The sequence below is a fragment of the Spermophilus citellus genome (assembly GCF_964194105.1).
Source record: "Spermophilus citellus genome assembly, chromosome: 5".
Classification (NCBI taxonomy): domain Eukaryota; kingdom Metazoa; phylum Chordata; class Mammalia; order Rodentia; family Sciuridae; genus Spermophilus; species Spermophilus citellus.
Window position 1 is genome coordinate 128,577,559 of NC_138186.1, and position 144,179 is coordinate 128,721,737.

The window sequence follows — 144,179 nt, forward strand, 5'->3', positions numbered from 1 at the left end:
GCTATCCTTGTTATTAATCCTTATCAGAGGTCTCTGCTCATATAAATTATTCTGAAAATTATTAAACATCAGAGACTCATATATATTCTTTTGAAAAGCTATCCTGTTTTTAAAAGGTAAAAGTTATTCAACATCTTAAATGTGCTTTAAAGATCTTCCCTCTATAGTATTTCCTTCAATCAAGTTTCCTTCTAATTTCTAAGTGGATATGTACTGTTGTTCAGTGATGTATTTCTAGGAACAAATTTTTTAAAATGACACTATTTTGCAGAATGCTTATACAATGCTTCTTGACCCTGAAACAAGTGTAGGTATAATTTTCCTCAAGCACAGCTTATCATAACCTTCTTTGTACACACTTTTCATGAACAGTTTTGTAAAAAATGGTAACTTCCTTTTTCCTCCTATCTACATTCATATAGACGTGGCTACAGATCTGGAGAATTTCTGAAAAATTATTACCTAACTGATGTGTTCAAAGGGCCTGAGCCAGAGTTGCTTGCATTTATTCTGAGTTCAAGGGTGTCTTGTACATTTTCATCCAAGGCATATGCTTGCCTGTGATTTCCCTTCCTTTGTATCTTCTGACAGGACAAGCGAGGGGAAGAAAAACCTTAATACATTCTTACTACTGATGATGTGTAAGATTTTCTGCATTTATTGTGTTTTTTGTTCATGCTCTTTTATTTATTCTTTATTTTGAGAGAATTAAATAGCTATGAAAAATTAGTCACAAGGGAATGAAGCAATATATTTCAGTAAGATAAGATTATTGTGGTAGATTACAAATGAGGATGTGGCTGGTAAGGAAGCCCAAGGGCCTCTAGGTCAAAAAACTAAGTAGGGGCTGGGGTTGTGGCTCAGTGGTAGAGTGCTTGCCCAGCATTTGTGAGGCACTGGATTTGATTCTCAGCACCACATATAATAAATGAATAAAATAAAGATGTTCATTAACATCTAAATATATATATATATATATATATATATATATATATATACATACATACATATATATACTGAGTAAGTTATATATACATGTCCACTAATAGTCCAGTTTTCCAGTTGGGCTTCTTTACACGTACAATAAAGCTATGGTCAGCTGAAAAAATGAAATATTGTATTACTTTATTTCCAAGTTAGTTATCAGAAATTTTTTTATTTCAAAAGATCATAGTTCTAACATATTTAATTGCATGTGTTTTGGAAAATAAAGTATATTGAAGGAATTTAATTTTTTATTGATGATATAGGATTATTATTCTATTCATAGGATAAAAATTTATTGTTCTTAGGTAGGAAAAACCCATAATATGGCTATAAGTGAGATTTAAATAATATAAATTAGGAAAGGGAAAACTCAGGTTATATTGCAAGGAAATGAAATGACAGTGTTAGACCTTTGCTGACTGGGAGTTCCATTGGCCCCAGAGATGCTTCCCAATTGCATTCCCACAGGATTCTCAAGTTACTGTGGGTAATGCCATTTTGCAGTTTTGTTTTATCAATTTTATTATTATTATTATTATTTAACGATACTGGGGATTGAACCTGGGGGTGCTATAAATGGAAATACCTCTCTAGGTCTTTTAATTTTGAGACAGGGTCTTCCTAAATTGCTGAGACTGATCCAAAACTTGGAATCTTCCTGTCTCAGCCTCCTGAGTAACTAGGATTTTGTTGTTGTTTCTGTGTTACTCCTTAATCTTTTTAAGAAGGGACAAGGAAGAGAAGTCTATGATCTTCAAACTGAAAAACAGAATTCTACATGTGACATTTCTTTTCAGTAATATCACATTCAATCCTCAGAATTACATTTAGAGCTGTAATTTATCATTGCACTTTAGAAGTTGGAAATGGGCCCAGAGAACTAATTATTTTACCCAAGGACATATAGTTAATATGAAACAATCTGAATTTTTTTTTTTGAGAGAGAGAGAGAGAGAGAGAGAGAGAGAGAGAGAGAGAGAGAGAATTTTTAATATTTATTTTTTAGTTCTCGGCAGACACAACATTTTTGTTTTGTATGTGGTTCTGAGGATCGAACCCGGGCCGCACGCATGCCAGACGAGCGCGCTACGGCTTGAGCCACATCCCCAGCCCCAACAATCTGAATTTAAATTCAGATCTACCTAACTATAAAAAGTCAACATTATTTCTACTATGTTACATTGCAAAGGCAAACCAATTTTCTCCCAGAAAAATTATATCAATTTTTCAATAAAAATCAAGATGGTAATATTGCTTAATATTACCATCTCAGTTGTTATAATTTTATTGTCTGTTATAACTGTATTATTATTTTCGTATCACTCTTTCCTCCTCCTCCTCTTCTCTCCTCCTCCTCCTCCTCTTCCTCCTCCTTCTTCTGTGCTGAAAACTGAACCCATGTTTTCAAAAGCGTCAGGCAAGAGCTCTACCACTGAGCTATATCCCCAGTCCCCATATCACCTTTACCTATGATTTCTCTCACATTTGTGTATGTGTATTTTGTTTTGCTTCTTTGGGAAAGAGAATGTTAATTTGCAGGGTCACACTTTCTCCTTTTCTAATTATACAGCTCCATATTGTTTGGGGTAGCTCTACTTTTAAATACATAGATGAGGCAAGGAGACTGTGAGTTCAAGGCTAACCTGGGCAACAGAGCAAGATCCTGGCTCAAAACAAAATAATCCATAAAATAATTTTAACAAAAAAGCTGGTAAAAATAACTGTATTTTGTTTATTTATTTGTTTTTTTGCCACTGGGGATTGAACCTGGGGCCACATTATCACTGAACTATATCTCCAATTCTTTTTTTTTTTTTTTTGAGACAAGGCCTCTCATAAGTTGCTGATGTTGGCCACAAACTTGTGATCCTCCAGACTCAGCCTCCCCAATTGCTGGGATTATGTGCAAGCACCACCATGCCCAGTTAAAATTACTGTATTTTGAAAAGGGAGTTCAGTGTTCAGAGGTAATGTGGGAGAAAAGATACACTTTTCTTTATATAACTTTTTGTTCCTTTTGAGGACTATACTATATGCATATTTATTGATTAAAATTTTTTAAATATCGGTATTGTGGACTTTTAGGCTATGGTTACTAAATACCATTAGAACCTGATTTTAACTTTACAAATTCAGAACAGAAATTAAAAATTTTAAATTGTGGCTGTTACTTATTTATGGATTCACTGTGATATTAGGTGCCAGATAAACTGAATTCCTTTGATACCTGGAATTTAAATAAGAAAAGAACACACAACAATAACTGCAGCTCAGAAATTTAGAGTGAAAAGATATCCTGTCAATCATTCATTCCAATGCTTTTATTTACTTAGGAAGAAACTTCTAGTTTTAAGTGTCAAAACCAGGAATAAAACCCCATGTCTTTAGATTCTGGCATAGAGTCTAACTCTGCCATATGCAAGGGTTTGTATGCAAGATTAATTAATAGGGGAAAAAAAAGGAGACCTAGAAAAATGACTCTCATACTCTGAATATCAGATGTCTTCTCTTCATCACATCTTTAGGAAAGGCATTTAAATGAGGAAGGATTTGTAGCTCGACAATAATTTGCTTAGTTTTCTGAAGGTTCTTACTCTGAGGATGCTTTATGTAAACATTAACACACTTTGGAAGGAAATATTTCTTAGCAATATTGTTATCACCGTCCAGTTAAATGTATGAACTTATCTGTGCATGTGTGCACTTGAGAAGGGTATCATTCTACATTATCATAGCCACAGTAAGCAGTGTCTATAACGTCATAAATTGACAATGGATAGTGATGTTCATGGTGGCTGAAGATACAAAACAACAATGCTAGTTGCATATTGATGATTTTTTAAGTGAGTTTGAGTCAAAGAATCAGCAAGTGGGAATGCACATTCAGATGAAAATTCAACCTATTCATTTTATTTATCTTAAGTATTTCCTGGTCATTTAAAAACATCCTAATTTCTTTTGCTTATATGAAATTTAGAGGCATCAAATTATGCAATAAAATTTACCAAATTTGTCCTCAGATGTTGGTAGCATTGAACGTTTTGGTAGGCTCTCTGGTTATTTTTTTCTGTGATCATCTTCAACAAACAAATCATGTTCACTATAACAAGAATAATATCTAAGAGCAAGAAAGTCATTCATAGATTCTGTTGAACGGACTGATTGACATGGAAAGAAAAAAACGGACATATGCTATGATTTTTTACATTTGTAGACTTACATACATGAGTGTGAGGCAGCACCCCCCCACACACACTCCATAGTTCCCACTTTTAGCATGATATATCTCTTCTCTACTGGAAAATTCATCTTTGCCAACAGCTTTCCACTCCTGTGTTATGCCACATCCTGAGTTTCCTCACACCTTGGCTGAACTTTCCATCTTGTTTCTTTCTTTGTCCCTGTTCTCACTAGTGTGTATCCTGCCAGCTTTAACAAGGATAGCATTGCAATGGTTCTCTACCTTTCTAAAACCATTTTCTATGCAATTCAAGTCAACTGACTTTAGTAACTTAAAGAAAAAAAGAGGTTCCAGGAAACATGGACATCTTTCTGTTTTGGCAACCAGTCTAGTTCATGTCTTATTCTTTGACTTTTATGTTAGACCAGAGATAGCATATTTTGCAAGGACGGTTATAGTGCTTTATCTACTAAAATAACCTTGTAAAAATTCTCTTTAAAAGAACAAGATAATAAGATCCTAAATCAAATTCTATGCAGAATCTAGGTACAGAAAGTTAAATCATTTTAGCTGGGGTTTTCTTTTTATATATAGGCACTTTCAACTGACTTTGTCAATTTAAAAAAGAAAGCTGGTTTTTAGAAAATAGTTATTTGGCACATCTGTGGTCTATTAAATAATGATTAATTAATATCCAAAAGGGGAAAAACAAAAGCAAAATTTATGGTTAAGTCATGACGGCTCTAGTTATTTTTATCAGTCCAAGTTTTCATACTTGTGACTATTCTCATTAGTAAAATATTCTCATTACGCTGGCATGTTATTACGTTATCCTCAGAGGTACCTTGGGGTGGGAGTCTACAGATGATGTAACTTCTCATTTGAAGAAATGCAGTACTCCTGGATATACAGAATAACCTCATTTTAGAAAGTTTTCTTTTTCCAAGAAACTTTTAAAAAGGGTAACTACAATTTCTTCACTCAGATCATAGCATGCCACTTTAATCCTTTTAAAACCAAAAATGTGTTTGAAGAAATCAACTAAGCCATGAATGTTTTGTGTTATGGATCAAAGTTATATTGGCAATATTTTTCTCTTTAATTTAAACTTGTTTTTTTTTTTTGGTACTTATGATAATTTTAGCAATTAAGAAATTTAAATTTGGGCTGGGGATGTGGCTCAAGCGGTAGCGCGCTTGCCTGGCATGCGTGCGGCCCTGGGTTCAATCCTCAGCACCACATACAAAGATGTTTTGTCTGCCAAAAACTGAAAAATAAATATTAAAAATTCTCTCTCTCTCTCTCCCTTTAAAAAAAAAGAAATTTAAGTTCATGTTTGAACATGCATTTATTTTTAATCATGCTAGAACTCAGGGAGGAACTAATTGTACTATCTGTTAGAGTCTGTAAACAAGTCAGGATGGTGCCTGGCAAAATGCCAGAGGGAGTGGTTTGTGAAGTAAGGCCAGCCAGCCATTAAGTGTGGAGATTCCTTATTGGTTGACTGCTGAATGGAGTTTATGCTAATTAAGATAAGGTGCGTGTAATGTATATATACCCCTCCTGTCCTACAATAAACGGCTCCCACTCCTGCTGTATCAATCTACACAAGTTGTTCGTCACCCCCCGGCTATTTTGCCCAGCCAGCCGGGCTGCGGCAACTATCCATTTCAGATGGAATTTGTATCACCAAATCTAAATTATCTGATAATTAGAAAATTAATGTTTAAATGTTGAACATTTAGAAAATTGGTTTAGTTCTCTTTTATTTTTACATGATGAAACTAGTACTGGAGAAGACTCTACTACACACACAAACCTACACATTTGTCTGTGTTCTTAGTCATGATTGAATAATACCATATTTCAGGCACTATACTAAATGTTGGTGGTATGAATAAAACAACAACAAAACAAACAAGACTAAATAAACAAAAAGCTCTATCTTCCCTCGGGAGATCTCCACAATACAGATAAGAGGGGGGAAACCTCTGTGAACTCCATGGCAAAGCCATTGTTAAGTTTGAGAGCAAAGATATATAGGGACATCTATATGAAGTGCAAAGGAAGTAAAACTGGTGTGAGACTTTAAAATCTGAACAAAAACAGCTAAAAGAGTATTTCATGAGACCTACATGGTAGCACATGACTATAACCCTATCAATTTGGGAGGCCGAGATAGGGTATTGCAAATTCAAGGCCAAATCAGGCAACTTAGTGAAGCCATATTTCAGAATACAAAATAAAAAGGGTAGGGATGTAGTTCAGTGGTACAGTGTCCCTGGGGTTAGTCCCTCGTACTGGAAAAATACCAGTAAAAGAATATTGGACAGGGAGGGACACCATAAACAAGGCAGAGGGATGTGAAACTATAAAGGAACTCCAAATGGTTCAACATGGTGAAGTTGTGCAATTTGGCAAAAGGTGCATGAAGGATGAACTGGGACATCTAATACAGAGTGTCAAGTTAAAATGTCTGGGCTTTTATCCAGACATAGTGTCTTGCGCCTGTAATCTCAGCAGCTCAGGAGGCTGAGGCAGGAAGATCTCAAGTTCAAAGTCGACCTCAGCAATTTAGCAAGAACCTGTCTTAAAGTAAAAAATGAAAAGAACTGGTGACATCGTTCAGTAGCAAGTTGTCTCAGGGTTCAATCTCTAGTATCAAAGAATGAAAAAAAGAAGGAAGGAAGAAAAGAAAGAAAAGAAAAGAAGGAATTAATTTTCTGATGTTCTTGTTTTATACTTTTATGAAGGCTAATTTAATTTCTATTTTTTCCCATTTAAATGAAATCAGCCCACTGCAGTTTATAACAATGTATTACATTTTTTAAAATTATAGAAAGAATAGATTTTATGTATTTTCATTATAAAAAAGGTAAGCATGTAAAGTATTGCATATGTTAATTATTTTGATTTAGCCTTTCCACAGTGTGTATCTATAAATATTCATATTTTAAAAATAACACTTTTTATACAAAGAAATATATCCTTTTTTTTTCCATTTTTGCTTTTGTTTTTTGAGACAGGGTCTTGCTAAGTTGCCCAGGCTGGCTTTAAACTTGCAATCTGAATATAAACCTTTTTTATTTGACATAAAAATAAATGAACTGGCTAGTATCTAGTGATGCATGCCTATAAACCCAGTGGTTTGGGAGACTGTTGCAGGAGGATTTCAAATTTGAGGCCAGCCTCAGCAGTTTAATGAGACAGTTTCAAAATAAAAATAAAAAGGGATTGGTGGTAGAGCACACCTGGGTTTATTTTGCAGTATCACAAAGGAAAATAAGTAAATAAACTGTCTGAAAAAATAAGAATAAATAAATTAAACCAGTAAATTCAACTTTTGTGAATCTTAGAGAAGCTACCATAAGACCATCAGGAGAGATTCTTTAAATGGTACATACTGATTTTCTTCACTAATGTGCAGTTTGAAAGAATTATGCAATCCTTTTTTAAAAAAATCCTGGCAAAGTATGACCATGTTTGCTATATTTAATGCTGTGAATAACACCAGTGAATGAAATCCATTTGCTGTCAGTGGCTGGCGATTCGACAGTTTGTGAAAGCTGGAATTACTTGGGAGTGGCCAGTCAAATGTGTCACAGAGGAGATAATAACCTCACTGTTTCCCTTAAAGTCTGGCCCACATAAAATGCCAAAATGCTTAAGATATGTTCAAATAAAGTCTGCTTTTGTAACAGTTTCTAAAATCAGAAAAGGGATTGCAAAATTTACTGAAATGATCTCCTGAATTAGATGAAGCATTTGTAGTTAAATACTAAGAACTCCATCACTCATGTCATACTTTTACTTACAGAAATTAATATGAATCCTAGCATTATATATTATAGGGACTCGTAAAGATCTCTTTTCCTTTAAATCAGAGAAATATTTCCCCTTATTTCTCAATACTTTGAATTTTCAGGTGACTGCAATATCAAGTCCAAATTCTTTTCCAAAGCACAGAAAATATTTTTATATGGAATAGCACTAACACTAAAAATAGAAATGCTTTTTTGGCCTATCACTGCTGAAAATTATAACATTTGAGGAGAGAAGAGTGAGTTAAATTGCTATGTTAGCTAAAATCTTACTTTGCCTTACAAAAATGTTATATTTACCCTATAAGGATCTATTTTTATAGATTTTAAATGAATTAAAAGGATAGTGCTATTTTTTCTTAGTCTTTGCATGACTTGGCACTAAATTTTTCTTTTTATTTCTTTCTCTTTTTTTTCACAAATGCAGGAAAAATATTTCCTATAACTTCAAGATGCATCATCTGTTTCAGTTCTTGGTCTTCATAAGTAGGAGTCTTTACATTATTTTTATTTTTTTATAAATAGTTCACTTTTTACCAAGTTTCTTTTAATATGCTTTTTCATTTCTTATATTTTGATCATATAAGGTTGTGATGAGAAATTTGCTTATCAGTTCTAGCCTGTGATAGTTACCTCCTCTTTTTATTCAATGACCAATTAGGGTAGGTTCTTCTTTGTAGAATAAATACTTGTACATTGTCAAGGAGGATTTCCAATAGTCTTATATACACCCACAAATTCTATCTTTAATGAATAAAACTTTTCACACTCCATAAAGACCCTTCAGAGGTTATCCTCAGACGGTGAACTGACATTCTTGCACATAACTTTTCAAACCCTTAGCACAAAAAACAGCCAGGTGAGGAGTAAATTCCTTACAGGGGCACCTCCCCTCACATGGTGTATAGAGATCCTCTAAAATGGGATGAGAATTGGGGAAGTACATGCTTTTCTTTTGAGGTCATTTAAAATAGCTAAGACAAACTTTAAATTGGGATGTCAAGAAATGTGGAGCTGTTCGAAGTGAAAACAACTCACATACTTGGCTCCGAATTTCGATCAAATGCTCTGGACAAAAGCTCTACCTCTTGCGTATTGAATGTCTATGTGGGAGGGGAAATTTGGACTCCACAAAAAACAAGCTCGACCAGATTTAAAGAGCCAAAGATTTAAATATTGTGTGATTCATTTTCTTTGAGTAACTTTAGCCCATTTGTGAATGTGCCTGGATGCATGCACTGCCTAAAGCCCAGCTGGTGAGCTTGCCTCCACACTGCTGACTCAGAAGCTTGTGCAGCAGGGTTGGGTGGATTCTAACTCATTTGTTTTTGCGTACACTAGGGACTATTATAATGTATTAGTAACAGAATTAACAGGCATCATAAAACAAAGAAATAAATGGCCAGTATGCCAACAACTTAAGCAGCTCCTCGTTTGTCAATATTGCAAACAGAATCAAAATGCTGTTTTATGAAAAAGTTCTTCAGAAATTTTATTGGATTCTATTTTGACATAAAACAATCTTTGATGCTTATTAAAACTTAATTTAAACTATGCTAGAAGCCAGTATTTTAATGAAAAACATTCTTTTCAATAACCTCATGCAAAAATCAATGATCCCATGATTTTTTAATGCAGACCTCTTTTTATGTTAGCTTGTCCAGGAACCAGATCTGATACCTTTTTGGAAATTTCATGTATCAAGGAATAGTGGCATGTCATATGTCTAATAATCTCTAATTCTGTTTATTTCCATGAACACTTAAACATCTTCCTATATTTTTGGCATCCTATATAGATAGCAGTCAGGGAAAATCCAAACCAAAGATTTGTTAGATACCCTATTACCTCAATGATTATTTAAAACATTATTTTTTTTTTTTTTGCATTTTCTTCCTAATTTTCCTATTTCCATCATGTTTTTTGTTTGTTTCTTTTTTTCTTTCAGGTTTTAAATACATTTTTATGCATTATTTTTGATGACTATCAATAAATGCTTCCACTATGGAAAAGAAAGTTAGTACAGTATATTTTTAAAACTGGGAAATGGATTTTCTCATCTTCAATAGGGTAAAAACTTAAGAAAAAAAATCTGAATGTTGAAATTCGGTTCCTTATATAAAGTCCCTTATGAAAACATAACAAAATAAAAATAAACCCCAAAGGAGGGGCAGGGCAAAATTAAAAGAGAAAAATAAGAAAAAGAAAAAATTTAAAAAATATAGTAAATATCCCAGGTATGCTGGCACACACCTGGAATCCCAGCTCTGGTGGCTGAGGCAGGAAGATTGCAAGTTTGAGACCAACCTTGGTGATTTTTGAGATTTTCTGTCTCAATATATAAAAAAAGGGGGGGGTATGACTGGGGCTGTAGCTCAGCAGTAGAGTGCCTCTAGGTTCAATCTCCAGTACCATTAAATAATCAAACAAATAATAAATAAAAAAAGTATAGTGTTTGTTAGTTGTCAGTTGTATTACATTGTCAGTTCATATAAGCAGTGACTAACTGTATTCTGTTCTTTTTATCCCCTATTTAGTCTTAGACCATTGATACCATCTAATCATTTGGTTTCCTGTATCTCATTCTTTAACAGATTCATCAAGAAATGCCAGTGAGAACACTATTATCTGAGTTCTTGCACATTGATAATAGCTTGTTTGACTTTTTTATACTAGGAAGTCAGTTTTGTAGGATGTAAAATCCTTGACTTGACTCATTTGCTTCTCATGAATATTTCAAATATTCTATTTCCTTCCATCATTAGAGTTTCCTGAACAGTCTATTGAAAACCTAATTTTCTTTCTCTTATGTACTACTTGTTCCTTTTGCCATTTACCAAAGTTTTTTCAAGTCTAGTAATTTTACCATAATATGTCTCAGTGTTGATTACTTTAGATATATGCTTTAAGTTATGAAATATGCTCTTAAACTCAATTTCATTCTTTCCTGTGAAACATTTTTTAACTTAAAAGGCTTTATTTATTTATTTTCCCTCTTGCTTTGGTTTTCTTAGCTAGAGGCTCCTATCAATCCACATGTCAGATATTCTCAGTATTTATCACTTGCCCTTCTATCTATTTTCCTTCCTTTATTTTAATTTTGAATATTTTGCTCCTTTTAAGATTTGTATTTTGTTTAAGATATTATGTATTGTTTTTGTTACTTGTTTTATGCTGTGTTTGTTCAAAAAAAGTATTCTTTCCTAAATTCTGACACATTATTTCTGATTTTTCTAATATAAGTCAGAATTTTTTTAATGCCTTTAGGTTGTTTTAAAATAGAAAGTTATGGTTTTGCTATATTTTGTGGAATGTCTTCCTTGGGTCCTTGGATTTTTCTATACACACTATTCTGTATCTTCTTCTCTCTCTCTCTCTTTTTTTGGAACTTTACTTTGATCACTTTGTGGATTAAATGGTCCCCCTCCCCATCCACATCTCACCTAGAAACTTAGAATGAGATCTTATTTAAAAATGGTGTCTTTGCAGATGTAAATTAGGTTGTAATTATAGAATATCCCTGACTTATGATTTCTTGACTTTTGAGTGCTGAGAAAATAGTAAGGGTTCACTAGAAAGCTTACTTTGAATGAATTTTGAGTTTTGATCTTTTCTTGAGCCAGTGAAATGTACAATATTTTGTTGCAATGTTAGTGGCTCCTAGTCATGTGGCCATGTAATTATAAGGTTAAACGTATACAAACAAGCACATATATAACAACCGAAACAAGCTCAGTGAGGTTAGAAAAATGACCTAATTCTAAATTTCAAGGAAAGTGAATTTTACACAAAAAAGAACAATAGTCAATCAATAGGCAATAGGTTCCTACAGCTACCATGAGAAATTATCTCTAATTTGATAACTTGTAAAATCGATATTTAATATCTCACAGTTTAGGAGACCAGAAATCTAAAATCAAAATGTTAAAAAATATGGTGACCTGATTTCTGTGATTTTATGACTCTGTGGGCCTACTTCAATTTTAATCTTCTCTTTCCATCATATTCTGTTCAGTTTTGTTGGTCCCTGTCCTAGAATGGAGACCTGGTGGCTGGATTTTGAGGGTTCCTGGAGTTGGCCTCCTTTGGCCTCTTTAGGCCACACTGTGGACTCCTGTGCACTCCAGCTATTGCTGGTGCTTACTGTTGGCTATTTTCTTTTTCCCTCACCGTTGCCAATGGCAGGCAGGTCTTGTGGCCATTGGATTTTTTCCCCCACACTCTTATTCTGGACTTTGTGGGGATACCTTGTCATATGGTTTTCTATCAAATGTTGTTTGTGGGTTTTTGGTTTTGCTATATAATTGTCCCATCTATTTCTGTAAGAGGAGATCCAGGAACATTTAAACTATGTCATCACCCATCACCATCAACTTCCAAGAATTTTTTATGTCTAAATTTAACTGTGAGCAGTGTTGGTTTGTACTTTGGCATTTTCCTTATAATGAATGTATATTTTCAAATATTGTTTAATTTTTAAATAGTAACATTCCCTGCACTGAATACTTTCCTAAATTGAAGTCAGTGTGTTTTTAATTTTTTTTCCATAACGTTCATCTAATTAAGAATAGTTTAAAGTGGGCACAGTTGCACACGTCTGTAATCCCAACAACTAAGTAGGTTGAGGCAAGATGATCACAAGCCCAAGGCCAGCCTTGGCAATTTAGTGGTCAGTGGTAGAGCATCCCTGGGTTCAATTCCCAGTGCTGCAAAAACAAACAAACAAACAAACAAAAAATAACCTTTAAATATGAAAATTGCAATACACCTAAAAGTTGGGTTTGGTGTTTTTAAATGGCTCACATAATCCCTATTGTTGAGTTTAACAGGGATGTTTTTACTTTCCTTTTTACTTATTTTTTAAAAATATGTTTTTCACCTAAATACACATTTCTCCAAATGAGACATAAAGATGGTCAACAAGTATATGAAATATATGTATATTTTGGGGGGTAACAGGGATTGAACCCATGCGTGCTTAACCACTAAGCCAAATTCCCAGCATCCCTTTTAATATTTTTAAATTTTGAGACAGGGTCTCACTAAGTTGCTGAGGTTGGCCTTGAACTTGTGATCCTCCTGCCTCAGTCTCCTGAGCTGCTGGGATTACAGGTTTGCATCCCTGAGCCGGGCTGGCAACAGGTATATTAAAAGGTGCTCAACATCACTAATTATCTAAAAGATGCAAATCAAAACCACTATGAAATACCAATTCATACTAGTCAAACAACAATAAGAATTAGAAAAGGTGTGTATAAAAGGAACAATTGTGTATCGTCAGTAAGAATATAGATTGTTGTAGCCATTATGGAAAACAGTTTGGAGGTTTCTGAAGAAATTAAAAATATAGAAGTACTGTGTGACTCAGCAATGCCTCTGCTGGGCATATACCCAAAGGAAATGAAATCAACACTGCATGAAGTTATCTGCTCTCCTGTGTTCATCGCAACATCATCTATAACACCAAAGAAATGGAAACATTTTAAGTGTCTGTCACTGGTAAATAGATAAAGAAAACATAGCATATAAATAGAATATTAATTCAGCCTTAAAAAAAGAAGGGATGGAGTTAGAGAAAATAATGCTATGTGAAGTTAGCCAATCCCAAAAAAACAAATGCTGAATGTTTTCTTTGATATAAGGAGGCTGATTCATAGTGGGATAAGGAGTGGGAGCATGGGAGGAATAGATGAACTCTAAATAGGGCAGAGGGATGGGAGGGGAAGGGAGGGGGCATGGGGTTATTAATGAGGGTGGAATGTGATGATCATCATTATCCAAAGTACAGGTATGAAGACACGAATTGGTGTGAATAAACTATGTGTACAACCAGAGATAGGAAAAATTGTGCTCTATATGAGAGCACAGCATTCTGCTGTCATATATAAATAAAAAAAAACAGAAAATAAAATTTAAAAAAGGGGATCTAACATTCACCACCACATGTATGAATCCATAACACATTATGCTAAGTGAAATAAGCCACACAGAAAGAAAAATATTGCATGTTCCTACTCACATGGAGAATCTGAAAGAAAAAAAAAAGAAGAATCAAGTATAGAGATTGATAATAAAACAGTGGTTACCAGTGCTGGGAGTGTGGTGAATAAGAAATAGAAGCTGCAGTTCAGGGGGTACAAAATGCCAGATTTGTAGGGTAAGGTGTAATGCACAACATGAAGACTGTGGGAACTAAACATGTGCTGCATTTTCGATTCTTGTTTTAAATGAGTAGATTTTAGGGCCCTTGCAACAAAAACAAACTACCAAAGGGTAACTGTGAGATGAAGGACGTGTCAATTTGCTTCACTATAGTAGCTATTTTACTCTGTGCATGTATCCAATAATATCGTGCTCTTTTCTTAAATATACACAAAAATATATTTTCGAAATACATTTTCTTATTCGACACGTAAAGTTTTTGAAAAATCTTAGTTTTATAAAACTGTTTAAACATCATACTCTCCTCATTCTCATTTTCGTCATTCCAGAAAAAAATGATTTTTAATCTTTTTAGCAGCTATTTTATCTATCGGCTTCCACGTCTCTAAATTCTAATATTGCTCTTCCCTAACCCTACCAGTTTGCACATTTTCTCCTGACCTTCAGACAAAGTTTTAGCTGATTTTTATCACTCTGTGGACTTCTTCATCCCCACTCTCTTACTTGTGTTCATCCTGTTTCCTCACCCTCCCTATTTAATTATATGATACTTTTGTTGGAATGAATATGTTTGGTAGATCATTGTCTACATTATTATGGCAATTTAAATACCGTTCATAGCTTCCTTTCCAGGATTAATAATTGCCTTATTATTTGTTTTTTTTTCCTGTCTTTATTAATAATTTAAACCAAGAGCATATTATCTATGTGTTCAGATTCATTAGGGGTTCATTATTCTCAGTGACCTTTAACCTGGAACCCTATATACTTGGTACACAGACATAGATCTGGGATATTCCATTACTATTACTCCAGAAACCCTATTCTTTCTTCTAAATCAGATCTCTTAGTTCCGGCATGCAGGCAGTCTTTCTTATTTACTTTCAGATTAAGTGGCTCTGATCTTCTGCTGACTTTTTCAGTCATGATGCACAGAAGAGTAAATATTTGATTGGATTTCCTGCCTTTTGATAATCTTCCTTTATTATACCCCATTAATAGGTTGCCTGGGTATATATCTGTAAATTGGAAGTAATTTCTTTCTACAATATTGAGGACATTGCTACACTCTCTTATACCTTCTGGTATTAACTGCTAAGAAATTCAGTGTAAAGCTTACTCTTCAAATTTTATGTATAAACCGGATGTGGTGGTGAATAATTGTAAATTGCAGCTCTCAGTAGGCTGAGACAGGAAGATCACAAGTTCAAGGCCATCTAGGGTAATTTAGTTATACTAGGTCTTTAAAAAAAATGAAAAATAGTACTGAGGATGTAGCTCAATGGTAGAACACTCCTGATTCAATCCCCAGTACCATATATAAAATAACTGTTTCTCTTAAAATTTAGAATCTTCTGTTTGACGCTAGTATTCAGAAAATTCACAAAATATGTCATGTTATCAGTATACTTATTCATCAAACAAGCACTTAAATGTTTCTTTGAATATGGGAATTCATGAATTTAAATTCTGGGAATTTTTTTTGAATTATTCATTGATTCTTTTCCTCTTATACTTTATTTTCTCTAGAGAATTTCTGTCATTCATTCACTAGAATTTATAGACTGCCTTGCAGTTTTCCTGTCCTTCTTCTAATAACTCTTTTTACTCCACTGTACAGATTTCATGAACTTTTAACCTTTTTATTTTACTTTACTTTCTACTTTGCTCATTGTTGACTTCTGAAATCTTCTTTTTCATAATATTCTGTTCCCAATGTGCTGGCACATTCCTGTAATCCCAGCAAATTGTGAGACTGAGGCAGGCGTATTGCAAGTTTGAGACCAGCCTCAACAACTTAGAGAGCCTCTGTCTCAAAATAAAAAAAAAAAAAAATAAAGGACTGGGGATGAAACTCAGTAATAAAGTGCCTCTGGGTTCAAACCCTCTCTGCTCCCTCGCCACAAAAAAATTATGGGAGGCCATTGCTTGAATTAAGCTCTTGCACTAGGCCCCAGTAGACCAGACTAAAAAAACAAATGGAGTCATTCATACTAAATTTCCCAGTCGCCAAACTAAAAGTAAGTTTGACCTGACCTTCCTATAAATCAGCCAAATTGTCCAATAGACCAATGTCAATCAGAATTATGAGGAAGTTCTTTCTGCTTTAATTCTTATGAAAGAAAGGTAACTTGAAGTCAGCTGATGTTAACTAATCAATTATTTTTCTATTCTCTCTCCCTGTCTCTGTCCTATAAGAAAAGTAACTTTGAAATGACCAATCTGCTTTTTGTTCTGTGACTGCTTTCTTCAGCAACCCCTCCCCATTTTCCCCTCTAAGACTGACCTCTTCTGTTCAGCTCTTCGGTTTCCCCTCTAAGACTGACCTCTTCTGTTCAGCTCTTCGGACGCTTACTCTAGTCTATGGAAGGAATGTGGGCTGTTCTAGAATAGCAAGTAGAGCCAATTAGGTTTTAAAAACTAAATCTGTCATATTTTTGTCTTTTGACAATTCTTGAAACAACCTTTCTCCTAATTTGTCTCCTTCCCAGCTGTTCCCTTGCTTGGTCTCTGTGCCTCTCAGGAAGTCCTGGTGGACCCCTGTGGATGGAGAAAGGGGTCCCAGGAGCTCTGAGTACAGAGGCAGGTCAACTTAGATCTTGACAAACAGGATCACTTATTTGGGTAATTTGTCTGAATCTTTTTTCTTTTAAAATCTTCTGGAACATTGTACACATTCCTCCCTTAGAGTGTTCAAACACTTTTGTTTGAATGTACCTGTGGGTTCTCTGTTCTGTCGCCTTTTCAGAATAAACCTTCAGTCTTTTTTTAGAGAAAGGGAGGCCAGTCACCCCAGGGACAGGGACTAAAGAAAGTGTTCTAGAGATTTAACTGCTTTCACACACTTTGCCTTGTAGCTCTGCTCTTGTCCTCCATCTCCTGAGAAAGATTCATTCTTCTAATTCCTGAGTACTGGAAGATTCCGATGCAATTGGTGCTATGTCTCAGTTATTTTCTCTTACTGGCTTGGATTTTACCTTCCTGGGTCTGTTATATCAGTTACTACTCTTCCATCTGCTTTCTAACTTCCAAAAATTTTATTTACCTCTACTATTTTGTGGTTATAAGTTAATAAAATACTGTTATCGTGGTTTTATTATTTATTTTTTGTAGTACTGGGGATCAAACCCAAGAGTACTCAACCACTGACAACATCTCGAGTTCTACTCTTTTTAAAAAAAAAAAAAAAAATTTACATAAATTGTGGAAGCTGGCTTCAAAGTTGCGATCCTCAGGCACCCTCTCCGCCTCTGGGATTACAGGAATGTGCCACCACACCTGGTTTATCATAGATTTAATGGATGCTCAGAAGTAAGACAAATTAAAATTCCTGGGTACTAAACCCTCACTGAAATAGTGGCCCTGGATATTTAAGGTGTGTGTTAAACTAATAAAACTTTCCATTTCTGTTATAATATTTCATTTTCTTTCTTGTGGTAAAGCGATTTCTGTCCCTTCTATTCTTTATAAAGAAGGTATTGGGTCTTGATAAAAAATTATCCTTCCATACTTAGCCAATTATATTGTGATTCTCTCTTAAAAAATTAGATGAAATAATTTTTTTTACTTTTATGTAAATATTCAAAGTTTTCTGTATTTACCTTTGGGCATTTAAATGTGTCCCCTTCTGGCTAAACAAGTAGTTCTAACCAGGATGGCTTTATCCCCTAAGTGACATTTTTTGCTGTCATTGTTTTTGTAATGCTGGGAACTGAACTCAGGGCTTTGTTCATGTGAGACAAACACTCTACCAAGTGAGCTACATCCCCAGTCTCACCCAACATGCTGTGTTGAGAGGTGTGATGAGCTGTCATTCAAGTCTTTGACTTGCAGGTACACACCCTCGCTTCAGTCCATCCTTAGAAGCCACGGGGGTACTTGGGTCTCTGTTTTCCTTATCAATAAAGATCTGAATAGCCAGTCTAGATTTCCAAAACTATACCAATAGCTATTATTTCTTAAAGATAAATTTTAAAATCATTCTGTCAAATAGTAAGTATATCTCCTTAATCTTTCAATAAATATATTCTTTCATAAGCCAGAGACATTTCATAGTGTGTAGCCCAGGTTCCTCCTGAGTAGCACAGCCAAGTGGACTTGGAATAAATCTGCCTCCACCACTTATTAGCTATGTGGCCTTGGAGATTGTGCTTGCTATCACTGAGTTTAAATTTATTTATTTGAGCAGGGTGATAAGAATCCTATTTTCCTGAATCGTTAAAAGGATTTGCTGGGCAAAATGGTATGTGCCTATCATCCCAGCTACTCAGGAAGCTGAGGAAGCACAATCACAAGCTTGAGGATAGCCTTAGCAATTTAGTGAGACTCTGTCTCAAAATAAAAAATAAAAAGAACTGGGGATGTAGCTCAGTGGAGATGATATATATGAGATGCCTTACTTAAAAAATATGAGAGCCATAATAATATTATTTTATGGGCTGAACCCCTCACTCCTGTAATCCCAGAGTTTCTGGCTTCAATTCCTAGTACCTCCCCCAAATGTTATTTTATGTAAATTTTTTCATTGTTATATCACTTTGAATACTTATTATAAATAATAATATTATCACATATAAGGCTTCCTTTGAGTCTCTATTGTTTCAGTTTTCTAACTCTACCCATATTTATTAATTTAGTATTTACCAATAATCACATTTTTATAGACTCTCAAAATTCTACTTCAGCAGTTCTCAATATAGAACAAAGCCTGTGTCTTTTATTTCTGTGTAACTTTCTTTATAGCATCAAATTCCAGGATTATGGTAGATGTACAGGGGTGCATAGGAGATTTTATATTTGACACATTAGTTTTAATTAGTATAGGACTGAAGTTAAAATAATTCCCTAAAGGAGATTAAATTCTTTTTTCAAGAATAACCAAAATCTGCTGGGTTTGGTGGTACATACTTATAATCCCACCACCTGGGAGGCTGATGCAGGAGAATCACAAGTTCAAAGCCAGCCTCAGCAATTCAGCAAGATCCCAAGCATTTTATTGAAATTTTGTCTCAAAACAAAACAAAACAAAACAAACAAACAAACAAACAAAACAACCCACAGCTGGGGATGACTCAGTGGTCAAGTGTCGTTGGTTCAATCCCCAGTACAAAGATAGATAAATAAAGAAATAAAAAATCAAAATTTTTTAGGAAGTAAAACATTGGTGAAAACACAGATTCAATTGTTATCAATATGATTTAATGTAACATAGGCATCTCATCTGGACCCCATATAAGGCACTACAACCAATCTTGGTCAACTTGCTTTGTTCAATATGCACATATGAGTTATTTTATAATGTCATTACTTTTGAAAGTTGTATGCACCTGAAACCTTGTGCATAGCAGGAAGGTAATAAAGGAGAGTGTCTATATCAATCTGTGATTGCAATAAGGAAGTGATTATGTTTGTTAATTCAGTTGATCAATATACAAATGATAATATGGCACTTGTATGGCTCTGTTTGGCCAGTCTCCAAGGATTAGTGCACTGATTCTGTTTCATTTCCACAAAAGAATTTACTTATGCCAATTATGGTGGCACATGACTATAATCTCAGCAACTGGCTAGGCCAAGGCAGGAAGATAGCAAGTTCATGGCCAACCTGAGCAACTCAGCAAGACCATGACTCAAAATAAAATTTTAAAAAGGCTCAGTGGTAGAGTCTTGCCTAGCATGTGCAAGGCCCTGCTTCAGGGAGAAAATAAAAATTTGTTACTTATTTTGGTCCCACACTTAAGAAGCTCAATGCATTTATGTTGTGAAGGACACTTGTGTTAGTTTCAGTTCCACCAGAAGGACAGAGATAACTAAAATCCAAAATCATACTGTATGCTGCACAACTGTTTCCAAAGGCTAATCTCAAGTCCTTGGAGCTGTGATGTAGCAAGACATGACCTTGATAACTCGAGGTCTTATTTGATCATAGCAAAGCCCAAGGATATTTCAGTCCATGTCCCTTGAGAAGTTGTTGTTACAAAACATTCATCTACATTCCAAATATCTGTGTCAAAAGCCTAGCAGATTTGTCAGGTGATTAGTAAGACCTCATGCATTGGGAATAGTGAAAATCATGCACAACGGGAGCTCTCTATCAGATCTCTTTATTAAATTATTTACTGAGTTCCTGAGATGAGTCACAACATCTCAGAATTGTGTGGAAGAATTCTTGTTTAGTGAATTGTTGCATCTCACCATGTATTCAATCTTATTAGTTTCATTCCAGAGTACAAGATAATGCCTGTCACATATGGTACAAATTCATTTATACTGTGCTCCTATTGTGCTAGGAAATCATCGGGATTTTTGTGGCTATAACACAAAGCAATGCCGTGTATTTTCATGACCCACTGTAGCTGCAACACCATACACTTGCCACTATGAAATTACCTACAAACAGAAGGTGTTTAATTTGTTTGAGGGAGCACACTAAATGTCATCACAGATCGGGCTTTAAACCCTTGCCTCTTTCCTGCTTTTAGTAAATAGTGATACTGAGCATATTGTTCATCCATTCCTTTAAGATAAATCAAGCACCCATGTATTCATTCAATAAGTATGTAAGGAGTGTCTTCAACATGCTAGGGACTGTTCTGGGCACTAAGAATGCAATAGCAAAACAGAAAACTTGGCTTTCTTGGGAACTACATTCTAGCAGAGGACACTAACGATAGACAAAATAAAATAAATATGATAATGGCTATGTTACCTGCTGAGGAAAAAAAATGGCAGTAAAAGAATATGTAGTATTTCTAGTAGTTCTAGAAAAGTCTGTAATTTTGGATAAAGTATCAAGACAAGCTTTTGCTGAGGAAATAACTTTTGAGTAAAGATGTGAAGAAATGAAAGTACTAGCATGTGTCTGTGGGAAAGGAATCCTAAGCAGAGGTCACAGCAAGTACAGAGGTCCTGAGGGGAGCATAAACTTTGCAATTTTGAGAAAAATGAAGAAGGCAGAGGTGTTGTACAAGGTAGAGTAATAGGAGATGAGGTCAGATAGATAACAAAAACAGATCTGGAGAGCCCTTCAGGTCATGGAAAGGATCTGGTTTTGATTACTATATTCAAATTGTTTTTTTTCTTTTTACCATTTCTTTGATAGCAGAATCACCCTTGTATCCTCAAGAAGAATTTGTGGTAATTTTTTAAATTCAAATTTTATTTTATTTTTTAAAGAATGTGCATTGTAAAAAAAAGAGAAAGGAGTGTGTATTGCTATAGTAAGAATGAAAGAAGGAAACAGTTTTGTTTTATTCAGAGGCAGAGAAAGTACTAAAGCAGGAATGCAAAGAAAAAGAAAATTAATATTCAAGGTTTTTGTTTTGCTTTACTTTTAAGCAAATTCCTGAGTAACCAGAAAAGACCCTGGGCTTGGGGTGTAGCTCAGTGGTCAAGCTCTTGCCTAATATGCTAGAGGCCCTGGGGTGGAGGGCGGGGGAGAAACAAAGACCTGGGAGGGGAGTAAAGCACCAAGCACCATATATGTTATTACCAAGATTATAAAGAAAATAGAGTAAGAAATTGAAGCTCCCTCTCTGTGCCCCACCTCAGGATTCAGAAAGGAACAGAGTGGTTGGGTTTGCCCTTGTAGGGGTATGTGTTGGGGGAGGCATGGAGGAGGACTGCGCTTGTGCAGAGCTGGCGTGTGCAGTAGACTCAGCACATTTAGTACCCTTGGTGGACATGGACAGGGGCACATAAAAGCCAGTGTTTGTGCAACTATTGGGTGTGGGTCCTTTATCCAATCTACCTACTCCCTGGGTAATCATGTAGAGGACAGACATTTATGTGTCTTCTGAAACTTTGATGAAGAACACTTTCCCCTTTGACTGTAAAGGCCTGAAAAATGGCTGTGTTCACAGCCTGCTCTGTGTCATAATCCTGTAAACAAGGAGATGGAGTTGAGTTGGGCATCAGCTTGGAGCTCCAAGATGGAGGCCAGTGGGACCAACAGTGTGGCTATTCCTCATTAGATGGAGAGTCAGCTTACTGGTGGCCAGAGGTTTACTCTATCTTAAAGATACTTATGCATGTGAATATATTAAAATTTCCCTTTTGATTTTGAACTGCTCTTTAATAAGCAGAACCATCTATGTGGCTTCAAAAGAAATAAGTATTCTTATAACAGGAATATAAAGAGAAGGAAGCAGTATTATTTTTATTTAATTAGTTATTTTGGTGACAGGGACACAACCCAGGGCTTCGTGCATACTAGTAAGTGCTCTACCACTGAACTACCCTCCCTTAAACTGTATTCTTTGGGGGTGGGCACATTTCAAACAAGTAATAAAGAAGAAATGCAAAGAGAAAGAAATGTCAATTTTGTTGGACAATAAAATTAGTAATTCAATGATTGAATCTTTTGCCTATGCTATATGGCAGATATGTTTGGACAGGATGTTTATTTAGATATGTATGTAGAAAAACATAACAACTTTAAGAGATTTTATTAGGAAAATTAGGAGTTTAGAATTTTATTAAGTGAAGAAATAGCTGATTTACAAAATTTTATTTACTCCTATATTTATTAACTACATATGCATAGTACCTACTATGTGCTAGAGACTTTTCTAGATTTGAGAAACACAATGGTGAACAATGCAAAGTCATTGCCCTCATGAGGTTTGCTTTTCACTCAACTACTACATAAATACCTCAATGATATAGTAGCAGACTGAACTGTGTTCTACAAGTTTTGGGTTTACTAATGAACCTGGATTATATAAACTATAGTATTTATATAAAAAAATCTAATTAATTCATAAATTCACACTCTAATCAAGGGGTAAGCCTAAGAGACAGCAAATGAGTCTTTGGATTGGGTCAGTCCTGAGCATTGTGGCACATTCTTATAGCTGCTAGGAGGCTGAGGCAGGTAGATTGCAAGTTTGGGGTCTGCCTGGGCAACTTCGGAAGCCCTATTTCAAAATAAAAAGTAAAAAGTTCTGCAAATGTAGTTTACTTGTAAAGCACCCAGAAGTTAAATCTCCAGTAATACAAATAAAAACCAAACTCAAGTTTCTAGATTGCCCAAGCAGTACCTTTTCCAAAGCTAAGACAGTGTAGGGGTGAAATCATATTCCTGTTTTCATTCAAAGTTCAAAAGTCACATAAATGTATGTGACGCAAGTATCTTCAAGGTTTCAGATTTCTTAAACTCTAAATAAACGAGATAGAAAAATAGTTAGTGTACCAGTAATGCATTTAAAAGCACATGATACTCCTTGTTGCACTTATTGTTGCTCACCTGTACTTCTAGTATAGAGGTATAGTTTCTCAGGTGCTGGTTTCCCAAGTGCTGCAGTTGCTCCACCTCAGGGCATCTTTTCTAGGTACTATGTCTGCTCCCTGTGGAATTTTATGTTGACCACATTGTTCCCTTCTTTTCATCCTATTCACCAGATGTACCTTTCCCCCACAGTCCTATAGTACTACACTGTACACACCATTAAATTAAAAAAAAAAAGACATATGACACTTGTCAAAGATGGTAAGCAGACTTTATTCAAAGGGGACCATGGCAATGAGGTGTAGGGGCCCCTGCCACAAGGTAGCAGAAAGAGACTGAACCCAACTGTAACTCCAACAAGGACATGTAGGGATTTATACTCAATGATCAGGGTGGGAATCAGTGGTGGGGAAATAATTAAAGGAAAACCTTGAGGATAAGTGGTTTCTGTCTACACTGACTTGACAGGGTTATTGATGATGAGGGCAGGTCAGGTGATGCGTTATTGAGGATAGTCAGATACTGAGGGTTGGGAGTTTTCACTAAACTGATTTTTACTAATCAGCCTCTGAGTAGCCACAGCTACAGGCCTGTGCCACCACCCCCAGGGACTTCCCAGGACTCTTATTCTAATAGGCATCTACAAGGATGGAAAAGGAAGCCCAAGACCAGTCATGTCAGGAAGAACTCAGAAGCCAGACGAAAGATTTGGTGAGAGGAAAGTCTTTTGAAGTACCAATTTATATTATATTAATAATTTCATATGATATGTCAGATTTAAGAGAAAGGAAGAACTCTTAGAGTTTCTATATCCTTGTGCACTTTTACTCTGTTTTTATGCACACACAAAACTTTCCTCTGAAAATTTCTTGAACTTGTGACCTTTCTTTTGCTTTGGTTTTATTGTCATTCTTCCTTTCATTTCATTATGATATGCTCCCTCATGATCACAGCAGTTCCTTTTAATTCCCATATATTAGTTATAGCACCCATCATTTTGGTGATACCACACAAAGACTCCAAGTATGTGATTAGGGAATAGCGGGTGGGAAGGAGTTCTAAGATTACAAAGCCTTTTTTTTTTTTTTTAATTTGCCTGACTCTGCAAACTTTCAGTCCACTCTGGAAGCCATTTAATTCCTATCTATCTGTAAATTCAACTCTACCTCTCAGACCAGTCTATGCCTTAAGTAATAGGAATTTAGAAAAACTTGGCCACTAATGTTATATCAGGTTAGCCTAGCTTTTTGTTCTCTGACTTTGTCCAACAGAGAAAATGTTCTTCTTGTGACTGAACTAGTGCTAAGAACTGTTCCCTTTATTCTCCAGCAAGTGGTGTGGAATTCGGTTTGTGCACTATTGTCTCTTGGTTCCCCTATACTCAGGGGGCACATGGTATGTCTTGGTTGTTCGGGGCTTGTCCCTTCACCTGCTTGGTAACTGAGATCATTTGACCCTGTCTTCAAGAAGAAGCAAGTTAACTGATTTTTATGCATGTAACAGTTTGTCAGGATGAACCCAACTATTACATATAACTATAAAACTCTAATAAAAAAAGAAGCAACTTGATTAAATTGGAAATAATCTTTAAACTTATCAAAAAATTTTTTTTTTCCTGATGGAATAGGTTGAATCAAGTCTTCCCACATGGTCAGCAAATGTTCCACCCTCAGCCCTAATTTATTTTGAGTCGGGGTCTTGCTAAGTTGCTCAGGCTGGCCTTGAATTTGTGATCCTGCCTCAGCTTCCCCAGTATTTGGGATTACAGGTGTGTGCCACTATATTCTGCTAGTAATCTTTGTCCTCTCTCAGAGATTCTATCATTATTCACATTCTGTAAAACCTCAAATAAGTATCTGACCTCTAGGCCTATGAACCTAATAGAATGACTAATACTTCCTTCCATTTTGCTGGCTTTTCAAATTCAATCTGTTCAAACCTGAATTTATCATTTCTCATCCCAGTCACACAAAAATTCTATTCCTTGCCTTTTGTTTTCTATTTCATTATACACTGACTTGTTCAAGTCACTGAAATTGGGATTTTTCTAGACTGTAGTTAGTCCTTCAGATCCATGGGTTTTTAATCCAGGAATTTAACCAACTGGAGATTAAATATATTTGGAAAAAAATTCCTTGTCATTATTACCTAAATAATATAGTATAAAGCATTTACAAAACATTTGTATTGTATTGGGTATTACAAGTAATCTAGAGATGAGTTAAAGTATACAGGAAGTTATGCATAGGTTTATGAAAACATTATGTCATTTTTTTTTATCACCCTTGAGCATCCTAGAGTTTGGTATCTAGGGAGTCCTGGAACCAATTCCCCCGGCATTTAGGGACATCTGTACTTGTATATCTCCACATTCCATCTTGTCAATTTGAGACTGTGTGGAGAATCTACCTTGATCGCTCATGTCTTGTCCTTTCATTCAATGTGGTTACAGTGACCACACTCTTTAGAGAAAGACCTATGTGACCTGACACTAGCTTCAAGGAGAAACAACTTGGTTAAAATGGAATGAGTATTTAAAAGCAACAACACTGTTATTCCCCTGTTAGGATAAATCATTTATTCAAGAGAATGTCTTTAGAATGAATCTTTAGCCAGAAGTTACCTCCTCACATCTAAGTGTGAGATTGGAGAAAGTCATGAAATTGCATTTCTTTCTGAGCCTTAAGAAATGTAAATCAAGCTTTAAATTTCCTCGTACAATAGAAGAGGCAAAATTGACAGGATTTCTTTCTTTGCCACTGCTGCTGCCTGAGTTACTGGTTCTTCTCAATTCCAGACCTCTTAGTATGTTTCACTTTCTCTTTTTATTTTTCATTTTGATTTATAATTTCCAATTTAACTGTCTATTTTCTTCTATCAGTTTGTGAGCTTCTTTGGTTAGAGACTGGTTTTATTCATTTTTGTATTTCCAGATAGTTACTTACTTTACTGCATGGATTTGGAAGTGAGTGGACAAGTAAATGACTCTTCTAAAATTCACTAGTCTACCTGCTCTGAACTCTACCTACTGCCTTCCTCTTGGAAGACCTGAGACTGCTTGACCATCTCATCTCCAGGCCCCAGATATATTTAGTCTAAATTATACAGATGTCTGGTAAAACTGGGAATGACTATTCGGCAGATTCTTAGTTCCACTTTGCTATCATGTATATTCTGTTCTTTCAGACTCTCACACTAGATGCCCGTGACCTGTGTTTTTGCTTAAGTGAAGCCATGAGACATATCTTCTGGGAATACTAGTTTGGGTCAATTTTTAGTTCTTTGAGACATAATATTTATATTAAAGCAGGGATATATTATGTAGTCAAAGGCAAAATTTGAAGTAATTTTCAAAATATGGCATTTCAAGTCATGGAACTTCAAAGCGATTTCACGGTGGGATAAAACAGTCTGCTAAATACTCATATCCTTTCATTCTTCTGCTTTGGGATACTGACCTTCAGATATAAAGTCTGAGGCAGGATAAACATGTGATGTATGTGGGTATATGTGTGTTGGAGAAAAACTTTTCTGTAATAATTCTATAGAAGGGATTTTTGAGTTGTAATGCTAAACACCACCATCAACAACAACAAAAACATTAAGAAAATCATGAATCCTCTTCAGATTTTAGTACTGTAGAACTAGTACTAAACATCTCAGTTTATTTCTGAACTCTGGGCTTTCCTAATTTCAAGACATAAGTTTTAATAAAGATAGATAAAATTGCTTAAAGTGTCCTTCCCAGAAGCCACGAGGAAGCCAAATTCTCACTGCCTTCCGTGCCTCTAATGGAATGTGGGAGTCATCTGTGGAGCACAGAGCTAGAATCTATCCTGGTGTGTATAGACTCAAGACAATAGGATTTAAATGTTAATGTATTAGCAAACAAGTAAAACCAATAGAATATCACAAAATTAGTGATAATAATCCAGTTTAAGGAATTTCCATGAGGATTTAAAAATCCCTTTAGAGAAATTAATTATAAGGCATGCTTCTGTGCTTTCTATCATGGTTAGCCACAACAAAGGTTGCATGTGTCTCATAATTTTTATCAAAGGGAACAGATGGAGACTTGAATTTAGGGCCTTGCTTTTTTAAAGAGACCTCAGTATGAAAATGATTTAGGTATCTATGTATGAAAAATAATAATTTTCTTCCATGAGAAACTAATCATGAATTTAACTGCCCTTTCAATTCTAGGACAGAAGTATTTTAAATTTAGGTGGGGTATTTTCTTTTTCTTTTTCTTTTAAGGAAGAACTCTGTGAGAGGCCATTAGAGTCCAGAGAACACCAAATACCTAGAAATTCTTCCTTCTACTTAGGTCCTTGATTTCTGCATTTATTAAATAAGGAACCATGCACTATCTCTAAGTCCTTCTACCTTAAATAGGTTATGCTACTGTTATCATAAAACTGGACTGAGGCTTTCCAAATGTAGATTAGGAAAACAGGGGACATCTTTTGCTTCTAGATATGTTCAGTAAAGTTTGTATTGTGTATTATACACAAATTTATCCAATAAGAACACATTTGACATAAGAAAAATTCAGGCCAATTTCTGCAATTTTTAGTAGTTTCTCTTTTAAAAGAATTTTATTCATGGAATAGAAAAGATAGAAGAGAAAATATAAGATTATTAATATGGCTCTTAAATCCTTCAATAAAACAGAGCAAAAGTATTAGAAAAAAATTTTCAGTTCATTGCCGGCTAACACAAGTTAGTGATTTACTTGAAGTAGGCCCTGTGTTCTTATTTTGTTGTGTCTAGACAGCCAAATTCTTTATGGCAATTCAAAAGAATGTGCAGCCAGTGTTGACAACATAGTAAAGGGGGAAAAAGAAATGTAATAAATTTCCAAATTTCCCTTTTTAAGCTCATTGAAAAAATGAGGCTAGAATAATTTTTATAAAAGGTAACACATACTTCTTTGACAATATGACCAGAGTGTTTTGAAGTGCAAAAAAGGAACCAAAATTCTGATTTATCTGTACATAATTTTAAAATAAATGTGTGCACAGAAGATATTTTTATGATTGAAGAATGACTATTAAAGCATTAACTCTTCAACATTCAGAGGTTAATTTGAGTTTTGTGGATTAAACCCAAAATAATTTGTTAAAAAAACCAGTGAATTAAAAATAGTAAGATGAAAATAGAAAACTATTAGTTCATTAGGAGCTATATATTTAGGAGAGATGATATGAAATTACATGCACACAACAGATGACATTAAAAATCTACTTAAGAAAACTGTTTGTGAAAAAGTGTTATTTTGAAGTATAACCGCAAGAAGTGGATTTTTCTACAGTGATCCAGTGGGTTTATTATTCATCACTTACATTAGATAGAATAATGCAATAGGAATGATCTGCACCAATAAAACCTTTGTTTAAGTTCTGAGAAAGCATCTTGTTAAAGCATCTCCTATGTAGACAAGTCTTTCTTAGAACATTTTTTCGTATTTGTCTCTGCAAGGTTACACGTGACTTTTTCTTTTGATATGGGAGATTGAATTCAGGAATGATTAATCACCAAACGACATCCCCAGCAATTTTTATTTACTTATTTTTATTTTGAGACAGGGTTTTGCTAAGTTGCTGAGGCTGGCTTTGAACTTAAAACCTTCCTGCCTCAGCATCTTGAGCTGCTGTGATTACAGATATGTGCCACCAAGTCCAGCATTAGATCTTTTCATTACAAAAATATTAAACCCATATGAGTAAAAGGACAGGAACCAGGTACAATGATGCATGTCTGTCATCACAGTGACTCTGGAGGCTGAGGTGGGAGGATGGTAAGTTCCAGACCAACCTCAGCAATTTAAGTCAGATCTTCATCAATTTAGTGAGACTGTCTCAAAATTACAAAATTAAAAGGACTGAGAATGTTGCTTAGTGATAAAACACTCCTAAATTCAATCCCCAGTACCATTAAAAAAAAAAAGAGTAAAGGATCAGGTACAATATTCTTGTGTACTCATCACCCAATTTCCACATTATCCTGGACATTTTTCTATTTTCTCAGTAAACATTTCAATATGCATCTCCAAAATATGAAGACTCTCCAAAAAAATAGCCATTATCACACTGAAAAATTTGAAAATAGTTCAAGTGGAAATATTTAAAGTGTCTGCGCTTCAGATATTTCATTTGGCATGGAGGAAGTATGCCTATAACTTAGAGAAAAACATGAGCCTGAAATAAGCCAGTCCTCTTGGCTCTCTCCAGAAGCTCAGTTCAGTTACACAGAGACACAAACCAGGTCACTCCAGTAAAACTGTTGTTTCCTTTTTGGTCCTTTATAAGCCTTCAGGTGTATGAATGCAGATGTGCAAGAGTTAAGGAGATAGAATTTGTGTATAAATTGCCTTTCCTGAGATTGGCATATGGATCAGTCACACTTTTTTGAAGAGGTGCATGTTGGTACACACCTCTGGAAAGTGACACTCAGAAGATGGTGGTGAATGAAAAAGGAAGTCATCTTTGTCAGCAAGCTCTAGTACAGCTTTTACACATTCAAAAATACATTACAAATTCAAAATTATTATCTTAGGAATATGGAATAAATTTGTATAGTTAGAGACCTTGACCAAAGAGTGTGTTGCAATTCCTAGAGAGGAAATCTTTGAGTTGAGGTTGTACCATTCAGGTGAAAATGTTATATAATACCAATGGGCAGATAGCATCATGTGGTACCAGTGTTACTCACTTAAGGGTACTATGACAATATTAATGGTTAATTTTATGTGTCAACTTGGTAGGGCTATGGTACTGAGATGTTTGATCAGACATCAGTCTATATGTTGCTGTTAAGATATTCTTTAGATGTAATTAATATTAAACTCTTTTTTTTCTTTCGTTTTTTGGTAGTGGGGATTGAACCCTGGGTCTCTACCACTGAGTTATATCTCCAGCCCTTTTATTTTTTTATTTGAGAAAAGGTCTTGCTAAATTGTTTAGGGCCTCTCTAAATTCCTGAGGTTGCCTTGGAACTCATGATCCTCCTGCCTAAGCCTCCTGAGTTGCTGGGATTATAGGTAAGTGTCACTATACCAGGTTCTAAGTCAGTATACTTTGAGAAAAGCAGATCAACTCCCATAATGTGAAGGGCCTCATCTAATCGGTTGAAGCCTATCAAAAGAAAGAGTAAGAACTAAGAAAGAGAGATTCTGACTCCAAAGCCAGTTTGGATTTGAGGCTTCATCCACTCCCTTCTGGATTTGCAGCCTGTTGGCTTTCCCTGGAGATTTCAGATTTGTTAGCCTCCATAACTGCATAAAACAATTCTTTAAAATTTTCTTTCCATACCTGCCACTCCACATATGGGTCTGTTTCTCTGGAAAACCCTGACTATTGCAGGGATGAAAGAACTCTTTTGTGATGTAGAAAAACATTTACCTTTAAGCAATGCTATATTTTAACTAAGCTGTCCAGAAATCAGGGATCATAGGATCTTGGAATTATAGAGGAACTTAGAACTAATTTTAATAAAATTTCCACTTACATATTGCTAAGAATTCTTATAAGGGCCAAATGATTCGCATGTGTTATGTATAATCTTCATAACTACCTATGATAATATCCAATTTTATATTCAAGGAGATGAAGCTCAAAGATGTCAAAAACTTGGGCATGGTGGTGTATACCTATAATTTCTGCTACTTAGGAGGCAGAGGCAGGAGGACCACAAGTTCAAGGCCAGCTTGGGGAAATTGGCAAGACCCATTCTTAAAATAAAATAAAAAAATAAAAAAGGCTGTAGGGGATGTAGAGTGCTCTGGGTTAATTCCCAGTACTAAAAAAAAAAAAAAAAGTAAATAACTTCCTGGAAGGTAACCTAAGCCAGTATTGTAAATCAATTCTATTGAATCTGAGGTCCATTGTCTTTCTATTAGGTTACACAGGTTTTCTTTAAGGCATCTCCTAAATGCTTGGATATTTTTGAAAATACACAGGCCATTATATATTATCTCTCTTTATATCGATCTGCCTATCTATCTTCTACCATGCCCTTCTGTCATGATGATCTACCTCACCTCATATTTTTTTTCCATATTTGTTAGAAAAGTCTTTGTTTATGGTTCTGGGATTGAACCCAGGGTAACACACATACTAGGCGTGTGCTCTACCACTGAGCCCTGCCCCTTCCCCATGCTCTGAGTTTGTTCTTACCATGTGTTTTACACTTCATGGCTGTATTTTCACATGTCAGCTCATCAAACACTTGAAGCTAGCCATTTGACCCAAAGTAGTTCCTCTTTTATACAAAAAAAGTTTTGTCATAGAAAACAATTTCCAGACTCCTTCCCTTGTGATTGTTTTTCCTGATATTTCCTGGCTAGCTGTCTAGTGGTAAACTTCAGCAACTATTTCAAAAGTTTGATTTTAGTATCATCTACCCAGAGAACAATGATATACCTTCTCTTTTGTTCGAGAGACTGTGCTGTCTTCATGTGCTCTAAGACTTACTAGCTTTAAATGTAGACTTATATCCCTTTTTATAGATTCCTTTTTAAGAACTGGTCTCTCATATTTGCCTCTGTGCCATAGTTGGTGATAGGACTTAGCACTTACCCACATTAAATATCACATTATTAGTTTCTACCTAATGATCAAGACTGTCAAGTTATTTAAAATTGTATGCTTTGTTTTTATGATTGCACAATTGGGTAAGTATGCTCTGTTAGTTTATAGAAAGTTTAGTTTAAGACTCTTTGTTATTGTTTTGTTTGCTTGAGGTACTCAGGATCAAAGCCAGGGCCTCATGCATGCTGTGCAAGTGCTTTACCACTGTAGCTACATTTCCAGTCTCAGTTTTAAACATGTTGAATATGAAATATTAGAGTGACATGCAGGCAGAAAACATTTAGTAATACTGATAAAAGAGTGTTATGTTTTGGATATGAGCTGTCCCCCAAAAGCTTCCTTGTTAATGCAGAATGTACCGAGGTAAATGATTAGATTATGAGAGCTACAAACTAATTGGTGGATTAATCTATTTGGTAGGTCAATAATAAAAAAGACTACTGTACTGGGTGGTAACTGTAGGCAGGTGGAGTGTGACTGATGAAGGTGGGTCACTAGGGCGGAACCCCTGGCTCCTCCCTCTATTTCTCTCCTTCCTGGCTACCATGAGCTAAGATGTTTTCTTCTACCATGCTCTTCTGTCATGATGTTCTACCTCACCTCCAGCCCAGAGCAACAGAAGCAGTTGGATTGAACCTGTGAAACCAAAAGCCAAAATAAATTTCTCTTTTAGGTTGTTCTGGTCAGGTATTTTGGTCATAGCAATGAAATGATGACTAACACAGAAAGAAATAAAGTTTAGGGTTTTACTTGAATTGAAATTCTACTTGTAAGCACTCAGTTGTAGTTGTAAATCTAGTGCTTTAAGAAAGACCAAAACCAACAGCAACGACAATAAATAAATAAATAAGAGAGGGAGAGAAAAAGAGAAGAGAGGAGAAGGCAGGGGAGGGGAGAGAATGGGAGGGGAGAAGAGAAGAGAAGAGAGGAGAGGAGAGGAGAGGAGAGGAGAGGAGAGGAGAGGAGAGGAGAGAGGACAGAGAAGAATATAAAAGACTGGTCTGGAAAACAATTCACTTAAACACAGTCTACTTCTTTAGTTAGGGAAGAGATAGAGCAAATTCATAACAAATAGGAACCAGCTTTTTTTCTGAAGTATGGTAGAGGATCAATTCATATTTTCAGATGTAAAATCATTGCAAGAGGCAAAGAAGGAGGAATTTGAGAGGAAGGGAACAAAACAGCACAGTATGAAGGAGAGTGTTGTCTACACAACAAAAATTGCAGACATCAAAGAGAATGAGAAGCAGGAGAAAACTGCTAGATTGGCAATCATTCAAAAAGGTCACCAGTGACATCACAGGTGGCCAAATTTGGGATAGAAGTCAGATCAGGAAGTATGAGGGGTAAATTGGTGATGAGGATACAGATTACTTTTTCCAGAAGTTTAGTGTTTGCCTGCCTTCCTTCCTTCCTTCCTTCCTTCCTTCCTTCCTTCCTTCCTTCCTTCCTTCCTTCCTTTTTTCCTTATTTATTTTGTGGTACTGGAGATTGAACCCAGGGCCTGGCATATGCTAGGCAAATGCTCTACTGTAGAGCTGATACACGTCCCCAGTCCTTCTTAAAAATTTTTATTTTGTTTTGAGGCAGTGTCTTGCTCATTTGCTGGGGCTGGCCTCAAAATTGTAATCCTCCTGCCTCAGCCTCCGAAGTAGCTGGGATCACAGGCATGTACCACAGTGCCCAGCAGAAGTTCAGTGCTTTCAGAGAAATACAGGCTGGTGGTTCTGTGAAGGTTTTTGTAGTTAGAGAAGAAAGGTTCACTGGCAAAGACAGTGAGGATGCTAGAAAAGAGGAAGTCAATCGAGGCGCGTAATCTTGAGGAAGCTACAGGGATTGCATGAAGACCTGACTCTCAGAGTTGCTAAGAAGGCTGAGTCACCAGAGAAAAACAGGCAGGATGGGTTATGGCTCCTTTGCACTGAAGTGGAGATTAGAAGGAGAGGGATGAAAGTGACTAAAATTGGGTCAGGAGGCCAGCCGTAGCTAGATAATGAAGCAGTAATGATGGGAGTGTGGTCACGGTTGTCCCAAATATGTTGAAATCGCCTTGGGGAATATGTTGGTGTCTCAGGCAAATATCACACAGCACCACAGACTAGGGGACGAAAACAATCTAAGTTTATTTTCTCACACTTCTGGAAGCCGCAAGTACAAGATCCAGGCATTAGCAAACCTGGTTCCTTTTGAGGCTTTTCTCCTTGGCTTAGAGATAACTGTCAGGGGGTCTGAGCTCTGTGCATGTCTGTGTCCTAATCTCTTCTTCTTAGAAGAACAAAAGTTATATTGAATTAGGGCCCATCCACATGGCCTCATTTTATCTTAATTACCTCTTTAAAGGCCCTATCTCGCAATATAGTCACATTCTGAAGTACTAGGGGTTAAGACTTTGACACTAATTTTGCCAGGGCACATAGTTGAACTCATAACAGGAAGAATGCAAGCTGACAACAGATAAAAGAATGCTGTGGGACTGGGACCTCTCCATCTTCATTGCCTGAGGCAGGCAGAGTGATGGACCCCAAAGATGTCCACATCCGAATCCCCAGAACCTGTGTATATGTTACTTCCATTGGAAAAAAGGACTCTCAGAATTAGACAAGGATTTTTGAACTGGTAAGATTCTCCTAAATAATCTGAGTGGGCCTGGCCTAACCACTTTGATCCTCAAAAGCAGAGAACCTTTCCTGGCTGAGTTCAAGGTCAGAAGAAGATGTGATTATGGAAGGATGATCAGAGAGTGGAGGCATGGCTGGCTTTGAAGATGAAGGAAGGGAGCCATGACCCAAGGGAAGCTTTTAGAAGTCAGAGAACACAAGGAAACAGAATCTCCCCAGGAGTGCCCATATAGAAATTCAGCCTTGTTCCCTCCTCTTTAACCCAGTGAGAACTCAGTGGGCCTGCAGGCCTATAGAAATGTGGCACAATAAATAAATGTTGCTTTCAGTCCCTAAATTTGTGGCAATTTGCACAGCAGTAATAGAAAATTGTTGTGCATACGAATCACCTGGAGATCTGTTTAAAATGCTGATTCTGTTTCAGGGCTTGATTCTGCATGTCTCACTGGCTCAGGAGGGATGCCAGGCTGCTGGATGGTGGGACACACTGGGAGTGGCAAGGCTGATATGCAACCCCCCGCCCCCAATATTATAGATGGAGGAATTGAGCTTTAAAAGTAATTTATCAACATTTTCCAGATGAGTATTAGTAGAGCTGTCTTCCATTCCCAGCCTACTACTTTTAATGTCACTGCACATTGTGTCATTACTTAAAAAAAAAAAAAAAAAAAAAAAAAAAAAAAAAAAAAAAAAAGGAGCCCACGTGGGAACAGCAGGCAAGGAGAGGTGCCAGTGTTTGGAATATTTGGCTCCCGAGCGTCTGTGTGTTTATGGTGTTTGCTGAGGCGGCCTGGCGACACTTAGCTGATACAAATTGTTTTTCACTATCAACACCTTAGTAGACCAGCAGCCGTTTGCTATGAGCAACAGGCCAATAGCAGTCCTCTTGCTTCCCAGAGGTCTCTAATTTCTTGAATGTCAGCGAGTTTAAGAGAAAATTTTCAGGGCAAATGGGCTTTGTGTTGTGACAATTTAATAGGATAACTTCCAGGAAGAGGCTCAAAAGCCATAGATTGTCTGTAAGTTCAGAACTGTATACAAACACAGAGGGAACTGTTCCCAGTAACCTGAAGAGTATGTTCCATGTTTATCTTGTTGCCCACAGCACTCTGAAATTATGAGAGCAGAATGTCAGCCCATCTCCTTGAAGATGGCTCCCCCCCAAAGGGGTTTGAGAAAAACTATTAGGCTTGTTAAAGAGCATAAAGAGCTCCCACATCGCATGCAGTCAAAGCCAAGAGGGAATGGGTTCAATCCTCAGCACCAAACAAACAAGCAACAAAAAACCCAAAGGGAAAATCAGAAAGGAAAAGATTCTAGGAATGTGGCAGGGACTTGTGATGAGATGTTGCTATGTAGAAGATTATAAGGAGAAGTGAGCAAACACTGCCCAACCAAAGCTATGTGGAAACCTCATGCTCTTCCCAACAACAAGGAGATTCACAGACTCTGGAAGAAGGGTTTCCAAACAAGCTAGTACACAAAAATCACATCACGGGTCTGCTGAAAATGCACATTCCCTGGGTCTTGAGCTACTGATTTTTCTTTTAAACTTCTCATTGTGGAAAATTCCAAACATATTAGAGAACATTAAACATTGAACCCATATACACTCACCCTCAGACTCCATAATTATCATCATGTGCAGAATCTTTTCTTCATTTGTTCTGCCTTCTTAATGCCTCCTTCTCAACTGGATTATATGGATGCAAATCCCATCATCAGGGACAAGAATTTCAGGTAGAGGTAAGAACGAGTACTACTGCCTTGAAGACTGTGCTTTCTTTGTATTCTAGGACACTAAGGAGGTCTATATAGGTGGAATGGAGTAAATTTTAGGGGAGGTTGGTGAAAGAGGTTAGAGAGATCACAGGGCAAATAGATATAACAGCCACGTAACTATTAGGTTCTTGCAGTGCATTACACAGCTTTACCTTTTACTCTTTAGAGCAAAGGAAGGGAACAGAAGTTGTGGGAAGCTGAAATTGAAATGGTGGGGGGATGAGATAGTATTACGGCAGCCATAGTAGAGTCAAAAGCTATAGTTATGGAGGGTCAAGCACTTTTCTTCAAATTAGGGAAAGAGTAGGAGAATTATCACCCTAAAGTCCAGGGTTATAGGAATCAATCTCTCTGATTTCTGCCTCTTAGTTTGGTGGTAGAGTTAGTATCGTCTCTGCTTCTAGTTAAATAAGACATGATTACCTTCCTCATTAAGAGGATTTTTGCCTTGGCAACTAAGACATTCAAATAACCAATCCCAAGGCTGGACGTCACATATCCAAACTCCTTAATGAGATGGATCCCACCCACCCATCAGTTTTTAGACTTGTAATCAGATAATAGAGATGGAGGGCAGCTGCTGCTGCTACTTCTTTTTCTTTTTCTTCTTCTTCTTCTTTTTTTTTTTTTTTTTTTTTTGGTACCAGGGATTTAATCCAGGGGCACTTAACTACTGAGCCACATTCCCAGCCCTTTTTTACTTTTTATTTTAAGACAGAGTCTTGCTAAGTTGCTGAGGCTGGCTTTGAACTCGTGATCCTCCTCTGTCAGCCTCCTGAGCTTCTGGGATAACAGGCATGTGCCACCATGGCCAGTGGAACAGAGCTTCTTGGTCTGGATTTCTCCAATGAGATAAGTCAATCATTTTTCCTTGATTCTTATTCAACAGGCCTGGGCAGAAGTATAAGGGAAAGAGGAAATGGTTCTTGACTTTATTTCCTTAATGTGTTAGGGTTAACACTCATCTGTGGTTAACTATGCATATGGTGGTCTCCCCCAGGGGAAGAGACAAGAAATATTCAGGGCAATCTTGCTTCCATCTTCCTGAAGCTGCTCCTCTAGAAAACACCACAGTATATATTTCTAAGTGGTTCAACTTTTGCTATTAAAAAAAAAAAAAGATGTAAACATTAGTCAGAATCTGCCTGGTATTAATTAAATGCATTTAAGGGCCAGGCTATACTCTAGATCAGAGCTTTCTACAGGGAGTGGAGAGGTTGGGGGGGGGCGGGGGGGGATTTTGTTCCCTTAGGGAATATTTGACAATGTTAGAGACGTTTTCAATTGTAACAAATGGGGAAGGGGCAGTGCTGCTGGTACCTAGTGAACAGAAGTCAGAATTGCTGCCAAGCTTGGTGAACAGGACATTCATTCCCTTACCCTAGAATTATCTGCTCAAAATGTCAGTAGTGCTGATGTTGAGAAAACTTACCCCAGGCTCAAGAATTCACTATTTATTTTATTTTCTTTCTTAAAATTTGCCAAGCAAAATGAAATAATTTATCTGAGACTAAGGTGATGAACCTAAAGGGAAGAAAACAATTAATGAAAGACAAGGTTAGCACTATAAATTTGCTTTAAATTTGAATAAAACTCCTCCTTCTGTTATTATATTTACAAGGAGAAACTAACGACTCAGATACTTATTTATATTTAAACTTGTGTAAATTAAAGGTGATGGTTCTTTTCTGTCTTGTCTCAGCAACAGAGGTCTCAGTCAGAAGCGGGTATGTTCAGGGATTATTTCTGGAACTGAAGATTAAACCTCCTTGATTAGACATTCGGTTCTTTTGCATTAGCCGATGTTAACTACATTACTCCAATCTCATGCTTCCCATGTGTCCTTCTTATAAATAGTCTGAAGAGTTAATAGAACCCCTAAATCTGTCAAAGCCCAGCCCCATACCCAGAATCAAGAAAATCTCTAATATCCAGTAAATGATAAAGTGAAGATTTATGTTATTATCACCACCCAAGGACCCCAGTAGGCCCTCACTTGTTTCTAAGTGGAAACCTGGTGATACCCTGGTCCACCAGGTTCTTACCTGAGTCTCCTTGTTCCCCAACTTGAGTATTTAGAAATTATCTTGACTTTCTGTTTTTCTTTTAATCCCTGTCTTCCTGGCAGTTCTGAATGGAAAATTAGGTTTCTGAACTGGAGATTAAATTGTTTAATGGCACCATCTCCACACACTCTTTGAGCAAGCGCTGCCTCTCGTTTGTTGAAAATTTCATATGCAGACCTCTAATGCCCCTGCTGAATCTTGTATTTCACAGTGCTCTTCTCTGCCACTGGGCATTCTTCTGAAATCCTCAGGCCCATACTATCAAGTTTTCCAGACAGCTCTCCTGCAGTCCAGGCCAACACATATTTATGTCACCGAGATGCCAAATACACTCTAATTTTCTCTGAGTTTCCTCTTAAGTTTCAGCACTCGACATTTTTGCAGAAACTTCATCTTGTATTTACTCTTAGTGTATGAGTATCATTATATTACTTTGGGGAGGGTTTATGACATCTGTGAAATTTTAGAAGCCTTTGCTTATGGCTTCTCTAATTCTTTTCCCTCCTCTGTCTTTAGTGTAGATGATACATTTTGACAAACTCTTGATATTGAAATCTTATTATTTTTTTGGCTTAGAACATACATGAAAATTTGCAACTTGTCAAGACTCGAATTTCTCTATAATGTGTTATCTTTTCTCTGAGATACTTGCCAATCAACAGATTAAAGATTGTAAGCTAAGAACAAAGACTGATGTCGACTAGGAAAGACTTTTGGGGAGATTTTCATGTTGTTGTTGTTTTCTCCTGGTACTGGGGATTGAACCCCAACGTTTTACTACTAAGCTACATTCCTAGCCCCTTTTATTTTTTTACTTTGAAACAGGGTCTAAGTTGCCCAGGTAGCCTCAAATTTGTGGCCTCCTGCCTTAGCCTTTCAAGTCCCTGGGATTATGGATGTGACCCACTATACCTGGCTCTGGGAGCAAGTTTTGAATGTCAGAGTAAGCTTGTTGTACAAACTCATTGACATTAACCCTGCCAAGGGCACATTGCAGGAGAGATGCACATGCAGAAGAACCAGGAATGATGTTCATTGTAGCAAATATTTTATAGAAGTAGGAAATTTTGGTATATTTGTTTAGAGAAAAGAGGATGTAAAAGTTAAAGGAAATAGACTCACACAGTGATTTTTATTTTATTCTGTTTAGTACTGAAAATTGAACCCAGGTGCACTTTGCCACTGAACCACATCCCAGGTCTTTTAATTTTTTTTTTTTTTTATGTTGACACAGGGTCTTGCTAAATTGCTGAGGTTGACCTTGAACTTGGAATCCATCTGCCTCAAACTCCAGAAACACTGGAATTACAGGTGTGTGCCACCACACCTGGCTGTCTCTAATATTTTAAGCATTTAACATCTGTATGCTAAGTTCTTTTTACAAAGAGTAACATTCATACAAATTAAACCTAACTAAAATCAACATTTATATGACTATGTCCAGTCTCAAGAACAGCAAGCAAGTTGGAGTTACCTTTAAAATGATATGTGAAAGTTTACTATATATTATACATGCATGAAGGCACAGAGGAAATGGCTAGGTCAGTTTGATGGTCAAATGTTACACATGTTTATACTCATCAAGATAGTGATTTTCCAACTTGGCATCTGTCATGAACAAATTATATATATAAATATATATATATATATATATATATATATATATATATATATTTTTTTTTTTTTTTTTTTTTTTTTTTTTCTTTTGGGAACACAGGGCTTTTCAAGGTTGCTTAAACTGATGATTCTCCTGTCTCAGCCTCTTGAATAGCTGGGATTATAGGCACCACATCTGGCTTGTGTTTGTTTGTTACTGGGGATTTAACCCAGGGGTATTTACCACTGAGCTATATCCCCAGCCCTCTCTATCTCCCTTTTTTTTTTTTTTTGAGAAAAGTCTCTCTCCAAATATCTTAGGGCTTTGCGAAATTGCTGAGGATGGCCTCTAATTTGCAATCCACCTGCCTCAGCCTCCTGAGTTGCTGCGATTTCAGGTGTGTGCCACCATGTCCAACTCTGGCTTGTGTTTTATATTTAGTAAAGTCATATAAATTAATATTTAACATAGCTACAAACAAACTTCTTATCAAATAGGCCTTATAGAAAAGCAGGGTACTTGCAAAACTGAACAGCATTTTTGAAATCTCCAAAACTTGGGAGTTTGTGGAGATTTTTGCTGAGAATGGGGCTGGACAGGGCCCTGGGTCTTTAAAGAGCTGACATATAGTATTCATTAGAGAAAATGTAGGTGAAAGTCCAAGCAGTCATTCCAGCCAAAGGGTTAAGCAGAGAGACTGGGCTCAGAAAGCGAAAGTGGACATAAGGCAGTGGAGTAAGGCAAGTAAACAAAATCAAGGGCTGCTGCAGTTGTCCTGTGAGACTTAGATGTTAGTTTTACCATCTGTTACTTCCCTGTAGGTGGTGACAGTTGTTAAGGTGCCAAGATGGTTCATTGTAAACCAGAGGTGGCCAGGTGTCATGTTTCGTTTGGTCTATATAGAACTTACCCAAAGAGTCATTTAAAATACATATGCTTTAATTATCAACATTTTTCATGAGTTATTTTGTTTATTTACCTTGATTTATCTTTTCTGATAATATTAAAGGATGCAGAATTACTGACCACGTTGTCATACAGAATCTCCACACCATTGTGCTGAGTTACTTCTGCCTCTTGCAATGGGCATGTATTTTCCTGTCCAATAATCCCTATCCTTCAGCCCCAACCATGCCCAACCAACTGGATATGACACAGATATGTTTTTTCTAATTTCATTAATTTTCTTTTACCTGCTTTAGACTAAGACAGAACTGAGATATTTATTAAATAAATCCATTATGTGGTTTTATTTCTGAAATCATTTTTTTAATTTTTAAAGGTATTGTATCATGAGCAATTTCAAAAATATACATATGTAAATATATGTTATAAAGTAGATATAACAGTTAAGTGGATTCTACTTCCTTATTTTAGTTTTACTATCATTGCTTGATTATAATCTTGTTTCATTTATACCATACCCACTTCTTTCCAATACATTATTTTAAAAGAAATCCTTGACATTCTATTATTTTATCTGTAGCTATTTTAGCACATAACAATAAAGATTGTTACCCTTTTATAAAACCTGACATGGTAAAATTTAGCATACTCCTCTATGGCTGTATTTCTTGTAAATCATCTTAAATGGTCTGTATTTCTTGTAAATCATCAATATATTGTTCTAATGAAGACATAGTTTGCAACACGGGAAGAGATAAATGACCTGAGTTATTACTCTATAATAGGGGAAAGAAAAGAAGAAAATAGTTTAAAATTGCGAATGATTTTTTCCCCCACAAACCTCAGTCTGAATTCCTATTTATAAGTAGCTGAACCTTGTAGACATTGTTGATTCACTTGTGATATAAACCATGCTCTTGATGCCCAGGTCTAATTGCTTTATTTACTTTGAATTTCAAAGGATCTCTCTCTTGAGATTGTCCATGTGGAAACACCCAATCAAATGGTTTAAAACTAAAGTGATGCTATATTTATCTGAAATTCTTGTTTTAAGATAGAAAGGTGGAAAGAAAACTAACATTGACTATCTATAATATGCCAGGGGTTTCCAAAAATATTATCCCATTTCATTCTCATAATAACTTTCTAATGCTGTATTATATCCACATTTTTTTTAAACTAATGGATATAAAATCTGGAATTGTCAAAGTCAAATCTCTAAACTTTTTCCACAATAACATTTTGGGAATCCAAAAGTAAGAGGGGAAATAAAAGGAGGGAAATTTTGTTTATTTAGTCATCAAAATAAATATCACGGAATTTCTGGGTTTAATTAGTATGGTATAATGCAACTCCCAAAAGCATTGCTTTTCATCCATTATCAAGAAAAAATATTATTCAAAGAGATGAGTATGCTGATAGGCATTGTATTAGCTAGGAGAGGCTAATAGCAATAACTAGTTAATCTCAGGGATAGGGATTTAGCTCAGTGGTAAGGGGCTTACCTAGTATTAAAAGTCCTGGGTTTAATCCCTAGCACCACAAAAGACAGGGGAAAAGAAAAAAAGAAGGAGCAGTTCATTAGTGGTTTAACCTAAAGGTTTGTTTGTCTTTCCCTACTGCAGATCCATTCTAGGTCAATAGGAGGCAGGGATAGGGAGGCTCTGCTCTATGTGGTCATTCAGGGACTAGGCATCCCAGTCCATAAGACCTCACACTCTACTTTAGTCCATTTGTGTTGCTAATTAAATACATAAGACTAGATAATTTATAATGAATAATGATTTATTTCTTACAATTCTGGAGGATGGGCAGCCAAGATCAAGTTTAGGCGTTGGTGTTTGGTGAGAGCCTTCTTACTGCATCTTCACATGAAATAAAAGGGAAAGGACAGGGCTGGGGCTGTGCTCAGTGGTAGAGCACTTGCCTGGCATGTGTGAGGCACTGGATTTGATCCTTAGTACCACATAAAAATAAAGAAATAAAATTAAAGGCATTCTGTTCATTTACAACTACAAAAAGTGGGGGGGGGGGCGGCGCAGGGGAAGGACAATAACAACAACAGCCTATCTACTTCCCTTGAGCCCCTTGTTAAGAGCTCACCAACCTCAGGAAGGCAGAACCTTGGTGATTTAATCACATTGAATATTATCCCATTGGTCTTAGATTCTAGACATAAGTACTGAAGCTTATTCAAATCAATAGACATAGCTATGTCGCAATAGGTGAGATATCAGGTACCTGAAAAAGGGCAAAATTAGTGAAGAATTTACATCCACAATTCAATGTCTAGGACTGGGAATGATATACATCACTCGAGATCATAGCCCAGATTAGTCCAACAGCTCTAACTCTAAGGGCGCTAGAGTTAGAGCTGTTGGACTAATTCTTCCATGTGCTCAGGAAGATAAAAAAGTCTGCTATGGTTTTCTTGGGGAAGGTTCCCTGGACATAAACTGTGAGATGAAGATTTATTTATATTTAGTAAGTTCACTGGAAAATACTCACAAAAAATACCTGTAAGAGAGTGAAGGAAGCAAGTTTTAAAAAGAGGGAGAGGTTGAACCCTGTGCCAGTTGCAACAAAAGCTAGAGGTGATGATTTTGGAAGCTGTGGAGCTGAGGTGGCCCTTCAGAGGTGTCCTGAATTAAGACAAAAGGGGCAGGGCCTGTGTCCTCTAGCATCCATTGGCTACAGGCTGCCCATAGTTTCAGGTTTAATAGGACTGCACTTTATTCCTGAACAGGATACTACATTAAACTTAATATATCAGATTAATCTAATCTATTTGATTTTCACCTTTTCCTTTGGTGAAAAATTTGGGAACTCATTATATTTGCTTTATTCACTAAGAAATTATAGGCAAAATCCCTAAAACTAACATTGTACCATTACATGTGCTTGAGAAGAGAATTTTTATGAAAACTTTTAATCTTTTAAATAATAGTTTTCTCCTCTTGGAAAGATAAGCCAGTGATTTCTTTTTTTATTATTTACTTTTTGTACCAGGGACTGAATCTAGGGGCCCTTTACCACTGAGCGACATCCCTAGCCCTTTTTTATATTTTATTTAGAGACAGCATCTTGCTGAGTTGCTTAGGGCCTAGATTAATTGCTGAGGTTGGCTTTGAACTCATGATCCTCCTGCCTCAGCCTCCAGAGCCACTGGAGTTATAGGCATGCCCCCTGTACCCAGCCAGTGTTTTCTAATCTCAGAAATTCCAAAAGAGATGTTGTGTCATCTACATTTGATGTTGTCTTTCTATATTTATTTACAGGGTGTACCACATAACCTTAATTAGAAATGTGTTATCACAGCAAGTAATGAAGAGAGAGAAATGAGGAAAATGATGGAAAAATGCTACAAACCTAGTGAAATATATCTTATGCTTGGAAACTAGTTCTTTTTTTTCCCCATAAATGTATGCTCTATTTTGTCTGTAACTATGGAAAAATAAAGAAGAGTAGGGGGAGCAAGAGTTAGTAGCCTTTTAAAAATGTGGTTTGTAAGTCCTTGTTCCATATTCACCTGTCAAGTGATTTATTTCCTCCTTCCAAAAATAAGAAGAACCTTAATAGAATACATACTTTAAATATATAAAACTTTTATGTGATTTTTTTTTTTTTTTGGTTTGGGAGGTTTATAGGAAAATTGTGGCAACCTATTATATTATGATTCTCTCATAAAATTATTTTTCTTTCTTTTACTGTATTTGCTTTATGCAGCTGCTTAAAATAAATTTATGCACATGATAGCCAGTATATTTTTATGGAGACATACAGTGCTAGTAAAATAGTCGATGGTCACATGTTAGCTATTTAGTACATGAAATGTGGATAGTCCAAATTGAGATGTGTGTAAGTAGAAAACACACACTACCTTTTGAAGACTGGCTGAAAAAAATATGTTTTTTCTTTCACTGATTCCATATAGAAAATGATATTTTATTATGTTTGCTTAAATATATTATAATTTTTACCATTTTTTCTTTTTAAATGTGACTATCAAAACTTTAAAAATTATATATGTAGTTTGAATTTGTGGTTCTCATTATATTTTTACTAGTCAATGTAGTCTAGATTCCTTAATTTTCCCCCAGTATTTTATTATGTTTTTAAACAAGTAGAAGAATTGAAATTATTTTACAGTGAACACTTATATATTCTACAATGCTTTTTTATGTGCTAGCCATTTATTATTCTGTTCATCCACCAATCCATCTTAATTTTTTTTATGTATTTCAGAGTAAGTTACAGACACCAGTGTACATTCCTTCAGATACTTCCGCATGTAGAAGCTTTAGTTTTGAATCTTTTAGAAGTTGGAAATTCCTTTAGACATGTTTCTGCATCTTTAGATTTGCTTGTGTTGGTGTAGAGAGACATAAACAGACTAAATGTATCAAATTAGGTTTAATAATTCAAAGTAAACAGAACACTTAATCTCTGTTGACAGTAAAGATCTAGATTACTCAACAAATATTTGGAAACTATATAGCATTAAATACTGATTGCGGGGGTTGGGGGGGGGGATCTACTTTCTTTTGAGCAAGAGGTAGATGTTCCAGGATGCGTTAGTTCCAAGCCCATGGTGTGCCCATGGATGGTCAAGTAAACTCTCTGAGCCTAGCTTTCAATATGATATCTATCTCACAAGATTACAGAGATGAAAGGAACCAATATTTGTAACTGATTTACTGGGATTTATGGCACATACTGGCTTTTAAATGTGACATGAACTAGATGGAAATCAATAGAAAGTATATGGATTGTTCTTTTGCAGGTAGAGCGGGGGCTCTTTTGGCAGAGAAGGAATGCCTTTAAACAGAGAAGCCATCATTCCCAAGGCACATCGTTAGCAGATAAACTCAGAAAGACAGGTTGAGTAATAATCTCAGAAGAAAGATACATTTTTTGTTTCCTCATGTTACTTATAAATTTCTTATGGAAATATTCTAAGAGTTCTGTCAACATTTACCAGATAGAACTTTCTAAACAATTTGTGGTGGGGTTGGAAACTTGAAGAGGAACGTGTTTACACAATCACTGGTGATTCACTAACAGAGGATGTACTGGTTGAAAGGCCAGCCCAACCAGGAAACTGATACAGTAAGAGTTTTAACTGTTTTTTTTTTTTTTTTTTACTACTTTTTGTGTGTATCTACACGGTCAAACTATATTAAATACCCTTAAAATATTTTATTATATTTAGAAATTTAAATTTTAATCAATGTAACCCTTTCTTCCTCCCTCCCTCCCTCCTTCCTTCTTTCTTTCTTTCTTTCTTTCTTTCTTTCTTTCTTTCTTTCTTTCTTTCTTTCTTTCTTTCTTTCTTTCTTTCTTTCTTTCATTTCTTTCATACTAGGAACCTGGGAATTAAACTCAGAGGTTTAAACTCAGTTCTTTTTCATTTATTTTGAGAGAGGGTCTCACTAAGTTGCCCCAGTTGACCTTGAACTTTCGATCCTCCTACTTCAGCATGCCAAGCCTCTAAAATGATAGGTGTGTGCCACAGCTCCTGGTTTGATTATTCTTATTTAATCTTAATCTTGTTTCACAAAAATAAAATTATCTTATTTCAAGTATATGTATCAAAGTTCCTTCACTATTTCTTTTTCCCCCAATCAGCTTAGCTCTTTCTGAAGAACATTTTATAGTTTATTTTTGTCATTATCTTTGTGTTTCAGCCTGTCCCTCAATGCTCTATGATGATCGATAACATATTCAAAAAGGCAACACCAATAAAGAAACAACTTTGAAACTCTTGGGACACTCTGGCCATTGGAATGGAGGATCCATATGGCTTTTTAGTGTTCCCAGAGGTGAACCTCAGACTCCTGCTTTGAAGTTGTAAGTCTGACAACTGGCATTTTGAGACTGGGAGGTCCAGGAGCTAGCTCACAGTTTTTAGTATGTGTGGTTTTACTAAATTCTCTCACTTTCTCACCATCACCATCCAGAAATTGTCTAACATTTTACTGTAGAATTGTTTTGTGTCTTGTTTTCCAACTCTGAAACAATTCAGGTTCAATTCTCTTGGCAGGAGGTGGAGAGGAGGAATACATTAATAGTATAGCTGGAGCAAACTGAGAGTATTGGGGCTCCTTTAACCATTGCAAAGATTCCTGCTACCTTCAAACCCTTGTCATATCTACCTTCAGAGATACCTGATGTCTCCATTACTGAAATTTGAGAGTAGCAGAACCACAGACAAGGTTATTTTGCATCAGAATTTTTTTTTTCCTAAGCACATGGATTTAAACACTGTCCTCTGCTAGGTCATATTGCATTAAAATAAAAAAAAAAAAACAACAAAACAAAACAAAAAAACTTGCTTTTCTAAATTTATACTTGGTTATAGACAGGGTTACAAATATCTTAGTTTATTGCAGATCAATTAATTCTTTTGTTTCTTGTTCTTTGATTTTGGAGGGTGTTTTTTAAGATAAGAAATAAGACATTTACTCTTTTTTTCCCTCTATTTTTTGTCTTTTTTTCTTATTTTAAACATTGTATTATTTAAAATTATTTCCAATTCTTGTCACTAAATAAATATTATCTCAGCCTAAGATTATGGGCTACTGGTATCAATCTGCTACCTTCTTTTTTGAAAAAAAATGTTTTTTCTTTTTAGTTACACATGATAATAGAGCATATTTGACCTATTTACACAAATATGGAGTTTATCTTACTCTAATTAGGATCCCAGTCTTGTGGTTGTACATGATGTTAAGATTCACTATGGTCTATGTATATATTTTACATAGGAAAGTATGTCAGATTCATTCCACTGTGTTTTCTATTCCTATTCCTCTATCCTTCCCTTCATTCCTCTTTGTCTTATCCTGTGACCTTCTATTCTCCCCACTCCCTGGTTGTGTGTTAACATCCACATCTCAGAGAGAACATTCAACCTTTTGTTTTTGGGGATTGGGTTATTTCATTTAGCATGATAGTCTCCAGATCCATACATTTACTGGCAAATGTCAGAAACTTATCCTTTTCATGGAGACATAATATTCCATTGTGTGTATATAACACATTTTATTTATCCATTCATCTGTTGAAGGGCACCTAGATTGGTTCCATAGCTTAGTTATTGTGAATTGAGCTGGTAGAAATGTTGATGTTGGCTATGTCACTGTAGTAGGTGGATTTTAACTTCTTTGGATATATATTGGGGAGTGGTATAACCAGGTCAAATGATCAAAACAATCTTCATACCGCTTTCCTGAGTGGTTGCACCAATTTGCAGTCCCACCAGCAATGTACGAGTTCATCCTTTTACCTTCTTTTGAACACTCCCAAACCTTTAAGATTCTAACTGGATAGATTCTATTCTCACTCATAGTCTTAATACCATGAAAGCATTTACCACATTATATTCAAGTTGCTGGTTTATTTGTCTTCCTGAAATTTCACTCTAAGTAAGAGATTGCTTCTTGTTTGAGGCTCTATCCCCAGTGCTTAGCTCAGTAACCCCAAATATGATAGGCACCAGAGAAATATTTGTTAAAAGCTTGGTGTAGTGGTGTAAATCCATAATCCCAGTTACTTGGGAGACTGAGGCAGATGGATCAAAAGTTTGAGACCAGCCTGAATAACTTAGTGAGACCCTGGCTCAAAATAAAAAACAAAAAGGGCTTGGGATATAGCTTAGTGTAGAGCAACCCTGGGTTCATTCCTCAGTACAAAAGAGAGACAGTGTAATATTTTTTTTTAATTTTTACTTTTTTAGTTGTAGATGGACACATACCTTTATTTTATTTATTTATTTTTATGTGGTGTGAGGATCGAACCCAGTGCCTCATACATGCTAGGCAAGTGCTCTACCACTGAGCAATAATCTCAGCCCCAAGACAGTGAAATATTGAGTTAATGAATATCAAAAAGCATAATTTTCATTAATGTAGAATAGTGAAACATTTTAGTATATTAAACTATTGTTATCATTTAGGTGATATATAGGAAATGATGAAAACTCAGCTTTTCATAGATCATATCCCAGCACTAATTATCTTTTGTTGTAATGAATAAAAATGAGACTTTGTGAATGTTTCAAAGAATACTTGAATAATTCCATTAATACTTTTACTAGTTTTTATTATAGTTATTTTATCCTAAGTTGTTTTAAACTTATATGTCATTCTTTTTCACTATTAACCGTAGGGCATTTTTATTATTTCCAGATATTACATACTTGGGCAGAACTTCATGACAAAAGAAAGACAGGTATTACAATATATTCTTTTAGAATGGGATAAAAATAACTGAAGAGTAAGATTAATATGCATGACATACTTATGCTAGAATGAAGAATTGCATTATCACATATAATTATGATTATCTCTTCCCGATTAGTTCTTGATTTTCAAAACAAAATGCTTTCTCAGTCTAAAATTTAAAAGTATATAGTAGGGGCTGGGGATGTGGCTCAAGCGGTAGCGCGCTCGCCTGGCATGCGTGCGGCCTGGGTTCGATCCTCAGCACCACATACAAAGATGTTGTGTCCGCCGAGAACTGAAAAATAAATATTAAAATTCTCTCTCTCTCCTCTCGCTCTCCCTCTCTCACTCTCTCTTTAAAAAAAAAAGTATATAGTAGCTTCAAAGGAATAGAAATGTAGCACACAAAACAAAACAAGAAAACAAAAGGTAACTGAGAGAGGAAGGGGAGGGAGCTCAGAGGTAGGAGACACCACCAAACATGTGATATTAGCCTTCATAAGTTTTGTTAGAAGAACTCTGGAAGTCAATTCAAGAGATGGGGTGCTGTCGGAGATGGTGGTGGTGGGGATCTGGGCAGAGTGTTAGGTACAGGCTCTGGGAGCTCTGAGAATTGAAGTAGAAGAATATGAGGCATGGGAGAAGGAAAAATTGAGGATTCCCTGAGGTTGGGTTATAGTCAGGTGGATCTGTGGATTTAGGTGACCGATACAAAATGTTGAAAATGATCCTTGTTTCTTTAGGGAGATAGGGGGCAAACCTTGAGATAGAAAAGGAAGGGCTGTATTTTCAATTATAGGTGAGCTGTGGACTTTACTTTGAGTCAGCTGGAGAAACTATTGCATTATATCTTATTTCTACTTTAGAATTTGGTTCTGTTTCTTTTTTCTTCTCCTGGTGGAGTGAGTGGCTAGTTAGGGATGGAAGAGAATCCTTTTCTTTGGTTTGTGGTCAGTAAATTATGAGAGTGGATGGATCTAAAATTTTACACCAAAGAGGGAGGTCTTGGGTTTAGACAACTTAATTATTATTGCCACCATTAGGGAATCAATCTCATTATTCTTAATTCCTTAAAAATGTGGTCTTCCAGTTTTCTTCTTCTTCTCTGCCTACTTTTTTTCTGTGCCTAAAAGATCTCTTTATGTCTTTTTTTTCCCCCTTCTTCTTCTTCTTTTGAGCAGTCTTTATCTTGGCCTCTTTAAAGAAGACTTGAGATTTAGGTGGGGAAAAAAAAAGTCATTTCGAATAGTTTATAATACATTGGAAAGGAGTACCAGGCAATCAATCATTCATATTGTCTTAATGCTTTGTGATTTAATACTTACTTGAACTTTTAAATTAAAATGAAAATACAATAGAAGGCATCACAGTCAAAATAAATAACTATAAAGATGACCCAGATAAAATAGTTTCGGATTTTCACTAATGGAAATGCCTTTGGAGATGTCCAAAAAGATTATTAAATGCGTTCATTTAAGCAACTGGAATATTCATCTCTGATGTTATCAGCACCACAGGCAGGTTGTCTCTTGAATATTCTAGACCAAAAAAAAAAAAAAAAAAAAAAAAAAGGTTTGACTTAGCTTAGTGTTTTGTTCATTTAAGGATAAAGCAGTATTGAACATTTTCATGAGTAAATTTTTAAAATACCATGAATACAGTTATCCGTAGCCCTTCCATAAAATAATGTTTGCCAGTTCCCCTTTGGCATATATATGTGCATATGTGATGGCAAAGAGTGAAATGAAGTCTAAATAGACCTAAGTGCATGTGCTCTGTGTGTCTTGCCGCATGATGCCCTGTGCCACCCCAGGACTCTGACAGTTAAGAGGCCTTCACCAGAACTGAGCAGATGGCAGTCCCATACCCTAGATCATCCCGACTGTGAGCTAAATAAACCTCTTTTCTTCATAAAGTTTTCCTGCCTTAGGAATTTTGCTATCGTAATGAGAAGCTGACTCATTTATACACAGATTTGGAAAACTAAATTGGAGGAAATCTAGACCTGATAAAGGCCTCAGAAAGGTCAGAGGTGCCTGGGAGATTTCTCTCCATTCCCCAAATTCCTAAATTAGTCATACACACACACACACACACACACACACACACACACACACACCACACGTATGAATGAAATGCTTATGCAAATAAACACAGCACATTTTTATTTCAGGGGCTTCAGGATTAAGAATAATACTTGCCAAGTCCCAAACCATTTATACTCTTCCACTAAAGCTCTACCCCAATCAAGGTGGGGATGGAAAAACATCTGGGATTCATTTAAGTTTAAAGTCCTGTAAAAGAAAGAGACAGAACACATTTCACAAAATTAACCCCCAGATATTGTTTTTATCATACACATGCTGCATGTTTATTAGTAAACATTTATTAAAAACAAATTTTTAAAAAGCCCAAACACTGTCAATATTTTGGCACATTTTCTTTAAGTGATGTTTTTCTATAATTTATTATTTATATTATTTATTTTAAACATCTGTTTCTGGTTATAAATAACAATATCTTAACTATGAAAAAGAAACAACATAAAGAAGAAAAATAGAAGAAGAGATCATGAAGCCATGGCTCAGGGAAGAGAAGAGAAAACATTTTTTTCAGGTATTTTCTGAACCCTGAACATTATTTTTTAATGAAAATCTGTAAGATGAGCAATGAGTCCATAGTCCTAAAGCTGTGAAACTACTGGGCAATGAAACCTGCAGAATTTAAAGGCAGCACAACTTTACTGGCCTTTTCTCCCTTCAGAACAAAGTAAAATGTGCCTCATAAAGTAAAATGCACATCTGAAGCATCATTGACTGATTCCACCTATATTCAACATGTCAGGCAGGCTACACTATGTCTAAATCCATAAGCGTTTATCACTCCACACATAGAATCTGACCTAAAATAGGCTCTAAAATAATATTTCTTGAGGAAGTGAGTTAGGTTTTTATCTGAAATGGACCATGAAAAACAATATGATACTTGGCATAAATTCAAAAAGATCTGATAATATTGTTGAGAAGATAAGCCAATGCGTGAAGTGTGGAATGTGCTGAAGTCAGAGTAGAGAGAAGCTCAGAGAAGGCAGGGGTCAGTGAGGCACAGAGACAGGAGAGAGAATACCCAGAGCAAGAAGGATTTAAGACAGGCCTTAAAGCCTAGTAGAATTTATATTGTCTACCTGAGTGAATTGATGAGGCAGAGATATCATAGATGGGAACAATAGTGGGAGGAAAAGTTAAGATATTCGACATGATGTGTTAAAAAAATACTATAGAAAAAGAATAATTAAAGAATGATACAAATGGTCTCCTGATTTAACAATGGCTTAACTTATCTTTTTTTTTTTTAAACTTTACCATAGTGTTAAAGTGACACGTTCAGTAGAAACTAGTTCAAATTTGTGAAGTTCAGTTGTTTCCTTGGCTAGCAATATGTGGTGTAATGATGTCTCTTTCTTCACCTTATTCCTTCAACTCCACACAATTTAATTTCTGCATCCATTGCTCCAAGGGAGCCGTTCTTTTCAAGGTCACCAACAACCTTGTTGCTTCCAAAGAAAATGGATAATTCTCAGTTTTCTCTTCTTTGCCTTCTAATAAGCCTTCAACATTGTTGAGCCATCTTCTACTCTTGAAATGCTTTTTTCCTTTATTTCCAGGAAATTACCCTCTCCTTTTTCTCAGAAATATTGTTCCTATTCTTATAGACTATCTCAGGCTCCATGTCACATATAATTCTGGAAAAGGAATTAAAAATGGAAGTTATAAGCCTGGGAGTGTAACTTGTGGTAAGATGCTTTTGTAGCATGTTGGAGGACATGGGTTCAATCCCTAGTGCCACCAAAAAAAATAAATTAATTAAAAAGGTAGTTTTAGCTAAATCCTTAAAATGGTAAGATGCCACAAAAATGCAAAAATTAAAAAAAAATATCAAAACCAGTTCATGAATCCTAAACTTCTCATGCATATTGAGAAAAATAATGCTTGAAGATGATTTCTTGGGAATAGCTGGGCTATGAGACCAATGGCCAACAATGAAGAATGTTATGGGCTGGGTCTAAAATGACCCCCAGGCTCATGTCTTGAAGGTTTGGTCACCAATGCAGCAATATTCAGAGGTGGGGCTTTTGGAAAGTGAGTGATCAAGAAGAAGGCTCTGATCATATCAGTGGATTGATCCACTGATGGGTTTGAAATTGAATGGACATTTGGGTGAAGGTGCAAGTTGTAGGGGGTAGGGACTAGTTGAAGAAAGTCGGTCACTGGGTCAGGTCCCCATAAGGTTATACATTGTCTCGGGCCCTTTCCTCCCTCTCTTGTGTGAGGTTGAAGGAATGAGGGGAATAAAGGAAATGGAGAACACAAGTGAAGAAAAGGAATATCAGAACCCTGGAAACTTGAGAAAATTTTGAAGTGAAGTAGAGTGGAGAGTTGGGATTTTTTAGAAGTCGGAAAAGCAGAAGACATTTAAATGTGGGAAAGAGTGTGTAGATTAAAAAGTGGATAAGCCAGGTGTGGTGGCCTGCAATTCCTATAACTCAAGAGGCCCAGGAAGGAAGATTGTAAGTTCCAGATTAGGCTAGTCAATTTAGCAAGACCCTGCCTAAAATTAAAAATAAAGGGTCTGGGGGTGTAGTTCAGTCACAGAGGGCCAATGGGTTCAATTCCCTGTACCAAAAACAACAAAAAACCAAACCAAACCAAAACAAAACAAAACAAAACAAACAAAAAAAAAAAAAAACACGTGGTTTTGTGGTGGGGTACAGTGGAGCAGGCCTATAATCCCACCTACTTGGGAGTCTGAGGCAGGTGGGTATATTGCAAATTCCAGGTCAGCTGGGTCTTAATGAGACTCTGTTGTAAAATAAAAATAAAATGAAAAAAGGGCTGGGGTTGTAGCTCAGTCGTGGGTACTTGCGTAGCATTCACAAGGCCTGGGTTTAATTCTCATTAGTGTGGGGAGGAAGAAAACAAGTGGGTCAGGATAGCACAGAGAGGGAGAGAGAGAAATGATAACCAAGCAGAGACGTAGGTGGATTTAGGAGAACTGGAAGGGCTGGAATCCAGAGTTAAGGTAATGACTAGCCTTGAGCACGAGAAATGCCTCTTAGTTACATCTCATAAGAAAATAATTAGTGTGGATTTAGGGAAAAGTTGAAGATTTGACATTTGGAAGATGAAGATTTCATGCCCTGAGACCTGAAGCCTTTTTTTCCCCCTCTACTCAATAGAAAAGTCTTGGATTAGAAAGGTTTTGGTGAGGTGGAATAAAAATAATAACAATAATAATGAACTTGAAAAATAGAAGGCTTTAAATATCCTATTTTGTCTGGATTTGACATGATTCAGAAGAAAATTATAAAACAAATTTGAGAGTATTTTGATTAATAGTTTTAATTAGTGATAGTGATTTCAATTAGTGTTTACTTCCCACAAGAACCTGTGCTAAGTACTTTACAACATATCCCAATCCAGTTCTCTATTTCCACTCAGCTAGACTGTTGACTTTTGAACCCTTCTTGCTCTCACAAACCATTCTCTAAACAGCAGCCAAAATCAGTCTAAAAAACGGAGGTACCGTGGCATATGCCTATAATCCCAGCAACTCAGGAGGCTGAAGCTGGAGGATTGCAAGTTTGAGGCCAGCCTCATTCTATTTAGTATGACCATGTCCCTGCCCTTCTTTAGCACTTGTATGATGTCCAAAAATCTGAAGATAAGTCTATTATGTTCCAGACTCTGCCAATCCCTCCAACTCACACTTTCCTTTCTTGTGTGGTACATTGTTTTAAAGGGATTGTAAATAGAGCTAGTTTTATTTCACTTACATTTTCAAATAGCTTTCTTTTCTGGGATATATAATAAAGCTACTAGTTTTACACCAGTACAATGTATAACTAGGTAATTTTTTCAGAACATTATTTAGCTTAAATTTTTTTTGTAATATATACATGGAATGAATACTTTAAAACAGACAGACTTCCCCTAAACCCTGAATTCCTTTGTCATATAGCTTGAACTCTTATTGTGATTTTAGCAAGGGAAAAAAAAAACTCTAAAAGGTTCTACATTCTTACTGCCTGTGTAGAGGCAGAGAAACCAATGCACAGCAATCAGAATTATGGGGACCGCTGACACTTCATTTCCTAGGGCCCCTTTCATTCAGCTCTTTCCCTCCAGTTTGCTTTTGCTTTTTATGCCTTTCTCAACCCAAATGAATATGTATTGGGCAGAATATCAAGATAAATTTTCTATTATTTGTCATAGTGGTGCTTTTTGTACCACTACAGTTAGCCTTATTCTGCATTTAAATGAACCCATAAATTTAGGGTAGTTTTACTAAGCCATTAACATTTTCTGTGGGGATAAAACATGGCCCATGAGGTTTTAGCATGGAAATATTTTTTCTTTCTTTTTTTTTTCCTTTTCTTTTTCAAAGAAAAACTGAGCTGAAAAGAATTTTTCTGAGTCTTTGAGTCTTTAGATTACCAAAACAAATAAACAAAGAAGATGATAAAAGATATTGGTTTGGTTTTAGTGGTTCTTTGTATTCTAGTAATTATGCAATGAATATGTAAAAACAAATAATTTCTACCATAATATTTTGGGAGAAGATTCTTAGAAGATATTTATTAATTCAATATGATCTATTCAAACTGACAACTTTGGCTATTTTGAAAATTTTGCAATGGGTCAATAGCTTTCTAATTTACATGTCTTAAAGAGGATATTAAAAATATGTGGATATTCAAGTAACAAAATAACTCAAATTAATGTATTTGAAACACTCTACATGTATTTATCTGATTTATTGGCTATACTCACTTTCATGACTATTTTATAAACTTTCTCTCACTAGTACTACCTTAAAATGTCCCAATAACTTGTATAACTTTTGAAAATAACAGTAATTGGTGAGAAAATAATTATTACTCACAAAAGTAAAAAAATAAACCTCAATTCAATATAATTACTAGTTTTCTTATATTTAAAGAATATATTGAGTGTTTTTCCCCTTTGTTACTGGGTATTTGCTTCCAAATATATATTTTATTCTAGCTAACATTTTCCTACTCTATCTTGGTAGTTTTATGACATTTAATGACTCAATGCACTATAATAATAGATGCTTTTGTCTAACTGATTTATAAAAAATGTTTTCTTTGGGGTAAAATTAATGAGTAGAAATAACCATAAAAGATGATATAACCAAATATTTTTTTTTAAAAAATTTCATCTGATACTTTATAACCTGTTGGTTATCAGTCAATTCTTTCATCCTCAGCAAGCTACTCTATAGTTTACAAAGAATACCAGAGGAGACAGGCATCTTTGTACCCCTATGTACTCTGTAGCTAGGATTTCATGTTTTACAATAGTGACTTTTAAAGTGGGGTCTAGGGACCAGCAGCATCAGCATCTCCTGGGAACTTGTTAGAAGTGCAGATCTGTGAGTACCACCCCAGACTTTCTGTGTTAGTCAGGTTTCTCCTGAGACAGAACTAACAGAATTCCTTTCTTGTCCCCCTTCCCCTCTTTGTTATGAGGAATTGGCTCATGTGATTACAAAAGCTGAGAAATCTCTTAGTCTGTCATCTGTTCACTGGAAACCCAGGAAAGGCAGTGGTGTCAATCAGTGTGAGACTGAAGATCTGAGAACCAGCGGAGCTAATGGTATAAATCCAAGTCCAAAGACAGAAGTTGGTGAGATGGGATGTCCCAGGTCAAGTAGCAAGATAGGAATAAAGGGGCAGTTCTTCCTTAATTTGATGTTTGTTCTATTAAGGGCCTCAGTGGATTTGATGATACCCAGAGACTTTGCAAAGGAACATCTACCTTACTGACCCATGGATTCAAATCTAATCTCATTCAGAAACACCCTCATGGATAACCAGAAACAATATTTAATCTAGGTTGCCCATGGCCCACTCGAGTTGACATGTAAAATTAACCATCATACTTATTTGATAAAAAGCCAGGTGGGGTGAGACCTGATAACTTGTATTTTAACATGGCCTCCAGGTAAATCCAAGAGCCACTGACCAACAAGCTGCACACAGTTCGGGAACAGTTAAATGTGAAAAGGGCAGTGCTCCATGCAGAAGAACATGGAGATTTATTACACCTGACCATGTTTGCCTCTTGCTAACTTGGTCATGCTCTTCCCTCCTTTGGGTAGCATGACATGTAGAACATAAATATATGCAGCTCTAGATGGGAGCAAGAAGCATAATTCCATATCTGCTCCATGTGTTCTATTTTAGCATTTTGTTGTTATTGTTACATGAGACAAAAATTCTAGTATAAATTGGTTTAAGTAAAAAGAGGTATTTAAATATTCAATAACTAGTAATCTAGAGAATACTAATAGTAATAAGTAGCATCTATTGAGCACTATGTGTCAGGCACTATTCTAACAGTTTCGCATGGATTAATTCATTTTCAATTTACAAAAAAATCTAATGACAGTAGTATAATTATCTCCATGTTAGAGATGAAGAAACTGAGGCACAGGAAAGTGGAATAAGGATTCAAGCCCAGACAGTGAAGCTGGATTTATGTTGTCCTGGTCAGAGGTTACTTTAGGTCACCAGAAATCTTCCTGCTCCCCAAACTTAAGAAGTCCTGTGTGTGTGAGTCACATTGACTCAGTGTAAACCATCTGAACCAATCATTATGGCTTATCTCTGAAACAATTACTCTGGCCAGGGAATGAGATGTGTTGATCAGCTAAGAAGAATCAGAGCCCGGCTCCAGAGCTGAGGGTGAAGTGAAGAAATCAGCCTCATTCACAGGATGCTGTTTTATGAGAAGAGAGATGAATGGGTAGTAGTTACCACAAAGGTGCAGAGGAGATTAACAGAAATGCCGATTTACTACTAAAGACTTGATTGGTCCAAAGAGCATAAGACTCATGAAGATTACCTTTAGCAAAGAAGTGTTTATTGGATCACATTATTGAAGCACAGGAAGGGAAGAGTTATACAAGAATCACAGGGACTGCTGTGGTTGGCAACAGGTGGTTGCCAGGACTCCCCCTCCACCCGTTTCCTGGTGAACCCCTACCTGCCACCCCCAGTGGTCACTATCTTCAATACCAATTATATTTTGTGGTTCTGAGCTCAAAGATCCTAGAGAATTGCTCATATAATCTAAGTCCTGAGAAACTCAGCTATGGCCAGAGAAACAAAATCAAACAAGAGCGAAGGGGTATCTTTTAGTCGATGCCATTGGATTCTTCTTAAAGGTCACTCTCCTGTTTTTTCTTTCAAGTCAAACCCTACTATTGTTCAGGCATCTGCTTTCCTCTGTGTAAACCTGTCTCTGAGGATTGGTAGCTTTAAACTCCAGCCTCAGATGGTAAACTATGCCAATTGATAGAAGCAAATCTCTCACAGATATTGTTTTAGGTGTGAGCATAAGATCCAAGTCAGCCCAAAGAGATAGAAGTGAAATCTGCTGAAGGGTTTCTAGGGTTGGAATTTATGGTCCTTGAAGGTTAGGGCAGGTTTTGACAAAGAGAGATTTATCAGGTATAATGTTGTGGAACACAGTGAAATATTTAGGGAGTAGGAAGTAATGAATTACCTGGTACATAATACACCCAGAAGTCGATAGTTTTCATATAAACACTTGATTCATAAAAGTTAACTTCTTTAAACATGTCAAGTTTGCTCAAACCATTTATTTATTTGCATTTTTGTACACTAAATCACAGGATCCTAATTAAAATGGATGAAATCAAAATTATAGAACTTAAATTCAATTATTTATTCTTTAAGGGACACTTAACATAATCCTTTGGCTATGTACATAAACCATCCCTCCAGAAAGGCTATAAGCTCTGTATTATATGAAATCATCTTAAGTGAAATTTAAGAACTATAAAATTTTATGCACACAAAGCACTGATTCTAATACTCTAACATTGACTCCAACAGGAGAACAGTTACTTTTTATGAAAATCAAATACTTTGTCATAGAATTCTATTATAATATTTTTATTATTCTCTCTTTGTTTGCTTGTTTTTAGTTATTATTTAGTACCTATTATAATAAGTGGAAAATCTTTTGATATTCCATAGCCCTATTTAGTAATAGTCTATTTCTATCAAAATTACCTGGGACCAAAGAAATCAGAATTTTATGCAGATAAAGTAAAACTCTAATGTTTGTGACTTTATTAATAAATATTTCTGTATGATAGCATTCTATAACAAAAATTGATGCATCAAAATTTAATAATCATATAAACAATTCACAAAACTAGAGAAAAGGTCTTTGTTGTTTGTTTATCAAACCATTTATTTAAAAGAATTCCAGCTGTTATCTTTGTTCTGCTGTAGCTCACAGGCTTTACTGGTTAAAAAAACATGGAACCTCCTACCTTTAGAGGAAATGGATTATGAGCGTTTTTTTCCTCCATATGCGGCTTTGAATCATTCTAAAATGAAGGAACAGAGCCAAGAAATTTGCTAAAAAAATAAAATAAAATAAACCAACCTCTAGAAACCTTTTCTAGTAAATGTGAAAAATAACAGCTAGAAACACAATAAAGTGACCTTGTTCTTACCTGAATTGGGTATTGCTCTGAATTTGATGGCTCAAGAAACTGTTGGTGTCCTTCTCCAATGGGTACCCATTTCTCTTTGCCTTCAAGTGCCCCTGTGTTGTGTTCCATTTTGAACTTGTGGAGGAAATATTCAAAAATGACTGTGTATGGTTGGCATTGTTGTCTCCCTGTTCACCCCCACCCACTGTCCTGTTAGTGAAATCTGGTACTATTTATGATTTTTTTCCCCACAGCAATGAAATGCTGGATAGTTCATTTTTAGTTTTTACAGAATTTTGTGATCTATGAGTAACTGTCACCCAAGACTTAATAAGTAGGGCATAGTGATTGAAGTAATCATTACGGGCCTGTATTTCATTTTTGTATATAACCACTCTTCTGTGCTTTCTCCTTCATGATCAGTACATGAAAGCTAAGTGACAATAAGCATGGTGACTTCCAGGAATAATTTTAAAGAACATTAAAATACGTGAATATTATGCAAATACTGTATATGTCAGAGATTTAACTTAACTCACAAATTAAGGGAACAGGATGATAAACTGGCTCAGTGAGCATTTGAGGAACTGATATGTATTGAATAAAAAATGTTGAATATCTAGGTTAGACATGAATGTGATTAATATCCTAACGTACAATAAAGTCATATCTTTTAGGGTTATAATTCCAACCAGATGTACATTATTTGAATCTCTACGAGACAAAATATATAAAGTAACAGGTAGGCTCTAATCAGTAATAAACATTATGTGAAAAAAATTTCATGCCAATAATTCTTTATTGAGCTTAAAAAACAATGCTCCAGTGAGATATCAAAAGCTCATGTATCCATCCGTCTCCCATTTCCAAGTTTTTCATAATTTTTGTGAACACAAGGACATTATGAGTGAGTTGTGCTGAGGGACCTGGTCACTGGTAATGGCATGGCATGAAGGTGGTCCTTATGAAGTGTAATTAATTGCTGCGGTTCTTGTAAGATGTTGAAGTCACATAGTGCAAGTGTGTAGAATTGGTATAACCAGGTTCTGTAAGTATAAAGACGCTTTCTAACAACATGGCTAAAAGGATATACTTAGGAATCTAAACATCAGGGTATACATTTGGGCTCTGTCACTTAATTATTGTTGATTTGGATAATTTCTTCAAACTTTCTGGTTGTGCAGTGTTCTCTACTATAAATTGGGCTAATAATAGTGCCAGTTTTCTTAGGTGGTGGTGAGAATTAAGTGAGTTAATTTGTTAAAGCACACATAACTGTGCTTAGTTCCTCAGGTCTGCTGCCGTGTTCACACATAAACCTGGAGCTGCTTCTAGCACAGAAACTTCATTTTCTTTCTGGGGGAGATTAGATTTAGTCTAAGAGGGTGGAAGAAACCCCTACAGAGAAATTACAGGGAACTTTTAAATTAATTTCTCCAGAATATGCATGTTCTATAAAGGGAGTTAGAGGAAGAAAGATGGGAGACTAAAGGAGAAATCTACAAATCTACAAGTGGACTCCATATTGGTTGTCTAGGATTTAGAGAAATGAATAATAGATTGTCCATCAAAGATCTGGGATTTTTGGTCCAGAATCTGCTATACAAAATTCATCTGTGAGATTTTAAACAAATCTCTGGCCTGATCTGGGCCACTTAGCTTTAGGTTTTTTATTTTTTTATTTTATTTATTTTTTTTATTGGTTGTTCAAAACATTACAAAGCTCTTGACATATCGTATTTCATACATTAGATTCAAGTGGGTTATGAACTCCCATTTTTACCCCAAATACAGATTGCAGAATCACATTGGTTACACATCCACATTTTTACATAATACCCTATTAGTAACTGTTGTATTCTGCTAGGTTTTTTAAAGAAATTGTTTCTTTACATAATACAAGGTGTAAATATAGGCTTATTTTGTAAAGATATTCCTAGGCTCAAACTAATTCAAAGCAGAGATAATCATCCCTGATTTATCTATATCATAGAGTCATGAAGATGAAATAAAATAACATGTGTGAAATACTTTACAAGTCATAGAGTCTCAAGCCTAAAATAATGTTTTTGTATATTATTACTTAAATTATACAATTTCCCAAAGACAAGCTTGACATAAAGAAGTCAGAGTTAAACTTTGTGTTTTTTTTCCCCCGTGGGATCCTAAACAAAGACATTGGTAACTCCAAGGGAAGCATGAAAATGAATTTATGTCCACTGAGACACAATATGCACAAAGCATTAGAGGAACCACAAATTCTTTTATTATTTTGGGGAGAAATGTTGCACAATAAAATAAAATAAAATTAAATCATGTTCCTTTTCTTTCCCTGGTTTAAAGATGATGCTTAGATAAACTGAATTTACAATTTTATTTATTTATTTATTTTGCTCTACTTAGTTGTACATGACAGCAGGATGCATTTTAATTCATCATACACAAATGGAGTACAACATGTCAATTCTCTGGTTGTACACGGTATAGAGATGCACCTTTCGTGCAATGATACATGTACCTAGGGTAATGATGTCCATTTCATTCCACAATCTTTCCTACCCTGGTAACCCCTCTCCAGCCTCCCCTTTGCCCAATCCAAAGTTCCTCCATTCTTCCCATGCCCCTGCCCCCATCATAGATCAGCATCCACGAATCAGAGAAAACATTTAACTTTTAGTTTTTTGGGACTGGCTTACTTTGCTTAGCATAGTATTCTCCAACTCCATTCATTTACTTGGAAATGCCATAATTATTGAATTTGTTACTTTATTAACTCAACATGTAATATGTTGGCCTGGACAAAGTGCTCTGTGTGTCCAACCATGGGGACAAAAAAGGGAGAAAGAAATTCACTCTTTCCATAAGGATCCAAATAACCATAATGTGAGTTATTTATTTATTTATTTATTTATTTATTTGATATTTCTTCTTTCTTTCTTCCTTTCTTCCTTCCTTCCTTCCTTGGGTGGGGGGTACCTGGGATTGAATCTAAGTTGCTTAACCACTACTCACATTCCCAGTCCTTTCTAATTTTTTATTTTAAGACATTGTCTTGCTAAGTTGCTAAGGCTGGCTTTGAACTTGTGATTCTCCTGCCTCAGCCTCTTGAGCTGCTGGGCATAAAATTACTTTCAACTAGAGTAAAAAGAGGAAGAAAAATAATTTTGGGGTAACATAAACATCTTATTAATTTAAGCACTGTTTATTTAATTTTTGTATGGCTAGTAGCACTATTTCCTGTCTTTAACTGGATATCTTTTATACTGAATTACATAGGAAATTCTCTACTGCTCTGTTTTTATATTTCATGTTTTATTTCTCCTTTCCCCCTTTGTTCTCATGTTTTCAGCTATAAACTAATTGAAGAAAACATCAATTAAAGGTTTCTCTGTAACATTTTTGAATTTGGGGGGATAAATTAAGATTTAATAAGGCTAACAAGAATGTTACCTCATCAATGCTAAGCAGTTAAAAGAAGAAAGATCTGTATTTGAAGGACCAAACTGAAATGCCTTTTCCAGTGATTATATAAAACCTTGTGGGTATAATAGTAAAAATAATAATAATTAATAGTAAACTAATAGGTTATTATTAATATAGTTGAACTAAACCAGAGATATAACCACAAAAGAGAAGCCAAGCTATTTTAATGAAAACATGAGAAGAAAGGAGGCTTTTCTGAAATGCAGTGATTCTTAAAATTAAGTGGTTATCATAACTCTGTGTTCCCTTTGTATTTATGACCCCCCAGTATGTCTTTTAATGTTTTTGTAGAAAAATCTTTAGACTAATAATTACTTGATATTTCAAATGAATTCAATTCTGATTTTTCAGCTACAATATTTGGAAAGGCCAAGAGCTGCCTGGAGGAAGGAATGCAAGGTTAATCAAGTCCATAAACTCCAAGAAAAGGAATACACAAATACTGTTTATAGTTTGCCACTGTTTGTTCCAGACAGACATTTGTGTATTATTGCTGTTTATAAAGGAGAACCCTTAAGGCAAACAACTGGTTTATCATTAGAATAAAGTTCAACCTAATAGATTTCCAAATAGCTTTGGAGAATTACCTAGATGCTATCTGTACTGGAAAGGTAAAACCAAAAATTCTCATTCATCCACACTGGTAGTTCCATGTGCTGACCTGCGATGACTGCCAAAAAAATATTATTTAGTCAAAAAGCAAACTATGGGATCATAGATTATATAATCTGATATCATTTATATTCAAACTGTAAGTGTTTACAATTTTAAAACATTCATAATTACATGCTCATTAGTTTAAAATCAACACAAAAGTTTATACACAGCAAAGTCAGAATCCCTTTCCTTCATTCTGTCTCTTTTTCCTGTTATCCATTTTTTGTAAAATGAAATCCTTGTTTTTCTTTTCTGCCTCTCTCTCTCTCTCACACTCTCTTTGGTATAAGACACTGAGCCCAAGGGTGCTTAACCACTGAGCCTCATTCTCAGCCCTTTTAAATTTTTTATAATTTTTCTTTTGAGATAGGCTCTTGCTAAATTGCTTAGGGCCTTCATTAGTTGCTGAGGCTGACCTTGAACATGTGATCCTCCTGCTTCAGCCTCCTTACAGTTGTGCATCACCATGCCCAGCACCAGAGTGTTTCAGTGGAAACTCTTTTTCCTATCTTTCAGTTCACAGCACTATAAATACCTACCTACCTACTTACATACACACACTTGCATGAATAAGTATAAATGGATAACAGGAAAAAGAGACAGACTGATGGAAAGGGATTCTGACTTTGCTGTGTATAAACTTTTGTGTTGATTTTAAATGAATGAGCATGTAATAATGAATATTTTAAAATTGTAAAGCAGAAAGATACAAGAAAAAAATATTTTTAAAAAAGAAGTGAGATATGCATACTGGCATGGAAAAATATGTATTAGATATATATTTAAATATGTATTTTATATGAAAAAGAAAGTCATAGAATACCATGGTGTTGTCTTAGTTATGTTAAAGAAACAGGAAAACAAACTATATGTTGAGCCACCTTTTCTTTACATATTTCATGTTGAAGTGTATGCCATGAGTATATACCCTTTGTGTTGTTTACTAAAGATAATTTTAAAGATAATTACCTGATCATTTTCTTTTTGCTCAAGAAGAAGTCATAAAGAAAAGTTTGAGGAACTGCCTAAACTATATTCAATGACCAAATAGAAAAAAAAATCTGTATTGGAATCTCAATATTAGTCAGTGGAGTCACTTATGAAGTTTGTGGAATCATTTTTGATACTATCTTTTCTTAACCTCCCTTATAAATTAAGTCCTTTATTTCAATATCACATTTTTCAAGTCTGTTATCTCTAATTAGATCTTCTCAGCTGATTTATGTTTAACAATATTTTATCCTTGGTAGGAATGTTATTATGAGTCTTTTAATTGAATTTTTTTATTCATTCTAGTTATTAATTTTTCTTTCTCATGGATAAATTGATTTTTTTCATAGAGCTTACACTTCTGCTTTTCAGATGTATTTTTATTGCTGTGTGTTTATATTTGTGGAATTGTCCCCTTCCTACACTTGTGATATGTTCTGGAGGGAGGGATGACAGTTTAGATCCTAGTTGACCTCCTCTTGGTATGTGAAGGGTGCTTGTGTGGTGGCTGGTGGGTACTGTAGGGAGAATAGCCTCTGGTGGTGTTGCCTTTAGGAGACATCAGACCTATCCCAGGCATTGCTCTTCCCAGGGCTGCTTCCTCCTGGGGTAGCTGCCTGGTAAGGACTTCGTGATGGTGTTAGTCCTTCTCCCAAGCAATTCCATGCTTCTTACCCACCCAGAGTCCAGGGTGTCCTGATGAACTGAGTGGACTGAAGCTTGTTTTCTACCAGGCGTAGCAGAGTAAGCACCCACTGCCTGTAAAATGTGAAGAGTGAGAAGTTCCTAATTAGAGTATGCCCAGGTTCTGTAGGGCCTGATCCACCTTCCAGTTCTTCATGGTCTTTTCCAGTCTTTAATTTAGGTTCCATGATCCACCAAATGCCATTTTAAGGCTGTGGCATCTTCAGGTTTGGGTTCAGTGGGGAAAACCAAGCTATCCTTCCTTACTTGTGATCCTGACCATGGTACTAAACTTCAGCTTAGAATATTCATACCCCCAGATTCCCCTCTACATCTGGGTTTATTTTTCTTATAATTCAGGTCCCAGCCATGCCATTTCCTCAGGGAAGACTGGACTTTCAGATCAATGTATATCTACTTATGTATTTTTTTCTAAGGACAGTGACAATTGAAATAGTATGAAGATTTCTTCAATAACTGGCAGATGTGAGGATTCTTGAGAGAAGGGTATAGGTACATCTTTCTTGTTTATGGCTTTATCTATGACATCTAGAACAGCACCATGAATATTTTCAAAGGAAACAAGGAACAACCAAGAGAAAATTAGATCTGTTTTAATTAAATGATAATGTAATATATATCTATTCAAGAGTAATCTACTTCTGAATTACAGCCACATCTGTAATCTATAAAAATCATGGAGCCACAGACTGGCTTTATCCTTGATGCTAAATAACATTTGACTTTCTCATTTTATTAATATCTTGAAATAGACCAAAAGCACATGAATTTTGGGGGGAAAGAAACATATTACAACATCAAATAAAATCTAATCCTATATTATTTACTGGGAATGAGTAACTAAGTGCTAACTCTATAGTAAGTTATTAGTAATGAGCAACAGGTTGTAAGATTACCAGGATTTCAAGCATTCCTTACTTAAAGATCTGAAAATCTCTGTGAAATATTCAGCAAAAATTAAATAATCCTTCCTGAAAACAAACAAACAAAAAATGAAAAACAACTACAGAAAACAAGTGAAAGTTAAATAGAAATGAAACAATAAAGAAAAAAAGGAAATGACAGGCACACATTCAAAGTCCTTCTTTTAAATGTTTTGACAAATATGTTCTCCTTCTGTTGTTGTAATGTGTAAGTGAATTATTAGAGCATATGTGCATGTTTCCTTTGCCATATATTTTGGTTCTGGGCATATTTCGTAGGTCCTCAACTGCTATTAGGTAATAAGACCTTTCAAATATCATACTTCATCAGGACATAAAATGATTTACAAGGTCAGATTATTTTTTATCTAAGATAACAAGATATGGTAGAAGCACTTGGTGTTTGCCTATTATCTTTTTTATTTAATCAAATTTGGCATCAGATTTAATCCTGGCATAATAATTTATCTCAGAGACACCTCTAGTTATGAATGTACAGAACTTTACCTGTCACTTGGGATTTTTTTTGGGGGGGTAGTACAGGGAATAAACTCAGGGGTGCTTTACCACTGAGCTACAATCCTAGCTCTTTTTATTTTTTATGTTGTGACAGGGTCTCCCTAAATTGCTAAGGCTGGCCTCAAACTTGTAATTCTCCTGCCTTAGCCTCCCAAGTCCCTGGAGCTACAGGTGTGAGCCTGGCTTCTCCCATTACTTTGAAAAAAAGAAAATAAATCCTCCCATTTCCCCTCCTTCTTTTCTCAAGTTCTTTAGGGCTGTAATACTCATTTGGAATCTATAATTAGAAGGTAAAGTTAATTGCTTTATAAAGTAGTAAATAAGAAACATTTTATTTACAAAATCTCAGCTTTGCACAGTATTAGTCTCTCTCACAGTTTCTATTCAGTGCCAATTTGTTTTGTTCCTTTTGCTTGCTATTAGGCCAACTTTCCCTGTGGAAGTTATCAACTACCAATTAAGGGAGTTCCAAGGGCCAGGAAGGAAAACCAAACAAAGCTCTCAGAAGGCAGGGCTTATACTGATAACTGGAAAGCACCAAATTAAGACTAATTCACATAACTTTAGTTCATGACTCAGATAGAGAGATCATGAGTCATGCCCTTCCATTAAGACTGGGCTGGTGACACACATGGAAGAACTCAGTCTATGCACAAAAGGGTTGAAAAGTTCTAGACAGATTATCAGATTGCAAAAATGAGACTGTACTGTCCATAAAGGATAGCAGTACCTGTGAGGAAACCAGTGTTTCAAGCCATTCAGAGTGCTTTGTAAAATAGGAGTTCTGTTTATATTGAGTTTGTCACTATGACTATAAATTTCCAGTCTGAGGGAAAGTTTTTCGAGTGCTTTATGGAACAAATAAACCATAGTTACTAGGAGACATGCCAGGAGGAGAAAAGCAAAAGCAGGACTCCTCATGCCACGTCATCTGTGCTCATGGGCTTGTTCACACTCTGTTCCTCGCCATGTAATTGACCCATGACCATGGTCATCAGACTCACTCTCTGTATCTTGCAAAACTTTCTCCAGTTCTTCTCTTTGTCATACTATCCACCATGTTGCTCACTTCCATCTTTAGCTCCATTTTCTACCAGCCTTGCGGGGGATGTTACTGGAAGTCTCAATCTTGCTGGGGTTTAATTTATTTCCGTCTTGGTTTGCTGCTTTCCTACCATTGCTCTAGCCTCTAACCTTTACAGGCACACAAAGACTTTTCACTTTACCTTCTACATACCCGAGGTGTGTTACCTCTCAGCCAGGATCAGAGATGAATTTATTACAGGTCTCAGTGGACAAAAGTCTGGTGGGGGAAATGGACTGAAGGGCATTGATTTCTAGGAAACCAAAATATAGACTCAGTGCAATGGAAATAGTGACTATGGACATGGAGGTAAGGAAGAGATATTTAGAGTATTATGGGTTGGATATGAGGTGTCCCCCAAAAGTTCATGTGTTGGACAAGGCAGGAATGTTCAGAGGTGAAATGATGACATTAAGCAAATTGCAAACTAATCAGTGGATTAACCCATTTGGAGATAAATAATTTGAATAGACAACTGAGTGAAACTATAGGCAGGTGGGGAATAACTGGACGAAGACCATCACTGGGGATGTGCCCTTAGGGATAATATTTTGTCCCTAGTTCCCCATTCAGTCTCTGCTTCCTGGCTACCATTAGATGAATAGCTTCCCTCTACCAAATTCTTCTATCATGATGTTCGGCCTTAGTTTGGGCCAGAGCCATGAAGTCTGCCAAACATGGACTGAACCTCTGCAACTTTGAGCCCAAATAAACCTTTCTCCTCTAAGTTGTTCTTGTCAGATATTTTGGCCGAAGCAGAGGAAAGCTGATTTATATAGAAAGGAGACACATGGATGAAGAAATAGTTGCACAGTGAGGTGACAAGAAAGTTGCTAAGAAATGGCACAAAGAAGTGAGAAGAGAACATATGCTGTGGGATGTTGTAGAAATAGTGATGTGGATTCCTGGTGGGAACATACAGAAGACGTGTAATAAATGGCTACCTCTCCTCCATGCTGCTTCCTTCAGTGAATTACTATATCTGTGAGGAGGATAGATTCCAAGAAGTAGAGGGTAGTAGGGAAGAGAGAAGTCTCTAGATTCAAACAACCTGGCTTCAGGTCCCAAATCTATTAGTTAGTATTGTATGACCTTGTGCAGGATCAAAACCTCCTCAGGCCTTGTAAAACAGACATTATAATTGTATCTATGTCTCTGAAAGAGCTGTCTATGCTCAGGGTCTCTACCTACGAAACCCTCTCCCATTGATTTTTGTCCCCACTAGTCTATTCACTATTGTAGAGTCACCAATAATATGCTGATAAATGCCTTGTTCAGTTCTTTATTCAGCATGATGTACAGTTAAAGACTCCCTTTTGTAGATATAATCTGTTATCTTCAAGGTTACCACACTCTTCTGGTTTCCCTCTCATGCTACTGGTTGCTGTCTACCTCAAAAATATCCCATTGGCTCTACCTTAAAGAATCACCTGATCACTTCTTACTACTTCTTGTGGTTCTACCCCTGACTGAAGACCATTGTGTTCACCTAGATTAGTGCACAGTTCACCAACTGGTTTCTCTGATGCTATCCTTAACTCATAATGATTTATTCGTAAGAAATAAGAAGAATGGGCTGGTCGCAGTGTCATAATCCCAGAGTCTGGGGAGACTGAGACAGGAGGATCACTAGTTCAAAGCCAGCCTCAGCAACTCAGCGAGACCCTGTCTCTAAATAAAATACAAAATGGGGCTGGAGATGTAGCTCAGTGGTTCAGTGCCTCTTAGTTCAATAGTTCAATCACTGGTACCAAAAAAAAGAAAAAAAAAAGAAAGAAAGAAAGAAAGAAAGAAAGAAAGAAAGAAAGAAAGAAAGAAAGAAAGAAAGAAAAGAAAAGAAAATGAAAAAGAAAAAAAAATAAGCAGAAATAGGCAGAATGATATAAATTAAAGCATGTACTGACTGACCTCACTGTGCTGCTTGAACTTGCCAAGCATGTGCCTGTCTTAGTGCCTTTGAGTGGTTGTTTATTCTACCAAGAACACTAGTTTCTCTAATTTCACTAACACTTAAATCTTTGCACAAATGTGCCTGGTCCGCAAAGCTTACCCTCATCATATTACTTAAAATTGCAACCTATGGCATGCATGTGCCCCGTGTTCAATCTCCAGCACAGGAAAAAAAAAATGTTACCTGTCCTGATTCTGACATGCTTGATCTCTACTTTAAATTGCCCTCATTCCCATGATGTTTATTATCCTCCAAAAAACAAAACAAAACAAATTATACAATTGATTTAATTTTTTTATCTGTTTGGTTCATTGATTTATCTCAAGCACTTAGAACCACTGGTACCTAGCACACAGTGAGCACTTACTAATACCGGTTCATGTGGATAAATTGACATAGTATTGGTTTTGGGCTTCACATTAATACAGTGCTTGGCCCATCAGGCTAAAAAATGATGACAGCTGTGAGCAAATCTGTAGGGTGAGAAACCTGCGCTCTTCCTCTTCCTTTTCCATGCTTTTTTGCTCAATAGGCTGCTTAGTTTTCTTAAGACTTACGTAGCTACAGGCTCCAGGGGAAAAGTCCAATAGATTCAGTCTTCAAAGCATTTGTATAAAGTAGATGATCTACTCATTTTTCGATTATGTGATAATGTCTGTTATTTTCCAAAGGCTTTTCATTTTGAAAGATAAAAGTAATCTTTAGTCAAACCGCATTTATGGGCTTCAGTAAGCTCAATAAAAAGGTATGCTGGAACAGTGATGTTTTTATGAGATGTCTAAAATCACATGACGTTTGTAAATGGAAGGGACTGCTTCACTTATTGCAAAGAATGGTTTTAAATATAAAAAATAACTTTAAAGAATGTTGGCCCAAACAGAGTACATAATTATAAATACTTTATCCATTCATATATAGCCTGAAAAAATTCGGCCCATTTTGAATAAGCAGGTCCACAGTTTGGCATCTTTTCAACCAAGAGATTTATTGGGGGGCTGCCTGAAGAGGAAGAAAAGGAGAGGCAGAGAGCAGAAAGCAGTTTGGCATCTTTTCTATAAAATACAATAAATTCAGTTCTATCTTTGAAAAAGAACATATAAGAAGATATACTGGGAAGTAATTGATCCATACCATGAAGAATTTATTTTTTGTGAACAATTATCGTCAATCCCTATTGACTCAAATCCATTTCACTGAATTTTAACCTATGTAAAGATTCCAGATGCACCTTTAAAATGATGGATAAGAAAAGTAAGCACTGTGTGTGTGTCCACTGAAATCATTATCAATTCATTATTGAAAATTTCTTGAATTCTATTGCATTTTAAGCACTGTGTTAGAGCAGTAAGAGACAGCCCATGCCTTCAAATGTATACAAGATGAAGCAAGTTAAATGTGCGCTGATGAATGGATGTGAAGGTAGGTCACAGTGGACCTCTGATGAGAGGTCAGAGAAAGTGCTGATTAGCTAAACTGCAGGAACAAGACAGAATTTCACCCAGTACAAAGGAAGGAGGGCATTATAGCCCCAGGAAAGTAGCAAATTAATTTTACAGAAAGCATAAGGAAGAGGTTCGTATAAAAGAGGGTAGGATAGATTTGTGATGAGAAATCATAAAAGTCATGGAACTGATAAACAGACTGTTTAATACTTTGAGAAACAAAATAAATATATTTCATATTTAATTTAATGGAGAAGTGGGGAAAAGCACATGTGCTCCAAATACAGAACACATGGGAAATAATCACAAATAAAATGGAAGTGGAAGAAATTTTATAAGATTGTTTTGTCCCATGCTCAGTTCAATTCAAATAAATTTGAAAATCCAGATTAACAGGAGAATTTTTGGAAAAACACAATTCACCTATATCTACAAGAGTTAGAAAGCATTTGTAATTATTTTTAAAGACAATCAAAAGATATAACAAAGTGCATTTTTTGATAAAATATTGAAAATAGAAATAGGTGGCTGCTTTTATGACATAATAAATATTTTCTTCAACACCAAAGCCAAGATATATTTAATGGTAAAACACTAGGAAAAGTTGCATTAGAATCAGGAATATCTGCTGTTATTGTCATTATTTTACATTGAACTAGATATCCTAGCCCAGCTCTTAGAAAAAAGGAAGGAACTGGAGTTATATATATGGAAAAGGAGGAGATGAGATACCAATATTTACAAATCATTTGATTATCCATCTGGAAAGCTCAATTGATTTGATAAAAATCAAAATCTTTAAAAGCAATAAGGAATTCTTGTAAGTTTCTCAAGAAAAACTTGATAGTTGTTATTCAGATAATAATCAGTTAGAAAACATATTTTAGAGGATTTTTAACATTTCAATAGCATCAAACAATTAAGTACCTAGGAATATATTTTGTGCAATATGTATAAGATTGATTTTAAAAACTTTTAAATAACCGAGGAGCTCTTTTAAAAATTTTTTTTTTTAGTTGTAGTTGGACACAATACCTTTATATTACTTATTTATTTTTATGTGGTGCTGAGGATCGAACCCAGCATCTCTCCTGTGCTAGGAGAGCACTCTACAGCTGAGCCACAACCCCAGCTCCATTTAAGGAGCGTTAAAAAAACATTAACAAGAAAAAAAAAAAAAACCACAAAACAATGTATACTTAGATAATAAAATTGAACATCAATTATGTAAATTTTCACTGAAGTAGAATCCATGAATGTTCTATAATTCAAATAAAAAACCCCCAGGAATTCAAACTAGACAAGATAATCCTCAACCTTACTGAAAAAAAAATATATGAACAGCTATAAATTAATAAGGAAAGATAGGATGAAGCAGGAAGATTATAGGTTTGAGGCCGGCCTGAGCAGGTTAGCCAGATCCTGTTGTAAAATTAAAAAAAGGCTGGGGATGTAGTTCAGTGATAAAGTTCCCCTGGGTTCAATTCTCAGTATCTAAAACCAAATAAACCAATCAACCAAACAAACAAAAAACCCCAACAATGGCTAAAACTATGTAACAATCACTTACCTGGACATATCAATGGACAAAATAAGAAGTTCAGGGATATATATATATATGTATGTATATATGTATATATATATATATACACTAAACTGACTGTTTAGTACTTTGAGAAACAAATATCACACTGTATACAGTAGGCAAAGGTGGCATTTTTGTGCTAATGAAAAACACTATTTCCTAGGTATAAATAACCTTGGTTAATTTTTGGTATCTATCATCTGGAGATGCCAAATCCACACAGATTTCATACTTCATATCAAAATGAATTCTCTTTTTTAACAGGGGCGGGAGGTGGTACCTGGATTGAGCTCAGGGACAGGTGGCCGCTGAGCCACATCCCTAGCCCTATTTTGTATTTTATTTAGAGACAGGGCCTCACTGAGGTGCTTTGCACCTTGCCCTTGATGAGGCTGGCTTTGAACTCACAATCCTCCTGCCTCAGCTTCTGAGCCACTAGGAATACAGGTGTGCGCCATTGTGCCCGGCCATCAAAATGAATTTTTGGTGTTTCATTGTTTTAAATGTTAAAAAAATCATAACATAGAGTAAAATCTTACCAATACAACAAATAGGAGTGAATTGGGTGTCAACATACTTTATATACAAACAGAGATACAAAAATTGTGGTCTATATGCGTATTAAGAATTGTCATGCAAAAAATAAAAATTATAAAGTACACGTATAAAGGCATAAATTGGCATGAACATACTTTATATACAGAGATATAAAAAATTGTGCCCATTTGTTGATTCTAGTTGTTAACTCTTGTGCTATGGGTGTCCTATTAAGGAATTTGGAGCCCGACCCCACAATCTGTAGATCGGAGCCAACTTTATCTTCTATCAGATGCAGAGTTTCTGATTTGATATCAAGCTCCTTGATCCATTTTGAGTTAACTTTTGTGCATGGCGAGAGAAAGGGATTCAGTTTCATTTTGTTGCATATGGATTTCCAGTTTTCCCAACACCATTTGTTAAAGATGCTATCCTTCCTCCATTGCATGCTTATAGCCCCTTTATCAAATATAAGATAGTTGTAACTTTGTGGGTTAGTCTCTGTGTCCTCTATTTTATACCATTGGTCCACCCGCCTGTTTTGGTACCAGTACCATGCTGTTTTTGTCTCTATTGCTCTGTAATATAGTTTGAAATCTGGTATCGCTATACCGCCTGATTCACTCTTTCTGCTTAGAATTGCTTTTGCTATTCTGGGTCTTTTATTTTTCCATATGAATTTCATGATTGCTTTATCTATTTCTACAAGAAATGCCGTTGGGATTTTGATTGGCATTGCATTAAATCTATAGAGAACTTTTGGTAATATCGCCATTTTGATGATGTTAGTTCTGCCTATCCATGAACAGGGTATATTTTTCCATCTTCTAAGATCTTCTTCTACTTCTCTCTTTAGGGTTCTGTAGTTTTCATTGTATAAATCTTTCACCTCTTTTGTTAGGTTGATTCCCAAGTATCTTATTTTTTTTGAGGATATTGTGAATGGAGTGTTTTTCCTCATTTCCATTTCAGAAGTTTTGTTGCTGATATACAGAAATGCCTTTGATTTATGCGTGTTAATTTTATATCCTGCCACTTTGCTGAATTCATTTATTAGTTCTAGTAGTTTCTTTGTAGACCCTTTTGGGTCTTCTAGGTATAGAATCATGTCATCTGCAAATAGTGATAATTTAAGTTCTTCTTTTCCAATTTTTATGCCTTTAATTTCTTTCGTCTGTCTAATTGCTCTGGCCAGTGTTTCGAGAACTATATTGAATAGAAGTGGAGATAGAGGGCATCCCTGTCTTGTTCTGGATTTTAGAGGGAATGCCTTCAACTTTTGTCCATTCAGAATGATGCTAGCCTGAGGCTTAGCATAGATAGCTTTTACAATGTCAAGGTAAGTTCCTGTTATCCCTAGTTTTTCTAATGTTTTGAACATAAAGGCATGCTGTACTTTGTCAAATGCTTTCTCTGCATCTATCGAGATGATCATATGGTTCTTATCTTTAAGTCTATTGATGTGGTGAATAACATTTATCTGGTGGGACTGCAAATTGGTGCGGCCAATTTGGAAAGCAGTTTGGAGATTCCTGGGAAAGCTGGGAATGGAACCACCATTTGACCCTGCTATTGCCCTTCTCGGACTATTCCCTGAAGACCTTAAAAGAGCATGCTACAGGGACACTGCCACATCGATGTTCATAGCAGCACAATTCACAATAGCTAGACTGTGGAACCAACCCAGATGCCCTTCAATAGATGAATGGATAAAAAAATGTGGCATCTATACACAATGGAGTACTATGCAGCAATAAAAAATGACAAAATCATAGAATTTTCAGGGAAATGGATGGCATTAGAGCAGATTATGCTTAGTGAAGCTAGCCAAACCCTAAAAAACAGATACCAAATGTCTTCTTTGATATAATGAGAGCAAGTATGAACAGAGCAGGGAGGAAGAGTAGGAAGAAAAGAGTAACATTAAACAGAGACTTGAGATGGGAGGGAAAGGGAGAGAAAAGGGAAATTGCATGGAAATGAAGGGAGACACTCATTGCTAAACAAAATTACATATAAGAGGTTGTGAGGGGAATGGGAAAATAAACAAAGAGAGAAATGAATTACAGTAGATGGGGTAGAGAGAGAAGATGGGAGGGGAGGGGAGGGGGGATAGTAGGGGATAGGAAAGGTAGCAGAATACAACAATTACTATTAGTGCATTATGTAAAATTGTGGATGTGTAACTGACGTGATTCTGCAATCTGCATTTGGGGTAAAATTGGGAGTTCATAACCCATGTCAATCTAATGTATGAAATATAATATGTCAAGAGCTTTGTAATGTTGTGAACAACCAATAAAAAAAAATAAATAAAAAATTGTGCCCTATATGTGTAGTAAGAATTGTAATGCTTAAAAGAAAAGAAAAAAAAAATAACCAAATAGGGTACCTAAAACCAATTGTATAAATTCAATTGTTTTTATTTTTATTTTATTTATTTATTTATTTATTTATTTATTTTTTATTGGTTGTTCACAACATTACAAAGCTCTTGACATATCATATTTCATACATTAGATTGAAGTGGGTTATGAACCCCCAATTTTACCCCAAATGCAGATTGCAGAATCACGTCAGTTACACATCCACAATTTTACATAATGCCCTATTAGTAATTGTTGTATTCTGCTACCTTTCCTATCCCCTACTATCCCCCCTCCCCTCCCCTCACATCTTCTCTCTCTACCCCATCTACTGTAATTCACTTCTCTCCTTGTTTATTTTCCCATTCCCCTCACAACCTCTTATATGTAATTTTGTATAGCAATGAGTGTCTCCCTTCATTTCCATGCAATTTCCCTTTTCTCTCCCTTTCCCTCCCATCTCATGTCTCTGGTTAATGTTAATCTTTTCTTCCTACTCTTCCTCCCTGCTCTGTTCATACTTGCTCTCATTATATCAAAGAAGACATTTGGTATTTGTTTTTTAGGGATTGGCTAGCTTCACTAAGCATAATCTGCTCTAGTGCCATCCATTTCCCTGCAAATTCTATGATTTTGTCATTTTTTATTGCTGCATAGTACTCCATTGTGTATAGATGCCACATTTTTTTTTATCCATTCATCTATTGAAGGGCATCTGGGTTGGTTCCACAGTCTAGCTATTGTGAATTGTGCTGCTATGAACATCGATGTGGCAGTATCCCTGTAGCATGCTCTTTTAAGGTCTTCAGGGAATAGTCCGAGAAGGGCAATAGCAGGGTCAAATGGTGGTTCCATTCCCAGCTTTCCCAGGAATCTCCAAACTGCTTTCCAGATTGGCCGCACCAGTTTGCACTCCCACCAGCAATATACAAGTGTACCCTTTTCTCCACATCCTCGCCAGCACTTGTTGTTTGACTTCATAGTGGCTGCCAATCTTACTGGAGTGAGATGGTATCTTAGGGTGGTTTTGATTTGCATTTCTCTGACTGCTAGAGAAGGTGAGCATTTTTTCATGTACTTGTTGATTGATTGTATATCCTCCTCTGAGAAGTGTCTGTTCAGGTCCTTGGCCCATTTGTTGATTGGGTTATTTGTTATCTTATTGTCTAATTTTTTGAGTTCTTGGTATACTCTGGATATTAGGGCTCTATCTGAAGTGTGAGGAGTAAAAATTTGTTCCCAGGATGTAGGCTCCCTATTTACCTCTCTTATTGTTTCTCTTGCTGAGAAAAAACTTTTTAGTTTAAGTAAGTCCCATTTGTTGATTCTTGTTATTAACTCTTGTGCTATGGGTGTCCTATTAAGGAATTTGGAGCCCGACCCCACAATATGTAGATCGGAGCCAACTTTTTCTTCTATCAGATGCAGAGTCTCTGATTTGATATCAAGCTCCTTGATCCATTTTGAGTTAACTTTTGTGCATGGCGAGAGAAAGGGATTCAGTTTCATTTTGTTGCATATGGATTTCCAGTTTTCCCAACACCATTTTTTGAAGATGCTATCCTTCCTCCATTGCATGCTTTTAGCCCCTTTATCAAATATAAGATAGTTGTAACTTTGTGGATTAGTCTCTGTGTCCTCTATTCTATACCATTGGTCCACCCGCCTGTTTTGGTACCAGTACCATGCTGTTTTTGTCACTATTGCTCTGTAATATAGTTTGAAATCTGGTATCGCTATACCGCCTGATTCACACTTCCTGCTTAGAATTGCTTTTGCTATTCTGGGTCTTTTGTTTTTCCATATGAATTTCATGATTGCTTTATCTATTTCTACAAGAAATGCCGTTGGGATTTTGATTGGAATTGCATTAAACCTATAGAGAACTTTTGGTGATATCGCCATTTAATTCAATTGTTTTTAACTGTGCATAGCAGTGAGGTTAATGCAGTAACTAAAATAGGAAGAAGCCTGTGGACCTAGAAGGCTGAACATTCTGTGATGAGAGCATTGCTGCCCATACCCAGTCTTAGCCTTGGTTCATGCCGCCTTATGACAGTTCATCATGTCAAGTTAAATATATAATCAAGGAAGATTATTGGTTGAAGTTTGGCAGCAGCAACTCAGGACTCTGAAGAAGAGGTGGAATCCATTTTGAGCTCTCTCTGGAGAGAACAGGAGGAGAGAATACTTTCAGGGGGAGTTGCCTGCTATTCCTTTCCCCAGATTGGCTCTTCTCTTTGTGCCTCAACTGACATCTAACTTGAAATAAGGAATTTAGTTCATCCCTATTTGAAAATGCAACTGAGTGAGGAAGAGAACCTGTAGTCATAAGAATATATTGAAGATAACATTTTTGTGTGAATTATTATAGGACTTTATTATATAGAAAATCACGAAGGGGTTTTAAAATTATTCTTGGACTAGGAAAGGTCTTTCTAAGTATGATACAAGCCAGGTACACTGGATACACGCCTGTCATCCCAGAGACTTAGAAGGCTGAGGCAGGAGAATGGCAAGTTTGAGGTCAGTCTCTGAAACTTAGTGAGACTTTGTCTCAAAAAATAAAAAGGGATAAGGATGTAAATCAGAGATAAGTATCCCTGGGTTCAATCCCTGGCACCTAAATAAATAAATGAGTGCATAAATAAAAGTAGCAACAAAGTATGATATAATACCAAGAAGATATTGAAAGTAAAGCAGGGAAAAAGCTGACTAAAACAATATCAAATATGTTACTTCTCATTATGGTATAATTCATGTATTTAATATGATTTAAATAAAAATGGGAATTGAATAGGAATGTATATACATATAGAGTCCAATCACTTATTATCAATGAAATGAAAATTAAAACAGCACTGATGTTTTGTTTTATTTACCAAATTACAAATAATAAAGATTTTTCATGATGTACTATGTTGGCATGTGTAGGAAAACATTGTACCTTTTTATACATCCCTGCTGAGAATGTAAATTAGCAGAGCTTCTATTTGGGAAGATTTTCAAAAGTTACAAATCGACATATTCTTTGACTGGGTAATTTCACCTCTGTGGCTCTATTCTATTGTATATACTGCTGGAAAATGACATATATACAAACTTATTCACTGAAATGTTGTTTGTAATTACAAAAGATTGAAATAACCAAAGTCTATACTAATGGGGGGCTGGTTAAATAAATCACAGCATATCCATCTAATGTACTATCATGTAGCTATAAAAAAAAAATGAGTAATACACATTCTGATAGAATTTCCAATATATATTCTTTAAGATAAAGAGCCAGGCACAGAATTCTGTGAATAATATAACTAACCATTTATATGCAAATATATTTTATAAATACATTTCATATTTATGCTTAGAATATCACTGAAAAGATAAATGAGAAATTGGGATCTCAGACCATTCAGTGGGGAAACTGGATTGTTAAGGGTCAGGAGGAGGGTCAGGTTCTTTCACTTCTGTCTCTCTTTATGTTTTGAATTTTGAAATATGAGCCAGAAAAAAAAATGCAGCATGTAAAGGATTCTATTACCAACAGTATGTAAACTACTGATTCTAATTCAGCTTCTTTAAAAGAAGAAGAAACCAAACTCAGGAAAGTGGTGAAGAAAGGTTACCCAGCACTCTGCAGGCATGACTGAATGTAGATCCTCATTATTTGGCCTCCTCATTCAGAGAAGGGTCCACAACATCAGTAGAAAGCAAACATGTTTACCTGAATATTAGGAGAAAGTCAATTAAAGATAGGAAAACCAAAATTGATTGTTTATTTTAATTTCAGGATACAATCTATGGTATGGCACAAAATATTTTTGCAAATGTTGCTATCTCTTTTCTAAGATAATGTTGATTACTTGTTCATCTTCTGGAATGGTCTTGAGTAGTTATCCTCAACACTGGTGACAGAAACTAAGCTTTCTTATTGGTCACAGGTTCTCCTTTGTGACCAAGATCTTTTATTTGTGTGATAACTGCCTAAGGTCAGAGAAGATTACTGTATCTGAAACAGAGATTTCCTCTCTATTGTGCTGAGTGACACCGTTTCCCTTAAGACTCGAAAGCAGATTCCTTTTCAAACACATCAGCTTTCTTTTCTTTTCCTGAATTATTTCTTCCCAGATTATGCACACACACATACATACCATCTATCTATCTATCTATCTATCTATCTATCTATCTATCTATCTATCTATCTATATATTTGATTATATAATTCAACTCTTGGGACTTATAATTTTATTGTAATTAAAATAGTGTCCTTCCTGTCATTTAAATTATATAAGCATTTAATGAAGTTCCCACTGTAGAAGGAGAAATCAGGAGATGTATAAAACTTTCTACCAAATGATAACGGGGTGGGGGGGGTGGGGGGAGGCTTTATATAGTCTTCAACAGGAAAAATACATTCAAATTAACTTTAAAGTCATTTATGAGTTCTCCTTTGTGATCAAGTGTTTATATGTTTTATAAAATTGCACATAATTAGAAGACTTTTTAAACTTCTTTTTATTTGTTTTAATTAGTTATACATGACAGTAGGATGCATTTTGACACATCATACATAATGGAGTATAACTTCTCATTCTTCTGGTTGTACATGATGTGGTCACACCTGTTGTGTAGTCATATATGCGCATAGGGTAAGAACATCTGATTCATTCTACTGTCCTTCATAGCCAAACCCAAAACCCCTTTCCTCCCTTCACTCCCCTTTGTCTAGTCCAAAGTATCTCCATTCTTCCCTAGCTCCCCCCAAACTTATTGTGAATAACATCTGCATATCAGAGAAAATATTTAGCCTTTGTTTTGGGGGGGGGGATTGGTTTATTTTGTTTAGCATGATATTCTCTAGCTCCATCCATTTACCTGCAAGTACCATAATTCTTTTTAAGGCTGAATAATATTCCAACATGTATATATACCACATTTGCTTTATTCACTCATCTGTTGAAGGACATCTAGGTTTGTTCCATGGTTTGACTATTGTGAATCAAGCTGCTATAAACATGGATGTGGCTACATCACTGTAGTATACTGATTTTAAGTTCTTTGGATATAAACTGAGAAGTGGGATAGCTGGTCAAATGGTGGTTCCATTCCAAGTTTTCTGAGGAATTTCCATACTGCTTTCCATAATGGTTGCACTAAATTTCAGTCTCACCAGCAATGTATGAGTGTACCTTTTTCCCCGCATCCTTTCCAACATTTATTGTTTCCTGTATTCTTGATAATTGCCATTATGACTGGAGTGAGATGTAATCTTAGTTTTCATTTGCGTTTCTCTAACTGCTATTCACTATATTCATTATATAACAATAAGATATAGATAAGGTAAGATCAGAGGTCTAATATAGTTACACATAGTTATAGATAAATATAGAGATGGATATAGGTTACTAGAACAGTAGTTAACTACAACAAATAACTGTAGACAAACATAAGTTAGTATAGCCATAGGGACTCCATCTTGGTTTCTGTGAGAAACTTGTTACACAGGCTGTTCTCAAGGTGTTATTTTTAAATTATTTTGGGGTAGACCTATACAAATTAGGATATAGACCCCCATAAATGAGGATATGGTTTTCTGTTTTTGCTCTGCTAACGGCATTTTCAGCCCCTATATTCATCTTGCTTGAAATTTGCAAAATTCCATAGGAAAGCCCCCAGGGTATGATTTTCTTCCCTATTTTCTTCTTTAAATACTTTGGTCACAAACAACTACTCGGTCTCTGATGATAGCAGTCCCTGACCAAGTAAAATTGGCAATTGGCAAAATAGATAAAATAAAATTCTTTGATTTGCTTAAAAGAAAAAAAAGAAAGTATGTAGCTATATTTGTTTCTAGAGAAATAGACAAAGCAACAGTACCAACACTGGTGGTATGTTAACAATCGTTGACTCTGGGTGGAAAGGGTTGGTAAGATGTTTCTTGTACAATTCTTTAAGCTTTTCTTTTCTTTTTTTCACTGAGCTATATGCCCTGTCCTTTTTTTAATTTATAATTTTGAGACAGAGTCTTACTAAGTTGCTTAGGGCCTCACTAAGTTGCTGAGGCTGGTCTCAAACTTGCAATCCTCCTGTCTCAGTCTCCTGAGTAGTTGGGATTACAGGCATGTGTCACGATACCCAGAAATCTTGTTTTTTGTATGTTTGATATTTTTTTTTTATTCAGTAAAGAGTTGGAAAAAAATCTTAATCCACTGGAGTATACCATTCTAGTTGGAGAGAGAAACAAAGAAATAAATAAGTAAATATAATGTGTCAAGTGGTGATAAATATTATAGAGAATAATAAAATAGGAAGGCAAATAATTGCTATAATCTGAACAAAAATAATTTATAAATCTATGTATTCAAAAATTTTAAAGTGCCTAAAGCACACATTGACTAAGGAGTGATTTCTACTTTGTGCAGCATGTAGAAAACCCTTCAGAAGGGACTCTTTCAGCAAGGCCTTGAAAACTAAGAGGAGATTTTCTAAAAAGACAAGAAGGATGGAGGCTGAGCCCAGAGAGAGCATTCTAGGTCAGGCCAGTAGTGAGAATGGGTGGTTCAAAAGCTCTAATAAGAAGGTTCTGGTATAAGGGACCTGGAGTTTGCATTTTATTAAGATCTACCTAATTCTATGTTCTCCAAAAGTTGAGATTCTTAGCATGAAAGCAAGGACAGCCTTTGGGATAGAAGAGAATGGGCAAAGAGGCTGGAGAGAAGACAGGCAGAAAAGAGACCGCAAGATGATCAAGGTTGATGAAGTTCATTCTGGAAGGACAGGGAACCATCAGAGGCTTAACCATGGGAGTACAAGAGCGATCATATCTGAATTTGAGAAAAGTAACTGAGAGGAAAAAATTTAGGCAGATGGGAGAGGGGAGACACTAAAAGCAGAGAGACCAGTGAGTGGGGCTACTCTAGAGGTTAAGTGAAACTTGAGGACTTCTAATCTAGGGCTTGAAACTGGCAACGGAGAGGTGTTCAGAGGGAGACTGGACAGGTCTTCCTAATGTGATGTGAGACTGAAAATTCCAAACTTCCCAATTTTGTGTGCCTCTCACAGGCTTGTGGAAGGTAAAAGATACAGATGGGAGGGGGTTAGAGAATATATATCAACCTGTATTGTTCGAAGGACTTGGGGGACTTACACACGGATCTGTCCAGAAAGCAAAGGAAAATGGTCCTGGAGCTTCAGCAAGGGTTTGGGACCAGAAATAGAAAATTTGGACTCTTCAGCTCACACATGGTAGTTGGAGCCCTGGATCTGTTTTTGATGGGAAACATTACAGATGCTCACACAATGTGCTGAGCAAAAGAGCAGTAAGTGAGTTAAGAGCTGGTTAGAGGAAGAAGGGATAATAAAGCCACTCATTTTCTTATGCCACAGAGTCAGAAGTTTCTAACACACAGGACAACAGCTTTTACTTCCTCTGTACCCATCGTCAAGGCATTACTGCAGCAGGTACCTAGGTATCTAGTAATTACTTGGTGAGTTAAAGGCCTGACCACATATATAAGAGCCAACTTTATGCCTATTAGCAACATCCAGAGTTCAGGCGAAGCTGTCCTAGAACTTAGAGGACTCATATCAAAAGGATTTAGAGCCTCCTATCAAATGACACTACTATTATTAACAAATCAAAACAACAACAAAAAAATAAAAAATAACAAGGAACAGTAAATACCAGTCCCTTGAGTTGCTTTACTCAGTATTAGAATGCAATATAAAATCTGGTTCATTAAAAAAAGAGTTTTCACACACAATCTACTTTTTAAGGTCACAGATATTTTTCCATGTGAGGACCATATGTTAGCTTTTCCATGGGTATTCGACATTCTTTTTTTGCTTGATACTTTAGATTCTTTTGATCACACTAGGTCATGTGAGAAAAACATTAAAAACATGTAAAAGCATTAAAAAACACTTGGCTTTTGTATATAATACCTTTATTTTTTTTTTATTGGTTGTTCACAACATTACAAAGCTCTTGACATATCATACTTCATACATTAGATTGAAGTGGGTTATGAACCCCCAATTTTACCCCAAATGCAGATTGCGGAATCACGTCGGTTACACATCCACAATTTTACATAATGCCCTATTAGTAATTGTTGTATTCTGCTACCTTTCCTATCCCCTACTATCCCCCTCCCCTCCCCTCCCTTCTTCTCTCTCTACCCCATCTACTGTAATTCACTTCTCTCCTTGTTTATTTTCCCATTCCCCTCACAACCTCTTATATGTAATTTTGTATAGCAATGAGGGTCTCCCTTTATTTCCATGCAATTTTCCTCTTCTCTCCCTTTCCCTCCCATCTCATGTCACTGATTAATGTTACTCTTTTCTTCCTACTCTTCCTCCCTGCTCTGTTCATATTTGCTCTCATTATATCAAAGAAGACATTTGGTATTTGTTTTTTAGGGATTATATGGCTCTTCTCAACTACTAACAACACTTAAAAATCATACTATAAACCACGTAGTACCCCTGTAGGTAGATAGTAGTCTTCTGATTACAATGACTTCCAGTTACCTGCAGCTTATTTTAGCAGCCAGGCTAATTAAGTGAAAGGCAGCACTCTTACATTGTAAATTGTCTGACCTCTGCCTCATCAGATCGTATAGGAAACTGGAGTGAACAAAAGACCAAAATTCAACATGGATTATTAATTAAGTAAAAAAGAGGAAAACTAAAATCAATAGCAGGAAAGATTAGCAGTGGTTACTCATAAAGCAGCTGGGTGACCTTCAAACCAAGAAGACGATGCAGATGTGTTGAAAGAGATGGAAGACGAAAAGCATAATATTTATTGGACCCAATGGCATGTTAACAGGACTCAGGCTCATAACTTCCTATGTGACTCAGCTGCCATTGCACAATCAATCCTGTGAAAGACCATTTCCTCAAGTCAATTCCAAAGTGCTAAATGGGGCTTTGCTGATCCACCTTATTAAATCTTACTATTTACCAAAATGAATTCCACACTGCTGTGTACCTGCTGGATCTACAAATTTCTATTTTATTAAAAAAAAAATCCTAAGAGCCCTTAACCCACACACTGATCCACTTCATTTCTTTCTGTAAGTTTAAAGAACTGTAGGAATCTGAGCCATTAGCCTGGCAGTATTTCCTGTGTTATTTTGAGCTTCTTCAAAAGAAGTTTTGGTCGTGTGCTGAAAATAAACTTCAGTCAAATAATGATTCTTCGTTCAGGAAGAGACTGAAAGTAGGGGGACCTTCAAAATGAAGGGGGGGGGGGAATAGAGGAAAGCTGTTGTAATCCCCCACAGGCAAAAACTTCAATCCAGACAAGTGGATTCTTTTCCAATTTACAACATAAAAAAACAACCTTGAGAAAATAAACATTGTGGCCCAGACAAGTTTCCATCACTAAAAGTTGTTCTTCTCTAAGAAAACCAAACCACAAGTGTTTGTAAGATGTGATAGGGACGGGGTTCTGAAAGAAAGGGTGAACTAATTCTAAAGTTTATTTGATGGATTTTGTAAGTTTTTGTTCCCTGATACATAGACTTAGTAAAAACTAGAAAAAAATGGGTAAAGAGGTTCATGATTGGAAGAGGGGTGTATTTCACTTCTAAGAACTTAGCACTAAGGTAAATCTGTGGTGGCTGGTAATTAATAATTTACAGTTAAAAGTACAAATCATGTTCTTCCACAGGTTTAGCTTTCCTGGGAAATACCCAGTCCTGCCTAGTACTGTGCCATTCACTCATTTGTCTTTGCTATGCTAATAAAATTTAGGATGTTGTCACTAGAAGCAAGCGTTTGCTAACATTCCTTTAGGAAATACACTATGTTTAGACAGAGTTTTAAAACAATCAGCATCCGGACCAAACATCTGATAAGCTGTAAAGCAGGAATAGGTACTTTAATTTTAGAGTAATGATGACTTATTTCCTCTCATCACAGGTCTGTGGTTTCTTATTTCTAGGACCCAGTGTTGAGAGGCAAGAAGTTGCAACTGGACTTTGTACAGACTGGGAAAAATGTGTAAGTAAAGGAGCATTTTTTTTTTCCATCAGAGTCATACTCTCACTTAGTTTCTTGGTTTAAGTAGCCCAAACTCTTTTGTAAATAATTTATAATTTACTGTAGGAGTCAACGATGTTTTTGTATGCCAAAAGTATGGTTTTGGAACAACTCATGCTTGAATTGGAGTCAGTGTGGGGAATCTGAGGATATTTATGCACATAGTAGAGTAGATTTGGGAGATATATTTGAAATTTATGTTAGAAAGATATTTTCAAGAACATTTATATTTATGTTCCTTTTTTTCTTGTTCTTGCCCTAAATGAACATTTTTGCTTGGCTTGAAGAAAATGAAGAACAATAAAATTAGATCTTGACGTCTCCATTTTTTTTTTCATTCACTTCAAAACTCCACTAAAGGCTATTAAATAGTACAAATATTAATTTGTGACAAATCTCTATTGTGTTTGCTGACATCTAACCATGTTCAGAAGATTGTGTAAAATTTCTAGTCTCTATTGTTTTGTTCCTTTATTGGAAAATCTTTGAAAGCCAAAATGATTTTTATGAACTTCAAAAAGGTGTGATGGCCAATTGTTTAAACGCCTCTGAGAAAATTCTCCCACGCACTCATAGACACAGTGTTGTGATGTTAGAAACTCAAATGCTTTTCCACACAGGATGTTAGTCCATGCACACGTGCCTGCTGCTGTGGGGTGGGGAATACAATACCTGCACGTTTATAAGGATGTTGGCTATAAACAGGATGCTGGTAACGGACAAGGAAACAGTGCCTGTCCTTGGAGAGAGAAAAGGTTTGAAGGTATGAAAGGCAATGTTCTGCAGGAGTAACAAATTTTAAAAAGTAGATATTCAAATTAATTTCCAAATATCTTTTGTATATTCTATTAATGCCCCAAAGTAAAAAATCCTGTTTTAGGCAATAGACTTTAATGAAATGCTAAAACAGCCTTCAAATATTCCAAGTACAATACATATATTAGTTTTTTTTAAATTTAAAGACCAGCTTTATTATTTTTTTTATTGGTTGTTCACAACATTACAAAGCTCTTGACATATCATATTTCATACATTAGATTGAAGTGGGTTATGAACCCCCAATTTTACCCCAAATGCAGATTGCAGAATCACGTCGAAGACCAGCTTTATTTTATGATGATAAACTAAAATTAAACAAAAAAAGAGAAATTTTTATCTGGTTATTTCTGAGTTCCCTTCAGATCAAAGATAAAAAAGAATTTATACTTCTATGCAGTATATAAAAATTACTTCTTGGTTAATTTAAATGCAAAGTTCTTCTGAAAATTAATTTTAAGGAAATAAAGCTGCATCATTATGGCAAAGTGTGTATGATTTAGCAGCATTCATATTGCTATAACTATTGCATTTATAAGTGTTGAGTTTTCTATCTTATGGAAAAATAAACACTAAGCAACACGTTAATAATTGCTTTTAGTGTGATTTGGATGCCTGGGAAATACGAAGGGAGACCTCTTTGAGAAAGTACATACATTCAGTTATGGGTTGTCTTTATGAGGTCCTAATCCATAGTGAAGGTAGGCAGCAGTCTAGCAGTCCAAAGAAATGCTTCATGATCTCCAGTTCCTCAGATCATTATTTCTCTTAGGTTTCTTTCCTGTCTCTACACTTTAATACAGGTAGCCCTGCCACCTTACACATGCCTCTCCCTTGAGGTGAAACCAAAAGCAGTCAGTATAAGCCCACAAGTTTCTGCAGCCCAGTCTTAGCCACATCTTCATTCACATTCTTGGTGTTTTCCCCACATGTCCTCTTGATCCATTTTCTCTACTTGAAGTTCCTGCTTGAAGTTCTTGCTTCAAGTATTAGCTTTTTTTTTTTTTTAATTGCCTCTTCAATTTATATGTGTGGTGCCATACACGTGTATTCCCATTGACTCAGGAGGCAGCTGAGTCAGGAGGATAGCAAGTTTGAGGCCAGCCTTAGCAACTTAGTGAGGCCCTAAGAAACTTAATGAGACTCAAAATAAAAAATAAAAAGAACTGGGGATGTAACTCAGTGGCAAAGCATCCTTGGATTCAATTCCCAGTACTGATAAATAAATAAATAAATTTATTAATTAATAGAAATACTCTGTCCTTAAAAAGAAAGATAAAAAAAAAAAAAACACAAGTACCAACTACTTCTGTATGCTCCTTTTAACCTTACTTCTTCCTCTTCTAATGGCCAGACTCCAGCAGTTACTCTTTGTTTCTATGTTGTCTCTGTTCATTCACTCTCCAATGTAGTGAAAACCAGCACCTATCCTTCCATCTGCCCTTCACCTTGGTTCAGATGACACAGGGGTCATCAGTCAAACACTCATCATTAAAACTGGCACTTCTAATAAAAAGTGGGTGTTCCCTGACTGTTCTAAAGCATTTGAAATGGCTCATCATCCCTTCCTTAGAAACTCTGAAGTGCTTTAGTTTTGGTGATGAGTTAATTAATTATTTTTGGCTCTTTGGATCCTTTCCTATTGATAATTTTTAATCTCTTTATAGACTCCCTTTTCTCCAAGATTTCCAAATACTGACCATTCTCAAGTGTTTTTCCTGTGTTCCTCTCATTCTTCTTACCCTCTCTGGATGTCTCAATTAGACAACTCTTGCTGTGAGGTGATCCGAATGCAACTCTCAAGTTCCTTTTAGTAGATTATGGTAGATACAGAAGAAGTTTGGGGAGCATTGGCAGTTAGGTAAATTCCATTACTACCAATAAGTAATAAGGAAAGCAAGTATCATGAAATTCTGCTACACATCTAAAGTATTTATTGTCTAAATATTTATTATAGTGTGATCACAAAATAAGCAATATGTGTAACCTGTCCTGTAGTCCTGAGGAAATTCCAGAGGTGCTGGTTCTGTCATCTCTGTCCTCAGCATCTGGCAGTCAGAATCCTCCCAAGTTCATGGCTGGTACTTGTCTGTGGCATTATCCCTGAGAGTACTGGACACTGACCTTGCTTTTTTTTTTAATGCACTCAGAGGGATAGAAGGGAGAATTTCTAACACTATTAATAGCTTTACTTTCGTTGAAAGCACATTTCATGGAAACAGTTAAAAGTCACTCATCTCACTAATAAAAATGCATTTCAGACATTTACTATGTAAATTAGCAAAGCATCAGTTTCAATGGAGATACAGATGACAAAAGTGCTGTACTGATGGGAGCCACCTGTGGAATACAGGGGTTTGAGCAGACAGTCAGCTATTCCTCCTATACTGTGCATGTTTTGATTAGATACATATAGCACCTGGCTAAAATTGTAATCTAAGTATTCTCCATAAAATATCACACTGTATATGTGGAAGTGTTTTAAAGTCAACTATAGATATAATAGTAATTCCAATTTCAAATCATTATCTTCATCTCAGAAACTTTTAGTCCAATTCCAGACTCATATGCAAATGATTCCCCCCAAAACTCAACCTGCTAAAACTGAATTTCTGTTTTCTTCCCCAAACCCCAATTTTACTCCTTGATATTTCTTATTCTGTTTTTTTTTAAATGTTTGACCAGTTATCCATTTTCCTAGCATCCTATACACATAGGATCAATCAGCAAATCCTGTCAGTGTTGGCGTCAAAACACTTCAATTCCTAACTTTATCATTTACGAGCTATATGACATTGTGCATGTTTCTTAACCTCTCTAAACCTCAGTTCCCTAATCTGTAAAACAGGAATAATGACATCTACTTCACGGGCCTAGCTGAGGATGAAATGAGAGAAAGTGCCTGCATAAGGCTTGGCAGGTAATAAAGACTGCATAAATATTAATCTCCCCCCTCCAACACTCATTATCCAAACCACTGGCAATCTTCATTGACTGTGCCTTTGCTTTTAAAATAAATCCTAATTCATTCACTCAACAGATATTCATTTGGACGTTTATGTGCTCAAAACACACCTATGCAAAGTGCTGGAAACACAATTGCAACAAGGTAGACCTTGTCCATGCTCTAATGGAAACACATTTTAGTGTAGAAAACTGATATAAAACATTAACAAACAAATAATTATTGTATCATAAGTATGATAAGGATTATGAAGAGAATATACTGGAAGCTGAAACCAAGAAGAGGCGGTGACGATGAGGCCAAACTCTACAAAAGGGCCATTTGAACTGTCATCTGTGCACTGGGGCTCTCTGCATATTGTTTATTTCCTTTCTGCAACAAGAAGCATTCAGATGAGATTAGGTGTTTAGAAATTTTTATAGCAATTTGACATGGCTCAACAGTCCCATGGTGTTAGAGAACTAGTTAAACAGAATACAGACCATCACATCACCTCACTAGAGCTGTTGGCTGGGTACAAGTTTTGTGCTCACAGAACCACTTTATGATTTGTGATATTTTAAGGTTGGTTTGTCAATTAGAAGCCAAGTGAGTATAAAATCCAGAATCTCTTTCTTTCACTGAAAGATAATTTCACTGTAATTTTGCAGGAAAAAGAATTGGAACTGGTTTCCAATAAAGGAATAAATATAGATTTTACAATTACAGTGGCCCTTGTTTCATTTTGGATCAGTTAAAAATGAACACTTCTACACATGCCGAGTGGCTCTTTCCATTTCCATCAATACACATCCAAGGTGTTATCTTTACTATAAAATGTAATTAAAACAAAATTTAGAAAGAGTTTGAAAATATATTATTCCCTGAAAGTAGAGTTGCCATCAATTCAACCTAGATTAAATAATTTAATAAATGAAAAGCTAGCTCATTTGTCATGTTAAAAACCAAGTATCAGGGCTGGAATTGTGGCTCAGTGGTAGAGTGCTTGCTTGGCATGTGTGAGTCCTTGGTTTTGATCCTCAGCACTACATATAATTAATTAATTAATTAAAAGATCCATTGACAACTAAAAAAAAAAATTAAAAACCCCAAGTATCAATACACTTTATTTTTTTTTAAATGTGGGAATAGGCTTTTGTTGTTGGGAGTGACTATTTTACTAATAATTTTAGTTTAGTCATAATGGTAAGTCAAAAAAAAAGTTATGAGTGTAGTAGAAATTGCCTACATGCACATTATTAATGAACAACATTTGCAGATTTTTTTTTGTTTTTTACCCACATTAGATTTGTTCTCATTATATTTACTAAAATGTAACCTTATGTTTGAATTTCATAATAAAAAATAGGACTTTATTTTAAGAGTGGTTATTTTTTATTTCATTTTTCTACTAATTTATTTTTATTGCATTTTATAAAACTATTAGTCCATGACGGATTGGGAAAAAGCAAATCTAGTCCTTTGCCACTTGAGAAGCATTTCTGTAGATGGGTGGTCACAGACAGTTCTCCAGGGTAGGGACAATAAAAGCATGAGAATTATAGCCTCCTATTTCCCAAGTGTCTCCAAAAGTCATGCCTTTCTGTACTTGTCCTCATAATCACCACCTCACTTCAAATCCTAATCACTTATAACGTGGACATTAGCAAAAACGTGATGCCAGAGAAATTCTTCCTTCTGTTTGTCTCTTCTTCCTTGCATCTTTTGATTCTCTTTTATCTTCCCATAAAAAAAAAAAAAAAAAAAAAAAAACAAAACCCTGACATAAGCCCTTCTTGAAAATACTGGAATGGTTACTGTTTGTAACAGCTTCAGGGTAATTTCTTATATGCTGCCTTCACTTACTGAGTTTTTACATGTGTGTATTTTTTTATATGTACACATGCTTACTTGTGCATATTTGTGTTTCCATAAATATGTAGAGAATGACAGAGGGAGGGGGAAATGAATGAGGTTGCATAGTTCATATTCCTAAACTCAATCAAGAGTTTTGTAGAGGTATGGGTTACATCTTATACTTTGTATCCAACAGGCCTGGTTAGTGCATTACTCTTCACAAAGGAGGTGTTCAATAATTGTTGTTGATGGGAGTGAGTGGTAAGTATCACAATACAGTCCCCTTCTGGTGATCCTTTCCCTGTTTCACTCCTCACATAACAGTCAGGACAAGTTTATTAAAGCCCATTATTTTTGTTGGGAAAAGTAGCTTTGGGAGCTTCAGTTATTGACTCAGCTAACCACAGGATGTCTGTACACAGAGCAGACCACATTGGTCTGGTGGTAAGCTTGCCTGGTCATGTATACCCTGCGACCCTCTGCATCTTCCAGTTACCCTATGTGACCTTCCACCAGTTCATTGCTGACTTAAAAGAAATGCAATAGAAATTACATCTCTTAAATACTCCTTGTATTTAACCATTACAGTTTCCTTAAGATAAATCCCCAAATTAAAAATGTAACTAACAGAAAAAGTATCCATCCGATGTTTGTAGTGTGAATCTTCTCGCTGTACTCAAGACCAGGTGAACGGTCTTTTTCAAAACTGGAGTTCATAGTTTTTGTGGTACTAAAACCATTTCAGAAAAAGGCCATCTAAATGCACATTTACTACTTTACTGGGATTTACAAAGGCAATTTTTTTTGTCCCCTAGAAAGTATCTTATGTTTAAAAAGGAATTCTAGAGGTTCTTTCTAACAGAGTGAAATAACTACCTCCCAAAATAAAAGATAGAACAGTTCATAAATCGAGAAATAATGAAGATCCAAGCTTCAATGATATACTGTTTCAAAAGGTGATTTTTAAAGTGATTTGAAAACAGCCTGATACTTTCTGATGGTACGAGGTTATCAAAGAGACTTATAGGAGTTGCACATAGAGTTGGTTCACGGTTTATTAAATTTCAGGAACAACTTCTTCCAGAACTGATTTTCAATATTGTTCTCATTCCTGACATCACTCTTCCATATGCAGAGTTTGTGAGTGAAAAGCAGTTTGCAAGAAGAAAACTTTCAACAAGAGTTGTGGAGGAAAGAGATAGGCATTGGATTGCAAATGCTTTTCAGCCAATCAAACCCAAACCAGGTTCCCTTAGTGTTTCAAACTTGTATATTTTGAGAAAATTTAATCCACATGTGTCTTACTCACTTAAAATGGAATCATGGAATTTTTAAAAACAGCTGTTCAATGTCCAAAAACTCATTTCAGTATTGTAGCTTTCTTCAGTCAAAACCAGAGCTGCATTTCTCCATCAGAAATTGATTTGAGGATCAAAACCTAAAGTTCAATTTGAAACTCTAAACTGATTCTTCTAAGGTGAGTGTTTAAAATCCATCAGGGGTTGTCCCTCCTAGAGAACTCATGACTTAGGGAAGGTTTCACTCACTTAAATCAGTTCCATAATTGGGTTTGAGATGAATTTTGTGTGTGTGTATACACACACACACACACACACACACATTCACACATAAATGAAAGAGAGAAATTTATTACAAAGAATTGGTTTATATCATTATGGAGGTTGAGAAATCCAAGGTCTGTACAGCAAACTGAAGCTCCAGAAGAGCTGAGGGAGTTCCAGTCCAAGTCCAAGAGCTGTAGAACTTGAAAGCCAATGTTGTCAATTCCATACGCAAGGCTGAGAGGTTCGAGACCCAAGGTGGGGAGACCAATGATGTAGATTAGCCAGTCAGGCAGGCAGGGTTCCCTCTTGCTCAGTCTTTGTTGCTCCATTCAGTTCTTTGATTAATTAGGTAAGGCCTACACACATTAGGGAGTGCAGTCTACTCAGTCTGTGAATTCAAATATCAATCTCATCCCCAAACACCCTCACAGACACCAAGAATAATGTCTGGCCCAATGTTGGGACGTCCCATGGCTCAGTCAAGTGGACAAATCAAATTAACTATCAAACTATGTGTCCTGGCACAGCATTAGCCATTGGCAATGCCATGCTAATAGTGTAGGCCCTATTCTGAAAAGCTCCTTGTCTAGGAAAGGGAGGCAGGGATGTAAGCAAAAATTTTCAATGCAAGATACAGAGAAAGAGTGAGGTGAGGGTGATTAAGGAGGGTCAGCTTCCTCCTGGAAAAAAAATAAAAACTAAAATTTGTTTCTTTTCTTTTTGTTACAGTGCTGCTCTGTGAGTCAAATAAATTAATAATAATAGTTTTGCTTTATTAAGTCCCTGCTCTGTGCTTGGCAGAATTCCTGGCAATTCATCTGAATCCTAACAACTTACCAGGGAATTGTTATCGTCATTTTGTAGCTAAACAAGATAAAATCAGAAGGGTCATTTGGCTGATTCAAGTCCATGCTCTTCTCACTATTCCACATAGTTATTCCAGAGCATTTACCACAAGATTTGTAGGTTTACCTTTATTTCATGACATTAGATATTATTGTAATTCCATTTTTCCATTTCAATTGAATTTGAAAGATATTCTTTCAATAAAAAGTGTTCTGAAAGTATAAGTGACGATCTCATAAAGTACCATCTCTGTTGGGGAAGAAAGTACCACTCTACTATTATCATAGGTATCAAGGTAGATTTCTTAAAGGTAAGATTGATGGTATTATAAGGAATGTCTAACGTCAACATCAAGATTGCCCACTAGAAAGTGTGTGTATAAATATAGACCATAGGTTGGAAAACTCTCTTAAAAAATGGAAGAAACAAGAATTGAAGGGGATTTCAAAAATGAGTCAAGTAATATTGAAAATGAATGGTGATATCCTATGTGGACGGTTGCTCACAAAATATCTGATTCCACTTTTATCTTTTTCCACTTTGAGCTCTTGAGGTCACTGCTACCTACTGCTCAGTTTTTCTCCCTCTTCATCACTCAATCCCTACTCATATTCCCCTCTGCTATATAAGGGGGGGAATCTCTCCAGGATCCAGAATAGTAGATGTAACTAACACTTGAAATTTGTTTTTTTTAAAACAAACAACACACACAAAAAAACTTTTGTCAGATCCTTTCAAACAAAATATATACTTACATTAACCCATTTATGTGTACACAAGAATATAAACCGTACAGATATAGAAGTTTACATTGCAATAGGAGAAAAAAAGATAATCAATACTTACAGGAAAATGAGTAAGTGATACAGAAAAATATAAACTAACAAGGAACCAGAAATAGGAGGAAAGAAAAAGTGTGGTGATAAGGGTGGGTGCATGGAATCTGGGTTGGTGTCAGGAGCACTGTGTCATTTCCAGCCACTTTCTGCTTGTGGAAGGATTTCCAAGTAATGGCAGTAATGTCTAACTCATTGACCATCCATACAATTTGCTAGTACTTTCCTTTCTTTTAAACTCTCAGCATGTGAAATAGTGACATTAAAGTCTTATAATCTGGCAAGTCACAGGATGTTGCTTGGAATTTTCCATGGCAGACAGGAAATCATGCACTGGAATCTCAGCATTCTCCCTTATTCCTTAATGAGGTAGCTATGTTTCATTAGACTCATTAGTTATTGCTGGGGAGAGAATGTAATAGTAGCTACTTCATGGGGTTTTGAGAGGAGTGGAGTATCTTAATAACAACAGGCACATAGAAAATAGTCCACAAGGGCAACTGGGAGAAATTATTACTTGTAAGGTGACCAATACCAGCATATGAAAGAACACTATGAAAATGACTCAGCAGACCTCAACTTTATTATTTTTTTTCCTTAAAGGGGGGGTGGGGTGGGGTGGGGAGCAGCCCAGGAAGAACAAGGGACAAGGGACAAGGGACAAGTGCTTCCTTACTAGGAAGTAATTTATGACAGCCACAAACACTGTGTCTGCTTTGGTTTGTGAAGAAAAATCTTTCTTTTTTCTTCTTTTCTAAAATAGCCCTTAAATGCTAACAATGTTCTTTTCTTATCCCACATATCAATGGGAAATTCATGCTTAGAAAAATTGACTCCTTTGTGGTAGTAAGAGTCAAACTTTTGACTTCAGTATATAAGTGCTTAGAGGATGATCTTAAATTTACTGAAGCCAGGAATAAGAAGACATTAATAAATTTATTAACTATAAATAATCTATCTTCAGATTCAACATGCCTTAGCATTATTTATTTATACCTATCTATTTAAACATATAGATCTATATATTTATTGTATATATATAAATATACATATTTATATATATATTATTTTTGAATATATATAATATTATTGATATCACTGCTATTCTGGAATAGATTCCTATGTGCTTGTCACTTCTTTTTATGAGAAAGCTTGGTTAATCAATTAACATCTCTGAGCATTAGTTTCTTGTCTAAAACTTGCAAGTAATAATACCTCTTACAGTTATTGGGGTTATTGATGAAATAATAATTGTAAAAATATTAAGCATACATATTTGCATGCTCATATGTGTTGGAATATGAGAATAATAATCTAACATCTTGTTAGCTTACCTTCCTTCTCAGTAGATTATCAAGAATTTAATTCCAAGGAAACATTTAATATTTTATCTCTGTGATGATCAAAATCAAATAACTGAATGTCTTTGATAACTTTCTTTCAAGTACCTTTCTTTACTTCTTTGGGTGACATCCTATATCCTGCTCTTAATTTAGGGATCCTTACAATTTAAAATAGACAAAGAATTTTGAGGAGACAGTATGAGTAGAGACAAATTTACACAAAAAAAAGAAAATAAGGATATTTTATTTATGAAGAAAATTTAAGACTGAATATGGTCATTTTAAACCGTGACAAATAGAAATAAGATGAGTGTTTGTTGGCAAGAAATACTTTGGACAGTATAGAAAGGAGAGAGAAGTATTTCTTTTCTGTCAGGTAAATGCCAACATTCTTGCAACAGTCTTCTGATGGCAAGAATTTCAGCTGGGTTGAAAGGAGGCATTATGCTACCTTGAAAATGACTTTATCTTCTGATATCCCTCATTTCCTTGACTCTTGCAATGGGATTCTGAGTTCATCTGTCATGTAGAGAAGTTTGGGAGAAAGGGAAGAAAAATTCATTTAAAAACACAAGCTATTGGGAACCTTGGGTCAATCTCTTAATAGGTAAAAAAAAAAAAAACATTAAAACTGCCTATTTCTTCATTGATATAACTTGAAAAAATGCAAACTAGTAAGTTGATTCTGATCGCTGGTAAGCATGGGTGCACCAACAACATAGAAATGTCCTGCTACCAGGGTATAATTCTAGGTGATTTTTATTAAAGGCATTAATAAATCCAATAAATCTACAAAAACCTGCCTATTCAAGTTGTCTAATGTGTGAGGGGACTGAGGAAATAAGTTACCATTCCCTGTAAAATTATAAGAACTTATAGTCATCCAGAGAGAGTGCCAGTTGGGAATCTGGTTCAGATCAAAAGAAATCTGGCAGAAATAACTGCTGGGAAAGGGGCTGTTGAAGTTCTTTTTCTAATTCATATTTGAGAGGGCAAATAACAAGCACCTCTTTCAACTCAAAGGAGAGAAGCAGAGTCCAGGATGTTTAACATTCATTAGGCACCAGATACTGAGCAGATCATGCAAGAGATGCGTATTTATTCATGTGAATAAAGCAGGTAATGTCTTAAACATGCTACATAATTTGAAACATGTTGAAGCAAGTTTGATTTAGTAAATGCTAACAAAAAGGACTATTTTCAAATAGGGGATGGGTGGAGGAAGGAGATAGATTTTTCTTTGTGCTCCTGTGTTTCTCTAGGATCACAGAAGTTATTATATATATATATATATATATATATATATATATATATATATATATATATGTAAGTTTTAGTTGGACACAATATCTTTATTTTATTTATTTTTTTAATGTGGTGCTAAGGATCGAATCCAGGGCTTCGCAGGTGCTAGGTGAGCAGTCTACTGCTGAACCACAATCCCAGCCCAGAAGTTATCTTTTAAAGGGACACAAATTAACTTTTTTCCATGATGTCTTAAACTAAGGAAATAACCTTCAAAGAGTCTCAAAGCAAAAAATCATGTTAATTAAGATAAAGTTGATTCTACTGCTGTTGCATCCATCTGTGTAATACAACTTACATAATGACCCTCAGAAAGACTGCACCATGGGAGAGGTCCTTGTCAAGAAACCTGCTTACATATTTGCTTTTCAAGTAGATAAATTGCCTGTTTTTGTATACATTTATTCCAGGATTAAAAAAAAATCTTGAATATTTATTTTTATACTGTCATATTTCTCAGCAGTTTGAAAGGACTGTTTTATTTTTGCAAATATGACATTAGTTTTCTAAATACCTGTGCAACTAATGTTTTTCTTGGCTCTCACTCTTAAAATTATTTTCAGGATTAAATAATTGTTCTGTTTGATTCTTCAGGAGATAAAAGTTTCAAGATTACTGTAATTTTCAGATGTTACAACTTTAAGAGCTTTGATAATTTTTTCCTACAGCCTTCTGAAAACTTTGGAGATGAAATTTCTAAAACTATACCACTAGTGATTTCTGCTGAAGGAGGTTAAAATGTTGTTACTTCTGATTAGGAGCAAAACAGATTAATACCTTTGGGGCAGATGTGCTTAACAGGCAGTGCTGACCTCACCTGCCTGCCAGTTCCTGCACCCTTTGTGGAAAGAGTGGCTAATGCTATGTGAACCTCAGGCATAGATGGCTACCCAGTCGTACTGGTCCAGTAAGCAAGAAGCTAAATCCTACATGGTGACTGTCTGACCCGGTCAACCCTCAGGCCTCACCCCAAGATCTGATGAATCAAAACCTGAGTCAGCAATCTATGCTTGAGCAAGTCTTCCAGGTGTGTCTGCTGCATACTACAGTTTGAGAACCACTGATCTGGACTGAAGCACAGAGGAGAAGCATTTAATTTCCCCTTGGGCATTCAGGAAGGCTTCAAGAAAAAGAGTCATTAATTTGTATATAAATTTGTTAGAAGGGGGGCAGTGGGTGGGAGGGAAATTGGAATGAATGTGCTGCAAAGTGCCAACAGTTTAAGAAAAACAAAATATGGAGGACATTTGTTTTCTAAAAGATGTAGTTCTGGAAATGGAATATAAAGTGTGAAGGCAAAATAATGAGAAAGATGGAAAATTGGAAACAAAGTCCTTGCTGACCTTGTGTGCTATGTGGTCTTAGCCTCTTTGATGAGCCACTTAGAGTAACATGGAGTGGGTGGTTTAAAGAGACACCAACGAGGAGATTGTTGAAAAAATCAAGGTAAGGCTGTCAGAGACGGGATGTGTTCAGCAGTTCCTTATGAGGTATAATGAGCTGTGTTTGGTGCTTGATTAAAAGAAGCAGAAGACGACTAATAGGATGACTACAAGCTTTCCAGGATGGATGAGAGACAGTGCTGTCACAGGAGACGTGCAAAGCAGGAGGAGAACGTGTGTATGGGTACATGCACACTTGTAGGCATGCTGGGTCTGAGATGTAGGAGGTCCTTGACAAGGGTGATGCTCAACAGCTGATTAAATATTTCCATCTAAAGTCCTGAAGACAGAACAGGCTGGAGCCTAGGCAGTGTGTAGGATAATTAGAAAGGACAAAATTCTTTTACGAGTACAATATGAAGCTGTAGGAGTTTTCTTAATAATTTTTAGCTCATAAATTCTCTTAATGATCCAACGAAACTATTGAGACTTTTCCCAGAGAAATGCATTTACAATCTCTATGTTATGGACTTCCGGAAGCTTCTCCTCCCTCACCTAAGGATCTGGGTAAGAGACATGTGATAGGAAGTTCCAGTGGCCATTTGGTACCAGAAATTTAAAAATGGTGATTAAAATAGTACTAGCTCATAGGTTGTGTAGTAAATGCTTAATATATGTTAGATAACAATCAATGGTAACAAAATGTGTTTACTATTTCAGTTTTCCAAAATGCAAACTAAACCTTATTTTAACCTCTTTCTGCTTAGCTTCACTCTTCCTTGATTCTTTTCACAACATAAACCTTGATTTCATTAGAAAAAACAAAACCAAGGTAAAGCGGACATAGGCCCTTCTGTCCATACAAGTCAAGCTGCTTTGCCTCGTGCCCTTTAAATAGCTTTGTTTCTTTTATTTTCTTTCTTTCTTTTCTTCTTTCTTCTTTCTTTCTTTCTTTCTTTCTTTCTGTCACTTTAATGTATTTACTTTTTGGTCATTCTTTGATTCATTTTACAAACATATATATATGACAGTGGAATGCATTATATTCTTATGATGCAGATAGAGCACAATTTTTCATATCTCTGGTTGTATACAAAGTACATTCATTCAAATTTGTGTCTTTATACATGTACTTTGGATAATAATGTTCATCACATTCCACCATCATTTCTAACCCCATGCCTTCTCCCATCCTCTCCTACCCCTCTTCCCTATCTAAAGTTTGTCTATTCCTCCCATGCTCCCCCTCCCTACCCCACTATGAATCAGCCTCCTTATATCAGAGAAAACATTCGACGTTTATAGCAGCAAAATTCACAATAGCTAAACTGTGGGACCAACCTAGATGCTCTTCAATAGATGAATGAATAAAAAAAAATTGGCATATATACACAATGGAATATTACTCATCAATAAATGAGAATAAAATCATGGAATTTGCAGGTAAATGGATGGAATTAGAGAAGATAATGCTAAGTGAAGGTAGCCAATCCCAAAAACCAAAATGGCTTTGTTTCTTAGGATTTAAAGAGGACTAGCACCATCAGGTGCAGCAAATACTGAGGCAAGGCCATGGACAATTGGCGCTTCACGAAACCATGTTTTTTGAATCTAGACTTTGTAATTTACGAATCATACAACCTGAACTTTTTACTGTCTTGACTTCTGAGACCCAGTTTCCTCATCTATGCAAAGGGTTAATGATTTCTATTTTTAAGAATAGCAAATTTGGAATAAAAAAATTTTAGACTCTGCAGAAACATTAAAGCAGGGTGTCCTAAAAGACAGCAGGCTTTCTCCTGGATCTTAATCAAAGCCAGGACTTGAGGGAAGAGTCCATGAGGATTGATAAAATAGTTTTATGTTGCTGAACCATCCCACAACATTTAACAAGATGAAAAAATAAAATACTTGCCAGACCTCTTCTCAGAGAACATATTTGTCTGAGATTGGAAGGAAACACTTTGATAAACTGCGAGGTGAGATGCCTCCTTCCCCTGAGCAGTATTTTGAGTAAAAACAGATGGTCATTAAGCTGCCTCCCACTGAGGGTGGGTCCAATTTAGAAGGGGAGCTTTAATTTGTTAAGTGGGTTGCATAGAATTGAGCCCAGGCCTCATGGCTCACTTTAACTCCCCACCCTGCCCCAAGTGGCATGTAGCTTCTCTTGTGAATGAATGTTAAATAAATATTTTTAAAATATTGAATTGATATTATGCAAATTAGATGACCCCCGGCATTCCTGAGTGTTTATTCACATAATGTTGGTGTGGCTAAAATATTGGCATGAAGTTAGTCGTGGAAGTTCATTTGGGGCAGAGAGTATGGCTCTCATCAGATGTGACCTTGTAGGTTTTTCCCCAAATGATGCAATTGATATGTCATACTTTGCTGAAGCAATATTCTAGAGCTAAGCCTTGCTTGGATTATATTTTGGATCTAGAAAGAATTGATAACAGGTTCCTAGGAAAATTTAGGGGACTGAAGAAATCTCTGAGGTCCAATATAGGTGGGAGCATTCAGGTATTGTTAAAGCAGCTTCTATTTTGTATGCTGCTTGGTGTAATACTTTATTGTGAGAGAAGAGTACAGAGTTTAAAATGTTGGAACACCCATTTGAAAAATTTGTGAAGTTTACACAAATTTGTGCATAAAATAAAGCCATAGTGTCATTTCCCCAATTTACTTCATTGATTTCTCATATTTGCATTTCAGTTTTAGAATACTTTTAATAGTTATAATATTTTCTCCAGAAATAGTTTCTCCTCAGCATCCTACACCCTACATGCCATACCTGTGATAGTTTGTTTTTTCAATAAGTAAATAACAGAAACTCTGACTCTGCTTTATAGATTTTGTGGCTAATGCATGAAATTAGGCTGGATTGTCTTTCAGTTTTTAAATCTAATTTCTGATGATTTGTTAGCATTTCCCCATAGTTTATTCTTCCTATTAAAGGAAGAACACAAATATTTTACCAGTTACTGTCATGCCTAATCTGATCTACACATTTGGCTGTGATGGAATGGACTATTTCTGTGAGGGAGATGATACTGAGCATGAAATGCACACATGATAGAGGAATTACACATCTGGAAGAACCAATGGGTGTTGAGAAGATATTGCTGGATTATTTTTTTTTTAAATGAAGATGGATATGTTTAATTCGGGGAAGGGAGCACAGAGAAGTTTCAGAACAGGAGATTTGTTGGACTTACTATAGATTTACTGCAAAAGGTGACAAACTGCCTACTGTAAAATGGAACTTAAAATCATTGGTGATCAGAACATCATCTCAGGAAAAGTCTGCTCTGAAATGTGCACTGTTATGTCCTCCTACAAATCACTGTGAAGATAAGGACTTGAAGGAATACAAGACTAATGACAACACATTGCTTGTAAATTCACCACACTCTTCTCCTTCAGAGTCCCTTGAATCAACTTTAGAACTCTTTTTGGATCAGTGCCAATGAAAAGATGCACCATGGGCCACGTGTCCTTCTCTGAGTTAAGGAACACATGTCATCCAGGGAAATAAAGGTGAGTCTTGGAACTCTGCTTGATGGTTATTGGTTATGGATCTCCTTTCTTCTATCAAAATTAGTCTGTGATAGAAAGCAAAGTCATTCTATAGTATACATTAAATGTCCTAAATTGGTCTCCTTTTACTTTTCATCCAAGTTATAGGAGGGACTGTGTGAAAAACAGGAACTTTCTTGGATTTCCCAGTATGGCTGCATTTTGGGGCATGGTGGTAAAAGACCATAGGGAAGGAAGCGTCTCACAGTAACGCAGTAAGGAAATGAGATACATACGGGGAAACACAAGGGACAATGAGAAAATGGAAAAGTCTCATTGTTTTTAACAAATTTAAATAAGAAGTGGTGAAAGTTTCTCTGAAACACCACATACACACACACATACACACCATTCAGTGGTTTCCAAAAAGCAATTCTAAGCAGGAAGTGTGAATCTGGAGGTATAGCGATACCAGAGGTCAAACTGTACTACAAAGCAATAGTAACAAAAACAGCATGGTACTGGTACCAAAACGGGCAGGTGGACCAATGGTACAGAATAGAAGACACAGAGACTAATCCACAAAGTTACAACTATCTTATATTTGATAAAGGGGCTAAAAGCATGCAATGGAGGAAGGATAGCATCTTCAACAAATGGTGCTGGGAAAATTGGAAATCCATATGCAACAAAATGAAATTGAATCCCTTTCTCTCGCCATCCACAAAAATTAACTCCAAATGGATCAGGGAGCTAGATATCAAACCAGAGACTCTGTGTCTGATAGAAGAAAAAGTTGGCTCCGATCTACATATTGTGGGGTCGGGCTCCAAATTCCTTAATAGGACACCCATAGCCCAAGAGTTAACAACCAGAATAAACAAATGGGACTTACTTAAACTAAAAAGTTTTTTCTCAGCAAGAGAAACAATAAAAGAGGTAAATAGAGAGCCTACATCCTGGGAACAAATTTTTACCCCCCACACCTCCGATAGAGCCCTAATATCCAGAATGTACAAAGAACTCAAAAAATTAGACAATAAGATAACAAATAACCCAATTAACAAATGGGCCAAGGACCTGAACAGACACTTCTCAGAGGAGGACATACAATCAATCAACAAGTACATGAAAAAATGCTCACCATCTCTAGCAATCAGAGAAATGCAAATCAAAACCACCCTAAGATACCATCTCACTCCAGTAAGATTGGCAGCCATTATGAAGTCAAACAACAATAAGTGTTGGCGAGGATGTGGGGAAAAGGGTACACTTGTACACTGCTGGTGGGGCTGCAAAATGGTGAGGCCAATTTGGAAAGCAGTATGGAGATTCCTGGGAAAGCTGGGAATGGATCCACCATTTGACGCAGCTATCGCCCTTCTCGGACTATTCCCTGAGGACCTTAAAAAAGCGCTGCATCAATGATTATAGCGGCACAATTCACAATAGCTAGACTGTGGAACCAATCTAGATGACCCTCAATAGATGAATGGATAAAAAAATGTGGCATCTATACACAATGGAGTATTATGCAGCACTAAGAAATGACAAAATCATAGAATTTGCAGGGAAATGGATGGCACTAGAGCAGATTATGCTAAGCGAAGCTAGCCAATCCCTAAAAAACAAATGCCAAATGTCTGCTTTGATATAAAGAGAACAACTAAGAACAGAACAGGAAGGAAGAGCATGAGGAAAAGACTACAGTAAACAAAGACGAATGGGGGGAGAGATACGGAGAGAGAAGGGAAAGCACATAGAAATAGTAGGAGACCTTCAATGAGACATAAAATTATAAGAGGTTATGAGGGGCAAGGGGGAGGGGAAAAAAGGGAGAGAATTGAACAACAGCAGGGGAGGTAGAGAGGGAAGATGGGAGGGGAGGGGAGGGGAGGGGGGATAGTAGGGGATAGGAAAGATAGCAGAATACAACAGTCACTAATATGGCATTATGTAAAAATGTGAATATGTAACAGATGTGATTCTGCAATCTGTATTTGGGGTGAAAATGGGAGTTCAAAACACAATTTGAGTCAAATGTATGAAAGATGATATATCATGAGCCTTGTAATGCTTTAAATAATCAATAAAAAAAAAATAAAAAAAATAAAAAAAAAAACTAGAAGTTAGAACCATAGCTAATACACAATGTAAGCACATGAAATCAAAAAGGCTAGCAGATTCCATAGTCATCAACCACCCTCCTGCTTTGGATCACAGACCAGAGGGTATGGTTTAAACATGTGAAAAAAATGTTGGGATTACATAATGCAGCTTTAAATTGTGGTTCATTTTAAACAGAACCCTGTTAGCAAAATTTGTGTGTGTGTGTGTGTGTGTGTGTGTGTGTGTGTGTGTATGCGCCCATGCAAACACATGCCCACCCAGGGGCACGTGGTTTGAGGAAGTATGATTTTTGTAATATGGGAAAATCATTTTGGATAAATTCCCCCCTATCAAGGAAATGCTGTGATTGTGGCAGATGAATGCTTAAAGTATTGAATTACTGCTCTATGATCAATACCACTTTACTCTTGTCTTATATACCAGCATAGTAAATAATAACAGGAAACCACTAAAATAAGGCTCTCACTTTATTCTTAAATCTCTGTTGGTTACCCAAGAGGGGTTTTGTGGGAAGAATTGTTCTAGAACACACCTTCTCTGTGACCATAGCATTAGTAAAAGCTGCTTAAATAAGTGCTGTCTTTTGTTCTATGAGGAAATGTTCCACTTCACAGAGAAGGACAGTGTCAAGAAAGTGTGCCGGAAAAACCTGGCTTTTCTCTCTTTTTCTTCTTTCAGATGGGAAACTCACCAGTGCAATGTGTATTCTAAGGAGTGTCCTAGTGAAAGGAGAAACAGAACTCCAAAATGAGGAAAGTAGGGCAGATAGAATTGGAGGCCACTGATGTGTAAGTTTCAGAATATAGCAGACGTTAGGTGGTGAGAAAGTTTCTTTTTATCTTTTTAAAACTACTGCATATACAAAATAAAACTAAATCTTTCCTCTGTTCTTTGATTTCAATGACCATAAAACAAAAGGACATTTACCAGATTTACCTTGGTTTCTATAACCAATGCATTGTTTTCCAAAATTTAGACTGTTCTGAAATATAAACTCTTTAGTTTTTCTGTAGTTTTTAATACCATATATGTCTGCAGGAAATCTGTCATACTAGGCCAGCTTAATAAAATGAATTTCTTTAATAAACACTCATTTCAAAAATGCTATAAGTAAAGATATTAAAAATGCTATTTTCTAATGTACAATTGTCATTTTTTTCATATATGTGTATGAGTGTATGTGTGTGTACATATACACACACACCTGTAGATTTCTAGATATTCAGTTTGTAGTATTTAGTTAAGGAATATACTATATTTTGAAAGCTCCTTGTATTTCTATCCTTTTAATTCAGGATGTATTTTTCATAGATAAAATTTTATAACACCAGTTTGACTGTTGAATATTAATTAGTACATCAAATCTTATTTAGACTAATGTGTGCCCATGAAAAAGAATATTAATACTGCTGTTTGATCTACATTGTTTCATAAAATATGCATTTCTCATTCTAGCTAGATGCATGTAGTGATGCATCTTGTTTTTTATTTCTCCTGTTTCTATCAACAGTTCAAGATGTGGGTCAATACCAAAGATGAAGAAATTTCGGTGTGTCTGGGTAACATCTTTCTACTTGCATAACAACAACAACAACAAAAAAGTTGCTAAACGGTTTCTACTTATTTATTCTAAATTGGAATGGATTGGCATTTGGAAGCAGACTATACCACAATATAGGAAATTTTAAACTGGTAGGCATCCCAGTCTCAATCTCTTACCATCTATCCACCATCCATTCACCTGGTTCATTTTTGAAGTTTATCTTGGTTTTGCTTATATTGTAAGGTATTCAAAGAAATGTTAATTGTACAACATCTGAAGGAACTTCATCTGTCAGAGTAATTTCACCTTTTTTTTTTCTGACTATTGAATTTCTGGTGGCAGGAAGGTTTAGTTTGGCAACCACTTGCATTTGAAAAGTTTAAAATGGAGGAAATACATAGAAAACTACCAAACAAAGAACCATACTGAAATTGAAAAAATTCTAATTCAAAAAGTATTCTTTCCAGCCCCCAGGATGAAGACAAATTGCAGTTAGGCAATGTAATGGAATAATTGCAAACATATTTTCTCCAAAGTCCTAAGAGGCTCAATGATTTTTCCAGCAAAATGTTGTATCATAAGCAGAAGCTTTCAAATAAATGTGTGGCATATGTGTCTTTGTCTGATCACTGCTTAACAAAGATTTACAGATTGGCTGAAAGTCTTAATGGATTTACTTCCATATTTTCAAAAGTGACTTTTTCCTTATTATTATTATTATTATTATTTTTTGCTTGGGACATTGTTTAAAAGAACTAGTATTCCACAAGCTTAGTAGAACAGAGAAGTGGATAATTTAAATTCAGAAATTGACTTTCTTATTTTAAAGAGTCTTGTGCTGCGCACTAATCCTGTTTCCTTAAAATTCTGGCTTGATTTTTTATAATATAGCACATCCTTGTTTTCCTGCCACCTCTCTGACGTTTCTCTCTCTCTCTCTCTCTCTCTCTCTCTCTCTTATTCTCATCCCTTTCTAATTTCTATTTGTAAGTATTCCCCTAAGGTTTCTGTGTTCTCATTGTTTTCAATCTCTTTTTCTTCACTCCAACAGCTTTAATTGTCACCTTCATTAGGATGATTTCCAAGCCAGAAATTTTTCATTTAACTCTTCTACAAGCACCATAGACCTGATATATAGTAAAAAAAAAAAAAAAAAAAAAAAATCACATTTCTTTCAAAAACATCCTGACTCTGTGATTTTCCAGATTCTGTGAATAACAGAACTATCTCCTTAGTCATTTTGTCTCCTCAAACAGTTCAGATGTCCCTTTATTGTCTTCTAGTTCCAGGTCAATCACTGCTTTGGCATATACATCCTCTCTTCTCTTTCTTCTTTCCCACCCTGATTCCAGGAAGTCATGATTTTCCCCTTGGAAAAAAGTCTTAAATACTTACCTTTTGTGGGAGTGGGTGGGGGATGGGGCTATACAAAGTACAATATCTTCATCATCGTGGTGCACCCAGATATGGGCCTCAACTACCTTCCACCCTCTCAGTCATCTATGGCCAAACTATGGCCAATATTTTTCTAGGACAGATAGTGATTTCCTAACTTTTTGCCTTTATCAAGTGCTGTTTCTTTCATGAATTCCTTACCTACCGTCTGTCTCAATTTGTTAAGATACCACTTAGTCTTCATGTTGTACCTCTGCATGAAGCTTTCCTTCATTTCCTAGCTGGATGCAACTCCTTCTGTTTCATTTATATATAGCACTGTTTCTGTAGGTTTCTAGTGGTATCTACTTTGCTGCACTTTGCACTTTAGTTATTTGGGGAAATGTTGACTTCAATTCAACACAGTTTAAAGTTATATGTGAAATAAAATGAAATGCACCTATTATAGCGTAAGAGGCCTCGGAGGGAAGGGGCTGATTTACAGGTTTGTCTTTGATAGAGCAGGCAACAGAGGTGCAGCAGTGGTAGATGCTTTAACTACTCCTGCTTTTACTGAGCTGTGAAATGAAGGCACCAGTAGCATTTACCACATTTATGTTTAATTATCAATTTGCTCATAGTTATTTCAGATAACTTGAAAAATATTCCAAGATTTTATTTCTATTGATTCTCAGAATCTAGAAGTCAAGATGATTCATTTCAATTTTTTAATTGTTCTTTCAATAAAATGAAAATAAAGCTGATGTCATTATTTCTGCCCAGGAATAATTTCTGCCTCTAAATTCAGAAAGTTATGAGTAAAAAGGATTATTCAAGAGGGTGGGGTGTCTTCCTTCATATTTTCATATTTTTCTTGCATTGGACTACTTTGCTTCATTTTCTCATCTCAATTGGAGGATAATATTGTCTACTTCATATAGAGGTTGTGAGATTTACTTGAAATAATACATGCAGAATACCTAGAACAGTGTTTGCCATAGCACAAGCACTCAATAGTATTTAACATAGTAGCCACCTCTCTTTTAGGTAGCAACACTGGGATGGCTGCAGGGCACATATTTGGAGTCACACACAGCCTTGCCTTGCACCTTATTTCCATCTAAGTCCACCTTGATTCTGAAGATCTATGAAATAGGAGCTAAAGCAAACTGCTTGTTTCCCTCTTTTACATATCAGTCACCACATATGGGTGAATATTTTGATTGAGTGTAGATAGGGGATTCAGGGCCTTTCTGGTGAATCAGATTCTGTATCAACTGCTCAGTTAAGATTATGTAAACATTTTGTTTTCATGTAAGAAAGAGACTAAGTCTGGCTTGTGCATCACTATACCTCAGCCTGTTGCACACTGTATCATATATTGTAGGCACTTGAAAAATTTTTGTTGAGCAAATGAATCAGTTAATGGAGTTAAATGAGGCATTTTTTTCCACCATTAAAATATATCCTAGAGCCTGATGTGGTGGTCTCCCAGTGACTCTGGAGGCTGAGGCAGGAGGATCCCAAATTCAAGGACATCCTCAGCAACCTATCTCAAAATAAAAACATAAATAGGACTGGAAATGTAGCTTAGTGGTAACTGCCCCTGGGTTCAATTTCTAGCACCAAAAAAAAAAAAAAAAAAAAAAAAAAAGTCCTAGAGATGGAAATCCTTGTTTGAAACATCCTATAGTTGGTTGTATTACAAATGTAAGCTATCCCTTATTTTTTATTAGTTGATTTTTTTTGACAACAGAATTAATGTAAGAATATACTTGAGAGTATATTCTTGTTATAATATAACAGTCATAGAAACATTCCATCTCGCCTGTATGAAAATGGCCTTAGAAGATTAAATAACATTTAGCAGATGATTATTACATGCCAGATCCTGTTCTAAATGTTTTAAAGAAAATAAGCATTTTTGTAAGTGTAGTGTGGTATCTTGGATTGAATTCTGGTATATAAAAAGGACATTAGTGGAAAAACTGGCAAAATCTGAATAAGATCTGAAGTTTTGTTCATTGTAATGTTGGCTTCTCAGTATTGTCAAATGTACCATGATAATAAAAGAGGGTAATATCAGGGAAAATTGGCTGAAGGGTAAATAGGAACTTTCTGGACTATCTCTGCAACTTTTCTATATAACTAGGATTATTACAAAATTAAAAGTTTCTTTAAAAATGTGTATTAGCAATAAATAGGATGAATTTAAACTCAAAAGATTCTTCTCAGCCAAAGAAACAATCAGTGAAGTGAATAGAGAGCCTACAGAATGGGAAATTACATGCACATCAGATAGAACACTAATCTCTAGGATACATAAAGAACTCAAAAATCATCACACCAAAAAAACAAACAACCCAATCAATAAATGGGCCAAGGAACTGAACAGACACTTCTCAGAATGTGATATACAGTCAATCAACAAATATATGAAAAAAATGTTCAAAATCTCTAACAATTAGAGAAATGCAAATCAAAACTACTCTAAGATTTCATCTCACTACAGTCAGAATGGCAGCTATCAAGAATATAAACAATAATAAGTGTTGGCAAGGATGTGGGGAAAAAGGCACACTCATACATTGCTGGTGGGACTGCAAATTGGTGTCACCAATATAGAAAGCAGTATGGAGATTCCTTGGAAAACTGGTAATGAAACCACCATCTGACCCAGTTATCCCACACTTCGGTTTATACCCAAAGGACCTAAAAACAGCATACTACAGGGATACAGCCACATCAATGTTCATAGTAGCACAATTCACAATAGCTAAATTGTGGCTCCAACCTAGAAAACCTTCAGTAGATGAATGAATAAAGAAAATGTGGTATATATATACAATGGAATATTACTCAGCATTAAAAGAGAATAAAATCATGGCAGGTAAATGGATGGAGTTGGAGAATATAATGCTAAATAAAATAAGCCAATACCAAAAAACCAAATGCTGAATGTCTTCTCTGATTTAAGGTTGCTAATTCATAATGGGGATGGGGCGGGCAGCATGGGAGGAATAGATGAACTTTAGATAGGGCAAAGGGAGGGAGGGAAAGTGGAGGCATGGAGGTAGGAAAGATGGTGGAATAAGATGGAAATCATTACCCTAAGTACATACATGAAAACAAGAATGGCATGACTCTACTTTAGTTCCACCAGAGACATGAAAAATTGTGCTCTATTTGTATAATTTGAATTGAATTTCATTCGGCTGTCATATATAACTACTAAGAATAAATAAAATAAAAGATAAAAAAATGTGTATTCATTTGCCTGTCTTTTAAAACAATACCTTAATACTTAATAACTTAAGTGATACAGTGGACATAACAACTTGGGAGACTGTCTTCTGAGCCTCTGGTTATATTGTTAATGAATTTTTTTTATTTTTTATTTTTTTGCTGCAAGTTGTTGTCTAAAAAGTATAGATGGACATTTGGTTTCCCGACTTCAGACTGTCGCACAATCAAGAAGTTCTAAATTGGGACATTTAAATCAGTTCTCATAATAATGACTTTAATTCCTTAATCCCTGACTGAGATGTTGAATTCTGAAGTTATTTGGGGGTTATGAGGAAAACCATTGTCCTAGCTCCCTTTAATGGCACAAACCCCATGACCTTCTGTGCAAGTCAAATCTGCACAAAGATTGCACTTTTGTGCTGTTTCTACCAAGCTGTTTATATAAAATACCTCAATTGGGGGAAGAATTAAAAAAAAAAAAAAACATGTAGAGAAGAAAAAGATACTAAAGTAAAAGCTCTCCAGAAAAAGGTACATTGAAAAAAAAAATCACTAATAAACTTTAAAGACTAGGGCCAGAACTTCAGCTTAGAGGTAGCTAATATGTTCCAAATAATCTTATTGTACACAGCAGTCAAAAACCTCTTTATTCTTTAATGGGCATTTCCAGCTCCTTTCTTACACCCTTGAAAACTTTATGTCTTGCCTACACAGCTGCAGCTATGACCACAGGCCACTTCTTTTTCTCATTATATGGCCTACCTATTTGTAACAATATCCTTTATTGTTTCCTTAACCACAAACAGCACTGTGGGAGAAAGAAACTCTTGCTCCCTTATTTATTTCAATATGACAGATGAAAATGTGTGGGGGAAAGAGAACAGGAAGGGAAGGCTTTTTTTCTTTGCCTTTCCTCTTTGATGCTTCTATTTCAAAGCATGTTTGCACTTTTTTCCTTGGTTTTGTTTTGCATTTTAATTGGGCCAATGAACTTTAATAAGGTTGCAACGTATTGGGAAAGATGAAATAGTTTACGCTTTTAGAAAAAATCTGTACAGGACTTCAAACTTAAATTGATCTAAGATTTGCATCATTTATCCCTATATTTTAGTTATTGATTTGAACATTGGATACATTCCTACTCATTTCATTTTTCTTCTGGAAATGCTTATTTTTTTTCTACCTAAAATCTGGCAAAAATAACTGCTTATTGCAAATCTCATGATATTTTATTAATGTCTAAGAAATACATTTCCTGATATGCCTATTTAGTCTCTTTTTGGACACGTTGCTTAAAAGCTTCTGAACCTGGATATTTATAATTACATATATTTTTTCAGCTGAATGTGTTTCAGATGATTTTGATAAAAACTGGAATGTAATTATCTAAAAGTTTATTGGAAATCAAGCAAAATTGAGTGTAATATATAAAGGAAACTTCAGATATTGGCAGGACCAGCCTAGTTTGGAGCTTGGTGGGAGACCTCCTGATATTGCCCCCACTCCCTTCGCCACAGCCTTCAGAGTCCTTCAGTACTGTTTTCCAGGCCTCTCTCATTACTTTCCTTTTCCCCATTTTCCTTCTCCCCTTTTTATATATACACCCTGGCTAAAATGGAGAACAGGGAAAAGACAGTTTATTCCCTTTTGCTCTCTTTCTTTTTAAAATTTTCTCTGACGACAAAAGAGTTAAAGTTTCCCAGTATAAACCAATATAATTTTTTAAAAAGTTTTGTTTTGTTTTTATCCAGAATAATGCTACTGAGTTGCCCAAATATTTTTATGCTGATGACTGCACGTGTGCGTAAATTGTAAGGGCTTTACATAGAAAACTTTTGTATTTTTTCCTCTCTCTGCACTTAGTACAATTTTTGGTACAATCTGTCCTTATTATACCATTTTATATGTTTGTCAACACTTATCACCCTGTACATATCAAACTGGAAAACATACTAAAAATATCAGTTAACTTTTTCATGGGCTCATTTAACTTTCACTATTAAATTTAAGGTATACACCCATAATGCTTTGTCTCCTGCTAGACATTTCTAAGCCCAACCCATTTGTCACAGCCAACCCTGAGTTCTACTTTCTCCATCTCAGCTCTCATCTTTTCCTTTTCTCCTTCCTTCTCCAAGTCTTACAGCCTATATTTTAATCCCAATCCTTTGACATATTGCTAATCTATGAAAAACTTGAATAGCATAGACATAAAAATCTAATTACACTTTATTTATCTAACCGGACCTTGAGTTTTGTTGATGTGGTGGCCATGATTTATATATTGGCTTTTGTTCTCTGAACCCTCAAAGTGGAAGGTGTCAGTTTACTATGATTGTTAATTATAAACCTTCTGTGGGAGGAACAAAGTAAGAAAAGATATTCTACGTGTTTATCTACATGTTAATCTAGGGTTGTTTAAATGTCTTATATGAAAACATAAACAATCATGACTCAGATTTCACCATTATTTTGTAACAATTGATGGAACCCATGAACTTGCAGATAGAAAATGGCTTTAGTGTCCCTCAGTAGCTTCCCCAAGGAAACTGGTACCAGAAAGGAGACTTTCACACCTAGTGCTTTTAGAGGGTATTAGCGGCCATCTGAGTAGAGTTTTGATGGCAGAATGGAGACAGGTAAACAAGAGAGAATCAACTGCATGACACTGTGATTCTGGCGTATCTCTTGAAGATGAAAAAATAATCATCGGCTCGGGGTCAAATTAATGGTTCAGTTCTTGATAGATTGAAATGGAGAAGTTATAGATTTGGGTTTCATATGGTTTTCCATTCATAGACTATTCTCATTTAAGTGCAAATAACTGGACCAGATGCCTGGGCATTTGAGCTATGATCGAAAAGTAAAGAATGGGCATAAAAAGCACAGCTTCAGAGATAACAGCATCATCGCTAAGGGGCTTTAGACTTGGTATTTATGCCTTTTTGTGGACTAACAGCTGTGGAAATATTGCCCAGGAATCTCACATTTAGATTAGAATATGCAAGCAGTAAACAAGCAGCTATTACATTTTGTAGCATGAGAGTTACATTTGCAGCCCTGCCATTGAAGGTTAATAACTTGAATGTGAATGACCCCGCATAGGAAAGTTAATACATTTTCCAAACATTTCATTCTGAATGTTACAGTGATCTATTGAAGGCAAAGTAAGTAGTTCTGTCACTGTACTTGCTTTAAAATGCCCACAAATATGATATAGTATTATATTTGATTCCAGATAAGGCTCAAAACTTGCTCATGGATCTAGAGAACTTCAAAAATCACATAAATTATACATTTTCAGAATAACTTTAGTATCTAACTGCCTTTGTTAGAAGAAAAAAGAAAAAAAATGGTGCTTCTCCTAGTATATAAACTGCCATTATCACAAAGGCAAGAGAATGAAAACATCAAATCGTATATCTGCATTCTGTACTGTTCCCTCTGTTATCAAATTAGCTGAAATGAGATACCTAGCTGGCTCATGGACATTTCCTAGGCAACTATCATTCTCTCAAGTTTACCAAGGTCTTAGGATTCTTAAGATAAACTGCAAAGATCAAATGGAATCCTCGAAGAAGGAAAGAGAAAACAACTTTTGGTATTTTTAGTGCCCCAAACCTGAGATTGCATAATGTTTTGAGGCAGAGAACTCCAAATATGCATTCTGCGCATCATTTGATAAGTGATGCTGTGGATGGGGGTGGGAGTAGGCAAGAAGGAGTAGAAGAGATGGCTTACTCTAACTACACATTATCCCAATTAAAGAATAGCTTTTGTTTCATGTCCATAAATATTTACTTGAGTTTTTCAAAGCACACAGAACAATAAACTCTATTCTTTCCAGTATCATTTGACACAGATTTTCTCTTGAGACCTTTAGAGTAAAGGTCATAAAGCTAAAACAGTATTTTGCATAAAGAAAATACAAGACACATTTATCTTCATGCTCGTTGGCATTCTGCATTCTCTTCCAGTGCTTTCTGTGGCAGGAACTTTTTTGTTTCTCTACAACCTATCAATGAACAGGTTATATCTCCCCTTATTCATGGGCATACATTCTAGGGACCCCAGTGAAAACCTGAAACCATGAATAGTGCTTAGCCTTTTAGACACTGTTATTTCTATAATACATACCTATGGTAAAGTTTAAATTAGGCAGATAAGAGACTAAAAATATTAATAAAATAGAACAATTATAATATATTGTAATAAAGTTATGTGAATGTTTCAAAATACAATTTTAGTTGTTTGTTTGTTTGTTTGTTTTGGTTAATTTGTCTACTATGTTTGGCTTTATCACACAATCTGTAGTACTGCTGCACAGTGACAGAGTTCCCCTGTCCTTCCCTGTTTTATGCCCTTGTGCTTTGTTTGCACTTATATCAATGTCAGTTGTTTTAGGCATTTGCTTCCAAAAAGCCTTGTTTCAGTACAACTTTGTATGAAATCCTCATTCCTTAATCAATTTATTTATCTCTCACAGAAGTGTGGCAAGAGGTCCTTTATTGATCTATGCAGCCATCTGGCGAATGTTATATTTTTTATCCAAACCTGCTCCTGAATTTGTGTAATCATCCCTTATTTGTAATGGCTGCCTTGGCTGCCTTTGTTTCAGAAGAAGTGTGCTGAAGTCTTCATTCAGACTCAGTGCATTCTGACTCACAGTGTTGCTGTTAGAAGGATCACATTTTCTATCCTTGACTTTCACCAGGAATCTAATGCCTTTTCCATCTTAACTAAGAAATTACTATGTCCCCTGGCTGTAACTTTACAGTTGTAGGTGAAATAGTAAAATTAGCATGAATTTCTTTTTCCTTCTTCACAATTTCATGGAGAGGAAATTCATTCTTACCATATATAGATCTTAAAAAACTCAGCATATGATTTTTTCCCTTTCCTTCTTAAGTCAAGAACTTTCACCTTTTCACTTAACAGTACCTTATAGCTTCTTTTTGGTATACCTGAATTGAGATAATCACTGCTTTCAGTTCTTGTATTCAAGTAACCAATACAAGCACTGAGATATTGCAAAAATGATCTGCTATTTGAGCAGTTAAGTGAATAATGGGTGAGTAGTATACCCAGTTGGATATGCTGGATGAAAGGATGATTAACATTTCTGGTGAGAAGAAGCTGGATGCACAAAATTTAATCATGCTACTTGAAACAGCACACAATTTAAAACTTACAAATTGTTTGTTTCTAGAATTTTCCATTTAATATTTTTGGACTGTGATTGAGCTGAAACCATGGAAAGCAAAACTATGCATAAGGAGGGACTACTGTTTGTAAATTATTGGGATACCCATTGTGCAAAGTTAATGATAAAACTTTTATTTGTTATGTCTATAAATACCTTCTTTCAGATAGAATATTCAAATAAAATATTCATGTATATAATTGAAAATAATATACATGATTATATTATCTCACAAGCTTATGATAACCAATGCTGGAGTCCAAAATTGAGTCCCATGGTCTCATTTTTTCCCCCAGGTCCTTGGTCATATGTAAATCTTGGGTGATTTAAAATTATTAACAGCTTGGTTGGAAGGTACATAACAAAGTGATATAATATCACTGTTCAGAAAATTAGTAAGAAGAGATTAACCTTTGGTATGATTTTATGTAATTCTCCTATGCTAGGAGTCAGCCAATGTAGAGCTAGTAAATTTGCAGCAAATAAATTCTTTGTTTTGCTAAACTTGCTCTTCAAGAAGTATGAGTTAATGGGTGTGGATGGAAATTACTAAGTATTAAAGAAGATTTTAAACTTGCAACCTGTTTGATAGAGAAAAAAGAAAGAACAGAAAGGAAGGAAGTAATTAATAAATGAAGAAAGGAAGGAAAAAAAGAACCAATCAAAAATTGGAGACTGCAGGGTATATTGCTCTGACTTGAGATACCATGGGTAGAGGTTGGGTGTGAGGTATGGAGGTTAGAGACTGTGCTGGTCGGATGCACCCAGGTCCTAAGGAAACAGTAAGTGTGACAGACATTATGATGAAAGCATGATGATCTCCTTCGATACCTGCAATCTCTGACAAGTAAGGATGACCACAAACAAAGGTTAGGACCCCCTTGCTCATTCTTACATTCAGATGAGTTGATCAGAACTGATGTGTGACCACTTAAGAACTAGAACCTGTAAAGAAACAGAGTACACTATGCTGAAGTAGAAATTCAGGGATAGTGTTTAGGATCAAATCCAATCTTTCCATATGCTAGGTTTAATATTATCATAGTGTCACTTGCAGTTGAATATAAGATCTGAACTTCCAGACAAGGACTGCAAAGGGGAGATTCCCTCCCAATCTAACTTGGGGACCATCTATTTATTAACCATACTCCAGGTGGCTTATGTTTCAGTCATCTGCAGAGACTACAGGGAAGTGTTAGGACTGAGAAATAACTTTTGACTGTTAGCTATGACTCAGAAAATATACAAGGTTTCATTTTATACTATCAACATATAAATTCATATTTTTAGATAAGATAACCTTACTTCATAAGAAGGTCAACTTGGCTTTACGTGTGTATAAATTTTATTGTTTTTCTGGTCCCAAGGCTTGGCACCTGTGCTTTCTTAAAGCTCATTGAAACACTGAAGACTCCAAAGGGATCTATTTTCTCTTTTGCCATCCAAGTCAATATCACTTTACCAACCAAGGAAACTATAAATTATCACGGTTCTGAAATTGGCAGACTGATGCAATTAGTTTTCCTGAATGCTTCACATTCCATGTCACTAAATAGAAAGAAGAAAAAAAATTCTTTCCTTCTGGGATCATGGTAGAAATGTTAGAATTTTTTTTTTTTTTTTTGAGAAGAAGAAAAAATCTACAACAGCACATTGTTTTCATGTTTTTCTAGGCTTTATTTTCTGCTGACAACTTTCACCTAGTGCCTGGTGCCAGAATATGACATACACGAACAGGATTGAAACTAGCACCTGTGAAAAGCAAATCCATGACCGTTAAAATATTCAGTCCCTGGGTGGGGCAAAACAAACCCTTGTCTCATTGAAGTTTTGCCAGGAACAGGGTAGAGTTTAGCTGTCACTGCAGCCATGACCGGAAAGCAGCCTACCAGGCACTTGAAATTCACAGCTTTGCTTGGACTAAATTCAACTATTCTTTCTAGATTATAAAGATAGGGCTGTGTTTAGTTGGTACACCTCACGTAGTATGTAGTATAATGGTTATCTTGATTATGGCACATATTGTCCTGGTATTGCAATCTTTTATTGGCTTGTCTGTTTACCCACTAGACTAGTAACATAAACGAGTGAACTGAGGCCAGGATTAAGAAAAGAAGTCACTCAGTAGTATCTTTCAACATTTCTGCAAGTCCCTGTGTGCAGTGTCTGAGTGACACAACTCATACTTCTCCTCACTGTCTAGCTGACCCTCAGAAATGATAGGGACAGGTGCAAACTGGAGAGTCTATCCAGTGTAAAGGTGAGGCAATCACTGAGCGATAGGTATGTATTGCCACACAGGATGTGGGTCCTAGTGATAACATCCTTCACATTCTTAAGAGAAGCTGTAGAGTGTGAAATTATTTAATTTTAAGTATTACTGTGTACTAATGCAGCCTGGAAGTTATTCAAAAATAGAAACTATGTGTTTTACCTTTTAGTCTCAAGTAGTGCCCTTATCTATTGGATAAATATGCCCTTCTCCCTTTCATAATCATTCAGTAAATTAGTGTGAGCTAGGGCCTATGTATTTTACAGACAAGTATGTGATTTATAAAAATGTGACTATATGTTACTATTTTGTTTATACTTTTCCTGTTGATATCAGAGATTTTTGGATTAAATAAGATAAAATAGATACTGCAAAAGGGAAATTGAAGTAAAATATAGGTAAGAAATTTACAGAAAAAAAATTATCTTAGAGGACCTCAAATTCTCTTACTTGCATACATCATATCCCAGAGTACAAGGATGTCATCAGTCTGCTTAATAAATATTTGAATGAATGAATGAATGAATGAATGAATTAAAGAAATATACCTAGGGTACAGAATATAGTTAGATAAGTTGAAAGAGTGGTTACTAAAAAGTTCCAAGCATATGCTCCAGCCCTTGAAGGAATTTTCATTGGTCTGAAAAGAAATGAAAAAATATATATCATAGCGTGTGGAGGACATAGATTTATTTGTGCTTGGGTGTGTATATGTGTATGGATGTCTGCTGAACTTTTCTTTTTTAAGGTACTGATTTTCTTTTCAGATTTATGTTTTTTCTATTTTTTAAATATTAAATTGTGATATGGTGACAGTACATGGAAATGTTTTTCTATTTTATTCAATATTTCTTTTATCAAAATAAAAATCCATTAACTCTAGTCAATTTTTCCAAATTTTATTTAATTTTTTTTTTATCCAAGAAGTTGAAATACCTGGAAACTACTATATTGAGAATTCTCCCGAGTACCCAATACTCACATTTCTCTTATTTCATTCACATTTTTTTGTCTGAGATTGTAATAGTTTTAAGAGACTAACAGGCTGATAGGTGGATGAAGATTCATATTACATGGATGAAGGAGAAGAATCTACAAAAAACTTAACAGTTTGGGAAGAGAAGCCACATTTCATAGGATAAATTTCAATATGAACAAGTGCTATGTAATTTATTGAAGAATCAAGGACCCCAAACCAACTACACAGTTATCTAATGGTGACAGGTGTAGCCCAGTGTGAGATCTAGGAACCATTAACAGAACTGCATAGAATATTGTCTAGCTCAGCTCTGTCCCCTTTGGCAGATAAATGCATGTGGATGTTGCATCTGATTTAGATGTCACTTTAGAATGATGCCTTTGAGCAAAGTGGTGTTCATTCTGTGGAATAGGAGCAAGATGGCGAGTGTTCAGCTCCATGCCAGATGAAGATGCTTGTTCTAGAAAGGGAAATTCAGGAGGACTGTTATCAGTATAATCAAATTGCAGTCATAGAGGTGATCTTAATGATACAAAGAATAGAATGAAAAACATGGAGATGAACTATGGGAGACAAATTTTCTTTGATGTAAGGAAATGTTTTAAGTGGCAGAAAAAAAATAGAGCTCTGTGAACAGTGGAGACACAGATGAACGTATGATGATGACGAAGGCTTTGCCCTTCATTTAACCCACAGTTTACTCTGGAAGTCATATGTTATCATTCCCATTTTACCATAGTCACAGATGAATGTGCCTAGTATCCGAGGTAGATAGAGGGTAGAAATGGGTGATCTCTGCTCCTACTACCTGTGGGGATTTTACCTGTGGGAGCATCTCACTTCTCAGTCTCAATATTCTGATAAAATGAAAGTGCAGAGCTTAATAACATTATTTTTATTTTCCATTGCTACTATAACAAATTACCAAAAATTTAGTTGCTTAAAACAAAAAAAAAATCATTATCTCATAGTTCTCAAAGTCAGGAGTCCAAAATGAGTCTTGGTGGGCTGAAGTCAAGTCCAAAATAAGTTTCAGCAGGCTGCATGCCTTGGGAGTGAATTGCTTTTCTTGCCTTTTTCAGCCTACAGTGGCCATCCACATTCCTTGGCTCAAGGCTTCCTTCTTATCTTCGAAGCCAGTAATGATCAGACAGATCTCTTTGTTTTCTTTTCTTTTTTAAAAAATTGTAGTTTATTTTTAAATTGACAAAATTCTATATATTTATGGTGTATGCCATGTTTTGAAATATGTATACATGCTAGAATGGCTAAATCAAGCTAATTACCATAAGTTTTACCTTATCTACTTTTCTTCTGGTGAGAAAAATTAAAATCTAAACATTTTCCAAGTGTAGAATGTATTATTATTAACAATAGTCACCATGGTGTACAATAGATGTCTTGAACTTATTCCCTTTGTCTAATTGGAAATTTCTGTTCTTGCTCAAATATTTTTCATCTCTCCTCATTTAACATTTGTTCCCTTTTTTTACTCCTTTTTAGCCATTTAAAGGCTGTTTTGATTGGGCACCTGGGCAATCCAGATAATATCATTTATTTTAAGGTCACATGATCAGCACATTAATTTCATCTGCAACCTTAATTCCACTTTGCCATGTAACAAAGCAATTCCTAGGTCCTGGGAATTAAGGTGTGGACATCTTTTAGGGGCTAAAATTCTGTGTACCACATCATTTAAAGAAGTTTTCTGTTAAATCTTATGAGTCTGTGAGATGTCATCTCAAGCCCGACTTGTTACAAAGGAATAAGATGGGTCCTAAGAATCAAGGGGGCCTCAAGTTAGTCAGAACTCACGGCATACTATTCTTGTTTCACAGAAATCCTATCTACCCTTGAATCACTGAATGTATGTGACACTGTTCTTTCTAATCAGTCCTTAGCTCAAGATCATCATCTCAATAGTTTGATTCCTGGTATCTGAAATTGAAGCCAATTTTTCAGATGATTGGATGCCATCTGGTCACCAGTTATTGGAATGGATGTGCTGAGCATGGACCGAGTTCTTTCAGGATGCCTGAGCGATTTCTCATGCAGGAGTTCCTTCTACGTGCAGTCTGTGCTTGGTTTTATCAAGTTTTATTAAGGATGAAATGGAGTGTAAGATTGCTCCCTTTCTTTCGTTCATGTGCTGAACACAGCAGTCATATTAGAAAGAATGAATTCTACCCATTTCTCCTTTCCTCTGACTTAGAGTGACTAACAGCATACTTTAGAGGGATTTTACACACTCCTCTAAAACAGGTCATTGTTCTCCCCAAAGATCTAGAGAAAACTGTAGTTTATAACCTGTGATAAATCATTATTTCAAAGCAGCTCACCAATTTTCTTCTTAAACATTTTTAATAGATTATTTATGTTCTTGCCTTTTAATGTTGGAAGTATTTTGTGAGCCAGTGTGAACTGGAAGGATGAATAGCAAGGCATACTCTTTCCCCAACAAACAACAATTTAATTGGTGGAAATATTAAAAAAATGATCATTTGAAGAATTTGAATATTGTTCTAAGGACATACAGAACATTCAGAAACATTCAACAAAATCTACTAAATCTTAGTACCAACAGTAGAGTCTGTAGCATTTGAGCCACAACCCACCCCTTGATTTTCCCCCATTCCTGAGCTCCCTCTTATAAGATTTACCCCAGATCTAATTCTGGTAAAAGAGGGAGCCCTCATTTTCTTTTGACTTTGTGAGGAGTATACTGCTGACTTTTCTCATTCCCTTCCTTAGTACCACCATGCAGAAGCTTTACTCTAGCCTAGCATAACTGAGAGGACCAGGTGTCTTTACCACAATCAAGCTCCATGCATAGGGTAGAAGCCCTGCTCAGGCTTCACATGCCCATCACAACCCAAGTCCTCAATAGCTCCTGTCCCAACTCACTTATGGGGGACCAAACCAAAAAGACTAGGGACAATCATGTCATGTCCCATCAAGTGCCCCTGTCCCCATGCTCATTTTTGCAGCAGGAGAGTCATTCTGTAGGAACAGGCCACTGTCTCTGCCTCCAGCTCTTGTGTACTGACACAGAGATTATACCCAGGGAGGTAACCTTTAAGGACAAAAAGTTTCATTCCTCTGCATAAGAAAAATGACTTCATGAGGAGCAGAGCGTCCAGAATTGCATGCCAAAAGGTGTTGTAAAACAGAATGGTGATTTTGGTATAATTAAAAGGGTTCTCATAGATCCACGATACAAGTAGAGACAAGCAAATGACTGGGCACTCATTAGTTTAATACAAAAAACCAGGAAATGAGACACCCACAAAGCTCTCCTAGGATCAGAATCAAGCCTGCTGGGAGGGAGTGCTGTGTGCAAGCTCTGACATCACTCAGTCATGATCAATCAGAGCAGGGAGGAGGGGCAGGCCTGAAAATGTGCCCCAAACATCATACAGTCCATCAACTTAGGGCAGAAGCCTCATGGGCAAAGGACTTAAGCACAATCTAGGAAGCCAGGCTTAAAAATAAAATCACATGTATTCTCTGCAATGTGGATCTCTCTGTGTGTATGCTCCAAGCTCTGCCTTTGGGAATTATCAAAGGGATATAATCAAAGCTTCTAATCCCTAGCTGAACATTGGGCAAAAACATCCACTTCGTCAAGTGTGATAACTGTCCCCAAGCCACACATGCACGCAATGGTAAAGTACTAAAATCTCACTGGCTAAAAGTATTGAAACACCACCTTTAACAATAAGTGGCTTAGGCTATTCCAAAGGCAGTCCCTAGATAACCAGGTTAAAAGTTAAGAATAAGAAAGAATATTTTACAGAAATACCAGAGACTGAACAATGAGGGAAAATAGAGTCAGTTCAGCCCACTCACTAAACAAATGAATAAAACACTAATAAAAGAGCAGCAATATCAAATCATGGGAGGGAGAGATTATTATTACCTATAAGTTTCTGAAATGTACCCTTTATACTTTCAGCTAAAAATTATGAGACATACAAACCAATAGGTAAGGGTCACCCATACACAAGAAGAGAAATTCTTTTCATCAACTTAGGGCAGAAGCCTCAGGGGCAAGGGGCTTAAGAAAAGAAAAGAAAAGAAAAAAAAAGAAAAGAAAAGAAAAGAAAAGAAAAGAAAAGAAAAAGGCAGGTAATTGAAACTGTTGCTGAGGAGTCAGATGTGCCACTAAGTTGACAAAGACCTCAAAGTGGCCATTAGAAATAAATGCAAAGAACAAAATGAAACTCTGCATACATAATCAAGGAAGGCATGATGACAATGTTTCCTCATATAGTGACTATCAATAAAGTGATAGAAATTATATTTTTTAAAATTCATGTGGAAATTCTGAAATTGAAAAGCAAAATGACCTAATAAAAATTCACAAGAGGGTCTCAACCATACATTTTTGTCTGGCAAAAGAAGGAAGTACAGGAAAGCATTACTCTATGATTCAGGGAGTTAATTTCTTATGTCTAAAATTAGAGATATTAAACTTGAAGAAAGGAGAGAAAAAAACAAAGAAAATTGAATAGACCACCAGAGAAACATTGGATACCCTCAAGCATATCAATATTGGCATAATAGGAGTTAAAAAAATGGAGGAAGAGAAAAAGGGGCAGAAAAATTTCAAAGAAAAATGGCTAGAATTCAAATTTGATGAAAAATATTAACCTATACATTCAAGAACTTAAAATAAATGTAAATATATGCATACCCATAAATATCATATACACAATGTTGAAAATACAAGACAAAGAAATCTTGAAAGCAGCACAAAGGAAAATAAAAAGCTCATTAAGTAGGGTAAAACCCCAATAAGAATAATAATTGATTCTCATCAGAACAATATACAAGAGAAGACAGTGGAATGACCTTTGGAAATGATATGATAAATAACTGCAATTAAAAAATTTATATATACAGCAAAACTATTTTTCAAAAGTAAAGGTTAAATAAAGATGTTCCCAGATAACAAAGATTGAGAAAATTCATTGCTAGCAGATCTGCCTTACAAGAGATATCAAGGAGGGTTTTCAGCCTGAAAGCAAGTAATGGCAACCATTAATTCTAATCCACATACCTAAGAAAGAATGCCGGGAAGGTTAGTTAGGTAGTAAATTGCAAACAAACATACAATTCCATATTTTTCTTTTTGCTTTTTTAAACAGAAATTTCATTAAAAATATAATCTTTTAGAATTATATAAATGAAACATATTTGTCAATAACAGCACAAAAGAGGCAAGTGTAAGTGGTATAGTATGAAAATAGCATCAAATGGAAATTCAAATCCTCAGGAAAAAATAAAGGGAGCCAGAAGAAATAAAAATATTAGTTCTGGAAACTCTATAAATACATACTTGTTCTCCTTTCTTCTCACAGTTTCTTAAGTAATAATTATTGCATAACAATGCATTCTTGAGTTTGTAACATATATAGACCTCAAATGTATAATAATAAAAGCCCAATAAAAGGGATAGAGATTGAAGCAATATAAGAGAAACTTTTTTATATCACTAGATTTAATATAAATCTGAAGTGGGTTTTACACGTTAACACATGTTGAAAGCCCTAGATCAAATACAAAGAAAACAATTTACTAATATATAAGTAAAATATCTTAAGGGAACACATATGTTACACTAGAAAATATCCACTTCCAAAAGAAGGCAGTAAAGAGGAACAGGGAAAGAAAGATATGAGACACACAGAAAGCAAAATGCAAAATGGTAGATGTAAATTGAAACATAGCAATAAGAATACTAAAGGTGAGAGGATTAAATACCTAATCCAAAGGAAGGGATGAGATACTGGATGAAAAAAACGAGATCCAAATGTGTGCTATCTACAGGAAACATACTTTAGATTCATAGACACAAATAAGTTGAAAGTACAACAGTGGAAAAGGTTATACCATAGAAGCAACAGCCATAGATACTGGAGTGGCTATACTAATACAAGACTACAACAAAAGTTAGTTCATAATTTTAAAAAGTCAGATTCATTAGGAAGAAATAATGTTGTAAATATACATGTACCTAATAATAGCACCTCAAAGTACATAAAGGCAAACTGATAATATTAAAGAAAGTAATAAATATTTTTAAAATAATCATTGGGGGACTTCAATAGTTCATTTACAATACTAGAGTAAATAGAAGATCACAAGGGCATAAAGGATTTGAATAATCCTGTAAGCCACCTAGATCTAACAAACTTAGGACATAATACCCAACTGTAGGAGAATGTTTTCAAGTGCATATGGAATATTCTCTAAGAATGACCATGTACTATGCTACAAAGCAAGCCTTAATAATTTAAAGAGAATAAAACCATACAAAATAACTTACATAAACCCAGTGGATCAAATTAGAAATCAACAAAATTGAATTTAGAAAAATCACAAATACATGGAAATTGAACAACATGTTACTAAATGAAAAATAAATCAATGAATAAATTTAAGAGAAATTTATAAATTCCTTGAGATGAATGAAAGCAAAAAGTCAAACCAACTAAACCAAAACTTTAGGTGTATTTTCTTTACACCTAAAGCCAGTAACCAGAGGGAAATTTATAGCAATTAATGACAAAATATTTAAAAAGATCACACATCAGTAACTTATATTTCTACTTCAAAAGAACACTAAAATTAACCTGAGTCAAACACAAAGCAAATAATAGAGTAGAAATAAGTGAAAAGCAAATGGAGTAACTATGGAATACAATCAATGAAGCCAAGCTTGGAGCAGAGGGGCGGGCCTAGAATCCCAGCAATTTGGGAGGCTGAGGCAGGATTACAAATTTGTGACTAGTCTCAGCAATTTAGTGAGGCTTTCTGTAATTTAGTAAGACCCTGTCTTAAAAAATGAAATGGGCTGGGAACATACTCCATTACCAAAAATTTTTTAAAAAGTAATGAAGCCAAAAGTAGATTCTTTGAAGAGATCAACAAAATTGACAATACTCTAAGAAAAATATATGAAACCACAAATTAACAAAATAAGGAACAAAGGAGAGAATATCAAGGGCTTTACAGAAATAACAAAGGTTAAAGGCAATATTAAGTGCTGTAACAACTTAGATTTTTAGAACAGTTACCTTAATAGATGCAGAAAAGACATTTGATGAACCTGACATCTTTTCATAATAAAAAGTGCTTAACAAAATAGAAATAGAAGCAAACTTCCTCAATATAATAAAGTACATCCACAAAGAAACCATGGCCAACATTAGAGGAGAGTGAAAGATTGAAAACTTTCCCCTTAAGACAGAACAAGGTAAAAATGTCTTCTGTTATTCAGCTTTGGACCATTCAGGACAATCAGGCTAGCAAAAGAAACAAAAAGAATCCAGACTGGAAAGGAAAGGGGAAAATATCAAACTATCTATATTCATAGAATCTTAAGAAATTCTATAAAAACCTGTTAGAATTAATTAATGCATTAATCAAGGTTATAGGATATATTTAAAAATCAATCATATTTTTATATGAGTGATAATCTGCAAATGAAATTAAGAATATGATTTGACTCACTAGTATCAAAACCATAAAATTTTTAATAACATATGAAGTACAAAACTTGCACACTGAAAACTACAATATAGTTGAAAGAAATTAGAGAAAATCTCAATAAAGGGAAAGACATCCTGATATCCCATGTTTATGGATTGGAAGACATAATATTATTATGATGGGAATTTGCTCAGATTGATCTACAGACATAACACATCTGTACCAAAACCCCAGACAAATGCTGTTATAGAAATTGACAAGATGACTCTAAAATTCATATGGATCTAGAATAGTCATAACAACCTTGAAAATAAGAACAAAGTCGGAAAACTCACATTTCTTACTTCAAAACTTACTAGACAGCTGTGGTAATCAAGGCAGTGTTATATTAGCATCAAAATAGACCTATAAGGTCAATGAAAAACAAGAGTCCAAAAATAATCCCTTACATTTTTACCAATTAATTTTTGACTGGGGGAAGAACAGTTTTTTACAAAAAATGATGCTGAGACAACTGAATCCTTTCCTTATGTAATATACAAAAATTAACTGTAACCAATCATGGAGCAAAATATAAGAGGTACGACTAAAACATTTAGAAGAAAACAGGAGTGTATTGTCACTTATATTAGGCAATAGTTTCTTATATATAAAATGACAAAAGCACAATTGAAAAGAAATAATAGATAAATTGGATCACATTAAAACGAAGACATTTTTTGCTGCAAATGATACCATTCATATAATGAAAAGACCATACACAGGAGAATATTTGTGAATTATATAGCTGAAAAAAGATAGGTATCTCAAATATATAAGGAACTCATGCAATAATTAAAAGATGATCTAATTAACAGTTTGCAAAAGATTTTTTTGGAGGGGCTACTGGAGATTGAACCTAGGGCCACTCAATTACTGAGCCACATCCCCAGCTCTATTTTGTCTTTTATTTAGAGACAGGTTTTCACTGAGTTGCTTGGCTTCACTGTTGCTGAGGTTGGCTTTCAACTCTCGATCCGATCCTCCTGCCTCACCCTCCTGAGCACTGGGATTACAGGTGTGGGCCAACATGCCTGGCTGGCAAAGAATTTTAATTGATATTTCTCCCCCAAAAGATAGGCAGATGAAAGGATATTCAACGTCATTACTCATTAAGAAAATACAAATCTTTTTCAACTTGGAGAAATCTGGAAAGATCTGGTGACAGAACATTCAGCCTTTCAGAACCTAACAGGAATGGTTATTTTTTGTATCTGCATTCATCTATACTGTAAACACCCAATGAGCCTTGTAATTATGAATGTAAAACCTCACTCACTGTATATACTTACACATATATTCATACATACATGTATACTCATGTACATACATACATGTATGGAAATAGATATAAATATGTAAATTCTATTATAATACAAATTTAATTCTCTAAGTTTCATTAAAAAGAACTCACCATATTTAACTGGAATGAAATTTTTATTGTAGAAGAAACAAAAAATAATGTGGTGATGAAAACATTTACCTTTAATAAATTTTTAAAATTTAAATAATGTTGATTGTCATTTGTTTCTTAGACCAAAGAAAAATGGAGTGTGGATGTGATTCTATATGATATTATTTGTACCATAAAAAAACACGTAACTTAAATAGATGCAAAATTGAATTTACAGTGGAACATATCAAATGGTACAAACAGTTATAAACAAAGGCCATTATAGCTAAAAACTGTCATCAAGAAAATGAAAAATAAATTTACAATTATTAAAACATAGAGATTTTGACACTTATATGAAGATATTTCTTGTTTGTCATAATGAAAAAAGTGTTTTTTCAAGGTGATTTCTGCGAAAGCCTAAATTATATCCAAGCCTCTCTCACCTTTCTTCAGTATCAAACTAAAAATCGTCTAAGTGAAAAAAAGTGCTAAAATTACAAAAACTTTTTAAGTCTTAAAATAATGAACTTGAAATGTCACTGTCGCTCTATTTTTACCATTAAATATTACTCATTTAAGAAATATATAAACATATAAAAATAGCTAAATTTTATCTATCAGAAAGTCATTTCTATTACTGTATCATTATCAAAAGAAAGTAATAGATATTAGAATCAGACGTAATTTTTTTTCAACCAGGCATGGTAGTGTGGCTCAGGAGGCTGAGGCAGGAGGATCATAAGTTCAAAGCCAGCCTCAGCAACTTAGAAAGGCCTTGAGCAACTTAGCAAGACTCTCTCTCAAAACAAGAAGTGAATATGCTATAATTTTCCTATGTGTGTGTATATGTGTGTGTGTGTGTCTGTGTGTGTGTGTGTGTCTGTGTGTATGAATGCACCACTGTAAATCTCAACATCATGGACATCCACAAGACTGGGATTCTAATTAGGATAAGACCTATTCCATGTGAGTTTAAATATATCAAAATAGATTCTGCCATGTATAAATTAAAGCTAAAAAAATAAAATTAATAAGAAATAAAAAGGGCTGGGGATGTTGCTTAGTGGTTAAGCACCCCTGGGTTCAATCCCTGCTATTCCACCTCACACCCCCCAATTTTTTTCAACCAATGAAGATGTAAAATACCTCCATAATCCTCCAGGAATCTAGAATGCATGTTTTGTTTTAAGACGATTTTTTGGTGACCAATTCTCAAAATGAGTATTCTGCTCCAGTTATCATAATGGTAGAATTATTTGTTGCCCTCTCTAATTCCTTCATAGAAATATTTAAAATTAAAATTAATATAATAGAAATATTTAAAATTGAGATTAATACTTAATTTACTTTACTTTGAAATAATTGCCATATATCCTTTCTTCCTCCACACAAATATTACCTGAATTCATAAATAAAAGAGAAAACTTGGGTAAGAAATGTCAGCCCTTCTGTTTACTGAAATTTCCAGAATATTTCTTGTTGTAGAGGTGGAAAATTTCTTCATGTAGTTCTGCATAAAGATTAACGGTCTTGGGCTGGGGATGTGGCTCAAGTGGTAGCCCGCTCGCCTGGTATGCGTGCGGCCCGGGTTCGATCCTCAGCACCACATACCAACAAAGATGTTGTGTCCGCCGAGAACTAAAAAATAAATATTAAAATTTCTCTTCTCTCTCTCTCTCTCTCTCCTCTCTCACTCTCTCTTTAAAAAAAAAAAAAGATTAACGGTCTCAAAAGGCCTCATGTTTTTCTTATATCTCCGTTTTACATGGTCCATCTTCTCAGCAATATAGATCTGAAAATCAGATGGGCCGCTTGAGCCACATCATAAATATAATAATAACTTTTGATTACCAAGTGTTGATTAGGCACTGTGAAAGCTTGTAGGCTTTCTAGAGAATGACTTACTTAATAAATTTAATAACATGCACTGAAATAAAATATGTTCTCTACTAGGGACTGTTGGGGTTTAGATCTAGAACGCCCCTCTAAAATTCATATTTTGAAGACTTCATCCTTAAGGCAGTGACGTGCAGGAGTGGGGCTTTGGGGGAAGTGATTGGATCATGAGGGCTCTAAGCTCATCAGTGGAATATTCTACTTGATGGATTAATAATTTGGACAACTGGGAAGATGTGGAACCTATAGGCAGGTAGGGCATGGGTGGAGGAAACACTTCATTAGGGTTGTGCCCTTGGGGACTAGATCTTGTCCCTGGCCCCTTCCCTGCTCTCTCTCTCTCTCTCTCTCTCTCTCTCTCTCTCTCTCTCTCTCTCTCTCTCTCTCCTTCCTGGCTGCCATGAATTGAGCAACTTTCCTCTCCCATGTCCTGATGTTCTGCCTCCTCTTAGGCAAAAAACAATAAAGCCAGCCAACCATGGACTGAGACCTTTGAAATTATGATACAAAATAATCCTGTCTTCCTTCAAATTATTTATGTCGATATAGTTTGGCTACAGTAACAAAAAGTTGACTAACACAGGAACATCAACCTTAGAATTGACTGTTTCAAATGAATCTGCAATGTTTATGGGTAAACTAAATAAACTGATGGGGATGTACTGAATAGTATCTAGAATCAGGAAAGAGAGAAACCCACTAGAACCCTAATTGGCTAGAACTTTCTCCTTGGGCAAATGCTATCAAAACAGTACTCTAGCTGGGCACAGTGGCTCCTGTCTGTAATCTCAGTGACTTGGGAGGCTAAGGCAGGAGAGTTGCAGTTTCAAGGCCAGTCTCAGCAATTTAGGAAGTCCCAAAGCAATTTAATGAGGACCTGTGACAAAATTAAAAAAGGCTGGAGGTGGTGAAATGTCTCTGGGTTCAATCCCTAGTACCAGAAAAACAAACAAAACTATGTTTTCCACACTGTCTTCTTTCCTTCTGGTTCAATACTTAAAGTTGATTGTTATATTAAGTGAGCCTGAGGTTTTCTGTGAGCTCTGGTTTGTTTAGGATCAAGCTCTTAATTGTCTCTGGTCAGGTTTAAAATATCTTACTTAGACCTTCCCTGAACTAATGAACCCCAGAAAGAGGGAAGTGAACACCTGGTGTTTTTGTCACTAACCATTACTTTATGGCCCCTCCTTTACTTATTTATTTTTTCTGTTTGGAGGAGAGAAGAATAAAATTGCATCACAGTGTTTCTTGGGGAGTCATTCTTTCCTGTTATCTCAATAAGTGCAGGTGGTAGGATTGGCCACTACCTACTTCCTTTTTATTCAGATGTGTCAGTGTGTCAGTTTAGCCATTGGCATATCCTAACCTTCGGCCACAGTGATTGACACATAATCCAGTCAGAGTGTATGAGACGACATTCTGGGAGGCTGGTGGGTGGAAAATCAATGTTGTTTTCTTCCCGAGAGGCGTGGTATGAAGATATGAAGGCAGAATTACAGAAGCAAAACTGGGAGGGGGCAGCTTTGAAGATTATGGATAAAGTTATTACTATGGAAGGCAGAGCAGAGACATGGAAAGAAAGAATCTTTGGTCCTACAATTTGAGCCACTATATCAAACCTCATTGGAAATTATACATCACATCCTTAAAAGGACAAGAATCACTGACCTGCTGCTTCTTGTTGCTCACTTTGGTTCTTCCTTAATAGAGGGTCACCAATGTCTGCTAAAGACCACAGATGGCAATTGCCTGCAATTTCCGCAATTTGCTATAATTTCTCTGGTCTTTGCACTGCAAATGAACAAAGATCAATTCCTTAAAAATGCTTGACAAAAAAAAAAAGTTACACTTAGTTTCTATAATAAACACTGTTATAATCTTTATCTTTTTCCCCATAACTCCTATCATACTTACATTGATTTTCCTTCAACAACCCACCCCTGCCATCAAGTTCTTTTTCACCCTTATTTCTAGTTTGGAAGATGGGCTCTCATTTTGTTTTGTTTCTTCCCTATAATGAACCATTGGAATGGTCAGTTTTAGGAAATTTTTGCTTTGTGTTTTCTGCATATATGTGGTTAAAAGGAAAAATAATATTGGAAATCATTCATTTGATATTATCAAAGTTGAACTCTGGCCCAAAGTTTCAGGAGTGGCAAGTATTTCCAATTAGTAGATTAAATTACCTGAGTTGGTTTCCCTTTATAAAATACTTCTCTCTTCTTACTCTTTAATATCTGAAAGTATAAAGATGATTCTGATGCTCCACTAGAAATATTCCCTCAAAGGTTATAATTCGTGAACATGAAATCCAGTCACTAATCTTATTTATTATGGCATGTCTATTATACTTAACACTAAAAATATTTGTCTTTATTTCTCAATTCAATCCTTTGTATTGACCATTAGAATTCAAAATCCTAGCCTTTTTATAAAAAATATTTTCAAAACTGTTCTGCTTTTCTTCTCACAATTCAAATTCAAGCATTTCAAATAGTTCTGGGTTCCTTCTTTACTCCATTTCATTTTATTGTACTCACAGTCCTCTTTCAAGACCCCCCAAAAGTCTGTGTATAACTTCTAAGTCTATGCCTACCAGCTCCAATTATTATGCTGAGAGTTAAATCCCAAACATTCAACACTTGCTTAATCCCTTGCAAGAATTTCTTCTGCAATCCTGTAACTGTCTTTCCTTTTCATGAACTCCTTAAAAGCTTGGCTTCTTTCTTTTGAGATTCTCCTTCAAACTCTATCATCTTACATTAATTCAATGAAAACTGCCCACAATAGCCTTTAAGAATCTGTTCTACTTCAGTTGTATTGCTTGCTACTCCTCTTCCTGATAAGAATGTTTATCATTCATTACCTCCTCAAAATATGTGAATTCTTCAGTACTTGGAAAGATCTTCCTCCTTCTCTATGACTGAGAGGTCAGCCTTAAAGTTGTGCAGCTGCTGGGCCTTCTCCCTTCTCTCCCCATTTGCCTCTCACCAGAAGTGTCTTTGCTGTTTTTGACTTTTACTAACATTGAGTTACATATGTTAATATTTGTGTTGATGCTTTCTTTCCAAGAAAGCCATACATTCCTAAAGAACTGGTAATTTATGTTTATTTTTCTGTTCTCTCTAATGTCCCTTTAAGACACTGAGTAGGTGCGTTAAATAAAACTTTGAATTGATGGATAATCCTGTGTTAATTCAACGAGGGTATGAAGTAGCTTTTATCACTTTAAAACTTCTACTTTTCTTTGTAATTAAACTTATCCAAATGTAAGAATTTTCTTCTCATTGAACTATGTGTAATATAATGCTATGTAACACCAAACTAAATCCACAACGAAAATACAAAATGGATATTTTCCCCTTGCCTCTTTGTATAGATAGAGATAATTTTGAGGATAACATTGACCATTAAAAAGTTGTGTGGCATTGGTCAGAATATATAACCTCTATGAGTCTATTTTCCTGTTTGTAAAAGAAGAATAATTTATACTAATGTTAAGTATAAACAGAACAGTACATGTCAAGAAGTAATATTGATTAAATGCTCTGTACACAATAGCTGCTATTGATAATATTATCTCTGATGGACCATTTTTCTTTGTTAAAAATTAAAATCACTTCTACCAAGTGAGATCCTTGCAACTTTACATGGCTCCACATGATTGCCCATCTCAGATTTATCACACATTGCATTCCCTGATTTTTATCAAATTATTGATAGTCTACCTTGCTCAGAAGGTCATAAATTCTGTCATGATGCCTTTTCATTAATTTGATGTTAAAAAAATAGAAAGTTGGCAGTTCATTTCCCTTCTTATTAATTTTTCCTTCTTATAATACAAAACAGTTTCATTTACACAGCATAGTCCTACACAGAGGGAGGCTCTATATTTTATTAACTTCTAAGAATATAGATATTTTGATTTATTCCTCCATCTTATTACATATACAGTAAAGAATGTTGTCTAAATTAATAATGAGGTCAAATATGCACTTGAAGAAGCAATCTTCATAAAATTTTATAATGGGTGGTCAGTGCTGCAGAGGTAACTAACTTCATGTATAGCACATTGTCACATTAGCCAGAGTTTATATCTGTATAAATCCTTTTCAGTATGCAAAATATTATCACCACAGTTTCAAATTACAATTTTGCAAAAACCCAGTTAGGAAGTCAATGCAGGCAGCATTATTTTAATATTATAAAGGAGGGAACTGAGATTGCTAAAAATAAATAAATTTACATAGTCATATGACTAATAATGAAGAGTAGGTTCAGAACAGTCTCCTGTCTTCTAATTAAAGATATTTCAATCACTTTCCATAACTCTTGGTATCCCTGAGCCCTAGGATAAAATTAATTATGTTTGCCAAACAGTAGAAATTTAAGGCAAAACTAGGTATTCTAAAATATAAAGAATCTTGTGTCTTGCTAAATCACAGTGATAAATTCTTTTCATACTATTGCTTATATTTTATGGTTGATCATGAGTTTACAGCTTCTTAACTAGGTATACCCACCCAGGTTTCAGCAACTTTGTCTTCTCCTTCATTCTCTCATTCTTTTGGCATAGGAACTGTCTATAGCTAAGTGAACCAATCAATGTAGGAAAACTTTTTATAGACATATTTCATTTGTATGCACTTCTCACAAAAACCATTTTTCATCTTCACTCAAAAAGTTCTGGTAAAATATAAGGAATGTAGTAAGTATATTGAGAGGCATTTACTACCATTATGTAAATGGGTATGATTATCACTGCTTAATGTTTTACTAATTTAATTAAATGTACACAGTTATTTGATTGACAGAAACAGATGGCAGCATTTCTCTTTTAGGTATTAGAATTAGCCTTAGAAGCATATCTGTTTTTTCTAACCATTGATTTGTGGGGCTCAGAGTAACTCAGAATTATTCATTTCTTTTTTCTTTCTTTCTTTTTTTTTTTCTTAACTGGTACTGAGGATTGAATTCAGGAGTACATTACCACTGAGCTACAGCCTTAGTCCCCTTTATGTTTTAAGACAGGGTCTTGCTAAGTTGCTGAGGGTCTTCTAACTTACTAAGGCTGACTGGAACTTGACAGCTTCCTCCCTCCAGCCTCCTGCTCATGGCAAGATTATTCAAACTTTTAACATACATTCTCATTGATATTTTTGGTGTAACAAGTATCATGTATTGTCTCAAATATCACACACACAGTATAACTAACGTCAAAAATGCTCCAGATTTCCTACTCCTCTCTATGTCCTTCAACAGATGAATGGATAAAGAAAATACACACACACACACACACACACACACACACACACAAATGCAAAATTGAAGAAAGAAGTTGTAGCTTTTGCCAGTAAATGGATGGAACAGGAGAATATCTTGCCAAGTAAAATAAACCAGTCCCCCAACCAAAGGCTGAATGTTCTCTCAACAAGGGAGGGTAGGAAGGAAAAAAATAGAAGTCCATGCACTTTGAAATGTGCAGATCCAATAAAATTGAATTCATATATTCTCTGGTACATACTAGGGACTTTCCAATATTTCACCTTACCTCTCCCTTGGTCATCTTACAAATTAAAGTTGGGTATTAGATAAAAACAGGAATTTCCTCCTTTTTAGATCTTCCTCAGATGGTGTGACTTACTTTGAATTAAATAGAATGCAGCAAAAGTGCCTTACAGATTTTCATCTTGACTTTGGATCTTTACTGCCACCATACAAACAAACACAAACTAATCTAATGAAGAATGAGAGAACAGAGCCTAGTCATCTCAGTTGTCACAGGCAATGCTATTAGCACATCAGACAGAAACACATCATATAGGGTGTCTAAGATCAGCAAAGCTAACCAATAATTGATCCTAGCTGACCAGAGAAACATGATTGAGCCCAACCAAAACTTGAAGAACAACCCAGCTTTTGCATGACTTGTGATTTCCAAAACCATAAAATAGAGATGATAACCCATCTCATAGGTTTGTTTAGCAGATCCAGTAAAATTGAATTCATATATTCTCTGGTACATACTAGGGACTTTCCAATATTTCACCTTACCTCTCCCTTGTTCATCTTACAAATTAAAGTTGAGTATTAGATAAAAGCAGGGATTTCAGCGGGTACCGCCATGATAGAACAGCAGAAGTGTAAGGGCCGGAGTTGCCTCTGGTTCCCGTCAAGCGGCAGTGGCAAGAGTTACTGTCGGGAGCAGCGGGGTGGGGCCCCGGAGCCGGGCAGCAACAGGGGACTCCGGGAGCTTTACTGCAAGAAAGCGGGACCTCCAAGATGTTCCTTCCTTCAAGCCCCAATCATGCTACTCTCAGGACATGAAGGAGTAATGTACTGCTGCAAGTTTCACCCAAATGGATCCACCTTAGCATCTGCAGGATTTGACCGACTGATATTGTTGTGGAATGTGACTGTGATAACTATGCTACATTGAAAGGACACAGTGGAGCAGTGATGGAACTGCATTATAATACAGATGGCAGTATGCTCTTCTCAGCATCCACAGATAAAACTGTGGCGGTGTGGGACAGTGAAACAGGAGAGAGGGTTAAAAGGCTGAAGGGACATACTTCCTTTGTGAATTCCTGTTATCCAGCCAGGAGGGGACCCCAGCTTGTCTGCACTGGCAGTGATGATGGTACTGTAAAGCTCTGGGACATCCAGAAGAAAGCAGCCATCCAGACATTTCAGAACACTTACCAGGTGTTAGCTGTAACCTTCAATGACACAAGTGATCAGATTATCTCTAGTGGAATAGACATCGATATCAAGGTCTGGGACCTACGCCAAAACAAGCTAACCTACACCATGAGAGGCCATGCAGATTCCGTGACTGGACTGAGTTTAAGTTCTGAAGGCTCTTACCTCTTGTCCAATGCAATGGACAATACAGTGAGGGTCTGAGATGTCCGACCATTTGCCCCCAAAGAGAGGTGTGTGAAGATATTTCAAGGAAATGTACATAACTTTGAAAAGAATCTCCTGAGATGTTCTTGGTCACCTGATGGAAGCAAAATAGCAGCTGGCTCAGCCAACAGGTTTGTGTATGTGTGGGATACCACAAGCAGAAGAATTCTGTATAAGCTGCCTGGCCATGCTGGCTCCATCAATGAAGTGGCTTTCCATCCTGATGAGCCCATCATTCTTTCAGCATCCAGTGACAAGAGACTGTACATGGGAGAGATTCAGTGAAGCTATGGAATGGATGACTCCAGGACTGCTTGACCTTGAGACCTCAGACTGCATAATTGGCGTCAAATGGTGCCCAGGCTGACCTCCTCCCTTCAGATGACCATTACTAGCAAGACAGAGAGGAGGTGGTATCCATATTCCAACCACCACTTGTACTCCATGTGCCAGGATGATTGAGGCAAGCTCCAAGTAGCCTCTAACACCACCTGCCAGATTTCAGGGACTGGTTTCTCCTTCCCTGCCTTTTTTTTTTTTTTTTTTTTTTTTAATAAGATTTCTTCAAAGGGACAGACATTTGGTTTGCAGTTACCTGTTTTCTAATCTGGGCAGAAGGCAGGGAATATCAACTGAAATTTGTTGGATGGGCTTGGTTGTTTTGTTTTTAATTCAGTAACTGGCTTGTATGATATTTTCTTTCTATGTTTCTGAGTCATTTTGTATTAAAAGCCAAATAGATGCCTTTTTACAAGAGAAAAAAAAAAAAGCAGGGATTTCCTCCTTAAAGGGCATGTTGTATTTATCATAGGCAAATTTAAATCTGGAGTCCTGAAAAGTTAACAAAAATCTACTTTTTAAAAAAGAAGCCACAATATCTTTAACTTAAAGTTTTTTGTTATCCTTCTTTCCCATACAATCAAGAAATGAAAATTGGTCAAACTATTGGTGAAATAATGGGACTCGTCATAAAAATTGTATTTTTGTAAACATTCAGTGAAAAGCATATACATTTACACAGATGCATATATCCTAACATTCTAACATTCAAAATATAGATTTTGGAATTTTAAAGCTTTGTTTCAGGTAAGACACAGTGATTTTTAAATGTAGGACTATTTCTTTAATTTGATACACAACTAAATGTAGTCACTTTAGTTAGATATACCTGAAAGTAAAACTTGGGTTGCATGAAAAATTTTGCTCAAATATAACCTACAATCTCTAACACATGCCAAGCTCAAGATAAGTGTGACTCATTTCACAATACCTAATGGAATTGATTATGGTATGGCAGATTCAGTCAGACTAGGAAGGTGGCCACTTTCACTTTATGAAATAAAACATGTTGGATTAGATTGCTGTTTTCATGATGTTCAGTGAAGTGACTGTGAATAAGTTTAGCTGGCATGCATTTATTTTTAGTACACAGACATAATTTAATTTTAGATTTGTTAAGTGCATTTATTTTTATATTTCATGTGTTCATTTGTTCTTTCTCCAACTTTTTTTAATTGGTGCATTAAAATTATACATAATAGTGGGATTTGTTGATACGTATTTGCACAAGCACATACTAGAACAACATAACTTGGTGAATTTTGTTCACAGTACCTCTCTTTTCTCTCCCTTGTTCCTTCCCACGTGTCCCTTCCTCTTTTCTACTGGTCTCCTTTCTATTTTCATGAGATGCCCTTTATTACTCCCCACCCCCCACTTTTTTATGTCTAGTGGATATGATTTTATTTTACATAAAAATTTGAGGCAACAGGCAATATAAAAACTAAAAAGAGGTTATTAAAGTAGTGCTAGAGATACAGGCAGGCCCATATTTATAGTAGCACAATTCACAATAGCCAAATTATGGAACCAGCCTAGGTGTCTGTCAATGGACAAATGGATAAAGAAAATGTGGTATATACAGTCATAAAGAAGAATGAAATTATGTCATTTGTAGAAAAAATGGATGAAACTTGAGAATATTATATTACGTGAAGTAAACAAAACTCAGAAAGTCAAGTTTCAAATGTCTTCTCTCATGTGGAAATTAGAAAAAAGGAAAGCGGGGCTGGTGGCGGAGGGGGGGAGCAAAGAATCTTATGAAAATAGAAGGGAGACAAGTTGAATAGAGTAAGGAGACCAGGGAGAGGGTTGAGAGGAGGAAAAGAGGAAATACTGGTGAATGAAATTGACCAAATTTTGTTGTGTGCATATAATAATATGTAAAAATAAATCTACTATATGTATACTAAAAAATAAAAGCAAGATGACACTAGATGTGCTTAAAGCTAAATGTTATAAAAGTTCTACTTGAATGAATGAATTCAGAAAAAAATTATTTAACCACTTTTTATGCAGAAATCCTAATTTAATTTGATATGAAATCATTTATTTCTTCTCAAATCTAAGTGAGCTCTTAATTCCTTACATTATATTGGTCCAATATACCTGATCATTGTTTTTCCTGTAACAATAAATAAGAAATCAAAGAATTATATGCATCCATTCAAAGAATTATATGCATTTATTCTTGGTAAATTATAAATGATATTCTCCCTTTCTAAATCATTCTTTTTGTATGATTTGGTAAGATTGAAATAAAATTTACTTTGCTGTTTCTTAGAAAAATTTCCTGATGGGGAGGGTGTTACAATTATGTTTGCTACCATCTCTTTTAACACAAAAAGGACCTGGGCATTTGGAAAAATGCTTATAGTCACCCATGAGGATGAAGCATAATAAATGTGCAACATTGGAATGGAAGGATGGAAATCTAATGGAAAATAATTAACTCAGACAGACACTTGGCAAACCTGAGCATTCTGTTTATAAAATTTCTCAACAGAAGAAATTGTTTTTTCTTTGCATGTTCACATATAGAATTTTTCCTACCCTAATCAAACAAGCTCCCAACTTAGCATAAGCTTCCTCATACAAATTCAGTGCTTTTAAATATTATTTGTCTGGTCAATGACACTGCTTTATGTACCTTGTTTTCCCACCAGAAATATATGTCTGACATCCGGGTGCTGTCAGGGAATACATGTTAACGGAGGTTCCCAGGGTTTGCATCACCTATTGTTTAAAACACAATAAACTGGCAGGGAGTAAACCAATAATAAAACAAGCCAAAAGTTGTTTGGCACCTGGAAACACATAATGTGAGACAATGACTAAGTGTTTTCTAGGGCAAGTTGTCACTCTTCTACAAACTTTATGTCTGCTAGGGATGGCACAGGTAGACTATACTTCTTACTTAATTCCGTCACTGATAAGAGCCAGAGATAGTTCACCTCCCACTGAAAGCCAAACATTTTTTTTTTTTATCATTCCTCAAGAGAATAAGAAACCATATCCTGCCCTCATATGCAATGGAAAGGTATTTTGAAGACTTGGCGACATTATCCTTGTTTCATAAATATGACCCAATATAATGCAGTTTCTTTTAAGAGCATCCATGGGAAAAAACAAGTAAGCATTCACAAGGAAAACAGAGTGTTATCAGACTCTAATGTTGACTCATAATCAGGAAACTATTTCTTAAAAATATTTTTCTTAAGTATTTTTGTGACTAGGCATTCCACCTTTTTGATTGCTTGCCTACTTAGAAAAAAAGGAAAAAAAAAAAAACCTTTCAAACTATCAGGATCAATAGTTGATATTTGTAAGATTTTTAGACATGGACAGTGAACTGAGTTAATATCCATAAAATAAAATTTTGATTTCTAAGGAGAAAAGCATTTCCTTGCATTATATTTAAAGTAATCTGAATGAGTTGAATATGAATTTTTTTACCTGACCACTTCTGGCTTTATAAAAAATAAAATAAATCTTCCATTGAGTTAAGATAAAATAGAACAAAAATATGCAAGTATGCATTGATTATTAAGGGGACAGGCTCCCACTCACACACACATATACAAGAAAAAAGGAATTTCTGACTTACAAAAAAGAAGAAAGAGTGTGCAATCAACTAAAATTGGAACTTTGATGCATTTAAAAGTTAAGAATTAAAAATATTATACAAAAATAGTAATAAACTAAGCAGCTACCCCCTGCCCCCCCAAAAAATCATAGAATAGTCCTGTTTGAAAGCAGGGGAGGAATATTAAAATCAAAATATATTGTGAAAGCTTAGTTTGAAACTTTTCTATTGCATATGAACTTTGTTGTCCCGAGAGTTAATACTAAGGTGTGCATAAACAACCCATAGTTACTTTTTCGATTATTACCTAATAATAAATTTCTTGACTACTTACTGATTATGGAAAATGTAATCTGCAACTCATATGAAGGAAAATATTAATAGCAACATGTAGAAACATTATTTTTGTAAAATGCTTTCAATTTTATGCCCCAAACATGTTTTATTTATTATTGCTCTCTTGGAATTCTAACCATGTTATAATTCCTTAATGAATCACTAAAATATATTTCAATTTATTTCACAATAAAATTAATATGTATTTGATTCACATAAACTATCTAAATAATAAATTAAGCATCTAACCAATTATCAAAAATATCCCAGATAATATTTAATTAAATTCAAATGAAGTTGGATTTAATACTTGGCCAACTAAGTGATTCAAAAATTAATAAGGAAAAAATGTACGACGTGTGACATAGAATTAAGAAGGAACTTATTATGTTAAGCAAAATAACAAGAACCGCAGAAACTTAATGAGAACAGTTGAATCAAAATAGGAAAGAGAAGTGGAAATTATCCTTGAATGTTTTAGAGTCCACACTTATGTTCACTTTTAATACTGGACAACCAATTATTTTTCATTTTCAAAAAATGGTTTTAACCTGAGATATGGACAGCTTTAACTTATTAATAGAAGTATTTTAGAAAACTTTTTTAAAAACTGAAGGATTCACATTTCCAAAATGTGATTTATTTCCTGGTCAATTTCCCTTCTAGATCATGGGCATCATGAGTCATTCATTGTTTCTCCAAATTATGTTCTTTCCTCTTTATTGAATAACCTTTCCAGTATAAATCTGATTGACCTCCTCATTTAATGCCTGTCTTCCTTCCCTTTTTTTCTAACTTGAATTACTTAAAATATTTATTTTGTGTCTTTGGATCATCCTAAATGACTGTACACCATGTGGGAAATAATTTTCCCTTTTGTATAATGTGACAAACAACTGGTTAGCAGTTCACAGAATGTGTATGTATTATGTTAATCAGAGACAACAGGTAGAGGTTAGGCAAATGGATTCTGGAATTGGAATGCTTGGGTTCAAATCGCATCTCTGACACTGGTTTTGTGATCTTGGGAAAGTTGTATGAATTTTCTGAGCTTTTACTTATTCTCTGGTAAAAGGAAACTAAGTATCAGAAAGAGCAGCTAAGTCAAGCAGGAGGATTGTGAGTTCAAAGCCAGCCTTAGCAAAAGCAAGGTGCTAAACCACACAGTGAGAACCTGTCTCTAAATAAAATGCAAAATAGGGCTGGGGATGTGTCTCAGGGGTCAAGTGCCCCTGAGTTCAATTCCTAGTAACCACTCTACCACCTCCAGCCCCTGCAAAAACAGAAAGAACAGCTAAGGCAGCCAAAAGTATTATTATAGTAGGGACTTAGTTACATTTTAAAACAAACAAAATGTAACTGACTTAGTTACATTTTAAATCAAATAGCAAATTAATTTATATGTACAAATCTGGGAAAGAAAGAAATCTGTATTTGATTCATATATATGTACAATTCTTATACACATGTGTACACACAAATAGATAGTAATTGAGTCCTTAATATATTGATGGACACATCAGAAAAAAAATTACTAAAACATTTACTGAAAAAGAACAGGTAGTAGAGGTTCCAGAGATGGGAGCTCTATTTTTTATTATGTTTATGAGGCATGCACGCCTGTGTTCTCATGTTTAAGAACATTTTTGTAGCAAAGACAAAAGTATTTTGACTAAAACCTTATGGACTATGCAAATGTGTAGATGCAATTTGTTTTTTACATCTTTCTCATCTCTGGTATTCCAGAAATAATTTAATGCAATCATATACTAGTGAGGATCTCTTCACTTTTTTAAGCTACTATTTTCTTTAGCAAAAATTACACAGGTGATTTCCTCACTATGAAAATAAAGGTAAGCAAAATCTAGAAAACTGTCACCAAAATTCCTTGTTCCTTGACATAATTAGTCCTCAAAATTAGATGTATCTCCTTCTATTTTTATATAAAAGTATGTTTTATAAAAGCGGGAACCAAATATATACAGCATTATACTTTTCTTCAGCAATTTCTTTGCCTTGCTTATTACTTAGCCTATTACAGAGTTACAATAAGTAGTGAATGAGTAAATGAACATAGGAATGATTTCTAATAACAAGTACAAAAAGATCTATTTGGAAATATTTTATCCATTTTTAATAAGTATTATTAAGGTCTACATTGAAATTAGTTTAAGATTTAGATAAGTTTGCTGATGAAATACATATTCCTTACATTAAACTTTGTCTTCAAGGAATATAAAAATTTGACTCTCTATTTGTGTATGATGTCTTTTGTTATTTCATAGTAGGTTTTAGTTTTCTTCAAATCTATGTCAGGTGTTTTGATTTTTTTTTCTTATTGACATTATGAAGGTTCAGAAGAACTAAAAGAGTGGTTACAGTGGCTATCTTGCTGCTTTTAATGTTAATAGAACTTTTAATGTTAGTATTCTAGCATTTCATTCTACAGTGTTCTGCTGGCAGTTTGTTTCAGAAAGATATTATTTAACCTAATAATGAAGAATATTTATTCATATTTTACTATGAGTTTTCATTTGGAAATGCCTTTTCTGGTAAATCAAGATTACCATTATTCTTTGATCTATTAGTAACATGAATTACATTAATTAATTTCTTAATGTTAAATCATCTTACCATTCTTGGAAGCAATTAAAATAATTGCTTCCTGGTATTTTATTTTGGTATTTGGTATCCTGGTATTTTATGTTGGTATTATTCATAAGTGATAATGTTCGTTTAATTTCTTTCAGGCATTGATACTGAGATTATAGTATCTTCAAATGATGGGAAAATATCACTTAAACTCTATGAAAAATTTAGATAATCTGTAAATAAGAATTATTTTGAACTTGGAAGGTAAGCAGGACTCTTGGATAGCATAATCTCTGCTTATCCACTCTTCCTCCTACTCCTCCTTCTTTTGAATAGACTTTTAAAAATTAAATTAAATGCTTAATTTTGAGATCATTGTAGATTCATGTACAGTTGTAGTTAGAAACAA

At 35.5% G+C, this 144,179-nt stretch overlaps 1 long non-coding RNA gene and 1 pseudogene across 3 annotated transcripts; both read left to right on the forward strand.

The window, feature by feature from the left end:
• The first annotated feature begins 49,138 nt into the window (after positions 1-49,138).
• Positions 49,139-107,266, forward strand: LOC308650005. 2 transcript variants are annotated; one of them, XR_014022208.1, is made up of 6 exons: positions 49,139-49,172; positions 85,920-85,978; positions 91,831-93,111; positions 93,929-102,451; positions 105,239-105,348; positions 106,071-107,266. It is a non-coding gene; the product is annotated as an uncharacterized lncRNA (long non-coding RNA). The 2 variants fall into 2 exon arrangements; XR_014022209.1 differs by having other exon boundaries at positions 49,140-49,172; positions 91,831-102,451.
• Positions 107,267-136,129: 28,863 nt separating this feature from the next.
• Positions 136,130-141,456, forward strand: LOC308650003 (U5 small nuclear ribonucleoprotein 40 kDa protein-like; annotated as a pseudogene). The gene has a single exon. The product of its transcript is annotated as a U5 small nuclear ribonucleoprotein 40 kDa protein-like (transcript).
• The last annotated feature ends 2,723 nt before the right edge of the window (positions 141,457-144,179 follow it).